This window comes from Streptopelia decaocto, assembly GCF_964273445.1.
Source record: "Streptopelia decaocto genome assembly, chromosome: 2".
Lineage (NCBI taxonomy): Eukaryota > Metazoa > Chordata > Aves > Columbiformes > Columbidae > Streptopelia > Streptopelia decaocto.
The window spans coordinates 82,769,134-82,896,110 of NC_138655.1; the positions used below are offsets into that span (position 1 = coordinate 82,769,134).

At 39.0% G+C, this 126,977-nt stretch overlaps 2 protein-coding genes across 8 annotated transcripts; one reads left to right on the plus strand and one right to left on the minus strand.

The window, feature by feature from the left end:
- Positions 1-15,993: 15,993 nt before the first annotated feature.
- On the minus strand, positions 15,994-33,008 carry LOC309436067 (UPF0489 protein C5orf22 homolog). Of its 5 annotated transcripts, none has more exons than XM_082044929.1 (9): positions 32,834-32,980; positions 30,462-30,607; positions 28,356-28,505; positions 25,675-26,137; positions 23,542-23,604; positions 21,036-21,157; positions 20,080-20,146; positions 19,322-19,461; positions 15,994-17,933 (listed from the first exon to the last, which is right to left on the minus strand). In XM_082044929.1, exons 1-9 carry the CDS (start codon positions 32,963-32,965, stop codon positions 17,801-17,803), a joined length of 1,416 nt encoding a protein of 471 aa, XP_081901055.1. In that variant the 5' UTR covers positions 32,966-32,980; the 3' UTR covers positions 15,994-17,800. The 5 variants fall into 5 exon arrangements, with proteins under 5 accessions (XP_081901055.1, XP_081901058.1, XP_081901059.1 ...); XM_082044930.1 differs by having other exon boundaries at positions 15,996-17,933; positions 32,861-33,008; XM_082044931.1 differs by lacking the exon at positions 32,834-32,980 and adding an exon at positions 32,603-32,813 and having other exon boundaries at positions 15,997-17,933.
- A 63-nt stretch (positions 33,009-33,071) lies between these two features.
- On the plus strand, positions 33,072-105,965 carry DROSHA (drosha ribonuclease III). 3 transcript variants are annotated; one of them, XM_082047117.1, is made up of 33 exons: positions 33,090-33,134; positions 34,562-34,636; positions 35,786-36,643; positions 38,244-38,336; positions 39,272-39,503; positions 40,417-40,558; positions 43,277-43,431; positions 46,468-46,548; positions 49,843-49,929; positions 50,036-50,122; positions 53,045-53,116; positions 54,679-54,760; positions 56,087-56,161; positions 59,586-59,755; positions 64,464-64,588; positions 67,557-67,656; positions 70,636-70,743; positions 75,383-75,490; positions 77,484-77,622; positions 78,297-78,357; positions 80,300-80,359; positions 82,292-82,391; positions 85,348-85,450; positions 87,943-88,013; positions 89,081-89,125; positions 92,737-92,894; positions 94,152-94,257; positions 97,922-98,063; positions 98,929-99,011; positions 99,123-99,226; positions 102,153-102,245; positions 103,048-103,094; positions 105,523-105,965. In XM_082047117.1, exons 3-33 carry the CDS (start codon positions 35,793-35,795, stop codon positions 105,651-105,653), a joined length of 4,011 nt encoding a protein of 1,336 aa, XP_081903243.1. In that variant the 5' UTR covers positions 33,090-33,134; positions 34,562-34,636; positions 35,786-35,792; the 3' UTR covers positions 105,654-105,965. The 3 variants fall into 3 exon arrangements, with proteins under 3 accessions (XP_081903244.1, XP_081903243.1, XP_081903245.1); XM_082047118.1 differs by lacking the exon at positions 34,562-34,636 and having other exon boundaries at positions 33,072-33,134; XM_082047119.1 differs by lacking the exons at positions 33,090-33,134; positions 94,152-94,257; positions 98,929-99,011; ... (2 more) ...; positions 103,048-103,094; positions 105,523-105,965 and having other exon boundaries at positions 33,170-34,636; positions 97,922-98,049.
- Positions 105,966-126,977: the final 21,012 nt, after the last annotated feature.

The following is a 126,977-nucleotide window of genomic DNA, read 5'->3' on the forward strand; positions in this document are numbered from 1 at the left end:
TTGTAAAGACAGAGTTTTCTGCACTCCATCATTTCTCCTTACTTATAAAAGAGGGAATATTAACTTTAATTAACAGATATACTGAAGAGGGAATGTTCGGCATTGGAAGGAGAAAGCTATTTGCTCTAATGGAAGGGCAAGCACAGAAATGTTCAGATTCCTGATATATATTCATGTCATGTTATCTTCAAGAGCAACAGCTACTGCTTAGTTTTAAATCAAAATAATGCTCATCACAGGTATTTCATGGATATGCAGCAAGGAACAGATATATTTTGAAGAAAAACTTCCTAAGCAGAAAGTAGTGGAGAAAGCTCTGTTCACCAAAGATAACCACAGCCAGCTATCATAACCCTCCTGAGAGATAGGAGACAGGCAGATCTGAGTCTGAACATGGATTCTGTTGAATGACTTTCCTCAGGCACAGGGAGACCGAGTCAACTTCAAACTTCTTGTTTTCATCCTCCCTAGTTTCAAACTTGCTGTTCTTAGAAAAGTTTCATCTGTGTGTCACTGATGTCTCGAGAATGACAGTTTAATAAAAAAAGAAATCCCAGGTGAGAAATCCCTGAACTCACTTGAGGTGCAAGGGGCCTTCACAAGGATCCAGACCAGAACCACGCTGAGGTTAAAATACTCAAGCTTAGGAGATGCATCTAGCCTCGGAAAAATTCTTCAGATTCTGTTCCTAGATCTGTTCATAGCCTGTCTGTCACTCTCAGGAACTTGCTTTAACTCTCTGGGCCTGACTAACCCTGATGTTTGCTTTTCAAAAGAGCTTTAGATTGACTAATGAAAGCCAAGATATAGATGGTAGCTATGACTGGTTCTGTTCCGTCCTTTCTCTGTCCCCTGTATTTGCTTCCCACTCCCGTGGCCTGAAACCTTCACTACCAAAGCAGGTGTTCTGAGCTGACTGAGCATGTCTGTCTTCTCTACTACAGAGATCTTGCAATAGCATTTGTGAGATAAGAATAAGCAAGGCTTGCACAGAGAGGTGCTGCTCATATATAACAAAGATACTGGACAAAAGAAAACACATTTTCCCTGAAGGAACCTGCTTGCAAAAAACCTCTCTGTGAACATGTGCTTATGCCTGCTTGATCCTGCCATAACTATTTTTGTATTTTGGTTTTAATTCACAGTTCATGCACATTAACCGAGTTCATATAAATATCATAGAATCATAGAAGAGTTTGGGTTGGAAGGGACCTTAAAAGGTCATCTAGTCCAACCTCGCTGCAATAAGCAGGGACATCTTCAACTAGATCAGGTTGCTCAGAGCCCTGTCCAGCCTGGCCTTGAATGACTCCAGCAATGAGGCACCTACCACCTCTCTGGCAACATGGGCCAGTGTTTCACCACCTTCACTGTAAAAAATGTATTCTGCCTGGCTGACCTGAATCTCCGCTCTTTTAGTTTAAAACCATGGACTCTTGTGCTGTCATAACATGCCCTGTAAAAGGTCTGTCCCCATTATTTTGTCAATTAATGCTGTGGGACTATGGACGTCACTAGAAGGGAGGTCTTGGCAGCAGACTTGGAAGCTGCTGTGACTTGCAAACTACTATGTTGTTCTTTTTAAATGAACTTCCTTTATTCTTTCACATTAGGCAATGTGACATAAACTATGACAAGGATCACTTCTGGAAGAAAAACATAGGAGAGATCAAGTACAATAAATTAGCAAGACACAGTTGTTCAGATTTAGGCAGTATTTTAGCATTCTGGTTGAAAATATTTTTCTTGTTATTAGTTATTACTAGTAATTTTTTTAATCAGAAAAATGTATTTTCCTTCTGAAGTATATAAGTTGGAACTTTGGATATTTTTTCAATTAAACTTTCCATTTTTCAGATGAAATTATTTTTGTTCATACATTTCCTTAATCCTACTTAAAAATATTTCAAAGACTGCATATTGAAGTAAAACATTAAAAAAAAAAAAGTAACTTTGGCCAACACAGTATAAAAAACTTTTACAAACTAGTAAAACTACAGATAAAAATGCTGAAGCCTTGTTATCATCAATGAATTAAAAGGGAGGCTGATTTTTTTTTAATGACCTAATAAATACTTACCAACTATGAGTTATAAAATTAGACATGAAAATTTAAGAAAAAATACAAAAGGGAGAAACGGAAATTGAGGGAATGTTTTTGGCAGGGTAGGGGAGGACATAAGGCTCTGAAGATGGGACAAGATAGCACATTTATATTTGGAACTTTCTCTTAAAAATACATTTGAGTGAGCAGCCTCTCTTCTGTATTTCAGTCAGTTTTTAAAAGGTTATTGACCTGCGTCAAGTATTTACCAAGGTTTCCTCAGAAACCTGAAAAATCACAAGCAACACCAAAAAAAAACAAATTAGTGGGAAGGCATTCCCAATTGTCCTCCTTTTCAGCTGTTGGACCTTATTATGAGGAGTTGTTGGTGAAGGGCTTAACCAGCACGATTGTGTAACTAGCTACCCTCTCTTTAATACGATGTGCAGTTGGATGATTTCAGTGTTACTTCCTCTGCATTGTGCACAGGGTAGTGACTTAAAGTAGGATATGTAATACTGTGACATTAGAGGTGGCTAAAGTAGGATATTTCATACTATGGCATTCAAGGCTTAGGGATTTCTTGTGCCTTATGTGTTTTCAAGGCTGAATTTTGGACACTGCTTGCAGACCAAGCGCACCTTTGAGCCCATGTTAACATCATGAGGTTCAACAAGGCCAAATGCAAGGTCCTGTGCCTGGATCAGGACAACCCTCACTATCAGAACAGGCTGGGGAATGAAGGAATTGAGAACAGCCCTACTGAGAAGGACTTGGGGGTACTGGTAGATGAAAGATTGCACATGAGATGGCAATGTGCACTTGCAGCCCAGAGGCCAATTGTATCCTGGGCTGCATCACAAGGAGCATGGCCAGCAGGTCAAGGGAAGTGATTCTACCCTCTGTGCTGCTCTGGTGAGACCCCACCTGGAGTCCTGCATCCAGCTCTGGAGCCCTCAGCCCTGAAAGACATGGACCTGTTGGAGAAGGGCTAGAGGAGGCCACAAAAATGATGTCAGGGCTGGAACACCTCTCCTCTGAGGACAGGATGAGAGAGCTGGGGTTGTTCAGCCTGGAGAAGAGAAGCTTCGGGGTGACCTTATTGCAGTCTTTCAATACTTAAAAGGGGCCTATAAGAAGGATGGGAGCAGACTTTTTAGAAGGTCATATTACAACAGAACAAGGGGTTAATGGATTTAAACTAAAATAGGGGAGATTCAGGCTAGACACGAGAAATAATTTTTTTTACAATGAGAGTGATGAAACACTGGCACAGGTTGCCTCAAGAGGCGGTGGATGCTTTCCACCCTGGAAACATTCATGGCCAGGCTGGACAGGGCTCTGAGCAACCTGATCTAGTTGAAGATGTCCCTGCTCATTGCAGGAGGAGTGCACTAGATGACCTTTGAATGTCCCTTCTAACCCAAACTTTTCTATGATTATATGATTGCCTATATGTTTTATAAACATATTTCTATTTTTCTGGTTTTAGTTACAAGAATTTACAAAATGCCACCTTTATCAAAAAAAAATATATTTTTTTCTTTTTCAGTGTTCATGGTGTGAGGAAATACTGATATTTATCACATCAGAGTTGTTTTTTGAGAAGAATTAGCCCTGTGTACTGATTGAGGAGGACCAATGAACTCCTAGTTTAATGACTAGCCTAGAGCCAAGGTAGGGAGGAACTCAGAGTAGCAGTGGGCTGTCTGGAACAAGAGGACATTTGAGTTCAAGCAACTGGAATTACACAGATGATAGCAGAAATTCAGTGTTAATGGGAATTGGGTAACTGGCGACCTGTACTACCCTTAAGTGAAAAAAAAAAAAAAAAATAAAAAAATAAAAAAACAACAAATAAAACTGAAGCAAAGAGAAGAAAGCCCAAAGGCAGGTTTTGATGCATTGAAAACAGGTATTCGAGTTAGCTTGGTGGATAATGTTCAGACATGAGTGAAATCAAGCAGCGGGGAAGGACCACCTTGTGTGGGACAGAGTGCTCCAGGAGGCTTTCATACACTTTGGAGTCTTATTAAATTAATGTTTTCCAAAACATGTTTATGGTAATAACAAGAATGTCTGGAAGAGATGTTGGGTAGCAAGCAGAGTACAAAGGACACAGACATTAGAACAGAACATAGTATAGTGCCATTCAGTTATCTCAGCCTCATACTAATAACTCTGCTGTGAAATGTTTATTGACTGACAGACTGTACATAGAACAAATGTAAGATTTAATATCACTTAGGACAGGTGAGGCACAGATGTGCTAGACCTGTTTTAGGAGTTCTAGGTCTAAGTTTGCACATAATAGACTTCATTTTGTAGTGTAGTGAAAAACAAACACAAATGTAATATTATTTTTCTTTGCTTCACTTAGGGTCTTGAGTAAAATTATATGCTAAATTCTGCTAAAGGTAAACAGTCCTGTAAGAAAGCTCCCTAGAAGACAACGCAGTCCCCTGTGGTAGAAGATGTGCAAAATGATTAGGACATTTATGAAAACTTCTAGCAACATGGAACTAGCATTTAGCAAGGAAGGGCTGAAATTATTTGTTTCTCTCCAGTGAGGTGGCTCCTTCCTTGATAGAGTTAAATATCCCTATTTGAAAAGATGTATGCTTAAAGTGAATTGCAGCTAAACTGGGGAAAACCAAACCAAACCAAACCCAACCACAGACAATTAAAAAACCCCAAACCAACCAACAAAACAAACAACAAAATCCACCAAAACAACAACAGCAAAACTAACCCCCCCAAAAAAACAAAACAAAACAAAACAAAACAAAACAAAACAAAACCAAGAACAAACCACGCACACGTACAATACCAACAAAAACCAAACAAAACCCACAAAACAAAACCAGAAAAAAATTCAGAGCAGAGGAGCCATTTATTTCAGGGATACAGTGAGCAGCACCTTTTTCTTGCAGAAGAGAGTTCCCATATTGGAGAGAGAAGGGAGGTGGGAGTCCTTGTAAGGCTACAGGGAGGTGAGCACCAGGGAAATGACCCAGCACCTTCACGAGCTGTGATGTGACAGAGAAGCAGGGCAGCCAGGGGCCACAGACTGAAAGAAACATAAGGAGTTTATCTCACTTTGTGGGGGTGTTAGGGTACTCACCTGTGGTCCTTGTACACTTAGCCAGACTGCCTTTCTTCTGAGATGGGTCTACATCTGAAGCTGATGAGGGTGAGGGAGGAGATCCATGCCAAGGCATGAGCTGGGACTGAGTTTGCTGGATGATTGTCTTCCCATCTGCATCAGGACATGGGAGCCACACCTCCAGTGTGGGTACACATAAGTTTGTCCTGCAAGAGACACTGAAAGCCGGTGGCAGAAAGGTAATGCCCTCTGTTACCACTTCTTCCCCTCATCTTCCCTCCTGAGAGTGAATGGGACATGCAAAGGGTTTGTGGCACTGATGGAGCCATCAGAAGCCACCAGGCAGGCCTAGAGGGACTCTTCCTGGTGCTGCCCATTGGAGGCATAAGGAGGCAGAACCCTTATCCTGGCTCTCCTAGAAATGGGTTTCTTCCCCCAAGACTGGCCTTGTGGGAGAATGATTTTCTTCCTCAACAGCAGCAGCAGAGGAAAACATCAATGCAGTTGACTCTGACACCCACAGCCCAGCTCTGTTTGTGGCTCAGGAGATGGACTCACAGTGCAGCCATCAGGAGAAGGGAAAGGACAGAGCTGCCAGAGAGAGAGCCTGAAATGAGGGGAAGAAATGGTAGCAGAGGGCACGGTAACCTCAGACATCTGACTCATCCAATGTCCATTTTTCCTATAAAAGCTCATTTTGTTCCACAGTAACAAGCAGGGAAAATGCAGTGCAGCTGGAGTGGAGAGCTGGTGATGCACAGGGAAGGCAGGCACTGCTCAGTATGTCTGGTTTAAGACCCTATTTTATATTATATTTATATTCTACTGTTTGTACCAAAATACTCAGGCTGATGGTCTGTCTTGGAAGCTGAGTCTCAATTAAGATAAAGCTATCTCTGCATACCTCTACTGCTGAGAAGCAGTGGGGCTGGCAGAGGCATCTGTCATATAGGGCACTCCTATGCTGATATGCCAAAGTCAATTCATTTCTAATGGGCCTTCATGTCCCATCTTTACAGCACTGATCAGAGGTGTTATGGCTTACAATTTTGTTGTCTTGTTCTGCATAACAGATATTGAATTTAGCTCAGAGGAAATTGAGGCAGACACAGGTAGTGGAGGATTTGGACGTGTAGTCAATAAATAAGATATAACCAGCAGAAGCAAGAAACAGAGATATCTGTTTCTGATTTTGTTTGATTACTTTTTGCCAAAGTAGAAAACAATCTTGCACATGTCCTCTTAATATAGAAATTAATGTGTTTTAATTATATATGACTGGCATTTTCTGGAACCTATTGCACAGTCTGTGTTAGTCATAGATTTCAGATTATATCAACTTGACATTCATGAACAAAAACTCTGCCTGAAATGAAGATTTCTTAAATAACTTGGCTAACACATAGAGAATTCATGACGTTATTTTAGTTCTGCAGAACCACAGTGAACGTGTACGCATGAGTCAGCACAGGCAGGGCACAAGAACAACAAAAACACCAATGAATGCAAAGAGTAAATTTATTTTTGTAATCTTGCCAGCCAAGGGGTCCCTGTAGCAGCATCCAGGCAGAGGCACACAAGCTTTCCAACCCTAAGACCACTCTTGTAACTTACAATAGCTAATTCAGTTCTTTCAGTATAGTTAAATGAGCAGAGCTCTAAAGGTTTGTTCACTCTTGGGGTGATTTTTGACTCCTTCTAGGGCTTTTGGTGTCCCTAGGAAAAGGGTGAATGCCAACTGCATGTGATGAGCTCCTACATGAACTGGGATTCCTGCATTTATGGGGTTTTAATAGACCTCTTTTTCTTCAAGCAGAAATCTGATGGCTGTGTCTAGCCTAGGATGGAGTGGAATGTCGTCACATGCTGTGTTGGTGAGGTTATTTTCTGTTTTGTTTTGTTTTGTTTTAATATGCATTTTTTTTGTTTGTTTGTTTTTCCCCATTGTTTGAAAACAACAGAAAATTGTATGATTCTATTTCACTTTGGTGATTCCAAGGGCATGTGTTCACCCATAAAAATAAGATCAAGAAATATGATTTTTAAAATGTGTCCTCTTGAAGATGAAGATGACAATATGGATGAAGTAGGTGCCACTTTTACTCAAGAGATACTATTTGATTCCCTTACTACCGCTGCATACTGAGAAACCTGAGTTCATGTTGCTTGTCATGGTTCAGTATGAATACTCAGCTACTGTAGCTTAAGCCAGTTCATCTACAGTGTCCTCGTCTTTAGAAAGTCTTCTGCATGCCTTCTGATTTTCTTAAGCATATGTAAGATATTTGTACCAGAAGGAAATATCAGAAGTAAATACCCACATTTCCTAGAACATTCTTGCTTTTTGTACCCACACAAAGGAAAATAAAGCACAGGTGTTACTTTCTGCTTCTGAACTTGAACCCTCTGTTCAGTTCAGCTTTAATTCTCTGTCAGAGGAAGCCGAAGCTCTGCTTTTACAGGACTTGTTATAAAGTTTGTGTGTCTGAGAAATAATTGCCCATTTCTGGATGGCTCTATGGCTTTCTGTGTTAGTAAATCCTCCATCTCATCTGCATATACATGCAAATACAATCATTGCCTATCTCTGGTTCTTAAGGCTGCACCAAACACTGTGTTTTAAAACATAAAGATCATATCCAAGTCAGACCACCTATTCTGTGTTTCAAAGGAGTAATGGAAAATGCAGTTTTAAAAGACTTTCCTTCTTACAACTTTTTTTTTTTTTTTTTTTTTAAGACTGTATCACAAACAGGCTCATCTTAAGTGACTCCTGTGTCAGTGTCTCAGAGAAGAGAAATAAAAAAGACATCTTTTACTGCAGTGCTGGAAAATGTCAGTTTCATTCAATTTCTTGACAAAACCAGTGCTGATGGATTTAAGAATAAAAATGGATACGAACTGTCATTATAAACAGTCATTTAAATTCTAATTGTAAGATTCTAATTGTAAGAGAAACCCCACAACATTCTCAAACTTGCACTTCATTTTAATATGTTGCTGTTGTTCCAGGCTAATTAATCCAAGTCAGTTATCTCATTACAATGAAGAAAGAATATAATTGGGTGTCCAAAAGATCATGTGTAACTGGTATGAAAGTCTCAGAGAAAATACTAGGTCTAAGATTAGTGTTTCCAGGAAGACAAACATCTTGACATGCAAACACCTTGAGAACTACTGAATAAAAAAAAATTATGGAAGTTTTCAGTGCTCTTCCCATAGTCATCCTGGCAATATCTTGTTTGGTCAAGGTCAAGAAAGTGCAAAAAAGTAATGGCAAAATTCCAAAAAGAAAAATCAGGTGAAAAAGCAGAAATCTGTTTTTGCAGTGATAACTAAATTGGGGGTGGGATATTCCATTCAGTTCATAGAATCACAGAATCATAGAATGTCCTCAGTTGGAAGCGACCCACAAGGATCATCGAGTCCAACTCCTGTCCCTGCATATGACAACTCCACAATTCACACCATGTGTCTGAGGGCACTGTCCAGTCTCTTCTTCAATACTGACAGGTTTGGAGCTGTGACTGCCTCCCTGGGGAGCCTGTTCCAGTGCTCCACCACCCTCTGGGGGAAGAACCTTTTCCCAATGTCCAACCTAAACCTCAGCGGCACATCTTCCTGCCATTCCCTCAAGTTCTGTCATTGGTCACTAAAGGGGCTCTGGAGGTCCTAGGGCCCAACGTGGTTGTTAAAGACAGAGGTGAAGAAGGTATTAAACGTTCCTACTTTGTCTACATCCCTATTTGTGAGGTGACTGACCTCATCTCTCACCCTGCTTTTGATGTTAACATATCTAAACAAAACTCCTTTCTTTTTATCCTTCACAGTTCTGGCCAGCTTGAACTCTAACCAAGCTTTGGCTGCACAAATTCCCTCTATACAGTGGCAAACAGGATCTCTGTAGTCTTCTCACATCACCTCTCCTTGCTTCCAGTGTCCATATACTTTCCTCTTCTGCCTAAGTTCTAGAAGAACCCTGCTCAGTCAAGCCAGTCTTCTGCACTACTTAACTTCCAACACTTTGGAACTGTCTGCTCCTGAACTCTAAAGAGATGGCTTTTAAAAAGTGACTAGCATTCAAGGAAAAGTAGATTCCCAGGAGATATTGCTGATTATCTCCTTCATCAGCCTGAAGTCTGCTCTCCCCATGTCCAGGGTCTAAGCTTTCCTGGCAGTTTTCTTCTTTTAGCCAACAATTTGAAACTCAACTACTTTGTGGTCACTATGACCAAGGCAGCCAGCAATCACCACTTTGCCCACAAGACCCTTTCTGTTTATAAACAACAAATCTAAGAGGGTACTTTTCCTAGTTGGCTCCCTTAGTACCTGCACCAAGAAGTTACCTTCAATGTGCTTCAGGAATTTCCTGAATTTTCTGTTTGTGTCCACTGTATGATATTCCCAGTCAATGTCTGGGAAGTCAATATCACCTTAAGGACAAAGGCAGCTGATCTACAGATATTCCTTAATTCCTTGTAGAATAATTCATCAGTATCATTGTCTTGGCTGAGTGGTTGACAGTAGACTCCCACAACAACATGCACTTTATTTGTTTTCTCCTTCATCCTTACCCAGAGGGTCTCAAACATGCCATCACCAGGTGTAAACACCAACCCTCCCTTACATACAGCACCACCCCTCTGCCTTGCCTGCCCTGCCTATCCCTCCTGAAGAGGGATAACCACCCATCACAGCACACCAGTCACAGGACTCATCCCACCAGGTTTCACTTATGCCGATGACGCCGTAGCTCTGGGACTGAACCAAAGATTCTAGCTCCTCTTGTTTATTCCTCATGTTGTGCTCATTAGTGTAGAGGCATTTCAAATGTGCTTGAGTACTCAGCACATTGTAGAGCAAACTGAAGGACCTCACTAGCATGATGACCATTGCCTAAAGGTGTCTGCAGTCCCCTTTCCAGGTAACTATTCTGTCATCTTTCTTCTTCTAACACAGACTTGGAATAGCTGCGAGCCCAAAATGGTATCTCAAAGTTCTTTGCAATAAGATCTTTTTCATGTTTTCTTTTGTATTTACTTGATGTTTGGAAGGCCAATTTATGTACTTCAGCAGTGATACCAGGTCTGTATATATGTTCGTGACACAGTGATAATTCTGCAGTGACATACCACTGTTTATCTTGAAACTGAAATGTATGTTCTCATTGGAGTACTGTATGTACCAGAACTTCAGCAGCTCTCAATCAGTGATCATCATGGCTAGCAGTATTTAAATTCAACATAACCCTGGATGCCTGAGTTGTTGGTGAGCAGAAATCTGCAGGCTGCACCCAATGTAGTATTGTTGTTAGGACTTGACTGTCACAGGAGATGCAAATCTGTTAAAAACTAGCTACTCTCCTTTTCAACAGGTAACCCAGACAAGGGAACAAAACATCCTGCTCTACCACAGTACCAAGAAATGCTGGTTTTATTTAGTTACTTGGTGATGAAAAATTTTGGAATAGTAATGAAGATGAAGTGTGACTTTAAGGCATAGCTGATGTTTTAAGTTCTAATGAAACCCCATAGTGCTATCCTCAAATGCTCACTGCATTAAGATGCGCTGTTATGCTGTGATAATTAATGCAGTTTAGAAGAACTAAGAGTGTTGTGAAGTATTCAGAAGGCTATACAAATAATGAGTCCGTGAAAGTCAAAGTAAAAATGCTGTGCCTGCAACTACTGTCTTCCACAGAGGCAGCCCCTTCTATTCACAGATGGCTTTAGTGCAGAAGCCTTTGTTTAATTGTGGCACTTCTTTTCCCAGCTCTCAAATTACCTCAGCCGTTTTGCTGTAGTGTTTAGTCTCCCTCATCCTTCAGACCATGGTCAATCAGACTCATATATAAGGCCAGAAAAATGAGAAGTGTGCAGAGGCAGAAATCTGAAGCAGAGGCTGCTGCAAAAATCCATACTAATGGTTGTGGGTCATGACCAAAATGGGCATCACTTTGTTTAAAAGCCTTGAAGTTGGCAAAAATCACAGATGTGGAATCTGTGAGCAGCGGGGGCCACTCTTTGGAGTTCTGGGCATAGCAAAGGAGAGGGAGGGAGACATGGGTGGGCTCACCACAGTGTGTGGTTAGGTTCTCCCCCATGTGCTGGATGCACCTTCGGGCAGCAGCAGCCAGGTCTGGCAGAAAATGCTCCAGGTCCTGTGTGGAGGTCAACCACTGAGGAGAGATATCATGGTGGTTACAGCTTCCTCACAAGGGGAGGAGGAGGGGCAGGTGTTGATCTCTTCACAATGGTGACCAGTGGTAGGACCTGAGGAAGATGTGCCAGGGGAGGTTTAGATTGGACATTAGGAAAAGGTTCTTCCCCCAGAGGGTGGTGGAGCACTGGAACAGGCTCCCCAGGGAGGTGTCACAGCCCCAAGCCTGTCAGTGTTCAAGAAGAGATTGGACAACATCCTCAGACACATGGTGCGCACTGTGGGTTTGTCATATGCAGGGACAGGAGTTGGACGTGATGATCCTTGTGGGTCCCTTCCAACTCAGGACATTATATGATTCTATGACCTATGGGCGCCTCTGCTGGCCCTAAGCCACAGTGGGCCCTAAGGACTCACTCTTCCCACCCAGCTTCTGCAGTCAATTTCATGAACTGACACTGCAGCCCAGTGGCCAGGCCCCAAAGCACGCAGATTGGGGGCAGTCAAGGGGTCAGGCCCTAGCAGGGTGCAAGGACTTCACCTGGCAATAGCCCTCTCAGGACCCAGGATGCCCTGAGACGACTGTCAGGGCACAGCAATGGTGGCTGCTCCCTCCAGGCTGGGAGTGGAGAGACAAGGGGGGCCTTGGTAATGGGCCAGGCTGTGCCATACTGTAGGAACTGGTCCAAAGAACAGTATCTGTCTGAACATCGCCATCAAGAACAGATGGACAATGACTTGGAGAGAGGCTTAAGGAGAAAAATTGTGTTGCACAGGTCTCTCTGACTCGGGAGCTGCTGGTAACAAAAGCTGCTGTGTGGACTTCACCTGCTGCCTCAGCCAAGCTTGCCCCCACCTCTTTAAAGGGATTGTGTTATACAGGTCTCTCCAACCTGGGGACAATAGCTGCTGTCCAGAAAATGGATTTTTACCTGCTGCTTCAGGCAAACTTGCCCCCCACCTCCTTCCTGTTACAAAGGCCAACGAAGAAGAGCATGCACAGAAGCTCGCGAAAGGTCTTCAGGTCACCCAATGAACCAGAAAGAGACCCCTGAATGTGAGGCCACGCAGGCGCAGATGGGTCCTGGCAAGCAAAGCGAGGACTTTCCAAGCCTGCGCAGTTAAGCCTGGGTTGCAAAACAAAGGCGGAGATTGGCCTCGACCCATGGGAGTGAGGGGGGGCGAAGAAGTATAAAAGATGGTTCCTGACTGGACTTCGTTGAAATTTCCCCACCAAAGGATCACAGATCACGACAGAGGACCGGCAGGATGCTATTTGGGACCTGGGACCATAGGGACGCCTTTGGACCCATTGTGGTAAACAACCCTCTTTCCCCCTTTTATTTTTCTTTCCCTTTTTCTCTACTTCCTCTATTGCGTGCCGATTTACAGGCAAAATAATAAAGTAAGACTGACTGAATTATAACCCCTTGGCATTTTGGTTGCCCTAATTTTGCGCTTTGAGATCAAGGTAAATGAACCATCACAAGTCCATCACCAAATGGACCGTGACACATACCCACAGGGCAGAGCTGTGGCACTGCAGCCAGGTGAGCAGGGCTGGGTGGTGACAGCAGCAGGTCTCATCAGCAGTCCAGTGATTGCACAGGAACAAGCCAGGTCAGCAAGGGCTGTCAGTGCCCCAGAGCCCCAACACTGGGTGAAGGAGGAGATGTATTACAGACTAACAAAAACACCATTCAACTTCCAGGGATAGCTTTGTATCTGTGAAAGGGTTAAGAGATGTACTTGGCTACTGTTGTGAATGATGGGACAGCGTAATGTTGTCAGATCATTTTGCATCAAAGCAAATGGCTTATCCTTCCCCTTTCTGCCAGCACACATCCTACCTGGTGCCTCTGCCAGCTCCAAAGTGTGCCATAACAAGTCCAATCTTCTTCATCCCATTTTGATTGGGCTGATTATTGTCTTTCTGATTGTAAATCCCTTTGAAAATAATGATTGTATTATTGTGTTTTTGTTCAGTAATCAGTTCAACCTAGTAAATACGGTTGGAAGGCTTTCAGTAGTCCTGGTCCTATCTTACTGGACAATAAAGCAGATATGTTTACTTAATAGATCTATGAATATGTTATGGTCTTTTTCATATGCCCCTGGAGGGTTCTTCTCAGTAAAATAAACTTATTCCTAGCCTATATTGTCGTAATCTGCAGTGAGTTTAACATCAGAAAAAAAGGATGTTTATACTTTGGCTCAAACTTCAGGCTACGTGTCCTGGTTTTGTTAAGAACAAGACAAGTTTCTCTTTTAGTAAATTTTTCTTTCAGCTAAAGTCTTATTAGTAACTGCACTTTTCTAAAGTAGCATACATGTTTTGGTAGACATAGCAGTGGAATGCAAGGTCGTTGATGCATGTCCTGTAAGTGAGAGGGGCAAGTAGGAGCGACCTGAACAGGTGACTAAAACTGACCAACTAAGTATTCCATCCCATTCATGTGATACTTTGTATAAAAGTGGGGGATGATGAGGATCTTGTCCCTTTTTTCTCTTGGACTATGACCAACATCAGGAGAGGACCTTGCGAGTCATCCCTGAGAAATGAGGCCTAGTGACAGACTGAATCCAGTTCCAGTTTGCTACAGAGTCCAGCCCAGGACTTCTGGGTGTCTCCTGCTGTTGCCAGAGTAGTTCTTTGCTGGTATTTTCAAGATTGGTTTTGTATATTTTGTATTATTTTCTTTTTTTTTTTTTAGTAGCATTAGTAAAATATTTTTAACTTTTTCCAATTCTCTCTGTCCTTCTTTGTCTTCCAATCGCCTGTACTTAGTGGGGAGCGGGGGCTAGGGTGGACTGGGGGGCAGAAGGGGTTAACAAAGCATCTGCGCAGTTCATTGTCGCCCTGCAATCAAACCTTGACACTACAAAACAGCTGAATATGGACAATGAGGTATTTCCCTAAGAAAAGGCAGTAATCTTACTGGCTTTGTGGTTGTGAAGGTGCTGCCTGAATGGGTTCTAGCATGACAGGTTCACAGAAATGACTGGCAGATTGTTATCAGTTTGGAAAGATTTCAGACCCCTGTTTTCTCTGGGTGCTAATCTGTGACTCTGTAACTGCTTTGTCTATCAAGCCAAAAGGTGCTTTGACTGATGATTTATTTTGAAAGGGGGTTCGGGGAACAGAAGAAGAGGAAGGACAGCAGCGGGGTTTTGTGTTTGTTCTGAAGTGCAGATCAAATGTTGTTGAAATGGTGCAATGAAAACACAGCATGGTGGTGTGCCAGACAGAGGTCAAGCCATCCTTCTTCCCAATGCAATGGGCCCACACTCTTGTCTAAACAATGTAATCAGGGCTGATTTCATTAAAACCATTCCCCACCATCACCCTAACTTTAAAGGAAATGCCCCAAACATCTTGGGTAAACAGGAATTCCCTTGATCTACATGCAGTTCTACCTTCTCAGCATGTGCTTGGAGGGGCTAAGACTTGTAGCATTTCTATGAGGGGAGATTCTTGAGGAAGAGTATTATTTCTGCAATAACTGCCTCATGGGATAGCAGTCAAGGAACAGGGCTGCAGATCCAGAATTCTGAGCCATGAAACAGATTTGATTCAATGCCATAAATAAAGTCCATACCTCTATGTGTAGCTCTAAATCTAGATCATCTAGATTGGGTGGTGCGGTTAACCCACCACACTCATGAAAGTGAGCTCATTAGAGAACTGAAAGGCATCTTCCCTTTTGCAGTCAGAAACATGGGCCAGACAACCTGCTCAGCAGCACCAACTTCTCCCCTTTGTTTCTTCCTTCCAGCTCTAAGAGCCGGTGGCTGGGCTAGGTCCCTGGGACTGGGCTGACTTGAGAGCTTGGGCACATCCCGACAATGAGAAAAGCCAGTGCAGGACAGACCTGAGGGAGGCGTAGAGAAGTCACCCTGGTTGCAGCCATGGCTCTGAGGGCTTGTGTTGCCTGGGCTGGCCCCTGGGTATCTGAGCCCCCAGGAAATGCTCAGGACACCTTCAAGTACCAGGACAGGATGGGTAACAGTTTCTCCTTGCTACTCCTTCCTCCTCATACTTCTCCCCTGCTCCATGGGCTGGTGTTCCATTGGAAAACATCCACCTCTCTGGTATGGTCCTCTCCCAGAGGCTTCAGGGAAACACCAGCGGGGTCTTTCCCGGGACCGCAGGGGAATCTCTGCGGGGGCACCGAGAGCAGCTCCTCCCCTCCTCCTGCTCTCCCCTCGGGCCTGGCAGGGCTGTCTCTCACAGGGTTTCCCTCAGTCCTGGCTGCCGGGCAGCTTTTTGCCCTTTCTTCCCCAGGCTTTCCCCAAGGCGCCCGCCCGTGGCTGAGGGGATCAGCTGTGCCCTGCGCTGGAGCCGCTGGAACTGGCTGTGTCCGGCATGGGGCAGCGCCGGCCGCTCCTCACAGGGGGTAACCCGGCAGCCCCCGGGGGCTGCTGCTGCTGCCGGCACTTGGGACCTGCAGCCGGTACAAGCTGATGTGCTGCAGATACTCTGGGACACAGAAGCCGAGTATCAGCCAGGCATAACTGTGCTATCCTACCCTGCACACGTCTCTTTCCAAGGCTAACATAATTCTCTACAGTACACCTGGTACCTTTAAGCCAACGTGTGTGTGTTTTGTTGTTGTTCTTTGGTTTGTTTTCTACAATCTAAGTCCAGCAAAAAATATCTTTTATTTTAAAATAAACAAAAACTTTTACACAAGCAGTATGTGATCGGACTTTTGGGCTTTTATAAGCAAGGTACCTATGCAATGTATGGCTCTTCATTATTTATGAAGTATTAAGGATCTTGGATCCAAGGGTAGCCACATCTTTGTGACACAAGGCATAAGCAAGAAGCAAATGGGCCCATGGTCATGGAATTTATTCTACTGAAAGAAATATTTTAAAATAATTATCTATTTACAATCTATAATATAGTCATATCAACAGCAGAAGTAGTAAACTGTGAAAGTGCATGAGGTCTCTGTAAAACAAATACTAATGTTAACAAATGAACTTAACTATTTCAGAAGAAATTACAAGCAAAATTTGTTCACAACAAAAGATTATATTCTAGGTGGGATATCATTTTCTCCATTTCCGTTTCATTCCCAAATAAATCCTGTGTGTTTCACCCACCCCCGGAACTGGCAGTTTTCTCTAGAACAGGATTACTTTATAAATTAAATGGTTCTAAAACAGTTATTTTCCAAATAGCAAAAATGAAATTAGCAAAAACCTGGTACAGAAGGTTTTTCTGATGACTTCAGTGAAATTAAATCATTGTTTCTGAAGAAAACATCCGTTCAACTCCTCACAGGATTCAGCAGATAAAAGCATGCACATACACACATACTTAATATTCAAAAACAGGTTACAAATGAAAATACCAAGCCATTAGCTAACAAAATGGTTGTGACAGATGTACTCTCCACCCCCCCAGAGTACTACCATAAATGACCACAGCTCAGATTCAACTGGTGTATAAATGGAGCCCACTGCAGAACCCCATTGAGTTGGATCTTCCTCAGAATGGCACGTCTGCAGTCAAAGATTCTCCTCCTTAGACTGGCCATCTAAGGAAAATTCCCGGAGGACTGAGACACTTTGCCTTATAGGTAAGTGATCTTCTGGGTACCTTTGGGAGTCCTCACTTTGTATGAGTGAGAAGATGTGCATTTTGAATTATCACTCTGATCCCTTGAGTTCGAACCAGCTGTGTAATAACTGAACTCCTAACCAGTATCCAAACCTGTGTTGTATTAATGTAACGTTGCTGGCGTGCTGAATAATTTTGGATAAACCCCATCTCTAGTTAGTTTTTCACTTAACAGTTCTGGTTAGAATAAAGTCTGTTTGGAGCTTATTGACTACAGAAATTGACTTCTAAGGTGCCTCCATGACAATACTCTCTAAGGCAAAATAAGACAATGCAATGGAGTATAAATATAAATGATATTCTGTGGATGCGGTAGAAGCCATAAGCTGCTCTAGAGAAATGACAGAGGGATGCTTGCTCATCTCGAGCACAGCAGTTAAGAAACATGACTATGTAAATGTAATATCTTAATGGCATTATTGAGGTAATTTTTTAAAAGCTACAGTGCAACTCAGGAACCTCTCTGTTACTCATTAAACTCAATCAAAAAATGTTTAACTACATAGAAGAAGTAAATTTATTTTTAAAAGTTATATATACATAATTACTATTTTACAGAAACTTAAGAGAAATCAGGTGAAAAAAATACATTTTAGGGACAAAAATATTTTCTCTCACAACCAACTTTAAGAAGCAAGACAGTAAAAATTATAATCACAGAACTAATCTGAACAAACCCAAACAGTTAACAGTTCAGATGCAGCTGATTTGGAGAAAGACATGCAACTCAGAACTAGCTCTTGGTCAGCTTGGGTTGTAGTGCCACCTGCTGAAATAACAGTATTTTTCCCCTTGCAACCATAGCTAATATGCAATTTAAATTAATCCAATGCATTAGAGGGCAATACATGAAGAAAGGTCACAAAGACGACGAGGTGCTTGAGTAATCTAAGTGCACATCTAGTGTGCCATACACTGAACCTAGCACACTGAGAACCTTCTCTTGAATGATGTCAACCTGCTCTGAAGGGCAATAGTCATCCAAACTTGATCTGTAACAAGGAATTGAAAAAAGCATGAGTACAGATACCACCACTGTCACCACATTTTTTATTCTTGTAATGCTCTGTGTCTAGGCTGAAGCTACTTTCAAACTGTGCTGAGTTGTGCCTACCAGTATTAGTTCAAAGTGCATGACAGTGCTTCTCCTCACAACTTTCAATAGCAACAGTTTGCCTGAACTTGAACAGAAAGACTGGAGCAGATTAGGAACCTGACCTATGCATCCTTCTAATTAGACTCTCAACCTGACTCTGACACAGAACACGCTGCAGTCAAAGTTCAAGCACAAGAACTAATTAAAGGACTGATGGAAAGATGAGATTGAAAAATTCAAATGCTACTAGTAAAACAGGTGAGAAAATTTGAAAAACAAATCTTCATAGTCCCTGGGATATAAACATTACTTACAGGAACATTACTACTAGTATCTCTTTGCAGTTCACTGAAAAAGCAGAGTTGACACTTCTTGGATTTTATATCTGTCAAGATTTACTTAAATGATTCTCTGTTTTCTCTGCAGCAGTGGATAGTAACCCTGCAGTTACCTGGAAGTACAGCTTTCTTTTCTTGTAGGTATTTAGCCCTGCTACTTCTTGTTGACAAAAACTATTTAATGTCAGTTTCTACTAATGTTGCTTGCCCTTTAAGGGCACACTTAGTATTTCTGAAGTGATTAAATTACAATAATTTGTCAACAGATATACTGTAGCCTTCAAATTAGGTTCTCCCAGGATAGATCCCTGGTTCTCTCAGGTCCCTGGCCTCAAAATCCATCCTGTTCTCCCAAATAATTTCCCTACAGTCCTGGAAGCATAACTTTTATCCCATACAAAGCTTTACTAGAGCTTTCTAGGATATAAATCATTTTCAGCCTATTAGATGAAAACCACTTCTGTCAGAAGTTGCACTGAAAACAGAAATCTTATCTGTAGTACAATGAACCCTAGAACAAGAGAGTAATGAAGTTGTGATTTCAGCCCATGAAAGCTTGTACAAGCTGGCTTTGCTTTAACTGGCACAGACAACAGAAGCAGTGGAGATGTATGAACTTCAGTGACAGCTGTCAACTGCAACACACACAAGGCCTCATCACAGGCTCTGTATAAAGTGTGCTGAAGCTCATTAAGTCATGTTTCCACTGCTTTTGAAATCTGTGCTAGCTGCTCTAAAGCCCAGCAAAACCAGCCATCAGCGCAGAACTTTTCCTTACCTGTGTAGATACTGTCACTGCCTTATGATCAACATTTCCAGATGTCAATTTTCACTGTACTGTAAAGTGTCAACTATAAGACAGAATTTAGGATGTGCCAACCAGTGCTATATTGATTGAATCATTTAGCTTCAGTCTGAGCATTTTAAAGTATCTACATAGTCTTACCGAGCAACTGTCACTAGTGTGGGCTTAGGCATATCTTTTAGTAGATTTTTAATGGATTGTATGAGGCCTTCGATCTCCTCTTCAGTGCTAATATGGTGGGGAAGCTCCATATAATCGCAGGTCAGACCAGCTTGATGGACCTGATGTAAATTAAACAGAGATTTAATTTCTGTTGATGAATTGTTGATATAGTTTACCTGTGTAAAACGTCTCTATGATACCTTCTCTAGCCCAGTAGGTAACTTACACCACTTCAGGCAGTAAGAGGGTTTTTTGTTTGTTTGTTTTTTTCCTCCCAACGAGTTCTTTAAACAAAAATAATAAAATTCTGGAGGTTGTATGGATTGTTTTATTATCTCCAGTATATTGTTCCTCTCCTATGAATTCAGAGCATGCTGCAGCCCTTGAAGATGATAGGTCTGATCTTTTACAGAGAGGTACCTTAGGTTCTATAAGGTATATTGACAGATTCTGGTGAAGTGAAACCTTCCTTCACAGGAAGTACCCTGAGACATCACCATCCTGGAACATCACATTAATGCTGCCTAAATATAAACAAGCAGACTAGAATTTTAGAATCTTTAAAAAGAAAAGCTAGACTAGATAATAAAAGACATATAAAAAAAGGGAAAGTACTGAAATCTCACAAAGTGCTGAATCAAGAAGCAAGCCCGAAATGAAGAATGATCTTTTCCTTCCCTGTTGAAGCAATGTTTTTGAAATATGCCTACTTTCTGTACTTTTCCCTAGCCACCTACCATTTCATAGTCTGGGCTTTCCATCCTGGCTTTCAAACTGTGAACTAGCTGGACAAGTGCCTTCATTCTGAAGTAGAAACAAAACCAGCTTGTTACATAAATGCTTGGAAACATATTTACCATAAGTGGTTAAAAAAAAATAACAAAAAAAGAGAGATAAAACAAGTAGAGGTTATCATGGCCTAGGGCTTGAAAATGAAATTTGCCCCTCTGTGTCATCTTGTACCTGAGAAAAATGGAAATTATCAGTACTATTGTACTGTTTCACTAGGTCTTTCTTAGTAAGCCCCTATACTCATACCTGTCTCTGGTAAGGGCTCTTTGCACTTATTTTAGGGCAGACCTAGAGAGAAATTGTTGTAGCTTAAAGTTACCTGAACTTGATTGGAAATGCTTGTGATCACTGATATACCAGTCTGGCAGTAGCTGCTGCATTTGATGGCAAAAATGAGTGATTCTCCTATCAAGGGAAAGCTCAGACTTTTGCTGTTTCTTTTCAGCTAAAACCAGTTAGTTTAAAAGCACAGAGGATGCTGCCAGGATGTTTTGTGGACACTGTCACTCAGCTACAGCCTTTCATTCATTTCCATTCTTCCACAGAAAGCAGAGCCTTTGGGACCACCAGCATCCTTCTCCATGTCCTCTGTAGTTTGTTGCTTTTTTGATAGCTCTGCTTCACAGAGATCACTACATTTTTAGTCACCAAATCTGCCTCCCTCTACAGGCAACAGAATTTGCATGAATCTGTACAAGGATGATCTTGGAAGGCTTACCGCAGCACTGAAGACAGCAGACTGCCTTTTGTTTTGTCTGACTCTTTCTCCGCTAGAACTAAAGGAAAAGCAGTAGCCTTGTGTAGATCCTATTCAGCTTCTCTCTTTTTCTGTTAACGAAGTGCTAGACTAATAAGTTCCTAAACTACTGATTGCATTTTACGCCATTTAGAAATCTCCTACCCAGGATATGAAGCCCATTTCTGTATGGTCTCTTCATCATCATTGTCACATAAATCTGCAAATGCTGCTTCCAGGTCTTCTAGCTGATGAACACGGTTTTCAACACAATCCAGCAAACCCTCCTTTAAATAAGCACATAAAAAACTATATTACGAAAAAAAAAGAAAGGTAAGAATGTCATGGCTTATTCTATGATTTAAATTCTGAAATGACTGAGGTACTGCAAGTGAGGATTCAGAAACAACTGATTCATTACTACAGAATATATTTTCAAGAGGATCAGAATGAATACCTGCAGAAGCTGTTATACCTTCAGAAAAAATTACCTCTCTTTGTTCTGTCTTTCCCACAACAAATGAAAAAAAGTCACATCTACATTCTGGCAGAATATGCCAGGGAAAGTTAAGATACTGTATATGACTAATTGTTGGATTTGTTTCCATAGCACAGAAATGCTCAGATGAGTACGAGCTTTACATTTTTATAATGAAAGGAGAATTTATTTTTTAAGTTAAAAAAAAAAAAAAAGTAAAACAAACGTATTTTCAGAAAAACAAAATGGGCTATTTGATGCTTTGAGGTTGTTTCAGCTCTGTGTGCCTGAAAAAAACATGAAATTAATTTAAAGTGCCATTTACTGCTCTGATCCTGCAAAGGTTTATGCCCTTTCTTAAAAAGTTCAGAACACATAAAGAGGCAATCTTTTTGGAGTGAGGCTATATACATGAATATAGCTGTACATGCAAACATTTGCAGAAAGTTATCCTAAATAACATATCAAATGAAAAGCAATGCTTGCCATATTTGGTATTAAAAATGCAGTGATGTGTGATGGAAAATTGTTAAAAAGCATATTAAAATAGATGGGTAACAATTAAGGATGTAACGATTCCCTCTTAGGATTCTGCTAGCCGTATCACATAACAGACGCTGCTTCTTTTGGCCAGTGATGTCAACTTTGGGATAACTTTAAGAGGAGCTGAGGGTACCAACCATTCAGGAAGTACAGCTTAATAATCCTGGGGTATGTATAAGATACTTTTCTAAGCAGCACCAGTAACTAACCTTAAAGACACATCCAATGCCCCTCTATACTACTTAAAAAATATAACCAAACAACAAAAAAACCCAAACACCACACTATTATCTGGTAGTATTGTAGAAACATGCATCTAACTGTACTCTGGAAGTATGAAAACAGATTTTAAGAGAGTAGACATTTAGGATACTTTCTGAAACTTTGAAAAACACCAAGTTCATTATCCTTCTACCTTTGAACCCTTTACATTTACTGTCTCACTGTAAAACTATCCATTGATCTGGTTTTGCCTTGTTCAGTTCTACACCTATCTGTTACTCACTGCCTGCTAAGCATTCCAGTTGTCTCCTAGAAATTTGTTGGCTTTTGTAAATAACTTAGGCCCTGAAATCATATTGGGCGCTTACATCACAAACATTTACCCCTTTTACAATTAACTACTTTTTAAATATGTACTTGTTTTGATTGTTGATTAAGAAATATGAACATCATTTTGACAATCTTTCACACAGAATCACAGAATTGCCTGGGCTGGAAAAGACCTCAGAGATCATCAAGTCCAACCCTTGGTCCAACTCCAGTCCATTGACTAGATCATGACACTAAGTGCCATGTCCAATCTCAGTTTAAAAACCTCCAGGGCCAGTGAGTCCAACACCTCCCTGGGCAGCCATTCCAATGCCTGACCACTCTCTCTGCAAAGAATTGCTTTCTAATCTCCAGCCTAAATTTCACATAAACCAGTTTCGTTATACACACATATTGATTAGGATTCATTAATTTGTGTTAAATCTCTCTGTACTAGTGTTCAGATGAGATTACAAGAGCAAAGACAAGACCTTGTTTAGAAATCACTTGGTGTAATGACCATCAATACGGCTGTCTCCATAGTTTGGGCTCAGGGCTGAATGACTATTTTGGCAGTTACAGCATGATTCTGAAGCACACAATGCATAGAATGAAAAGTACATTACAGTGGTATAATACTGACCTTACCACATCTAAATAAATAGGTAAAATACTAGTTAGGCATTCAACACAGTTCTGACTATCAAGGAAGAGCAACTGGAGCAAGGAAGAAGAGCGCTTGGAGGAATAAAAAAAAAAGAGAACCACAAAAACCCAGACCAAAACAAACCACAAAGCAAAACCCTGTTAAGCCATAAAAAGAACAAGATTGTAGATGACTTATTATGTTTTCATTTCTTCCTTGTCAATTACCATTTGTTTACAGAAATTAACTTTCACACTTATGCTAAATATTCATGCAATTCACATGTTTAACCAAAATGTTTAATAGGAAAGAATTCCCAAGATGCTGCTGATTAGCATTCAGTATGCTGCACAACTTAATAGGAGATCACTTCATTTAGAACATTTCATAGGTTCCTTCCTTGCTGTAACTCATTTTAATTGGATAAATCAAAAGAATCGTTCCCTTATACATCCCACAAGGAAATACCATACCTCTGTTGCATTTCTATGAGGCTTCTTGAAATTGTACAACTCTTGCAATAGTTCATATTCTGTCTTCGAAAAAGGAAAAAAAAAAGAGGCAAAAAATTAGACTCTTCAAATGAGAAACAAAATCTGCAAAGCTTCCCTGCTTCAGAAAAATAATTTGATCCCCGGGATCATTCCTGTGCTCTAGTACTGCAGGCAACTCTATAAATGCAGGTGAGGAAGGGGCTGTGAGGCTTGAGAAAGCAATACTTCATGGCCCCAGCCAAACGTTTTGGAATTGTTTAACTTTAAACCTGACTTCAAGAACACATCTTTAAAATCTAAGTATTTACAGTCTTTAAAAAGTCTCTGAAATAAAATATAGATGTTACTGAACGAAGGTTCCAATGAGACGTTGAGTAAAACTGAGATGGCAGATTTAGGCAGGCAAAACCAACAGGAGACTCTGATTGTAAAGGAAGACAGGACAGGTAAAGGCTTCAGGCTGGCTGGCCAACAATTTCACAAGTGAATTATTACAGGCTCTTGTCAGCTCTACTCCTTGATAATACTCAGGTTTAGTTAACCAAGGATAAACAGATCTCATTACTTACTTAACAGCATTAAACAGGTGAACACTCATGAATTTTTCAGAGCAGAGGGAGAAAGGATGGGAAGACTATTCAATTTTTACAGAAATCCAAAGCATATTTAGGGCAATGTTTTGGATTTTAGACGTTTTTGGTGGGAAATCAATACTCTTCTGGATTGGTGAACTATATTTGCTTTTTAGCATTTCCTTCGATTTTTATATTTCAAGTGTTAACTTGGGAAAAATTTTCTGATGGAATTATCATAATTTACTATAGAGGGAATACAGTTAAGAAATATTAACTGCAAATGAAATCATTATATCAATACAGGTACACTGGGTGCTCTGGGCAAGCCCACTTCAAAAAGCGGCTCCTATAATTAGGAACCTATCATAGCACGAAACTCAAAAAAGAATAAGAAACAAAACAAAAAACTGCCCCCTCCCTCAAACCAACTCATGTCCCCCCCAAATCCTTTATTCAGAATGCATTTCAGCCTCTCAGAGGGGTATTGAATTTTATTCTTATATGGCAAGACCCTCACAGTGCTTTCCCTGTGCTGTTTGCTTCTTTTTGTGATTCAGAACAGCTGGCACTGCACATTGTCCGAAGATACTGTGATCATAAATACTGAATGTCAAAAGCTACCAGAGGTCAAGGACCCTATATTCACTTCTTTAGGGTGAACAAGGAAACCATAGTCTAGCTGAAACTCAAAGATGTCAGATGTTCTCCAGCACAGGGTGAAGTTAAAACAGTGTTAACAAGACAGATTTAAATGCTACAGACATGATATTGCAGAGGAATTTGTAAACCTAAATGCCACACCGAACTTTCAGGGTATATCAGTTAGTTCCTAAAATCCTGTACACATCAAGAAAAGGTCCTAACTGCTTTGCACCTTTGAGGATCTATATATTTATGACTCTATACAGGTGAACCACCTTTGCTGTGCAGCCAAGTTATAAATGGAATACAAAGCAGAGTCTCAAACTCAAAGCCATTACATCAGAGACAAGAGCTGCTTGCTCATCCTCATACACAGCACTGCAGACAAAGAAAATGAGAATAACAGCCTCCCATTGGGACAAGTCACTACTCTTTAGATGATCAACACCACCATGCCTTTTGGAAGGGCAGAGTCTCCTGATACGATTGTGGCTTTCCAGCATCATAAAAAATGATACCATCTGTCATGCCTCCCTGATGAATCTTGCTGTAGGTATTTGCAACATCACTCCCAGAAACCCAAGTGTAGCTTTATGTCCCAAGCAACAAGCAGAAGCGAGTCACACAACTCTGAGCTTGGATGGGCACTCAATACTGATTTCATACATAAGGAATTTAGGTTGTTGTATTAGGCTGTAACAGCTTTATTAGGTTGTTGTAACTCTTTGGTGTGTACACTCGCTTAGAACACTTCTCCTTCACATATTGCCATGAATCATTAATAACGATCAGCTGATCTGCTAATTAGCTTAGATGAAAGTTTCTCCATAGATATAAATGCTAGGACTGGAACTCTTTTGTGAATGACAAGAGGCCTCTCCATTGTCATGCTTACCTTTGTGTACATTTCTTTAAATGGATTTTTAACTGAAAAAAAATCTAAGTCGATGTCTAAAACATATGCATCCCCTTTCTGCAGTGCTTGGCACACATCTTTAACAACTTTCCTCATTGGGCATTCACCATTTCTGAAAGATCTTGAAGCTGAGCACGCTGACAATGATTCTGCCTTGTTTGGGGGACCTGCATTTTGGACTTCCTTCTTCTCCAGACTTGGGGTGCTGTTATCAGGGTCACCAGGAGCCACTGATGAGGAGGCAGAAGTGGTGCTTGCTGTGTCATCTGTATTTAGCTTCAGTCTCTTAGCAGATCCTACTTCACCATTTTCTTCCTGTCTGTTTGATGCTTCAGTAGGATTGATGAGAATGACATATAAATTTAAAGGCTTCTGGTTTTCTAGCTGATCAGCAGGGACATAAAGACCATCACTTAAAAAGTAATGATCTGTGCCCGTAACCCTACAATTGACAATAACTCACAGTTAATATACACCTTCACAAAGAGCTTAGGAAAAAGCATGTACCCTTAAGGAATCCTGAGAAGAATGAACAGATTTTTGATGGGTAATGAAAGCAACAGCATACACAAAATTATTTATTTTAATTTTCAGGTCTTTAAGTTGAAGTTTTATCTACTTTATTCCTGAATCAATCTATTAAAATTCATTCTATATTTTTTATGATAGCCCTACGAAGTTTTGAATGGTTAAGAAAAAGATTCTACATTCTGCACTACTAAGGTTAATTTGTCCTTAAAATGCAATTCAATGGCAACATTCAGAATTTAACAAGATATTGTCACTATTATGGAATGTAAGACTGCAAAGCTATGGATATTTTATCTTGGATTCCATGGTTTTTATGGAAAATTCTGTTAGTTGTGTTTGAGAAGTGCCCTAAAACGCATGGATACTGATTTAGTAAAAGTAAAATAGTATGAATCAATAGGTACCATTTAACTTCACCACCAACAGAGATTCCCTGTTCTAAATGGGAGAGGGCAGGTAACTCAAGGACCTCCGTATCGATGGTTACAGTGAAAATTTAAATAATATTCTTTTCAAGGCATATTTCAGCACAGGAAGCCTTAAGTATCATAAATTCAGATTAAAAAATAAGCTTAAGAAGTGCGAACTTCTGCTCACACTTAAGGCCTCATTTGATTACAGGGTGTCATCATCAATCAACCACAAAGAAAAATGATTTCATGAGCAGCAGAAATTTGAAGCTTAGTTCCCTTGTGTCTTGTGGCTGGATTATCCTAAGCATGCTAAAGTGAGAGCCTGGATCACAACTCCATCTTGTTGATGGGGCATTCACAGGGTCTCTTCTCAGAAATTCTCCAGGTTCAACACACGCTCATGCTACAGACTTTACCTTAGTGGGACACTAAGATATCTATTGCCTAGCCACTTGCCGCCAAAAAAACTTTTAGGAAGTTCGTATTTCTTTCCCTTTCTTCCTTCATTATTTTTGTAAGCCTAGAACCTAAAGAACTTTCTTCAAAAGGCAGCTGGAAACGTTGTTTTCAAGGTTGCTGAAGTGACCAGAGGATCTGTGGTAGTGATATCCAGCCATCATGAAGTGTTTCTACATATGTGCTAGTTCTCATGGTTAAACGTTACTGAAAGCAACAGCTTTTGTCTGACTGTTTAGGTTTACTTTAGTACTCATATTCAGAATTGTAGAGCTTTTGTGTTTTATTTTAGGTGGTAAAACAAAGCATTTCTCTGCTGCCTTCTGATTTATTCCGATTTATTCTGATATGCTGACAAGAGACATGATTTGTAAATGTCCATATAAGCTGTACACAACACACAACACACTGAATATGGCAAATGTAAAACTGTCATTCACACCAGAACTCAAATCACAGAATGATTAAGATTGGAAGGGACATCTGGAAGTCTCTCATTAACCATCTAATCGAAGTAGATCTAACTTCAATGCTAGGTGAGGCTACCCAGGGCCTCATCCAGTTGAGTTTTGACTTTATCAAATGAAGAATTTACCGTCTGTGTACCTGTCTCAGTACTTAACTAGTATATTAACTTTAAAAAACACCACCACCACTACCACATGTGAGAAAACAGAATCATCAAGGTAAGGGAAGAGATTTCTCCTCTTGTTCAGCACCAGTGAGGTCACATTTGATGTACTCTGCCCAGGGTTGAGTCTCCAGGACAAGAGAGACAACAACAAATTGAAGAAGGGCTGCAAAGGTGATTAAAGGGCCAGAGCATACAATGGGCAAGCTGAGGGAACTGGATTTGTTTTGTCCTGGGAGGACTGAGGAAGATCTAATTGCTGCCCTCTGTTACCTAAATTCTCCGTTAAAGATCACTGCTTTCTAAGATTTTGACTTTATTTAAGAGAACTAATTTAAAACTTAGGTTGCTGAAATGAAATGTGAATAGTTAGAATAGTTAGAAAATAATTTAAGGCACAATTTTAACTGGATGCACTCACACAAATAGTCAGTCACATTAGGTCCTATGGTACTCACAAATACACAAACTCACAAATTTTCATATTTAGCCAAGAACACACACACACACACACACACACACACAAAAAAAAAACAAACAAAAAAACAAACAAAAAAACAAACAACAAAAGAAAATAAAAGCATGAAAAAATATAGAGATAGCCTTTCATAAGACAGCAGACAATTTACCTGATTGTAGTTGTTGATATGTCTTTCCCAATTAAAAAATGGTGTTTTCCTTCCGAGATCTGCTGCGACCAGGGTGGGTGAAGCCACACTACTTGAGAAACATGGCCAGCATAAACAGCAGGCATAATCCAGTTCTCAATACTTAATTCACTGTAATGAATGGAGAAAGGCTGGAGATAATATTATTACTTTCCCTGTAAGCAAAACATGGTCAAGAACGCAAAAATCATCTTCCACATCTTGAAAGCCCCGATGCAAATTACCTGAAATTAGTACTCTGTGTAAGGTTCACATCAAAGAAAGAAAAAGGGGGAAATCTTTAATCATAAGATAGACCAAAAATGTCTACAGTAGAATTTTAAAAAGCCTTACATAGTGCAATCAGCTTCACTCTTAGTATGGCACTTTGATTATAAACTATACAGACTTGTTGCCCTTTTATTCTTGATACCTCGCACAGAGGAAAGTATAAGGAGCATCATCAACACTGTTCTAAATAACTTCAAACTGACCTCAAGAAGTATTCTACTGTAAACTGCTCTAGGTAGCTTTTAATATAATCTCAGTAATTAAAGTGAGTCAATCAGCACTTACAGAATAGCAACTTTCCTGATTATCAAAGCCCTACTCTTAGATGTATGTTGTAGTCCACAAAAATTCTTATTCATTCAACAAAGAAAACAAAATATTGACTACAGGAAGCATAACACAATTGCTTATTGTCCTGGTTTTGTTAAAAACAAGACCGGTTCTCTTTTAGTGATTTTTCTTTCAGCTCAGTTCTTCTAGGTGGCTGTACTTTTCTGAGTTTTAGCCTGCATATTTTTCCTAGGATGCTGTACTCGGTGCTGGTAAGAGTCCAACGGAATGCTGAAGAAGCTCATGTTTAGATTTATTACTATGGTAGCTAAGAAAGACTGATAAGTTTTCCCACTTTCTGTTGTGAGAGGGGCGTCTTTGAGGAGGGGTGGATGGAACAGGTGACCAGAACTGACCAACTGAGGATCAACAGAAGTATTCCATCCCATAATCTTCATAGCCCCTATATAAGAGGGTGATCACGAGGGCCACACTCTCTTTGACCATGGCCGGCATCTAGAGAGGACCCTGTCTGTCTGCCTGTGATCTACAGGCCTCAGGCCCTGCATCCCTGCAACCAGGTTCCAGTTTGCTGTGAAGTCCCATCCATGACTTCCGGGGGCCTGAGCTGCACCTGCTGGAGCCACCAGCTCTGCACACCCAGCTCCTGCTGCTGGAGTGACACCAACTCCACATCAAGCACTTGACATTGTTTTTGTATATTTTGTATATATTCTCTATTTACTAGTAGCAATAGTAAAACCCCTTAAAACTCTGCAACTTGAAGTCTAAGTCTCTCTTCCTTTCCCCTTATCATCTTTCTGATCTAACGGAAGGGTGGCAGGAGGTAAAGGGGATAACAGAGAGCATCTGCCATGGTTGATTGCTGCCTTGCCTTAAACCTTGACACTTACCAATTACATAATTTTGTCATTGCTGTAAATTACCATAACACTGAAGCAACTTAAACTTATTTTAAAACAGGAAAAGACAACAGCAAAGATAACTCTGTGGCTTGTTACCTTCCTAAGCAGTTGGAGGAAAATATCAGTCTTAATGCTCTTAACAGAAAATCTTGTTTGACTTCACATATTCACCATGTCAACACAGGAGCTGTTATTTCAATCTCAAAGTCAATTTTTCAGTATGAAGAAAGAAAGGCTGTTTTAAAACCACAGCTCTTCAGACATAAAGCATCCACTCAGGGAGCTGTCCTGTTACTCAGAGGAACTTATTGGCCTAATAACATGATATACTACTGAATAACTAAATAAAGTAAATTTTTAAGTCTTAAATTACTTGATATGTGATCTTAATATTTGATCACATTCGAAACTCACAAACATAACTTTTTCTGTCCAAAAAAATAAAGTTTTCAGCAAAAGTGAAAAGACAGAAGATACAACTTGAGGCTGACTTACATCTCTTTTGTTCATATCTTGTATGCAGTCATACCAATATTCACTCTAAATCAAAGATAGCAGGAAGCAGACTTAAAAGTATTCTGATGCAGTACCCAGGACTTACCTAAAAAGAGCTTCTTTGTCAAATACAGTGTCTGCAGGCATATTCACAGGAATAAGAAGGTCTGGATGCGAATCAAGATGAACAAAGCTGATGTTACTGGCAGGAAGATGCTTTGAACCAATGGCACGATAGATGAAAGGCAGCACCTAAAACAACACAAATAAAAATATTTCCACCACAACCAATGAGTTGAAAAATGCAATGGCTTCAACAGCAAAAACACTAGTCCCACTCTTATTCTTTTAGAACTTGGTTCAGAAGGAGGAGGAGGCAGCAGAAAACAATACAAAGGGGGAACAACTCCAGCAGCAAAACAGCTGATGAACTGTAATCATGAGCCCAAGAGTTTCACACAAGAAGCTGCTGAACAATAACAGCTTTACTCGCTCTTTCCTTCTTCATAGAAAGCTTTGTTTGCAGAAGCAATTCTCACTAATCATTCAACTGAATTGGTACTTTTTTTCATTTACAACTGAGCCGCCTCTTCTGCAGAATATTACCCCTGCATTGCCTTCTCCATGAGAAGCTTCCTCACCATACATGGGTGCTGTGAAGACAAAACCATCTCATTACTTGTGTTTTATAAATCAACTAATAGAAAGTGAAAACTGACCCCACCATCATTTAAACTTTAGCTGATCTTTTAACCTATCCCCACTGAAGAAAGGCCTTAATTCCCAATCCCTACATGATTTAGTGTCTTCAATAAAGAGGCTACCTTTATTAACTGCTCGACCTTATCCCCTGCTGAAGGTCTTCAATAAAAAGTGGGAAAAACAGGAGATGAGATAACTCATCAATTTATAGTGTAGCAAACCACTGAAGTACAATAATGTAGGGTGGCGAAATGAGAAAACTGATGGCTGATTCATGATATCTCTTACACTGAACTGCAGTACAGGGAAACCCTCCCACAGTTACAGGACAGTAACTGCCTTAGCTGCCAGAACAAACCCAGCAAGGATTGTGAAGCACATTCTTAATATACAGAGAATGTAAAGGATGCCAAAAGATTAGGCAATAAAAATTACACATGATCTCTACATTACAACAGAAATTGAGATAATTTTTTGGCACAAAACTGATTAATATGACAAATCCTGTGTACTGCACGGGCATAACCCTAAAACATGACTGACAGCTGAAATTTGGACTGGATTCCATCTGTCTAGTAATAAATTCCTCAGTTTAACCACTACGTATGTACTAACATACATACTACTGTAACAGCAGACAAAACAAAGTTAAAAATAACAGGGATTCCCTGATCCATAACTTTTACTTATTTGGAAAAAGGAACCGATTAGGCCTACCTGAAAAACCTACAATCTTTGCAATAAAATTTCCTGTATACCAGCTGTTACTATTAATCAAAGTATGACGCATCTAGTGACTCCTTGCCCTAGGAACATCAGTGTCAGCAAAGGACTATATAAAGTTTCTCTGAAGTTCTTACATTTTGGGATGAATGGCCATATATGCTTTATGCAACACAGACCAATGCATATACACAGATGTACTGAACACCCTGCATATATATTTAGTATGAACAGACTTGGTTAACTTAATTGAAACCAGAAGTATAGAGAGTAAAACAAAGACAATTAAGAGTCATTATCTTAGTATTCCTATCACAGTGACACCCTTAGGCCTTGGTTACCATGGAAAAACAGCTGTCACAGCACCATATATTTCAGTGAGTCCTGGCAAAAATTATCCGCGTTAAACTGTGTTCTTACAAGCTCAGAACATTATTTTCTTTAATAAATTTTATTACACTAAAAGAGAAAACAGAAACAACAGTTCAACAGCAGCTCCTTCTTCACGCCCTTGTTTAACGAATTAAGTAAAACTGCAAAGTTCCAAATTCAACATTTCTCATCAAGTGGCAGCCAATCTCCAAGTTAGTATGTGATTATATTTATCAACTTGGTGTCAACATGCCATTCACTGTGTAGGGTTGAGTTCCCAATACTAGCTAATTCTAAGAGCAGCATAATGTAGGTATGCAGGTAATACTTCTTTTTAACTACAACAACTAAGAGTCAAAGGAAAAAAAAAAAAGACTCAGCAATAATTAAGAAGATACCCAAATCCAATCATGGCATTAATCACTGAAACGGGAAGAAAATTCAGGTCACCTGGGCACTGAACTTATGTTTCCGTAGCACAAAAGAGAGCAGGTTTAATATCCGTGCACGGCTGCGAAGGTGGGGAACTATTCCCAAGGAAGCGCTCGGGGCGGGGAGACCCCGGTTACACCACGGGAAGACGCATCCTGCCGGGTTCCACCATGCCCCACTCCTTCGCTCCTACCTACATACACACCGCAGGGAGAGAAGGAAGAAAAGCACCTACTCCCCATGTCCCACCGCCCGGCCCGGCCGCTCAGCACTCACGTCCTGGTGGTCCTCCACCACCCACACCGGCAGCGCCGGGTAGGCCCGCAGGCCTCCCCCACGGGACCGCTCCCCGCCGCCAGCCACCGCGGCCCCACCGCTCATGCCTGGGCGGCGCCGGGCCCGGCGAGGCTCCACAGCGCAGCGCAGCCCAGCCTCTCCGCGCCACTGTCTCCCGGCGGGCGGTGCTTCCGCCGGCAGCGCCCTCCCACCGTTTTCCTCTTCCGGACGCGGGGCGCTGCGGGTTGGGCTGGCTGTGGCGGCGGGGCGCCAGGTGGGCTCGGCGGGCGCGGCTGCCTGCTGGGGGGCTGCGGGGCGGGCAGGGCCTTCCCTTAGGCCGCTCCGCTGGCTGTGCCGCAGTTCCCCGCGCGGCGTGTGGGGTTGGCGGGCGGTGGGGGCCGGTCCCCGGAACGCTACAGGGGCGGTCGAGGTGTTCCCGGTGCTGGCGGGTTCCTCGGTGCGGGTGGGGGTCGGGTTCGGGGTAGCGGGGCCCGGACGGCCCCTGCCGGCAGCGCCTCCTGCGGCAGCCGCCAGGCCGGCCTGCTGCAGAGGAGGCCGCTCCGTGTGGCGGGAAGGCGGCGAGGCGAGCCTGCCCGGCCCAGGTGTCGGTCTCGTCGTTGGGTTTGTTACCGCTGACCCTTCGGTGGCCGTTGGAAGCCGTTACGGACCGTTGGGAGGCGGTGGTTGGATGCGGCCTGTTGCCCTCAGCTGTGTGCGTGCAGGGAGAGAAGAGTTTGTGTGTGATAGCTTCTATCAGTGCAATAAACTTTCTCTTCTAGGTGACAGGAAAAGGAGAAGTTGTCCTTTTCGGTGTACTGGAGCTTACTTAACTGCAAATGGGACATAACCAAAGTTTTCAGCAAAAGAAGCTGTAAAATAATTCGGGTGTTTCAAATAATTTCATGGGGGTTTTTTGTTTTGTTTTGGTTTGGTTTTTTTCTCTCCCAGCTGTGGTTCTGAGCATTCTGAAGCAGTAAAATTAAAGTGGTAGAACCAGGGTAGTTCTCTGGTGTAGAGGAAGTCTTACAGCTCTATTTAAGAAAGAGCTGATAAACAAGACTTATCTTTGGAATCCCATGACACAAAAAAGAAATGTGCTTTAAGGAAAGGCACTGTGGTACAGTAGACTTTGCTTTAATTTGTTTAAGTTAATAAGAATTTAGCTCAGCCTGTTTAAATAGAATGTGTATGTAAATGTCAGCAAAATATAAAACAATTTTCTGTTACAAGCCTGAGCTGTGTAATACCATGACTGGAGAACTAAAGCTAAATTGAGTCAGTATCTGATAGATTAGAATTAATGATGGCAAAAGGTTGCACTACTGCCAGACAAAAACATAGAAATGTTCTTCCTCCCCCCCCCCCCCGTTGGTTCTTTTGAGAACCGTTACGGGGTTGGATGGTGCTGAGCAGGCACAGGCTGACTGGAAGGAGTAAGTGGCTTTACCGTCATGGCTACTGCCTCCTGTATATGAGGGATCCTCACTTTAGCCTTTGTTCAGTTGCTCTGAAGAGGGGATGAATGCCACCACAAGCAATTCCAGTGGCTTCCATTAAGCCCTGCCTGTGTAAGGAGAGACAAAGGGTCCTCTCGGTTCTTCCTCCTTGACGTCTGTCCTTTCCTCCTTAATTTCTTTTCCTTTTTCCCTCTGATTCACCACAAGTCGTCTGCTGTCTCTCAGCAAGGTACGTCTTTTGCAGCACTGGCACAAGAATGCAGCTGAAATCAGTGCTCTGAGCAGTCCAGGTTGGCCATGTTGCATAGTATAATAGCAGGTGAGAGAACATTCTGTGTGTGTACTTCAGCATCAGCAAAGCCTCAGTAAAGAGAGGCTTTGTTTTCGTATTCCAGTGATCTTTCTAATGATGTGTGTGTCTCTCTCTTTTTTTTTCCTCCCCCTTATGGAAAACAGGATTTGAGTTTGGTGACTGCTTAACTAATGTTTTTTTTTCCTCTCCCTCTATTCCAACCAAGACACCATGAATGAATTTTTAAATTTTATTTTAATTTTTTTTTTCTTTTTTTCCAGTTTTTGAAGCTTAATGTTGTAATTAAAGAATGAATTTTAACTGTAATGAAGTGCAGTGGTTTTCATTTACAAACATTAATACATGCTTAGTTTTGAGCAAGGTTTACACATACTTGAAGCAGTGGCCATTGCTGGAAAGGTAACAGGGCCAAGCAGACAGCTAAGGGATGTTTTGGGAAACATTTATTTCAATTAAATTAGAGTAACAGCACGGTCTACATAACTTTTTTTCTGTAACCTGAAGATCCTCATTCCACAAAAATATACCTACCTAACCTAAAATACTTTGAAATATTTGTTGATTTTGGTCCTTTACTGAATTGGTGTCTCAATTGTCAATGTAAATTTCTATTATCTCATTTAAAATTTACATGATTTGTTGGTCCAGTTGGCTTGCAATTAGGTGTTAGTGAAGTTGTTCTGCCTGAAGTTTAGAATCATGTTCTAGAAAGGAATTCTTGTTATGGGACTTCGAATGACAATTGCAGTTGTTAAAATTAGTGGTTTCTTTGGTGTGGGGTATCTGAAGGCTTTATATCAAAGTGTCTAGTGAGTACTTGGAGAGGCACTTGTATCCCTGGTCAGTCATCATATCAATCATTTGTTGAAATTAACATTACCCTAAATCAGAGGCTGTGGTCCAGTTTGGGTTCTGGATTAAAGATGGGTGCTTTTGTCGATTAGAAGTTTAAAGGAATCAAAGTTGCATAAATGACCTGTGCTAGAGGTCTGAGGAGCACAATGCTCCCAGTGAAGAGTGCACATCACTCATGGCTTCTATTAAAGGAAGTTGCAGAAAATATAATTTCAGCGCTTAGGGAGTAGTTCCTACAAATGCATTAAGAACATCCTACAAAAGTTGTATGACACTGGACTTTTATTTTCCTCATTAAAGGTGAGCCATGTCTTTCCATTCTGGCCGAGGATGTCCCCGTGGTCAAGGGGGACCAGGAACAAGAACTTCAACACAGACCTACCGCCCTCAGAACCTACGGCAGCTTCACCCACAACAGCCCTCCGTACAATACCAGTATGACCAGCAAACTGCCCCTCCAACAACCTATTCAAACCCTCCGACTACTGGTTACATGCCTCCCAGGCCAGACTTTGTGCCCTATCCTCCTCCAGTGCCCCCTTCCACGCAAAATCCCATCAGCCAGTGTCCTGTGAGGCCACCATTTCCGAACCACCAGATGAGGCAGAGCTTCCCAGTGCCTCCGTGCTTCCCTCCTGCTCCTCCGCCTGTGCCAAATCCGAGCAATGCTCCTGTGCCAGGAACTCCTGCTGGGCAAAGCACCTTTCCGTACATGATGCCACCTCCCACAGTACCGCATCCTCCTCCCCCACCAGTCATACCGCAGCAAGTCAACTACCAGCCCATGTACTCCACAGGGTATTCACAGCAGTCTTTCCCACCACCCACCTTCAATAGCTATCAGCACAACTCTGGCTCTTTTCAGAGCAGCGCTGCCAACAGCGGTGGCGGCAGCAGCCACTTCCGGCACACGGGTCAGTACCAGGGAGAGAAGTCGCAAAGTGATCGGCGGTCCCCAGAGAGAAGCAAACACTATGACGACCACCGACATCGTGAACACAGTCACATCCACGCTGACAGGCATCGGTCCGCTAACCATGGGGATCGTCGGGATCGAGGCCGGAGTCCGGATAGGAGGAGGCAGGAAAGCAGTCGGCACCGGACAGATTATGATAGAGGAAGGATATCGCCTCATCACAGAAGTTACGAGCGTAACAGGTAACTTGAGATAATCTGTCTGCAGAAGGAAAGCTGTCATTGTCCCATAGTGTTTGTTTGCATCAATGTTTTTCCTTCACCCTTGTTTTTCCCTCTAGCGTGGAAGGTTGTACTTGGGTCTGATGGAAAGAGCTACTGTTTTGATGCCTTTCAGGAGCACTGTTTATACCTCACCTTTGTGATCTGGCAGATTTGTTTCCCTTGTCCATGGAGACAGTTGAAATCAAAGAAGCTCTTGTTTGAAAACTGAGTGAATGACTGAGTAGTGCTCTAGTCTCATGGGTGCTTACCATAGAAACTTGTGCATGTGTGGCATGAAAGCAGAGCTGGCACAACTTTGTGCAAAGACTGTTTTCAAAGTTGAACCTTGCAAAAGGTTAAACCCCAGCTCTTCAAATTTCAAGATTTAGGTACCAGAATCAGGGTTTTGGGTGTTATTTGAATTAGGTCTTTCTTTGAATAAGTTCTGTGTTTGTAGAAAAACAGAACCTGGGGGGTTTAATAGTCTGATAAGTGCACATATCTAATCCCTGCAGTGAGGTGTTTTAATGCAAAGCATGTTGCTCGGCCTTCTTCATCCTGCTCTGTCCTCATCCTTGTGGGAGACTAGCACAGATGTGTGCAGGCTTTATGGGACCTCCCAGAGGATGCTTAGACCTGCCTGTGTGATTCTGTTCAGGGTGAAGGCCTCAGCAAGCCAGTCTGTGATCTCAAAAGAGGACCACAGTGAAAATTAGAATACACCAGTTAAAAGAAATAGGCAAGTTGTAGGCTACGTTGACATCTTATGATTCAGATGGATTAGTGTGGACTGCTTATTTTTGGATGTATAACGAAGTGTGGTCTCACTAGTGCGGCGTACAGGGGAACAATCGCTTCTCTAGTCCTGCTGGGCACACTATTGCAGATACAAACCAGGATGCTCTTGGCCTTCTTGACCGCCTGGGCACACTGTTGGCTCGTACTCAGCTGGCTGTCAGCCAACACCTCCTGATCATTTTCCGACAGGCAGCTTTCCAGACATGCTTCCTGGAGCCTTAAGTTGTGTGATCAAGTTCTTTATGTGTATGCACAAGTTGAGTTTTGTAGATGATATTCGTAGTTTCAGCATGATGCAGAATTTCTGTGTCTGTCAAGGTTTTTGTGTGTGCTTGAGCTGGCTGTCAGGGAGGGCTTGTCTGAAACACTTGAATGACTGCTGGGCTTACAGAGCTATTGTGCATGGAATAGGTTTTCTTTCCCTTCCTTGAGGCATTAAGAATGGTTAAAGATACAATAATCTTACCCTTTGCCATTTGTAACAGGAGAAGAGCAAGAATGGCAACAATTCCTGTGATGAATGTATAGAATTTACCTCTGTGTCGTATGAATTAACCATTGTATTGAGATAGATAGCTTTATGACAAAGGCGGAGGAAACAGGTGACTGTCTTTTACAAATTCCTTTAAGGTCAGCATTAAGAATGCCTGGGTTTTTAGCAGCCAGCACTTGTGTGTTATTTTTGCGTAACATGATCTCAGCCTGCTTCTGTGCTCCTTTCAGGTGTGGAATGTATGAAATACCAGATTTCTCATTTAACTTATGTTTTGAACTCTCCAAGGGAGCGGGAGAGGGAGAGGCACAGACACCGTGACAGCAGAAGATCACTGTCACCAGACAGATCCTACAAGAAAGATTACAAGAGAGCAGGAAGGTAAGGAAGGTTACATTTGGTCTCTTGTGTATTTGGGGCTTTGCACATCCACACGTGTCAGTTTTTGTGTATGCATGTATCCATACATGCATGTTTTGAAAACCAGAAGAGATGAGTGTCTTAAATGTATAACCATCTACTTATACATACAAATGTCAGTTATCTCAAGACCTTGTAGAATTAGAGACAGAATTAGCCTCTAGAGAGAAGGCTTTGCTGCTGTGTCCTAAAGACTTCCTCTTACATCTGCTTCCAGTCTGTAAAGTACCAAGATAATTTGAAGTCATTCTATGTTTAGATCTTCTTTTAGGAGCTTTTTTTATATTTGTGCTCCTCTCTTTCTGAATCTTGGATAGTTGAAATCAGTGCAACTTCATTGACTTTGTAGTTTTCCCACATTCAGCTTTTGAAAGCATTGCAATATCACAAGTTATGTGTTCAAAGGACTGCCAGAGTTAGAGTAACATAAGCAGTGTGACTTCTGTATAATCCTCCTAATAAAACCCTACTTCTTTTTTCATGCACTTTGTTTGTGGGCTATGTATTAAAACTTCTTCATATTGTAACTTCTAGTTGTGAGTGATGTGACTTAGTTTTTAGTGATAAGTTTTCAACTTCAGAACAGAATTTAAAGAAAATAATCTAGAATGCAAGGAGGTATTTTATTTTTATATATATATATATATATTTCATCCTAATTCTTGAATGAGATTTAAAGTACAAAAACACTTCCATTTTAAAGTCATTTTTGTAGGAGGTCAGAACAACAAAATGTTCTTTACATTGCAAGTTAAAAGCAGGAAGAGGCAATTGGATTTTACTTTGATTTATATGACAGAATGATTTACTGATCTGAAACTATTTGTTTTTCATTACAAAACTATCACTATTAAAATAATAAAGGTAATTGCTTTTGTCTACTTTCTCCCACTAAGCCGTTCTCCAAGCAGAGAGAGAAAGAGACCGCGATGGGAGGAGGACAGAGAAAGGTGGTCTGAGAACCAGAGCTCCAGCAAAGAGAAAAACTATACTGCTATCAAAGACAAGGAATCAGAGGAGAATGCATCTGAAAAAAATGAAGAGGAAGATGAGGAATTACTTAAGCCAGTCTGGGTTCGCTGTACCCATTCTGAAAACTATTATTCCAATGACCCTATGGATCAAGTGGTATGTTTGTGAGAAAACTCTCAAATTACTGTACATAGTCCTTTATGTGATTACTTGATTAATGTGAACCTTTCAGTAGGATCATGTTTTGCGTCATTTAATCCTTCTCTCCTCCCAACCATCTCAGTCTTTTAACCCTGCTAAGAACTTTATTAGTTGGTATTCTTCTCTATTTTCATCAGTTTCTTCTGTTTTCATTCAGATTAGTATGTGGAAGAGGGGTACCTTTTTGTCTCTAGGAGTGAAGGTTTTGTTTTTGTTTTTTTTCCTGTTATAACCATACTTGAGCAAAGATGTCTCAAGCACCATGTATTGCCACAGCCTTGGAGAAATTTTGTACAAAAGGAGCAAGTCAGGATTCTTTGTACTTGACAATAACACTTGCTGGTGGAATAGTATTGGGGGGGAGGTTGCTGGTGGTTTTTTGTTTTGTTTTTTGTTTGGTTGGTTGGTTAGTTTTTGTGGGTTTTTTTGTGGTTGGTTGTAGGGTTTTTTTGATAATGACAGAGAGAGTGAATTCATGGTGATTCAAAGCAGGCAACAATATGAGTTGAGTTTTGTGTTGTTTGTATGTGGCAAAATTCTTTTAAATTGCAAAAATACTGTCACAGGTCTCTCTTTTTCTTCTAAGCCTCCTAAGAATCAATACTGAGCTGTACTAAAGATGCTTAGCCATTGTTCTGCTTTGTTAGGCCAAAGGTTTGATGATAATGCACCAGCAAATGAAGTAATATCTCTGTTAATTCACCTGATGAAGCAAGTAATGGTATGCTAAAGCCTTAACAAATACTTCCATGTTTTGTTGAACTATGCTGAGATCTGTCTTCTCTCTCTCTTTTCATTGTGAAACACTGGTGCATGTTGTGTTCGTGTTCTATTTTAACACTTTTTTTTCCTGTTTTTTAATTAACAGGGTGACTCTACTGTGGTAGGAACAAGCAAGCTCCGAGATCTGTATGAAAAGTTTGATGAGGAGTTAGGAAAGCGACAGGCAAAGGCCAAAGCAGCCAGGCCACCATGGGAGCCACCAAAGACAAAGCTGGATGAAGACTTAGGTAGGCAGAAATGTTGACAAAGCTCTGCAATGGAATAGTCTGTAGTTAACCTGGTTTTGGAAGTTGTGTGTATTTAATAATGTTGGTAGGTTAATCTGTGTTTCTTAAATCCTTCCCTTCTATTGCATATCCGTGGTAGTTTTACTGTTGCTTTTGACAGAAATAGAGCTACATTCTTTACCCAGGAAGCCTAAGGGAAAATGGAGAGTATCCAGCACTACTGTATGCTAAAGTCTCTTTCGTGGCATGAAAGTGCCATGAACAGAATCACATAGACCAAAGCATGACATGCAAGAGGCTTTGAGGAGCTCCTGGTCTTATATTTCTAAAAAGGAAGCAAGAGTAGTGATGATAAACTGATATGGCTGCTCCTTATGGCACTGACTTCATCTTTCTTCTGAATTGTATTTTGCTTGTGCAACTCTGCTTACTATAATCTTGGGCAGAAGTATCAGTTTTCAAAACACAGTTTGTCTGCCTTGTCATGCATCACCCTTATGGATCTTCTTGCAGTGAAATATGTCTGCTAGTCGTATCGGTTATTGGGTAGATACTGGTGAATTAGCAGGTCGTAGTTTTGATAGCAATTTGTTTACTCAGAGGTCAGCAGAAGCTATTTTTCCTGCTTTGTGAGAACTGTTAGCTTTTCTTTCTATACTTCCAGCATTTTGGTGTTTCATAGTGTGCTTTTTTCAGTCAGTTGCATTAGTTCAATAAATAATTGGGTATATCCAAGAACATATATATTTCAATATATTTATATATAAATATTTATATATATTTAGATACTCCGGGCCTCCTTTTTAATTGATACTTCATGTTTGCTCATTGAACTGCTTCAGACTGTCATATCTGAGCTTAGTAAGTCTTTAAAAATCATATCAAAAAATTCTGAAGTTGAAATACAAGTATATAATGACATGGTCAGATGCATGCTGGTGGTATAAAAAGATAAAATAAAGATGAAAGAAAAAATTAAATACAGATTACAATGTTAATTCACTATTGTAAAGGAAACACATTTTTGTTTTTTTAAACAGTGGATTTGCACATATTCAAAATTCACTCAAGAATCATTAACGAAGTTAACTGTGGGGTTTTTCAGGAGGTACATTTTCATGTGGATGAAGCAAGGATGGAACTCCTACATTCAACATATCTGTGTAAAGCTTCTCTTACTCAGATCTCTGCAGAAAGGGTTCCTTACTGCTCCAAGCTCAAATATGACAGAGCCAAGAGCAACTTCTCTGTGTTTCTTTTTCCACTCTTTTTGGAGGACTCAAACACTTTGCCTCTGCCCTGGCCCCCTGGGCTGCCTTGGTGGCTATGCCAGCTTCTGCTACAGCCAGGCTTCTGGACTGTTGTCTTAGTACTTAAATAAATGCTGTCTATGAGAGAACTTTTAAAACTCAAGTGTTTGTGAATATTTGTAGGGAATATGTGTACATGCTTATTTAGAAATTCCTGGATTTTCTTTCTCTCCCTCATTTTCCTTTTAACTAAAGAGAATCTTGTATTCAACAAATGCATATATTTTAAACCATACTTTCACAGTATTTCGAAAGACTGTCAGTGTAGTAATAAGTTTTCTCTGAAGTCAGAAGTTACAAATGGAAGAAATGTTGTATCCCTTCTTCCAGTAATAAACCTTACTTGCGTCATGGTATATATCTTGGTTATGAAGGCACTTTTTAAATTGGAGCTGAGGTGATCTGTGGAAATGAATGACATCACATGCATTAGAAAGGGAGTCACTTACAAGTATTATGGGAGGTTAGAGATATGTGAGATCAGGCTCTGTGTGGGTTTTTTTTGTTTTGTTTGTTTGTTTTAATTAAGTCCAGACACTTACATTAGCTTGGCAATACCACAAAGGAGACATTTTAACAAGTTAAGAACATCTGCTGTTCCTTTTTTTTTTTTCTTTACCATTGTATTCGTCTCTGATGCATCAGAGAATTTGTTTCAGTTAATACAAAGGAAAATGTCTTAAAAAGGAGGAAAGCTCACAGAATAGGGCTTCCAAAAAACTTATGACTGGGTTCACTCAGCTAGTAGTTCTAGGTTTTCTTCTCGTCTGTGACTTCTAGTAGGTGGTAATGGATTTATTAGAAATAATTGATTTTGAAAAATTAGTCTAACAGTACTTGTTCTGTAATAATTCTATACATATATGCTGTTTCAAAACTCTTAAATAGACAGTATTCTGCTACAGACAAGAGCATTTTTAGGTAAAATGAAGCTAGACATAAGCACTTTGCTCATAGCAAGCAGAATTAACTTCTAAACAAGAAGTTCTGTTTAGCTCATACTAGTGACCTTATGTGTATTCTTTTTATTTTCTCTCTTTTTTTTTTTTGGTTTGTTTTTAACTTTACAGTAATACTTGTGTTGGTATTACCTTTGTAATCCTAATGTCAAGTAACTGATGCTGTTCTTCTACAACTGGTCAGTCGTGCTCCCGGACAGCCAAACAGCAATCTCCTGCATACAAGCAGATGCATTGGTTGCAGGCATTTAATATCCATGGCACGTGCAGTCATTTTTAATTAAAAATGCAGTTACTGTCTCTCTTCTCATTTGTGTGAATGTCATGCACAACTTTAATAAATTTCAGTATGCAACAGTTAGCCATGTCATGTTATAGAATGCATTTATCTTGGAGAAGAGTGTGTGGAAGTGGTTTTCAGCTGACTTTATTTCCCCTGTGTGAATCAGAGAGCTCCAGTGACTCAGACTGTGACTCTGAAGATGACAGCAGCTGCTCTAGCAGTTCAGATTCAGAAGTTTTCGATGTCATCGCAGAAATTAAGCGTAAAAAAGCACACCCTGATCGTCTCCATGAAGAACTGTGGTACAATGATCCAGGACAGGTATGGTGAGAGGAAAAAGTGCCTTGTGTCTGAAAGTCATTCTTCCCTGTAGACCTGAAATGCTGCATTGTTGTCAAACACACTGACATTGTTCAGTACACATTTTTACTCCCCTTTTCCCTTTTCTCTCTCATCTTGTTGAAAGCACCTCACTTTTGATTTCAAGAGTGTGGTTCCAGCTTGTGAATCATGGGGATTATTCAGCTGGAAACATGTCTGACAATGTTAATAAAACCTGAATTGCTAACAGTGTACTAGTGCTATCCTCTTAGCCCTGAGATAAAGGTACACAGATGAATTCTGGGATGGAGAAAAGGCAGCATGTTCATCTCCATAACAAATTTTTCACCTAAAAGCTCTCAGCTCATAATGATAAATAATGTTTTAAATATGCAGTTAATGCTCCTAATTTCTTGTCTAATGGTGGTTTTGTAATTGCATGGAGATTATAGTTCTCATTAAATGTAACTGTTAAGCTCATGAAGCATTGTTTTGAATGCATACATTGCACAGAACACTGGTTTTTATTTGCAAATATGCCGTCTTCATCTTTCTTACTTAAATGTTTTACAGTCTGTTCTAACTCATTGTCAAATGGCACCTCAGTAAATTTATTTTTCTGGCACTTTGTGTGATGCATGAGTTTAGCATGCAACAAATCATAATGCCAAGAGATACTGCAATGCTGATGGTTGCTGTGGTAATTCAAAGGTCTGTTGAATATTCTATTACAGGCTCATGTTTATGCTTCTAGTTAAAAAAAAATGACCGAACATGGCTAGCTGTTTTTATTTGTATGGAAAACAAAATTAGCAAACTGTTTAGATATTTAACTGAAAAAATTGTGTAGCTCTTGGGCACACTTCAAAGTAATGTAGCTGTTAAGAATGTTAGCTAAATAAAAAGTGGAATAACTGTGGGAATGATAGATTCAGGAATGTGCGGTTTATGAATTTCTTGCTGAAAAACTTTCATTCCCAGAGACTTTCTTGAGACTGACCCTTCATCCTTCTTAAAGGGGTTGAAATCAGATCATGGTGAGCTTATCAATGCTGTAATACTTCTGAGCAGATTTTATTTGAAAATGCTTGAAGTTTTCCTAAGTATTTATCTGGTATGCCAGAAGGCTTTCTAACTATCACTGCATAAAACAGGAATGATTGCCATGCATGCTGGCACATACAAGTACACTGTCTGACACAGAACTAGAATTTTAGGATGGACCTTCCCAACTTTCAGTCGGAGCAGTGCGCTTGTTATTTTGGATAATCTCCAGCAGTGCTGGCTCTTGCCAGAAAATAAATTGTAAAAGCTGATGCCACAACAGTGGTCTTTTGCTTACAAGTGTTATCTGCTTGTTTGTGTTGCCCTTTTGATCAGAGAAAGTTAGAAGCCATTGCCTTAATTTATGTAAAATTGTGATCTTTCAATATCATTTCATCATCACTTCATGGTTGCTCTTCTGACTTTTTTTTCCATGAGCTGTGTCGTTAGGGACAAGGTAGGTATGTACCTTACTTGGTTTTCAAGTCTTGGACTTTACAGGTGCTTCACATCTCCCTCGGTTTCCGTCTGCGCATTTAACGTAACAGAGGCAGTTTAAGTGCTGAATAGTCCTAAGAATTAAGGATGAGATTTTCAAAAATAAGTGATGGTTATTTTAATAGCCTCAGTAGGCCTTTATTTTTGGGGAAGTGATGAGCAATTTGCTATTGACTGCATTTTTAACTCTCTTTTTTTGTGGCTATATAACCCAGTGGGGAAGTATGATTTTACCTATAAGCATGATTCAGTTTCATTGAGCCTGTACTTTCCTCCAGGGTCTCAGAGTGTGGCAAAAAATGTGTGAACAAAAAGCTGTCATGTCACTCTGTTGTTAAGATTGCATGACTAAGTTCCCAAAGGAGTCGAGAAATGTTTTACTTCTTACGTTCCTATGTGCTGTGCCTGTTCAAAGAAATTAACTGAGCTTAACATTCGGAGAATTAACATCAAATCTAAAAAGTTGCATCCCTCTGCCATTTTTCTAAGGACTCCATTAACAGCAGTTTGGTGGTTCTTGCTTCCTGAGGTATCTTCACACTATTTGTTGATGATGCTCTGTAGACCTCCCATGGATGCTGTGTCCATTTTCAGGCTGCGTATAATGGCACGGGAAGTTCTGCTAGTTTTTGCATTGCATTATAGGGTTGTTGAGTTTTTCTAAGTCTAAAAATAATGTTTTAGTTCTTGGATTCAAACTCTGAGAAACAGCATTAAAGCCTGAGCTTGGGAACTTCATTAGTTTCTCTGGCTTGGTTCTGGGTTTTCTTTTGTTGGGTTTCTGCAATGGGCATGATGTTAGGAGCAGAAAGCTTTAGGGTGTTGCAGTAATTGATAGCCTGCATTGAACTTGGTCATAAAAGTGAAAAGCACTGGCTTTATACCATGTGCAGTGGCCTTTTGTGATATAGCTATTTGATGCACCTATACAGAATAATGCAGTGGATATTTTTTCCCCCTTCTTTTTTCTGATATGTCTGCAGGATGCATTTGAAGCATTCTCATTACTTCATTAAAGTAACAAGGAAAATTGTCAAATGGTCTGCTTTGCATACTTCTTGTGGTAGCCTTGTAACATTGCAGAGGGCTTGATCAGGGAAGGGATTTCAGTCAGTGAACTGAGTGAAACTGTTTGAACATGGAGATTTCAGCATGTAAATATTTGCATGTGCATATTTAGGATCTGAATCTAATTTTAGGCAATGTGCTGGTTTTTATGTATAAGAAATTGAAAAGATGTATGTGATAGCATAGTACAATTCTGCTGAGAGCGTTTTTCCATCTTGTGCTTCTGAAACAGTGATGAAGTTCTAATGTTGTTGTGCAGTTTTCTTACATTAGTCTATATTGTTTTCAGTTTTACTGGCTTAAGAACATCCACTTAATCTAAGCATGGCAGGCTTTTAGAAGCTTCAGCACCCCGGGCATTAAAACCAAAATAGTTTTCCAAAACCATTTTTCAATAAAAACAGAATCCTATTTTGTTTTTGACAGATGAATGATGGACCTTTGTGCAAGTGTAGTGCTAAAGCCCGACGAACAGGCATAAGACACGGCATTTATCCTGGTGAAGAGGTAAGTAATTCTAAGAATTGCAATTATGAATACAAACTTGCTGCTGTAGACTCATACTTGGGATGATTTGAGGGGGTTTTTTCCATGATTTACAGGCTTAGTAAAAACTCCTGTGCAACTTTATATATATAACCTCATATTGAAAATGCAATACTGGTAATGAAATCTACCTGAAAACTATGGAAAACTTTTACTTCTATTTGTTCAGTTCAAGGTTGTTTTTTTGTTTTGTTTTGGGTTTTTTTGTTTTGTTTTGTGTTGTTCGTTTTGTTGTTGTTGTTGTTTGGTTTGGTTTGGGTTTTTTGAGTTTCTGAAACACAAAACCACAATTACATTAATAAAAAAGAACTTGTTATTAAAGATCTGCCATCTTTAAGTGGATGAGCATGTTATGAAGGCCCTCTTTGTGAAGGGATTGCTTTAAAAGGAAAAGTAAATAAAATAGTAATTCTGCTGTGACAGAATCAGGAAGCCTGTCAGGAGGTGTTCTTGCTATAGCACTAGAGCATGTCTGTACTGTACACAGTGCTCTCTGTACACTCTGAAACAGTTAATTGGTGATTAGAAAAAAATGGCTTCATCAGCATCCTGAAACATATTTTATAATGACTGCCTTTCTTTTGAAAAATGTTGTGGAAATAATATTTGATTATTTTTCTTTAGAAGTATTCATTTGTGCAGATCATGCTCCATGATCAGTATTGTTTCTGGAAAGAAAAACAGTGCTTGGACCACCTCAAGCTTTTTTTATTCTAAAACACTTTGTTCTTATGAAAGAGTTTGAGAATGTAAATATGTAGGTTTTACAATTTACCGTTGTAATTTTTCTTGAAGAATTTCATTTTTCAGCATGTATTTTTACATATATTTACTGAAACATTCTTTTATTTCTCTGCAGTTAAAGATTTGTGAATGTTTGTTTCTGTGAATTATTCCATGGCTTTAGTCTTACTATAAATTGCTTCAGTTCAGGATCAGTTCATCCCCACATTGTCTGTAGTGTTCTTCCTGCAGAGAAGGAGGGAGAAAATTTTAGCAGGATAAAACTGGTATATAAAACTTGCTGCATGAAGACAGCTGCTTCCTGGAGCAAGGCCAACTGACAGTGTGAGGTTTCAGAAAATCTCTTAGAATATACAGTTTTCACACTGTCCTGTAGCTAAAACTGCCTACCTTTAAACAGACCAGTTTTAACTGTCCCGTCACAGCAGTGAGAAGCTTAACTAGGGCTGAACAGCCAGAGTAATTATGCTCCTTATTGGATGGGTTTTAGCAAAGTGCACAGAGCTGCGTAGTGGTGTAGCAGCTTCCATTGCCATCAGGCCAGCTTTTTGTAATGCTGTTTAGAGTACTGTCCCATCCCAACAGATGGGATGAGGTAACTCTAGACGTGACACATGCCCTGGCTCAACAGATGAGACCAGATGTGAGTTAACTCCGGGTTAATTCTGCACGGTTATGTGAAGTGAATGACAGACAATCACCTCCGGGGTCCAATTCAATTGTGAGTTTTACTAAAAGTACTTGTTGGAATATTGGTTACAGCGAATGGTGACTTTGCAAAAGTATAATAGAACTTATCAACACATTAACAGCAAAAATCCTACTATGAGTGGTATGTTGACAACCATCAGTAGCTATAATATGAAATTTAACCAGAAATCAACAGCAGAGCTTAAAGATGGTGTTGTCCTTATATGTTCAAAAGGGAAAGAGAGGAAGAGAGTGGAAGAGAAGGAAGAAAACTAAGGTATAAGGGAGAGAGAAAGAGATACATATATAGAGAGAAGGAGAGATAAAGAAATGGGGATATAGAAAAAAGGAGAGAAGGAAGGAGCAGAGAGAAAGGAAGAAAGAAAAGAGTGAGGGATCCAGTCTCTTACGGCCCCACAGTGTGGATGACACGACTTGTACGATGATGTATGGCCTCGGTCTTCCACGGCGAGGATGCTGGGGTCAGGAGTGCAGCGTCCTCTGATGTCTGGTTCAGAGTGAGGGTCTTCAGGGTGCTAGTATTCTCTTGGTGAGGCCGAGCTGGTATTTCCTTCGGTGAGGCTGGTATTTCCTTGATGGTGACTGGACAGGCTCTTAGATGAGACTGGTATTCTCCAAAGCATGCTGGTTTAGGTGAGCTTTTTATAGCTCCCAGAGTAGAGGAAAGTCTGGGAGAGGAAAGTGGTGATTGCGAAAGAGGGACAAGTCTGGACAAGTTCTGGGCCACGTTGAGGGATCTCTTCTTTGCTACTTGTGTCATGCAGAAATCAGGGGGGAAGTGGTAATTGCAAAAGATGAACAAGCTCCGGGCCGTGTTAAAGGGTCTCAACTTTTCCCCTTTGTTTGCTGAGCTGGGCATATCACGAGGTGGGGCTATGTGCTCTCCAGCACATCCTCCATCCAGGCTTGTCGTTGATGTGTAGATCGCAGTTCCCCCTGCTCTGAATGTGTCTTCTCCTGGCTGAACTAGTCACAATGTTTTCAGCCATGGTCCTTATCAATGCTCAACAAGTACTATTATACCTTGCTCATTGCAGTGATTTTTGAATTATTTTTTTTTTACCATGCAGACAGATGAATTCTGAACAGGCTGGTGGCAGCCTCTGAGCTGCAGCAGATTGGATGTAGGGCATGCAAGAAACTGGTTTTGTCTGAATGCCGAGGATTTTTAAGTCTTTAAACTGGACTGCTTCAGAGCAAGCTGGAAGAAAATCCGAGTCCCAGACATTTGGTGTTGCATCAGAGCATGCGGAGGGCTGCCTGCCATTGCTCCTCACAGGCAGGCATTACAACCTGCCAGACAGAGCTGGGTTACCAGAGCTGCCTCTGGGTGATGGACTAATCCCTCTCTACAGGCCCCAGATTTGCCCCAGGCAGATGAGCTGATACTTGTCTGTCTTGATAACATACTTTGAGATCTCCTTATGTGAGGTCCAGGTTCCTTTTCCTAAGCTTTTAAAATGAGTTTCCTGAAACAAATTTTATAAAAGAGGAAGTTGGTCTGGTACCTAAACAACTAACTGCTGGGTGTGAGAAAGTTGGAGAGGCAAATGGAAGATGAAAAAATTGCAGCAGTGTTTTTCACCCTTTTTCCTTTTGAATAGCTTTAAAAATATTTCTTAAAGTGAAATTGCAGATAAGGCTTGACTTTCCCTCTTCCCGGAATGCTTTATTATGACTACCTGCTTTTATTTAATTTTCCTAGTGCATATTTCATGGCTATTAGAAATGCTTTATTCTCTCTTTTAACCTAAATTTGCCTTGACTCTACACATAATTCTACTTATCTCTTTCTTTAAGCCTATTAAACCATGTCGCCCCATGACCAACAATGCTGGAAGACTGTATCATTATCGAATTACTGTGTCGCCTCCCACAAACTTCTTAGTAAGTACTTTATAAAGAATTCTGACTGGGACTCTAATTTTGTTTTCAATGATGGAAGTAGTGCTACTTCTTGCTTATTCATGGTGGTTTTGTTTGCATTTTTTAGACAGACAGACCTACTGTTATTGAGTATGATGACCACGAATATATCTTTGAAGGGTTCTCAATGTTTGCACACGCCCCACTAACAAATGTAAGTATTTTCATGGTTATATACATGGGTTTTGTTTAGAAGGCAAGCTGTTTCTGCCCTGAGTAGAATTTCTGTAAAATAATGGTGTACGTATGTTACAAACATTGCGCCAGAACTGGGGACATGGGAAGTGCGCTTGTGCTAATGGTGTCAGGTTTTTTCTCTACTAATTGTATTAAGCATTGTCTTCAAACTGTGACTGAGACTGTGGTGTGCATCAAAGCAATGTTTTTATATGTTTCACAATTTGGAAGTGAAACAAACCATGGAGTAAGTTGTTAAAACTGTTTATTTGATTAAATTGGATGAGGAGGTTTGTTAAGTTGAAAGAGTTGAAAAAAAACAGCAAGAGAAAAAGGTTTTCCTTTAAGTGACAAATTGACTTTTTTCAGATCCACTCTAAAAGGATTTATCTCTTCTAAAAACTTACTTAGACCTATCCACTACTTTCTAACATCTGTTAATCTTCTTCAGGAACTAGGCGAGTTATGATTTTTATTAAAAGTCTTAGCTATTTAAAATCAATTAATTTTATGTTTTGAAAGTCATATAACAAGAAAAGGACATGGCTGGTACCTGACTGACCTGCTTTTCCAGTATATCTGAATGAAAAATATGCAAATACTTAGTTTCTGTACATTCAAAGATTTTTTTCTTTTATCTTGATATTCCAATAACTGGTTTTTTTAAATATTGTAGGGTTTGTTTCCTTGATTTTATACATATTAATAGTTACACCACCAATGCCAAAACCCAGTGTAAGCATGGTTATCAGTTCAGTACTGGGATGTAAGAATAGCGGTGCTGAGAGGCACTGAGAATAAAGCATTTTTTCTTGTGACAGTTCACTTGCATAATATGTATGGCAACACTTTACTTTTGGTGATCAGGGGAAGAGACTGTTATGTTCATGAGAAGTCAGTAAGAGAGTAGAGTTCAGCCGGTGGGGTTGCAATGTGAAGCATTCCTGCCAGATAGCGTTAACTCAGCCTTGGGGCTCAGGCAGATTTGACCCAAGGCTTTACATTTTCACTTTGCAAATGAGCAAAAAGGAACAGTTTTGTTTTACTCCCATTAAAAGGCTAAAAAACCACCTTATCTTTATAATTTTTTGTCTACTGCATGACAGGAAGGCAGAGTTGTGGAAATCTTTAGTATATGAGAACAAGGAAAACTCTTCTTATCTGACCTGAGTAGTTAGTGAAGACATTGAGCTTACTCTTACCGTAAAGTGTGCGTGTGTTTGTTTGGTTGGTTTTTTCTTTCTCATTCCAAATAGGGGAAGTGATCAGCAGCAAATTATTACTTTTTTACAGGACAATACAAAGCAACACTGTTTTGTCAGTTCCTGTTTCTAACAGTTATAAAGCCCTTTAGAAGGAGTCTCTTGTTCTCTTGAGATGATTTTTGGCAACATAAAAACTGCTGTTTTGGAGACATTTTGGAACATATTGGATGAAAGGGAGGTGGCAAAGAATAGCAAAAGTAGAGATCCGAACACCAACATCTTTGAATGAACCAAATTTCTGTAACTTGAAGTCTTAGCTTGGCACACTGTTAGAGGTCTTACTACTGTTTTTACTATTCAGTAATAACTGAGCAGATAAGATATTAGAGAAAATGGTTAGTACAGTCATAAGAGAAATTCTAATTTTCTTAATAGAACTACCAAAACAGTTTGATAGTACCAACCTCATGTTCCTTTGCTATGCATTTGCATGTGTACGTGGAGCTCGAGTTCATGAAGAATCCAAACATCCTTTCGTGGTTGAACTTACATGTTAGAAAGCAAGCAAACACTCTCTGTATGTTTTTTTAAGCCCTGCTGATTTAAATGTGACAGATTTTCCTCTCCTCAGGTTCTAAGGATGTTTGACTTCCAAGGTTTTTTACTTTTGCATTTGCATTTAGTATTGTATCAAAGTGTAGGAAATGCACTTTTTTTGTTCGGTTGTTTGTTGTAGCTTCTTAGTTTATCATGCAGGTACCAACAGATTTCTGTAGACAAAATAGTCAGGTGTTTGATGCTGGGCTGCAAGAAAATGCAAGCAGAATATTGCGTCTCTGCTAAGTCCATTGATTTCAGTGCAGCCCCAGCACTGTTCAGATATTTATTTGTATGCTTATCAATGCAAAATAACCTTGGCTTGCCTCACTTTCACAGACCATTGAGTGGTTCTAAGATTCTTTTATGCTTGCAAGGCCAGTGAATAGTAACACTTGCTTAGACCTGTAGATATGTAGGGTAAGATTAGGCCTTTCTTTAGTCTTTTACATTTTTGCTTTCAAAAATTTCATTAAAAAAAAGACAGAAAATCACACACCTTCAGCAGTGCATGGGCTTTTCAAACCAAAGAACCTTTTTTCAAAGGTGAAAAAAAGGAATTAGATGTTTGTCTTAACCAATTAGTTGAATGAAGTTATTGGATTAAATTAGTATAAACCTATAAATTTATCCTGAAGTTCTTGCATTATGTTGCTATGACTTAAGGCCATATTTTAAGACAGTGTAGCTAACAGAATTGACAATGTGCTGAAAACACCTTGCCTTCAGGTCACTGTATCAATCTGACATGTTGTGTCACCAACAATAAATTCACTTTCAAATACACAAGTGAGAAAAAAGATGGGTTTACTGAGCTTAGCTTTTTCTTCCAAAGAAAATTTCTTCTCCAGTAGATGGCATTATTTAATCTTCCTTTACCATCCCTCCTGTCAGCCCAGTGTTGTTACAGAGGTGGAGGTTAGAACTGTTACTTCTCTTGCACATGTTTCTGTTCCTGTCTTTGCATGATCCCCCAGAGCAGCTGTTTTAGTAAATGCCCTTTTCAACAGACAGTAATACCTTTGCATACAAAACTGTATTAGCTATACATGTGATGCTGTATAATTTTTCATGCTAAATTTCTATTTTTCTTCCAGATTCCTCTATGTAAAGTAATCAGATTTAACATTGACTATACAATTCATTTCATTGAGGAGATGATGCCTGAGGTAAGAAGGATAATTAGTCAAAAAGTCAGAGTGGGTTATGAGTTGTTGATATGCTTAATGGATTAAACTCTTCAGAATCCCATTTTGTGAAGTCTCTGAGAGACAGGCTGTGTTCTGAACAAATGGCTGAAAAGGAACTTGCGCTCACAGGTACTACCATAAATCCATCTACCTAGGCTATCGTATATTAAAATCAAATAGTAAGAAGTGCTTATATCCATAGCTTCTTTTCATTTTAAGTTATATACAATATATGTCAGGTACTCTTATCTGTGAGCTGAGTTAGGCATTATCCTCCTTTTATGGATGACAACAATAAGGCATGTGGAGGTGCTGGTTTGCTAGGACTACATAAGTCAGTGGCAGAGCTGACACTTAATCGTGAGTTTGAAGCTCTGAAGATTGTTTATCAGTACTTAATATAAGCTGTTGCCAAAACAAATTTCCGGTGGATACAAACAAAGCACATTCGGCTCATTTTTTTTTTTTTTTTTTTATTACAAATTACTCCTGGTGAAGCCAGTTTGTGATGTAAATTGCTGCAGTGGAACAGCGTGTGTAGGTACAGAAACACCCCTGCATATTAACTACAAAGATAGGATCAGCATTTAATTTAGTCACATATATTTACATTTTTCTTTCTAGTTTTCTCTTTGTTGCTCAACAGCATCTAAATATATTCAAGAGCCCTGAAATTCCTCAGCAAGATTAACGTGATCAAAGCAATTCATTTCATGTTACTGAATCTGCTGTGTTGTCTCCAGATCTTGCTCTGAAACAACAAGCAGCCACCAAGCAAAATAGGGAACTTGACAATTTTTTTGACTTTTGGTCAATTGGCCACAGCAATTGGCTACAGCACTCTTTTAAGACCATTTTTACTAAAGGGTTCTTGGGAGAGAGGTTGTCTTGTTGGTTTTGGAATTTATGGCCAGTATCATACACATACAATTTATATCAACGTGGCCTGATACTATTTCTTAAGGAAGACTTTTCATGTCCTTTCATTTCTGAATGAAAGCTATTTGCTTTGGGAGAGCTGCTTCCCTGCTTGATGAGAAGAATCTGATTTTTTTTTTTTTTTTCATTTTTTTTTTTCTCCTTTCCTGTTGGCTCTTCAGGTCAAAGTCCTCAATTTGTATTGTACTGATATGTTGCTATGGACGTGATCACGATATCACAGATGGTGATTTATAAAGTTTTAATATGAACATATAGGAAGAAGTGAGTTACAAAAAAGGTCCTTCTCAGAAATATGCCATCTGCTTAGCTTATTCAGGTGAAAGGATATGAGTGCGCAGTTCATAATTTCTGCCTATTTGGACATTGGCTAAAGTGTCCTCATGACAATGCTTTCTTTACGGTGCTTTCTGAAGAGATCACTGTGTTATGTTACAGTAGATTATTACAGATATATCAGTACTGTTTCCAAAGCCCAGTGTCTAGCAGTTGGCAAATACGAAGCCACTGTTTTTGTCATTGTTTTGTTTACATATATCTGAGTGGCATTATTTGTATTACAGTGTTATATAAGTCTGGTTTATTTTTTCTTCTTTCCCCAGAATTTTTGTGTGAGGGGTCTTGAGCTGTTCTCTTCATATCTATTCAAAGATATTTTGGAGCTCTATGACTGGAATCTTAAAGGTAACTTTTATTTAGGAAAAAAAAACATACAAAATCAGAATTAGTTGCAGCTTTTGTAAATAGGACTCTATTTTGTGATGTTCTTTGTTTTAAAAAGAAAAAATGGGGATGGGCCTCAAAAGATCAAAGTCAAATGGTGGTTTATGCGAGAAGGATGGACTTCCAGTTTCTTCTTCAAGAAGATGAAATATATTAGAGTTCATTAGTGTGGACTGTAGCAACTGAAATGCAAACTTAGCATTTTGTTCTCTCAGATAAATCGAATTTATTCTTTAATCCAAAACTGTTCTTTTTAATCTAATTTAGAATAGTAATGTATGTTTAATATTGCACCGTGTTGTGTGCACGGTATTCTGAAAGCCAAATCGTCAGGTAAATTGTTCTCTCTGTTTTTACAAGCTAACAAACAGGTTACTCATACAGTATTTCTCTACAGTCAACTTACAAAGCAGTGTCATACAACCAGCCATAGAGGGATAATGTATTATATCATTATACATGAAAGTTTTGACTTGACAAGATGAAAATCTATGTTTCTATGAAGACTGTAACAAAGGAGAGTTTCAGGGATGATCCTTCCCCTGGTCTAAAATAAAAATGAGAATATAAAAGGAGTTTCATTTCAGAATATGTAGGTGTCTTTTGGTGTCTTGGCTTTATCTATGGAGATGCTCTTCACTTATTGCAGTTCAACAGAGTAGCATACAGGTTTCATATATTTTGTGTAGCCTTCTTTGGTTTGATACTAAAGGTATTCTGATGTCAATATTGTCTTTCATATCACTGGTTCTGATAGTTCTTTCTCTTTTAACACCAGGTACTCACTAGTTAGGTTTTTATTTTCATGCAAAGCTTTGGATGATGAAATAGGAAAAGAAAAAGAAAAAAGCCAACCAACCAACCAAAAAAACCTCATGCAAAATAGCATCACAGAAATTTCCTTGTTATCTTTGTAACTGGAAAACACCCCACTAATTGGGAGGGACTAATAAGCTAGTGTTTGTGTCTGTAAGACTTAAGTGAATTACTGATATAAAATAATCCTTTCTGTATCACTGTTTCAAATGAAACTACTGTGGTTTTGTTAGCTTCTTTGTAAGTTATTGTAGCTTTCTTTGAAATTATCCATGTGAAAGCTTTCACTAGAAGTTGTTACTATGTTCCTCTCTGCAATGCATTTTGTTACTTTTCTGATTAAAACTTAGGCCCTATCAAATCTAATTACCATTAATTGCTTTCATCTACGGTAGAGTTACCTTTTGTTTTCTTCTTCTACAAATACATTGCTGTTCATAATTTCCTGTATTTTTTTTTTTCATATTTAAGGTCCTTCACTTGAAAGTGATTCTGTTTGCTGCCCCAGATTTCACTTCATGCCACGATTTGTGAGATTTCTTCCAGGTAATGTTCGTATTATGTAGCTTTATGGAAATTAGATCTAAAAATACCCAAAGCAAAACAAAACAAAAAACCAAAACCACCTCCTCCAAAGCCCCCCAAAACAACAACAGCAAAACAAACCCAAAAAACTATGCCCCTCCCCCAACCAACAAAGAAACAAACAAATAAAAAATCAACAAGCCAAAAAAAAAGCAGCTTATTGTAAGTGAAATGGTTCAGTCAGTCTAGAGTTCTGGTGCTTCCATCTGAAGTCTTTAGTGCTCACTTGCAGTGTGGCTGATTTAGTTAGCACTGGCATTCAGATGGGGGTAGGCCAGGTCTCACTTCTAGCTTCTGTCTCTGACGTGATTTTAGGTGGTGCTGGGTCATTCTTGTTGTGTCCTGTGATGGAGCTGTGGCATTTGAGGAGCGGTATTATCTAATCCTATGTGTGAAATTGAATTTCATGTCCCTTGTGCTCTTCAGGATACTGTGTGATTATATTGAAATTCTTGATGTGCAGTTTCGAGGGTCAGCATGATTGGCACCCCTGAGCACATGTTGTTCTGATTGTTTCTTTCTTTATCTTAATGCAAGCTTAGACCTTGCAGCAAATGGTGAAAGACAGAAAAACACCATTCCTATACAGTTCAACCCTAGCCTGCCAGCCAAGGACAAGCTTCAGTGTGGAGCATTACGCTTGTTTTGAGTGAACAGCTTATGCAGGCATTTAACACATCCTAAGATACTAGGACAGACTTTCAGTTGCTATAAATGTCATGGCTCCATTGAAAACATGTCCTGCTGAGGTCCTGCCAGTGATTGTTCCAGAAGTGTTGTGTGGACAGGAGGACGCGTTTCAGCTGCTGGACTGAGGGTGCAGATGAGACATGGAACAATCTTCATCAAGAAGACTGTGGCCTGGAGGTGCTCTCTGCTCTGGGCTTTCAAACTTAGTTGGGTTATTAATTATAGCTGTAGCTAAATGAGGTTTATCTCATTGCTGTGGAGAGTACTGATGGCTAGATGACTATATTTCTAATTGTTGTTCCTTTCTAGATGCACAACACTGTTCAATCAGAAGCAGAGCTCTGAGGCTTGCTAGCAAACATTGATTTGATTCTGCTGAAGCAATTTACAAAATAAGCCATCAAGCCACATGTGGCTGATTAACTTGACCTCATCACAAAATGAGAACAAGTTTGACCTGCCTGGTTTGTGTAGCTTGAGGGTGTTTTCCTATTAGTTTGAGGTTTTTATATTCTGATATTTTTTTTTTTTTTTTAATTTCAGTTTAGAAGACAGCTCTTTCTGTGCTGTGGGATTGTTGACTGGTAGGGAGAGAAGTTTCTATAACACGTATTCCTGTGTGCTTCCTCTTGAAGGTTCCCAGCCTTCTAACTCTTTATAAAAATGCCTTTTTCCTGGTATTTTTGCATAAATAGTTGCCTTTTAGCATCTTTATGACAGATACTTTTTAATAAAGTTTGCATTTTGTTTTGATTATTTTTTGAGATATCCTTGGAGATTTTTAATTTTCAGAAACTGGAAATCTATTTCCTTCAGGTATGTTTGCAGAACTTTATCTATGTCTAATCAAAGAAGATATATTGGTGCAACAGATCTCCACACATTCATCAACTGTCTCTTTTAAGGTAGAAATGAATTGGTAATTTCCCATCGCCTCTAGTTTCATATTTTTGTAACGTGGTCTAAAAATATGAGGTTTGGGATGCCATGTTTTCTATGTGAATTACTTAAAGACAGGCCTTGGGGTAGCTCTAAGCTTTGAGCTGATTGTACCAGGTTCAGTGAGTGCCAGAGATACATAGCATGTAGAATAGTTGCTGTATTGTATTCATTGTCATAGATTTTTATGATGCTAAGTGTATTAAGAGAGAAAAAGACTAGGATAAAACATTTGAGGTCACAAGTACCACATGTCTTGACCCTGAGAAGGTCAGGTCTCTAACTACTGTTTAGCACCCTTCCAGTACGTGGTCTTCAGCAAGTAAGGCTATAGCTGTTGTTGGGTTTGGGTTTTGGTTTTTTTTTTTAGTGATTGTTGGACATAGGCTACCTCTTGCTTAACAGTATAATCTAGTTTATGACAAAGATGAGTCTTGTGAACTGAGTCCCCGTTTAATTTGAAGGAAAACTTTGCACACTAAATAATCTGCCCCTGTAGCTCTGTTTCCAGTGACGTTGGGGTGTCTTTCTCTATTCAAGATTCCCTCTTGAAGTTTGAATGAGGTTGATTGTTCTAAGAGGCCAAGTGATACCACTCACTCCCTTGAATCTTTTGTGTACCACAGTGCTGTAATCCCAGCCCAAGTAAGAGGAGCGCTCATTTTTGTGTGTTGTGTAGAGGACATCATCTTATGCAGCACTGCCGTTATGCAAGGATTTTTCTGTGTCTGGGATCACATTCCTTGTGCTGTGGCATCATCCCCCAAATTGCTCTAAGGCTTCTCTTTTGTTCTCTATTCCTTTTTTTTTTTGTGTGTGTGTAGTGATAGAATGTACTCAGTGGCAGGATGAGATTGCTTCTGCTTACTGAGGAAGGCAAATCAATGTTTGTGCTCTGGGGATGAAATTGGAAGATACCTCCATACCTACAAATTAACAGGCTGTTGTTGAAGGAGAGGGTTGGAGAGATATGTGTCAAAATTAAAGCACTGTAGTAACATGTCTATCTTTTTACTCATATGAATGGACATACTGAATCTGAATAGTCAGTGTCTTCTGAGTGGTGGTCTGTCAGAATTGTCATTCGTTCGTCTTTCCTGTTTGCATCTTCATCTGTAATAGTCTACCTGGAGCCAGTCAGATGTTTATTATACTGTCTTCCTTTGTTACAAGCAGCCTTTGCTGTGCATTTTTCCTGGGGTAGAAGTATTTAGCAGTTTTCACATGCCATCAATTCATTGAGTGACAGGAGATGACATGAGGCTTTTAAGTCTTCATTACTGCAGGTACAGCATGTAAGCACTACAGATGAGTTTAAAATGTAAGGATAACTTACTACAGTCATCTAGAAGTATCCTGTAAAATTTTGAGTGTTTTTCTAAAAAAGCTGCATAAATGCCTAAAGGCTTTTTAACTACCATTGTAAAAAGAATGATAAAAGAGTGAAAAGGAAGATATAACTGATTATTCTGCCTATTCATTTTAAAGTTTTTCAGGCAAGTTAGAAACTTCAGCTTTACTGTATGATGAAACTGTTACTCTTGCTACCATTACTGTTATTGCTTCCTGTTTAGCAAAGTGTTTATACATGTGCAGTATTCATCAATAAAACATTTGCCTTTGTATTTGTCAAGCCGCTTAAGCATTTTGCGTTTTATTTTGCTCATGCAAATATTTTATGTTCTGCATATTTTCTCTTTTGCTCATTGTTTAGGAGGGAATATCTGAAATGTGTTTATTTATTTATGTTTTTAAGATGGAGGGAAAGAAGTACTCTCAATGCATCAGATTCTTCTCTACTTGTTGCGATGCAGTAAAGCTCTGGTGCCTGAAGAGGAGATTGCCAACATGCTTCAGTGGGAAGAACTGGAATGGCAGAAATATGCAGAAGAATGCAAAGGAATGATTGTTACCAGCCCTGGCATGGTAAAGCAAATAATTCTGATTTATGAACAACCCAGCGACACGTACATGTCTTGTTTCAGAGGGTCTGCAACAGGCTGAATTGGAAAGGGAGGAGTTGCAGATTGCTATAGGAACAGTTCATTGACTTGTTCTGGTTTGGGAAGAATTGCACCCTCTGCTGCTCTACTGAAGGGCAGATTTTCAGATGAGCACTATTTCAGTGTGCATAATAAAAGGAATGGCTATATTTTATATATGTGAAACTGTAGTTTGCTCCTCTGCTTTCCTGTTTTCTTAAGACAGTCTTCACGTGCTTGATCTCATTCTTTTTGCCTGACACAGCGCCAGAGAATTACTAAGTGTTTGCAGTTTTCTTTCATCTTCTCCTTTTGACCCCCTAGCTCCATTTAAAGAGCTCTATCCTGATTCTGCCCTAAATATGGAAAAGGTGTTTTCTACCTATTTTTTTTTCCACGTTGTTCTTATGTTACTGTTGCTCACACTGAGGAATTTTGCATACATTAATGAATGCATCCATTAATTTTCAGTGCCAAGCTTGAAACCCCTATGGCCTTATTATTTTTGAAACAATTAGTATTTTGAAGCATAGGTGCTCTGAACACAGCTCCTTTCAACTCCAGTGTTTATGTGAATTTAGCCCACTTTTCTGACTTTCACACTTGAGAAATGAGGGTCACAAGAATAGATGATGCTGCATAAAAGCTGCAGGATTGTCTTTGTGTGGTTTGGTCAGTATTGCAAAGTGACTTCTCAGTAGTGGAGGCGTGTTTTTGGAATAATATTTTAGACTGACATGTAGCTTTTGCAGTTGTAGTACCTTTCTTTCCCTGACTTAATTTTCCTCTTTTGCTCATAACTACACTTAGCTTTTCCAGAAAAAGTGTGACTTGGTATCAAGCCTAAGTGGAAATGTAGTTTGCTAACTGAAAAACCTGTCCCCAAACTGCAGCCAAGGTGACTTCCTAAATATATTTTTTCAAGTTTATATTTTTAAGAATGGCAGTGTTACATTTACTAAACTACTTTATAAGATAATCATAACTTGGACAGGATAATTTATTTTTCCCTTGATTTCGTTCTTAGTCTTTTTGTTCAGGCTAAAATTTTCTAGACCAAAAGGAAAATAAGATCATCTGTGGGAACATGAAATACAGAATGCATGTGAACTCTCAGTATGGAAAATTCTACCTGAGCTGGTTAAAACCGAGTGCTAATCCCAAATCTCTTAATAGGCATTGTTAGGCAGCCTTAACTGTTTAGCTTGATGTTGCCTGTAGTTTCTGTAATACAAGGTACATGCTAGTATACGAGTGTCAGCATCTGAGTGGTGTACACTGACATAGCATATGTGATTTTGCTGAAGCTTTGCAGATTTCAGCTAGCTGAAAATCTGCTGTTTTGTTTAGCATGAAGGAACACATATATGCTGCTTCTTTGTGCAAATGAACTGTAAATCTCTATGCACAGGGCAGTGCAGTTTGTGTTAGTGTTAATTTTGAGATCTTATGTGATTTTTACTGACAAACTTTTCATTCTATATGGCAAAGTTTTAGAGATGCATGTGGACATCAAAATTTGTAAGCATAAAACAAATCTGCAGCACTTTGGCATTGCAACATGACAACATCTCATCATTAGAACATTTATTTTCTCTCAAGAAGATTGCCATGACTTTCTTCTTAGTTTATGGATTTTTTCTGTTCATTGCAGCGTATATTACTGAATATGAAAGTAAGTGAAAAATAGAGTATGAAAGTATTTTCTATGCATTTTACACCTTTAGAACACAAAACAGTTCTGTTAGACAATGTGAAACTGTTTCAGAAAATGACAGCTCTTCAATTCAATTCAATCCACTTGACACAACAAAGTAAAACCACTGTATTTTATTTTGCTGCTTTCCTCCACATCATCACTTCAGAAATAATAATTCATCTTGTGAGCATCTCTAGGTTTTTTATATGTGGTTTTTGTTTTTGTGGGGTGTTTTGGTTTCTTTTGGGGGGGAAGTTGTGGTTTTTCCTTGTTATTTTGGGTTTTTTTCTGGGTTTGTTGTTTTAAAGTGAAGTGCGTGTATATGCATGATGGAGAAGGGAAAAAAATTGATAGGCTTGTAAATCCCATTACTTAAACATCTAACAATAGTTCAGCATTATTTAAAACCTTTTAATTTATTGATGATGTTTAATTAGTTCAGTGAAACTTTGTGTTGGAATAGAATTAAAGGTTCACAAATTTTAATCCTCTTTAATACTTCACTCTTTCTTTCTAAAATATTGCTGCTTTTATCACTAATAGGAATATATATGTATTTTAACATACTTAGGTGCTACTTCTGCATGCAATCTCATCGTGTCTTCTAATATCAGCAAAGCCTTGATTGATGAGGTTTGTAGTAGGAAACAAAGATAATGGGCCTCTGTTCCGTTTAAATTTATTTGTTTTCAATGAGATTTTAAAAGCAAGGTTGCGATTATTAGAGGGTCTCTCGCAACACTCCTTTTAAAAGAACACAGGTATAAAAATCTGGAAGAATAACATCTAATTTGCTTGTGTCCTGTCTGCTGGTGTACAGTTTATACTCTGTGCTTCTGTTTGGTGCTTTTTGTTCATTTAAACCTTCAGAATCGGCACCAGATATGAAGCTGGGGTTCACTACACAGAAGAGAAGAAGCGCAGCCTGGCTATTCCCCTCTCATCACCCTCAGTGAAGGAACAATTGTGATTAAGTCTTAAATAAGGATTTGTTGTGTCCAGGTTGTTACCAGGCATCTGTGAACAGCTCTGTAACTGAGTGACAAAACTCAAAGGCGGTGGCATTTAAATAGAGAGTCTGGTTTTCAGTGATCCTGAGGCCACACGTTTCACAGAGACCCTGTTATAGGCGTATTGAGAACTTTTCTCCCTTGCTCACTTTTGAAGATCAGATTACTTCTATTTAAGTGTCTGAAATGTGAAACATTTGAATAGGAAAACTATCTGTATTTTTTTAATTTATTGAATATAATTGGTGTATTGAATATAATTATTGTTTCATATTCTGCTAATTATGTTTTGCCATCTTGGTTCTTAGGGAAGTAGTTGTGTAGCAAGGCTCCTTTTGTGAGGGGGTGGAGATGGAAGAAGTTTCTCTTTTTTAATGTCGAGAGAGGGGAGAACCAAAGAAAAACTTTTGTGAAGATGAAAACTCTTCAAATTGGCTTTCCACAAACCCCACAAAACCAGATAAACTTTCATTTCAGAACTTTAAGCTCTGGTTTGGAGTACCGCATTCTACCTGCTACAAATTCTCCCCATGTTTTTCATTAGATTTTGTTGTCCTGATCCCTTTTTATTGAAAGTGCTGTAGGGGAAAAACTTGTCTTCTTTTTTCTTGGTTTCTTTTATTTTTTGTATTCATTTAAAACCTGGCAGCATGAGCTAACTTTTTAATCTTTTTCTCCTTTTTTTTTTTTTGGCTGCAGAGTGATGTAACTTGTGTTCAGTCACCATGTCCAAAGGGAAGCTAATAAGCATTTTTCCCTTGGAAAATTTTGCTCTATATGAAAGTCAAAGTTTTAAATAAGGTGTGTTTTGTTTTTTTTTTTTTTCTAGAATAGGTTGGAAATGTGGTTACCTGATGAGGCTTACCTTTATTTCTAGAATTGACTTTGCTTATCCATGCAGAAAATTATCCTTATGAACAGTTCTACCAAGGTGGTTTGAAGTGTGAAAGCTTTGTTCTTGACACAGCTTTTGTTTTATGAAGAGAATGGTGGGAGCTATTTCTGTAACTCTGAAACTTATATTTGAGAAATGCACAATTCTAAATTAGAAGTTTTGAGATGTGGGTATCTAGAAGTAATGCCCTTTTTGTGAAACCTTAGAAAAGCAGAAAGTTTTAGTGTCATCCAGCTAACTGCAAAGTGGGGAGTAAGCAGACAGATAACAAAGCAGCTTGCCAGGTGATGAAGAAAATGTTTACTTGGAGACAAACTGTGTTCCTTGAACTCAGTTTTTAAATATGTTAGATAAGTGATTGAGAGCTCTGCAAACAGCACGTCTTCTGCAGTGACATGCAGTTACTCATTTTCTGCGTTTTTAGTGCTGAAGCAAAAGTTACCTCCTACACTGTCCTTTTTAACTATAAAAAGAACTTCTGTTTTGAAGTGTAAAAAGGCCAAAAGTCTCCTCATTATACAAGACTGTATTCCTCGTTGTACACCTCAGCCTAGCAGCCTTTTCTAAGAGTAGTGTGACAGATTTTTTAATGCTGTTTAGTCAGTGTGATTGAATGCATCTAATAATGGCTTCACTTGAGGAAATCAGGAGCAGAACTGAAATTAGAGAGGTAGCCTGATCTTAGTGAACTACTCAGGCATGTGGGAGCTTGGATACCAGAATACTAATCTTGATTTTATTTCCAGTGTGAAGTTCAACCAAAGAAAGTTGCTTTATCTCTTCAGAAATAATCAAACTGTGAATTTCCTGACTTGTAAAATGAAAATAAAAAGACTTCCTTTTTTTGCTGTGAGGGCTAAGTTGATTAACTTTGTTTCAGTCATTGTTATTGCCAAATATTTATTATAATATTAATGATTAGTTCTGTGTGTATTTTAATAAGCTTGGAATATTGCTACTTTGTGGTTCCTGGATACTGTCGGCTAGAAGCAATAAATTTTCCATGGAGATATTGTCACTTAGGTATATTTTGGTTTTTTTCTCCTAGAAACCTAGCTCAGTGCGTATTGATCAACTGGACCGCGAACAGTTCAATCCTGATGTAATTACTTTCCCCATTATTGTCCACTTTGGGATACGACCTGCTCAACTCAGTTATGCTGGAGATCCTCAGTAAGATGCTTTTCTTTCCATTGTTTGTTCAGAAACTCATTATTGTCATTTGTGGCTTATATAGGGCTTGTTTATATGCTTAATTGAGTCTAATATAAAGCTTAGTGCTTATGACTTTGGACACAAGCTCCATGTTACAGACAAGGTATAACTTTTTTTCTGGCATAATTCAGGATCTGCTGAACTACATGTGCGTGCATGCATGCACAGTGTGAAATTTCTCAATCTGAGAAGAGCTCTTCTAGGTCAGACCAAAGGTTCCTTAAGCTCCATGTTATTTCTCTGAGAGGCCAGTTGCAGGGTTTTAGAGAGAGAATAGTGTAACAGCAAGACAGAGGGGGAGGAATGCCCATGGTTCCAAAGATCTGTAGCATATGGACTTCTGAGCTAGAGGTTGTGTTTAGATCATTTTAACACCTCTGTATGGACCTTCCTTGTCTAAATTTCTCAAATCACAGTTCAAATTTTTTATATGCTACTTGGTAGGGAGAAGATTCCAGGTAATCACTTCCCCAGTACTATTTTACAACCTATGAAAAGGGACTGACTTTTGTTTCAGATTTGCTACTTGATCATTTGATTAGATGCTCTTCAAGTCTTACATCTAATAATGAAGAATATAGCCATTTTCTGTTTGCTTTCTTCATGGAATTTATGTTTCTTGCACCCTGCCATATCCTACTTAGTTTTCTCTTTCTATGCCCTGAAGGAGCAAGTCTATGTACTGTTTTCTATCTTGGAAGCTGTTGCATTCATGCTACTTTTCTCTGTATCTTTTAAATCCTTATAGAGATTGGAATTAATGTAGTGAAGGAGCAGAGAGGGAATCAGGACTTCAGGCAGAGCAAGAAATACTGTTTCCTGTGGATTCATGTAATGGCATAATAGTGATTGCTGGATTTCATTCACAATTCTTAATTTCTGACAGTTTCAGGGAACTCTTCAAATGATTTGGAGATCTGCTTTCTGCATGAAGATAGACAGTACAGAGCCCATCTCTTGCACATGTATAGTTAAGATTGTTTTTTTTCCTTATGCAATTCTCTCCAGTGTCTTTTAAGGGGGTTGATTTTCACCTGTGGTTTTGCGGCTCAATCACTCCTATATGCATCGAAAACAGTATAAAGATACGAAAAATATTCTTACCACACTTTTGTGTTTTACCTTTCTTTACAATTTCCATGGCTTTTTTTTGTTTGTTTTGTTTCTTTCCCAGAGCTGCTCACAGAATTTAGGCCTGCTACTTTTTATCAGACTAACAGTGCAGTTTTTGTGAAAGACCTCTGTGGTGCCATCATAAATCTCAGGCTTAACGCTGGTATATGTGTGAAATAGATAAAGTCCAGAAAAGATTCTCCTCTAGTGTGTCTTTTCTTTATCAGGTTTTAATACAGATTTTTTTTTTTTTATTGTAATCTCTTTATTAATTCTCAAACTTAGCTGTAATAACAGAGCATATTTCACCCACATTAATACTGGTAGTAAGATGTATATTGTAGATCATAGTTTTAGGTTCTCAGTTTTGGGTTGAAACCTCATAATGGCATTTGTTTGTTTTCTGGTTGGTTGATTTGTTATTAACTCATTTTCTTATTTGAATTGGAATTTGTCAGAAATAGACTTGGCTATTCTGTAGATTTCAGAAATGCCGAGAACAGAGCATAAGAAAAATCTATGGATTGACTATTTCAGATGTGCTTATAGACTCAAAAATGTCAGCATCTCTAGAGGCAGAGACTATAATACATTCAAGAATGCTGCAGAGAAATAGCTATGGAAAAAATGCCAATAAGAAAAGATGTGTTTGTGTGCCTGTGAATGTGGGATGCTGGAAAGAATATGAAATAGTAAAAGTGCTGCTGCTTCTTTTACTGCTTTGCTACTAATGTGGTAACTTCCTACTAAAACCACTGCTTTAAGTTGATGCTGAGAAGGATCTTCTTTTATAATGTAAATATAGAAGGAGATAAATAACTTGGGTAAACTTATTTCCTGTCCTCTGATTCCCCACTTCCTATTAAAAGTCTGGGTTTATGTGTTTTCTTGAAAAAACTCCACCGAGGCGATACTATTTTGAAGATAACATTGTTTCCTAAGAACAGAAAGTCCATGTCATGATTCTCTTTGTTGCTACTACCAGAGTAACTTTTGAACCTGTTGGTCAGTTGCAGCTGAATGTAATAGTGGGATGTTGCTACAAATGGAGTAAATTCTTAAAAGTTTTGTGAAAACCTGTGCTAGGTCACAGAGTGGCTCCTAACCGGGGAAGTTCTGTTATTGAAGTTCATGTGCGATTAGACACCCTCAAAACAAACAAACAAAAAAACCCAAAAAGCTAGACCATTGGAGACAACCAGAAACTTTAAGTATATGCTAACCACAGAGAAAACTTGATTTACTCTTTCCATTCAGCGCAAACCAATAGGGAATGAAACTTTTGTTTCACTCTTCACAGAATGACTTTGCGTTGCACATGACTTGCAGAGCTCTTCCTGGTGTGCTTCACTGAATTGTTTCAGCCAGTCTAAGGACATGCACTTCTCGGGAAAGTTTATTGCTGCTTTTCAGTGAGTGATGGGTAAACCCTGTGGAGAAGAGGGAGTTTTCACCTGCGTGAATTTAGATGTCATGCTGCGGACAAGTCTTTTCAGTATGGGGAACCTGGCCCTTTGGAGAGGACAAGTGGATATCTGTAAGGCCTGGGTTCTACCCTGAGCTTTGCTGTTCAACTCACACTGCACAGTGATGCCTCCGCTCTGCTGCTGTGCCCACCTCACTGGATCAACTGCAGAGACACTGTCACCTGTCTTGGAAAATGCTTTGAGATTTTCCTGAAGCTAAAAGATGCTTGTAGACAATCTGTGTGTAAATGGATGCATTATTAGCAGCTGGTGTGCTCATAAGGATAAATGGTGAGAGGCTTTTGTTGTGTCAACCAAAATATTTGTTTTCTGGTTTTGTCCTTTAGATACCAAAAGCTGTGGAAGAGTTATGTGAAGCTGCGTCACCTGCTGGCTAATAGTCCCAAAGTCAAACAGGCTGATAAACAGAAATTATCACAAAGAGAGGTATGCTGGGCCTTCCTATAACTGATAATTGAATATGCTAACTCAGGATGGAATAAATCCACATGACCATCCTATTTATGGCAACAACAGAAATCCTTCACAAAAGATTTTATTTTCAGGCTGTTAACACTGATTTTATTTTTATCTTTGCGTGTTTATGAATGTCTGTGGTGGGTTTTTTTTACTTTTTTCAGCTTTCAAACTACTGCAATTTTTTCCCAATTATAGAAATGATCGTTGTAGAAACATAACTTTTTATAGACATTGCCATTAGTGGTTTCAAGAATTAGCATAGAGAAGGACTTTTTACTTCAGAGTGCACTTTTAACTGGCTCATAATTTTAAACACTTCTATGCTGACATAAAAACAGCCACACTTGTGCATGATTTTAAACTGTAATTTGTTAGGCAGTCTTAGTGACATTCCTTAAGATCTTTGAGTTAAAATAATCTGGTTGTTGTCATTTTCAGTAATCTCTAATGAAAAATTAGGTATTTGTTGAATTTTTATCTTTTCTCTCTTTTTTTTCCCCTGATATAATGAGCAATAAGCATTTCCTAAGTGCAGATGCTCAACCAATCGGGAATTAAAATCAGAAAAATAAAGTAACCTAAATATAGACTAAAGCAGCCTGCTCTCGGGTATCTATTTTTTTGCAATCTTGCACTGTAGCTTTGAATTTGTCTGGTGCATGTCTATCAGGCACCCTTAATTGAGCAAGTTACTTAAAGAATACGCAGAGGAGAAAATAACTTCTTTGCTACTGGATGGAATTTAATTAAGTGGTGGTTTATATTGATTAGAAACCCTGATGATTCATAGGATCATAGGATATCCGAAGTTGGAAAGGACTCATGAGAATCATTGAGTCCAATTCCTGAGTCTTCTCCAGTTTGCTAATTGTGTAGCTTTGGTTGCAGTAAATGTTTGATAATTTGACATTGCACCTGATTTTTATTATTACTGCAAAGCATAGTATGCTGTTGCATGAGCAAGAGTCTTAGTTAAGATTTTATTTATGCTGATATTAAATAAGCCCTTGGCTGCCTTTTAAGTGGGTAAAAAAAACAGTGTTGTGACTTAACTGTGCCACAGTTGTAAGGAAAAAAAATTCTCCCTATAAGAGAGAATTTTTTGCTACAGCTTTTTAGACTCGGAGCAAGTAGAAGGGAAGACCGTTGTTTTATGGGCAGCTTTTCATTAGGAGCTAATAGATGACTTATTTCTAAAATTGTAGTGGATTGGATGTAGGAGGATAATTATGTTTTGCTTCAAAAAAGAAAATGCTGCTTTGGTATTTATCACTTTGTGGTGTGCTGATTTTTGTTTCTAGACCACGTTATCTGGGATAATGAGTTTATCAAATAGTTTGCCATCAGAGAGGCATACAGGGGCTGAAGCAGAAGCTTTATGTGAGGATAACCTATGCGTTTTGCCAGTGGAGGTGTCAGCAACTTTGAGAAACTGTAGGGCTGTATCTGACCAGTACCTTGGCTTTTCACGATGATGAATCATATATTATTATTAACACTGGAGCATTCTTGAGCCAGTCAGCCTGAAAGTACAGCTAGGTCTAGCAAACACTGTAACACCTGTCTCAGAAAATATCCAATGACACAGCCTCAAAATGCAAATTTTAGTGCACAAGGGGTGCAGTGCTGTAAGCATCTCTGTTCCCTCTGCCATCAGTCATTCACTACTTTGAGATTCTGTGATGTTATTAGTTGTGACAAGGTCATGCCTGAGGGCTTTAATCCTCTAACCTAACTTTGAGCGTTTATAGTAGGTGCATAAATTGGGACCTGAAGGCTCACTTTGAAGTCTGTGGAGAGAGAAATGCATGTTTTCAAGCCATTTATTCCCCTTCATTGAATATAAAAGGAGACAGGACTAACTAGCCTCCTACCCTAGACGCCTCAGTATCAAGGTGTCTGAGGTTTGGTGAATCTGTATCTGGATAGATGCGCCTCTTGGAACCACTCTGTGAGTCTCTGCAGAACAGAAGACACATCCCATTGCTGCCCAGAGATGCTCACAGGCTTCATACTGGAAGCTGGGAAGAAACAGCTTTGAGCAAGTGCCCTGTAGTGCAAAGGAGAAGGAGAGGGAGGATGGGTTGCAGCTTTGAAAAGTTTTGTGTTCTGAAGAAGAGCACTGGGGGAGTCTTTACTGTTAATGCAAGCTGTGTGGGGAGCTTGCAGACGCTGGAGGCTTTGTAGTTATGGAACCGGGAGATCCTTATCCAGGGGTGATTTGTTTTAGCTGGTTTTCTTTCATTCCATTTTTACAGAAAATGTTCTCTTTTAATGATTCTGTCAGAATCATTTTAATGATTCTGTCCCTTTCATAGTTTCTAGAGACAAATAAACTGTTTACAGAACACCAAACAGCCAGTTATCAGTCCAAAACACTTTTTTTTTCTTTTAATTCTTAAAATGAAACAATATTGGTAGATTACATCATAATAGGCTACAGGACTAGTGAATGCTGACCTCTTTCCCAGACTGGGAGTACTGATGATGTTGAACAGGAGCTGTTATGAAGTAGCCAAAATCACAAAGTAAAGCCTTTCTTTTACTTAGTCTGTTCTCCTACTGAATGTTTCAAAGCAGAAGTACTCATGGTGATGGACTTGAATGAAGAGGTTGTTTTGCACATGTGGGCAAAGAAGGTGCTTTCTTTGCAAGGACCTTAACTTGCTTACTTATGTATCATCTTGAATGTATGACTGACTGTCATTTGCAATAAAAAAATGTAGTCGCCTCTGTTCCCTTCTCAATCTCCCAAAATCCTCTGTCTATGCTCTACTCCAGCACATCCACCACAGTTTGTGGCTGGCAGTTACAAGATGTGGACTAATCTTATAAACTGCTCACCAAAAGTGAACATTAAATGGGTATTGTGAATGCACTTATGTGCATCGATGCTGCTTTGTTGTAGAAAGATGTTTACAGAGGCTGTGTTCATTTCCTGTCTAGGAAGCACTGCAGAAAATTCGTCAGAAGAACACAATGAGACGTGAAGTGACCGTCGAGTTGAGTAGCCAAGGTTTCTGGAAAACAGGGATACGCTCTGACGTCTGCCAGGTGACTAAATCACAGAGTTATCTGATGTCCTTTCTTGGTAGCTGCCATTTACGTCTTGAAAGGGTTTACTCTGATTCTAGGCTGAAGAACCAAATGGAAATGAATACTTTTGCCTCAAGTAAGATTTGTTGATTTAGGGAACTGTTCTAGTGTCTGGTCTACCCCCTCCACACACACAAAAAGTTAATTTAAAATTTTAGTTTTCTTGCCAAGGGAGAGGGACTAGAAATGGCCAGGTTGAATCTGGGGCTTAGCCAAATGTCAAGTCTAGTGTCAAACTCCAAGGGCTTCTTCATCTTTCAGTTGGGTTGGGGTTAGATATTTTTGATTTAATATATTTTTATATTTACATATTAAAAAAAAATAGTTTTACAGTGAAGCATGAAGAAATATCTCTTTACTTGAAAGAAAAGAAAAACAAACAAACAAACAAAAACCACACCACAACTAACTTTTGAATTAAGGCAGGTGACCCTCAGTGGGAAGATAACTTTCAGATACTCTGTTTCATACACATGACGTCTCCAAGGTACAGATCTCTGCCAGATCTTCTTCTCAAGCAGTTGACAGCCACTAGCTTTGTGATATGATAAAAATAAGTGCAATTTTTATATAATGTTGTATTAGTAAAATTCAAGTAGTTATAATGGCCGAATAATTATACTAGAGGTATACTTGCATGATTTTTTTAGCTGTTGTTTTGGAGATGCTTTTTAAGAATTAAATGCTTACGATTTCATATTAACTTAACAGTATGAAGTATAAAGTTTGAGAGTTGCTAGGCAAAGGTATAGGTAGAAATCCTGTTGTTATCTTAGAAGTCGGGAAGGCCAAGGGGAAATTCTAATGGGAGAGAAATGCTAATAAGTAAGATGTCTTTTCTTCTGTCTGAAATGTTTCTCGTGATTCTACTGTTGTTCCTGAAGTCAAAGAAAGAGAATAGTAGAACAGTATCTTCTCGCATAGCTGAGGAAAATTACAGCCCTTTTCTAATTTTTTGTTGTGCATTGTATGTATTTTCACAGGTAAACAGTGTAAGTTTCTAATTTAGGAGCTTTGAAACAGTTGTATTATTCATAATAACTTCTGTGATTTATCTCTAAATGTTGTCTTGGTTATTCCTGTTTCATTTTGTTGTTGAAGGACAGCAAAACACTGAAGAACAACGAAAGAAAAGCTATTCAATGTTTTTGTGCCCATCTGCAGCCATAACATCTAAATCAGTCAGTTCTCGTATGAAGATCCTTTGTTTTGATTTCTTTGAGAGGCCAAGAGTATGTCTGTAACAGGCCAACTGTATCTCTGTAAAACGAAACACTGCTACTGTTGCTAAATGCTTTTTCCCAGATTAAAGAAGGCTAAAAATAAATACACATAAATCGACTCTGTGGACAGAGCTGAAGTGCAGTGATTTAAGATTAATGCTTTTAAAAGCATTGCCATTTAGAAATTTAAACTCTTTTAAGTCACTCTGATACATTATAGTTGCTCTAAGTTCCACGTAGCAGTAATGACACTGGTCTTCACAGTCTCAGAAATTAACTACTTGGAAGGGGAGGAAAAAGGTTGAGTGAAATGTTCCAAAAATGTAAAATGGCTGTGTTCTGGCAGACTCACTTGAAATTATCCAGTAGATGAAGTGCACTGCTTGGCCACCAGGCTGGGCAGCACTTAGTACGCAGTCTGGCAGGATGGAACCACACAGAGAAGATACCACCCCGCTCTCCCCTCACCCCAACACACACACACACACACTACCATCATTGCCTGTATTATTGTTGGTGTGCTCTCAGCAGCTGTTTGAAGTGTTCAGGCTGAGGAGAGAAATGATGCATTACAAAATATTTCAGCTCACCTGGTTATTCTTAGTAGCTTCAGGTCAGGAGCATTTGGCAGCATGGGGGATGGTGGCACTAGCTTAGGTCACCTGAGAGAGTCCCTGCCTTGCCATGCCAGCTGCAGCAAGAGAACACGCAGCGTAGTTAAAATCATATATCTCTAAAAACAAGAAAAAAAAGTTACTTATTATAAGCAAATGCAAGTACCAAAATTATGGGATAACTCCTGTGGCCATATGGTTTAAGGAGACTTGGTCACTAGCCATTCTTTAGCCTAATGCAATTTTTTAAGCATATATTTTATTTTCTTATAAAGAGATATATACATAAAACATCAGAAACATCAAATAGCTATAATCCAACATGATGCACATTAATTGAATCAATCTAGTAGTTAATGCCATGAAAACAGCACTTTGTCAATATAATTGCAACAGTCAAAGTAAAGGCCATCTTTGTGCTCCCAGGGAGATGTCAATTCTTTGTTCACTGCACCACAGCTGATAAAAATCTAAAACTTGGTATTTCAGTCCTCAAACTTAGGGCCAGTTGTATTGGTACAAACAATATTAAACCTTGCTTGAGGGACTCTTTCTGCCTAGTGCAGTAGAACATATAGACAGGGAAGCAAAGCTGTCCCATGAAACAAATTTGGGGATTTTTGATTTTGTTTTGTAATTAATTCCTTCTGTGAAAGAAGACGTAGGAAGCACACCTATGTGTTTAGAAAGAGATGAGAGGGGTGTTCCCCTAGGTTGTAAATTACCCTAAGAAAACTCTGAATGAGTGACATGGTAAAAAAAATACAATTTCACTTGCTCAATTTGCTTGGAGTGGTTTTGCATTTTTCTGCCATTCAATGTCTTTTTCTTGGTGTTAACTAGTTACTTCCATCTGGTGGAAAAGGACGTGGGGGTGTTGATTGACAGCTGACAGAACGTGAGCCAGCAGTGTGCCCAGGTAGCTAAAAAGGCTGACAGCATCCTGGCTTGTACCAGAAATACTGTGGCCAGCAGGACTAGGGAAGTGATAGTCCCCCTGTATTTGGTGCTGGTGAGGCCTCACCTCAAACCCTATGTTCAGTTTTGGGCCCCCCGTTACAAGAAAGACATTGAGGTGCTGGAGAGAGTTCAGAGGAGGATGACGAGACTGATGAGGGCTCTGAAACACAAGACTGATGAGGAACAGCTGCCAGAACTGGGACTGTTTACCTTGGAGGAGGCTGAGGGGAGACCTTATCGCTCTCTCTTAGCTCTCCTGAAAGGAGGTTGTAGCATGGAGGGTGTTGGTCTATTCTCCCGAGTAGCAAGTGATAAGACGAGATCAGGGACAGTTCAGATTGGGTATTAGGAAAAATGCCTTCACAGAAAGGGTTGTTGGGCACTGGAACAGGCTGCCCAGGGAAGTGGTAGAGTCACCATCCCTGGAGGTGTTTACAAGATGTGTAGATGTGGTGCTTAGGGATGTGGTTTAGAGGTGGATCTGGCAGTGTTAACAGTTGGACTTGATCTTAAAGGTAATTTCCAACCTGAATGGCTCAATGATAACTTTCCAGCTATGTGTTCAGTTCTCAAGAATTTTGCAGTCTTTTACTTAAACAGAAAGCATTGCCATTTGTTATTCTTAACTTCTGAATCTTGTGACATTCACCAGTTTGTGTCTTCTGCTGTTCTTTTTTAATGACGTGCAGAAATCTATAGCATCATTTATTCTGTAAATTATGTATCATCTTGCCTTGCATGCTTGTTTTTCTTGCATCTCTTCACACTATATATGCATATTCTGTAATCACACACGTTCCTCTTTCTGAAATTAATAGTGATAGCCTTCAGATTTTGATTTCCTTAAAACACCTAATTCTTTTGAAAATATTCATGTTGTGTTACTAATAGAAATGGTTAGAAAAAGTAAAATTTGATATCAGTGCCACAAAAATGGTCACATGCATATATTTATTTAAATACTGACATTTTTCCTGTAGTTCTTACTATTCACTCTTATGCAAGATTTTTGATGTCAATATCATACTTGCTGTACTACTGTACTGAAAAACTGTACTACTTATTTCAACCCAGATCCATTTGAAGTCAATATTAGCGTAGAACTCCTGCATTACAACATTGAAAGAGGTACTGTTGTTGTTGCAGCAGAGTTGCTTAAATTTTTATTGAAACTTTCCCCAACAGAAGAAAAGTTATCTGCTTCCTAGGTGATCAAACAGCAACCTTTCTGATAGTTTTTAGCACATTAAGACAGGAAACGCCAGACTACAGCATTTCAAGAAGCCCTTCCTCAGAAGGAAATGAAGCAAGGCACTGATAACGATGCTTGAAAATCAAATACCTGCTGTTATTTGGTAAAGCTGGTTAAAAGGTAGAAGCATATTGCATTGTATGGAATCACAGTTTATTGAAATTTGATGTAACTGGTGACAAGATTTTTCTTTTTTACCTCATTCAAAATACTTAAGTAGAAGACTGGTTTTATGTATTTATTTACTTAGTCCAGGTGAGGCTGTGTCCTCACTGTGATTATGCAGATGGACAAAATTGACTTAATTAAGTGCTCTAATGATAAGGGTTAGGAAACCTTTTTTTTTTTATTCCTCATTTAAACCAAAACACTGAAACCCAAATTTTCAGTTTGTCAACAACACTGGGTTTCAGTGTTTTGGTTTGAAAGAGGAAAAAAAAAATCAAGGTTTCCCAACGTTCAAAATTGTCTTTGTATTTATAGTTTAGTCAGCTGAGTGCTCTGTATACTGAAGTTGAATGTTTTTCCTTATTGCGATTGTTTTTTAGCACGCAATGATGCTTCCTGTCCTTACCCACCATGTCCGCTACCATCAGTGTCTGATGCATTTGGACAAATTGATAGGCTACACTTTTCGAGACAGGTGTTTGCTGCAGGTAAGATATGAAAAAAATCAACTACTTGCTGTTTTGTCCTGATATCAAATATTACTGAGTTTATCCATAATCCTGCCTGCTGGACAAACTTGAGATATGCACTGCCTTGCCACAGCTCGGATGTACTTGGTTACTTGCACTGCAGACTTCTAAACAGAGAAATCTGTTGTGCATATAGGCATGCGCCTACCTTTGCTCCAGACATACTGGTCTGGATTTACTTGTAATGTATAAAAAGACAAAAATATGCTTACTCAGAAGATGGTTGGGTGCATTACTCATTATTTCCATGTAAGTGCTGGTTTTAGATATTTGTGAAAAATACATGCCTTGCTTCTTCCTTTCGTGGTCTGTTTTTCCAAAAAAGAATAACTTAAGCACTGCCTTATTATTTTGCATTTATAGCTAGTGAAAAGGAATTTGCAAACTTCTATTGAGCTCTAGATTTCTAGAAGTACATGATGAAATTTTTGCATTTACGAACGAGGGCAGGAACTGGAGAAGAGAATTTCTTGTTTGTTTTGAATGCGTATTTGGAACTGATCAGCTCCAGAAAGCTGACTCTTGGCACGGTGACCCCTTTCCTTTTATGTTTCTTCTGAAGTTACTGGTTTCTGAAATTACAGGATTTCCCCCTGAAATAAGCATCATCTCCCTCCACTGACTGGGGCTGAGAAAGGTGCATCTTCTCTAAGTTGAAAACATGCAGTTTCTATATGTGTATGGAGGCTTCACTCTCAAAGTACTTTAAGCAGAGGATTACAAAGAATTCTTTTCTCATAGCTTCTCTGTTTTCTGAAGTTGGTTTCCAGGGTTTGTCCTACTGAAAGTTACACTAAACACTGAGCATCTTGTAGGATTTGATTGTTCACAGGCTGCCTTAGTTTTAATACGAAAGATAAAAATGCAATGATGGTATGGCAAACTTATTAATAATAGTGAGGAATTAAAAAGGACTCATAGAAAATTCTTACTGTTGATAGAATGTAATTTTACTCTCTAAAATAATTAAAATTTAGATAAATCTTGTGTTTGGAAAGCACAGACAATGTTTGAATGAACTACTGGAATGTCATGGCTCACAGTCCTGCAAGTGTTTCAGAAGTGATTTCTGCAGCTTGAATTTGCCGTTGTATCTCATGTTTTATATACAAGGTGTATGTACACATATGTTTGTACATGCATAATATTTTTAGGTGTGTATGTGTAAAAGGGAAAATGGATGAGTTTGCAGGATAAAATCATAAAAGCTAGCTATAGTTCTATTTACTGCTGCCATTTTTGTAGTGATGGTATCAGCAGCACAGTAAGCTTTTGATAATGTGAGATGGTACAAATGGAAAACAGAAAACCAATCCTTCCATTGCTGTTCGCTTCCAGTTGAAGAGTGGTCCTGTATAGTCACAAGAGAAAGAGATCTTCTGTGAATAACCATGCCAGAAATAATATACTTGTTTGTCATTGTTTGGTATTTTGAAGTAGGAAAGTTTTATACGTTTTTAAATAACGTAAATCAAATATGTGAATGGTTGAAAAGTTCTTTTAGTTGTTCATATTTTTAATACGAATATTTATGCTGGAATGTTACAGTGAATATAAGTTTAAATAAGTAAATGTATTGAAATCAGGTCAGCAAAGCTGGTGACAAAACTCTTAAGGCAAGTCAACAGTTCATTCCTTTACTCTCCTAAACTATTTTTTCTTGAAAGAAAAAAAAAAAACAAACAAGACAAAACAAACAAATAAACAAACAAAAAAAGAAAACCCCAAAAAAACAGTTGAATGTTAATTAGTTAAACTGGCTGATGTCTGAAATAGTACATTCTACGTTTAAATTGCTGGAACCAAGGTACTATTTGACAACATCACTTTGTAGCCTTTCTTCAAACAAAAATAGAACAATTACTAGCTACAAGTCTCAAGATTTTTTTCTTACTTTTGCAAAAATACATCCGGACTTCTTTTTTTTTTTCCTGTATGTGCTGTATTATAGCTTGCCATGACTCATCCAAGCCATCACTTAAACTTTGGAATGAATCCAGATCATGCTAGAAATTCCTTATCCAACTGTGGGATTCGACAGCCGAAGTATGGAGATAGAAAAGTTCACCATATGCACATGAGAAAAAAAGGTATGCTGTTGCACCACTACTATTTTTCTCTCGCCTCACAATTGATCAGTAAGAAAATCTTTTGTTCGTTATTGTCTCACTGGCCATTGTTCTTCTGAGAGATCCCTTCAGTGGAGGTTTTCAATAGTTATACACAGATGCCAGTGATATCTTTTTAAAGGACTGGATTTTTCAAATCTGTCAACAAGTAAAGAGCTGAGAAAAAGCAAAGATTACAAATGGGAGGATGTATTTTCTTTGATTTTTGGCAAATACTGTTTTCTTAATTTGCTGCTCAACATGGTGAGCAACTGGAGGATATTTTGTAAAAATGTTTTATTAATGTGAAAATATGTGGTCTGTCTGCTGCAGAATATTCCTTACCCCTTAAAAGTATATTGAGTTGTACTGAAGTAAATTTTTCATTGTTTATGTAATATTTGGAATGTCTTTTTCATGCAAAGGTGGTATTTTTATCTGGTGCTTTGAATGCAAAAGTCCAATAGTATTGTAATGGGACTGCAGTCAGGCAGAGAGCATCTGTAAGGATTATACATGCTGTAAGTAAATGCTGTAAACAATGGGATGATCTTGTGTGCAGCAATTACAAATTAACATTTTGAATAATTATTTTCCAGCCTATTCCAACTGAATTAGTGGCCATTTATTTAATGCTGCATTGTTTATATTTCTAGGCATAAACACCCTGATAAATATCATGTCCCGTTTGGGACAGGATGATCCAGCTCCTTCCAGGTAATGGAAATACTAGTTTTCAAGTAGTGAAGCTGTTGCAGTGGGAAATGTTTGATAGAAACAACCAACTTACTGTCAGCAGCAGCTTTGGCAAATAGTTGAAATGAAAAGTCATTTTGAATTTACTTTTATATTATGAAGATGTGCTGAACCTCCATTAGCATTGACATAGTGAATGTTTGGTCTTGCCCGCAGAAAACTCCTGAGGAAGGTTTTAACAGATAATTCTATCATTTTTGTTTACCCTTGAAATAAGGAGGACTAACAGGCTACCTTTTTGCTTTCTGCAGACTGAAAAATAAGATTTGTTGTTGTTGATATCATTGCTATAAATTGGATTCTCCATCATGTTTCCTCACAGTAGTACCTTCCTGGCATGGCACCTTGTTAACATGAGTGTGATACTGAAAGTGGGCTTAGTTGATTTATTGGTTCAATTTAAAGATGTATGCAAAACCCATTAATGTTGTAATGTAATAATCCTTAAATGACCACTAAGAATTCTGTGCAAATAAATAACATTTAAGATGTGGTTTATAGCCACAAGACCTATATCTAGCCAAACTGAATAAACAAAGCTCATAGGGCTCATGCAAGAAGCAATTGCATGTGAAATGTCCTAAATGCGTGAACTAGAGGTCAGAGTGTATTTAATTAATTAGTGCTGTAACTCAACCTTTTAAGAGTCATCATTTTGGAGGAAGCTCAGGAATGAGAGAAGTTGAATTCTGAGTAAATTTTTGTTGCAAAGTTCCCCAAGTGCTGTTTGAGCTAGACCATGCCCTTTTCTTTTAGAATCAGCTTCAAGCTTATTTCAGCCCTCTTAAGATAACAAGAGATAAGGCTAAATTCCATTAATTCTCACAAAATAACATACAAATTTAAAATCCCACTTCAGAGAGATCTTTGTTTTCCACTGTGTTGCTATGCAGAGGAATTGTAGTTTTGCTTGCACTTTGATTTACACAGCAGAGGTACCTGAATTTCAGTCAGTAACAAAGGTTTGCTATTTCAGAAATTAGACTAACTATATAATTGTTAGGGTGGTACAAATTACAATAAAAGCTGTCAAACACTTGAGAGAGATATCTGGATTTAAAAAAAAATAATAATAATAATCCTGTGGCAATGGACTTGATTCTGTTGCAATCGTGTCTGAAGTCAAAATGGTGCTACCTATATGCTTTTATGTGTAGAGTAGAAGCTTGTGTGTATTCAAGGACAAATTCATCTTCTTTTTCAGCTGCTGTGTCCTGTTAGTCCTTTGTTATATAAGCAGGCAGAGAGAGTTTGAAGGAAATGAAACTTTTTGCAAAACAAAGGAAAATCAAGAACACTGATAGAAGAAAAGGAAAACACAGGAAATATATGATTCTACAAGCTTAATGGCATCTTTGAATGCATCTTCTTGTACAGCCATTTTTTTTCTTTTGAGCTCAAAGGAAGTTACAGAAAACGGGGCATTTAAAAGTGCTATGAAAAATGAAAGTACTGACTCCCTTCTAGCTCTACCATACCAATGAATCTGTTGCAGAGCCATCGCACCCTGCAGGTGTTGGTCTTAATTACGTACATGTCGCCAGTTGCATGCACAAGACTGAAGACCAGCTGTTTGTTTCAACACTGGTGCCCTCTGATGGACAAAGAAACCCGACCTCAGTGCCAATCAGCGGTGCTGTTTCCTTTCTGCATTCTTTAAGCTCTGACAATAGCTCAGAATGGAACACGTTGAAGTTTCAAATGTGGTAGTGTCAATCCTGAGTTTCAAGATTCATGTAGTTGTTATTCTGGTTCGGAAAGGATTTTTAACTCAGAGAGGATGCAAGAATGTCTGTCATGGCTGATTAGTGATCAACTCTGGTTTCTCCTGTTTTACTTGTATTGTGTAAATAACCAGCATGTGTTACTTAGCTGATAGTAAACCTTAAAATGCCTTTTTCAGGATTAACCACAACGAGCGTTTAGAATTTCTGGGAGATGCTGTGGTGGAGTTCTTAACGAGGTAAATGGGGAATTCTTCAACAGTCCTCACCTTTGTATTGTTATTGTCATACTATTGGGCTTATTAAGCTTTGTAGTGTCTCCTTTCTGACTGTGCATGTTTGCAATCCTGCACATCTGCACACAGCTCTCTTGAAAACTCCTTCAGTGCTGATGATACAACAGGGAAGACCGCAAAATGAAAAACTAGAGTTCGTGTTTCATGGAGTGCAATTTTAAGTTGGTTTGGGCTAGAGATTTTTCAGCTACAGGCAAGTTGAACCTTGCACCCTTTTTTTAAAAGAAAGATGTTTTTCCTAGCATGCCATTTTATTTCCATGGGTTGGTTTTATCTAGTTGCAAATGAAAAGCATTTACTGGTAATATTGAATGCGTTGCAGTTTTTATATTTTCAGTTATTAGGGCTGTAGCTTCCATTATGTCTGTATGTAAATAAAATAGCCAAGCACAAATGTAATTTATTTAGAAGTAATAACAAAAAACCATGTTTCATCAAAAATTGCTGCGGTTTTGGTCTGTTTTCAGTATTCTGAAGTCAGTGAACAACACAGAGATATTATCAGTTACCTACATTGGCCCCTCTTACCTGAGTTCAAGAGGCAGGCAGTTTGCACAAAAGAAAGGTTATGATCTCTTTTCAGCTGCTTTGTTCTACTGTTTTTAATAGGGGAGTAGTCTTGTTTACTGTAAAGCTTTTCTTTAAGCATGTTTGTTATATGAATAGCAAGACTGCCCTTACATCTCCATTTTCTACTAGCCATTAGCTACTCAGTATTAAAAGCTATTAGTCTATAAAGGTCTTCACTGCCCTTAAAGCCCGTGGCCTTTTCTCTCATACATCAGCGCAGGCTGAGAAGATGGAAGACTTGCTGATTAAAATGTCTTGCATTTTTCATTGTCATTGTTCATCAACCATCAATTGACTTTTTGAGCTAACTTTTGTTTCAGTTCAGAAAAAAAATGAACTACATTTCTGTTCAATAGAGCATGTAAGCACCTATTTAAGTCAGATTTTTTTTCTAACTCTCTTGACTTCAGGTCTCTTTTTTTGTGAATTATGATGCTTGATTAAATTGCCTCTAAGTTTCACATCAGTTTTTGCCCTTAAATAATCTTGCATCCCATCTGCACTTTTCTCCCTATGTACTGGGTTAATGAAATATACTATTAATTAGTGCCATCCATGGCTTTATTTGTGGGATGCTGAAAACCCTCTCTGTATTAGCTTCTTTCCAACATGGGTTAGATAGTCAGATGAAGATATTCAGAAAAAAAGATCCTTTACTCAGATCTTAGTTGGATCACTGAATTACTTTTTTTGTTTCTGTTTTATGAATTATCTTACTTGCATGATTACAAACATCATTAAGGGCAGTTGAAAGCCTGCGATTTTTACTCATTATTTCTTTTTTTCCGGGGTATTAATGACTTGCACATTTGATAAATACAGACTGTTGAGTTCTATTCTTTGGCTTTGCTACCATCTGTTAAAGTGCTGTAAGAAACTTGTAAAACAAGTATCCTGAATGGTGGTTCAGCCTGAACAAGTAGTATCATCACCTGCAGCACAGCCTTCCTTAAGGCCAGCAGTTCCCTTGTGCTTTATTCCTCAGCATCCTCTGGCTGTCAACCTTGCTGAACCCACTGCAGTTGCAGGGTAGAAGCCTTCAGATGAGGGAACTGCATGTCATCGCAGGGATTTAGAAATTATGTGCTGCTCGGTAGAGCAACAGCACTCTTCCACCCCTGTTGCCAGTGCTATCCAGTCAGACATTATTGAGCATTGTTTTAAAGTTTGTTTCTTTACTGTACTTCAAGAAATGACCTGTATTACCAGCTGGGAGCTGAGGGAAAGACACAGTTCCCTAGGGGCACATGTGGTTCATCTTTAACCAAATGCTGACTGCATCTGATTTGTTTTTTGTTTTGCCAGTGTCCACTTGTACTACCTGTTTCCCACTCTGGAGGAAGGAGGATTAGCTACGTACCGCACTGCCATCGTGCAGAACCAACACCTGGCCATGTTGGCTAAGGTACAGATCCATATTTACATCCATAGGTTGCATACTACCCTGTTTCCCTGAAAATAAGACTTACCCTGAAAATAAGCCATAGCATGATTTTTGAGGATTTTTGAGGATGCTCGAAATATAAACCCTACTCCAAAAATAAGGCCTAGTTACAGTTCATAAAAAAGTCAATTAAAATAGTGTCCAGGCAGCTATACATGTAAAAAAGTAGGCATCTTTTAGAGCCAAAAATTGTATAAGACCCTGTCGTATTTTCAGAGCAACAGGGTATTAGTGTGTGGATTACTTCTTGAGGGGTCTGTCTACTTTGAACATCGGTGTCTTTACTGTGTTTTTTGTACAAGATTTGTGATACAGGAATGCTTTTCAATTTGCAAGTAGATTTTAAAGATGAAGTAGGACCTGTTGTTTTCTCCAAAGCATGCTTTAGAAGCAGAAATTTCTGCAGGCAGAAACATAAGTTTTTAGGATGCTTATGTTGAAGGTATGTCTATTTACCTTTAAGTTGCACAGATACTGAAGCTGATAGTAGAAATTTAGAGAAGAAAACAAAACAAACTGGTTGTTTATAAAAGGACTTCCTGATAGAACATGTAGGGAGAACATGGCAGGAGGTGGTAGAGAAAGTGGGGGGAAGAAATCATCTTGTGTGTTCCCTAACCTACACAGTCATTTTCAGATCCACTGTGAGCTGTGAAGGAGAAATAGGTGAGAAAGGCTTTGGTGAAAAGTTGTATTGTCTCATCAGAAAGAAAATAATTCTATTTCATTTAGTTCTGTGAATGACAGATCTTTTTACATTTCTACATGATACTGAGGGGCAGAAATATGATACAGAATGTTGATTAAGTCTATTCAAAGATAATTTGGTATTCCCTTATTCATACTTGATTTTGTTAGCACATTTTTTATGTCATTAAATCTCAGACTGTTTTTTAATGTATTAAGCTATGCATGCATGTGCACACACATGTCCACTGTGTACTGCTGGTAGTTTTCAAGTGCTCTTTCAGTCTTCTCTGTTCATATTCACACAGTAGTTTAAACATGCATATCCAATCTTGAGATTTTGGCATGATTTCTAACATGTCATCTTTTTGTTCAGTTCTCAGGAGAGTCAGAGGGTAAGAAATGAACACAACCACTTTCCTCCAAAGCTTGCTTTAATTATTTAGATAAGCAGAATTGATTGAAACGTTTCAAATCAAGGTTCTGTTTACAAATGTAGTATTAAACTGCCTGACATTTGAATTCATGTTACTATTTTAAAACCTGCATCAGGAAAGCTCATATATTCTTAAAGCTCTGTTCACAGCCTGTGTACATGGACAATTTTTTAATATTTTAGTGCAACATTTTTAAACTATGTTTATTTATGTTAGATACAACTGTAAATAATAGATATCTGTACATTCCTAATTTCTCAACTTACCCTTTTTCCTCGGCTATATCTTATACAATGTTCGTGGTTTCATCTGCTTTAATTAGCCCCTGCAATGTCATGTTGCATTCAGTTTACTTACTCAACATAATTCTCAGCTCCTCAACTTCTCTGTGCATGTGGAATGCTGTTTTAATTGAGGATCAAACGATAAATTTATGTAGCCTCTAAAGGATGTTGTAGCAGAAATTAAAAAAAATAATCTTAAACACATTGTGATCAAAAAATGAGAAGCAAAACACATGCAAAAAAAGCTGAATGCAAGCTCTGATAATTGAGATAAGTCATTGGAGGTGGGGGAGGCACACCAGTACCCAAACAACACCTGTTAACATGAACAATGACAGTAATCTGTAGGAAGTCTAAATTCGATATAAACCAATCAATGTTCCACTTTTATGCTGACTCTAATGAGCACTTTCTGCACTTCATAGAGTGCAATGGCACATGGGAAGTAGTAATTCACTGTATTCTGGAGCACTGAGTAGGCTGTCATTCATTGAAAATGGAAACCTCATTTTTTCCAGTTGAAATACGTCTAAACTATGTACCTCAAACAACTTAGTCTCCACTTTTACCTCTAAAGTATACTCCAGGAGGATGAAGTTGAAAGTTGATGAGAAATTAGTTAGTAGAAGCTTACACCCAGTTGGGAAGAACTTATACAAACTTTGCAGGATGCACAAATATTTTTTTAAAAGTAAAATAATGCTTTTGTGTCAAAAAAGTGAATATGTAAAGAGATTCTAGTAGCTCTTACCTGCATTTCTATAGCAGAATTATCACCCATTATGTAATATATCTGACTCACTACCTGAGACTCTGACTGACAAGCAGAACAATGGTTTAGGCAACAGATAAATGTTAACGATGCACGTTTTAAAGGGAAAAGAAAGCTAGGTGGCACTGTAGATTAAAGCATCAGTCTTCTCCTTGCAGTGCCCAGAGGCTTTTGTTGCTGCCACCTGTTGATGCTCTTAAAGGAAAAAGCCAGATGTTCAATGGATTATGTCTACCAGAGCTCCTGTTCCTCACTGTTCTACTTTATCTTCTTCTTGGAGGCAAAATCTTTTTCCTCAATGCTAATTCCCCTCCCTTTGAATGTCCCTTTGGTATTTCTTAAGGCAAATCACATGAGGGCAAACTACCATCAAGAAACACATGACATTGCACCATCCAGCTGGTATCAGGCTATTTTTCTGTCACACTCTCAGTTCTCTTCTTGAACTCATTCCTAAATCTCACTAATAACATGGTTTTGGTCTGGCTTCCCTTGACAGTTTGGTTTGATAATTCTTAGCTTTCCCACACTATCACACTCTAGTTACTTGCCTCTGATAACAAATATGAAGTCTTCTAATTTTAGCGTGTATCTGAGCTGAAACTGTGGAGAAAAGCTTCAAAGTTCCCTCAAACTCAGTTGCTGCATAATAACAGTGTAATTGAACTCTAGTGACTAGAACTGGTACTGTTGTACTTCTAAAGCTGTGGTTTTAACTCTTTCCACATATTCTGCAGAAGCTGGAGCTAGATCGGTTTATGCTTTATGCTCACGGTCCAGACCTTTGCAGGGAATCGGATCTCCGCCATGCAATGGCCAACTGCTTTGAAGCCCTAATAGGTAAAGCATGTGTGTTTGTGTGGGCAGACAGTTATATTTTCGTATGTCTAGGTGCCATGTTGATTGTGGAGAAAGCATGGGTCTGTTTTGAAGGTGTGTTAGTAAGGGTAGGTGATAATAAAGCTTCTTAAACCTTCTTTGTCTCTTTCCATCTCCTGCATATATGCTGCCTGTATAGCATGATGACTATGCAGAATTTTGGGGAAAATCTCATCTTCTGTATCTTGCCTCCCATGCACTGAAGATACACTCATTTCATACCGTTGTGGCGCAGCACTTCTGTCTGTCACGGCAGAATTCCACCTCTCGTGTGCCACCAGGGCCTGCCACCCGCACCCATCTGGAGGGAGGGAGTTCAGCCACCATGTCCTGGCAGGAAAAGTGCAGGCCCACTGCTTCTAGTAGTACTTGACAGATCTGAAAAATGTGGAGTCCCACTTTAGCCCTGCATTTTAAACTCTGCAGGTTACCAGCCCCCTTTCACTGTGCCCAGCTAACCTTGTCCTGTGAATTAAATATGACATTTGCCAAGTAAATATTTTTTTTGTCTTTGCATTCTCCTTGCAAATAAAAAGCATGGCAATATGCTAGGGTTAGTGTAATAAAACTACCAAATCCCTCTCTAAGGGTGAAGGGAAGTTGTGTCAAATTTGCTGCTGGGCATTAAGATGCTGATCAGTGTTTGGCTTGGCTACTTGATAAATTTATGTTGGAGAAGAAATCAGGACTACTTGACCACAGTTACCAAATAAGTAAATAATAAGGTGGAAATCTGATCTGTTATATCCACACAAGCTCTATTATAAAGAACATATTTTTATAAAACTTCACTTATTTGAATACACAAAGCAAGCTAAATCTCACTGGTTTGGATTCATATTCATCCAAATGTACTGTATGTGATAGTAGCTGTAGGAGTTGTTTAGCCCTGATTCAGGTCTTTACGTACTACAGAAGCTCTTAAACCATTTTGTCTTGTTTCAAAAAATAGATCTTAGTTGGCTTAGCTGTCAACAGTTCTGTGCATTCTGCCTTTGGCCAAATTGCATTTCATCTTATCAAGAAATAGATTTCTCTTTTTAACTCTATTTCACTTTCACTGAGTGCTTTGATCTTTAATTTTAAAATAAAATATCAAAAAGGAACACTAGATATGTATCTGTGGCTTTGTTCATAAACTTCAGCTTGTCTGGGATAAAATGATGAAGGCTATTTGGCAAGCATTGGATTTGCTAACAGGGCAGGCTTGCTGTTTAACCTCCAATACAAAGTTATTCACAAAGTTAATTGAACAATAAGATTCTTGTCAGGGCCATAGCTAAAATCTGGGAGCTTCTTAAGGGACTACAAAAGTATATGTGGGGTCTGGAGCTCCTACTTGAGAACCTTTGTTAAAGTCTGGTGCTTCTTTCCTGTGATGAAAATAAGAACCAAGATTATAAGCAGGCTGCCTAGGACCTGTTTGAAATTCTGTGATCTCATAATATGCCTCTGGCAAGATAGTCTTATAAACCCCCAAAACTGTTCTCCAAAGAGTCCAGAGAAAGTAGTTGACTTAGGGAGAAATTGAAAGGAAAGAGGAAGGGAAAGACACAGCAAGGCCAACCATGTTCTCCCTGTATGTGGGAACATCGATTCCTTTTCTCTGTGTTCTTCATATAGTTACCTATTCCCTTTGCTTTCATACAGGTATGCTTACAAGAAATAGTTTGAGGTTTTCAGAAGCCCTGCTCTAGAGAGTATCAAAGGACAAAATGTTGATACTGAATGTATAAAGTGCCCGTGCAGATACAGTGTATATGGTACACACAAAATATAATATACTAGCACAAATTTTGCAGAGCTTGTTACTAAGGGTGATGTGGAGGGCTAGCGAGGGCTGTATATGGGGGCGGGGGGAGAGTTGGTTTTGTTTGAGATTGATTTGTTTGTTTTTGTTTGAGCTTGATTTGTTTGGTTTTGTTTTGTTGTGGGGGTTTTTGGTTGTTTTTTGTGGAGTTTTGTTTTTGTTTTTTAAGTCCTTTAGGACTTACTGTGATACTGGGGAGACCCTGAGGTTTGGAATAGTCCTGACAGAATTTAATGTTATTCAAAGTATGGAATAAATGAAAATTATTTGCCAGCTGTTGAAATGTATTTCATGGCTTTCACTGTCTACATATGTGGTATAGTTAGCTGATTACTGGAAACTACTTGTAGAAATAGATAGCTTCTAGCCTAATTTTTTTAATCTTTGCTCTTTGGATGTATCGTTTTCTATCACTGATTTAACTATTTCATATTTTTTCTATTAATTTTATGACCATTGATTTATGTTGGTGTTTAAAACACCTTACATTTCTCAAAAAAAATAGGTATTAGTACTAAAGCATACTTTTAAAAATAGATGTATTGGAGATGAACAAGGCAGAGATCTTTGATTTGCCTGTGCTTAGTAATTTTCTAAGTACTAATGCATTATCGACCATTGACATCTTGGTCCCCTCATGCAGGAGCTGTTTATCTAGAGGGGAGCCTAGAAGAAGCCAAACAATTATTTGGACGTTTACTCTTCAATGACAAGGTATTTATATTATTTGAATTCTATTTTAAAAATAACTGAAGGTATGCTTTCTTGTCCATTGTTTTACTTGAGAATCACAAATGAACAGGAATATACCTGCTGTATGTATTTCCTGGAAACTGAATATAGCGTGGTGTGTTTAGGATCACAAGCTGCACTGATTCAGGAAAAAAAAAATTCTGATGTTTCCTCAGGTGTGTATTGTCTTGGTTGGATTAGGTAGGGAAGGGCAGGTGACATGGGAAACCTGCAGACTTCCATTCAAAGTGTTGCTCTGACAAGAGAGATAGGTGCTGTGGGGAAATTATGCACATGTCAAGCAACTGTTCCTGTTTCATTAGTTAAATCCTCCCACTCCTAAAATTTTTAAACATATCTTTGAAAAAAATACAGGGGATTACATCCAATGTTTACTCAATTGCATTATTAAAGTCTGATCTGTTCTTGCATAGTCTGTCTTAAATCACCTTTAGTTGGAATTTATCCCATATAATGGCTAAGGAAAGTAACCAATGCATACTGCTGGGACAATACATGTGGCGATGGTGAGGGGATGAATATACACTGTTTTCCTTCTTGAAAGTCTCTGAGTCTGTGAAATTACAAAGCTTATTAGAAATAAAAGTATTTTTAAGCTTATTTTAACTCAGTGTTCTTTTGCTGCTCAGTGCCTGTAATGAAGGAAGCCTATATTAAATAGAAGAAAGGGGTTTTTTTTTCTTCCTTTTTTAGTCTTTGCCTTTGGTGAAGTCAAACTTGCTACTGAGGAGTACTTGCAAATAAAGTTAGTCCTGAGGCTTAAACAAATCTTTTTCTTCCTTTAACCACTTTTTATTTGGTTCAAGGATTTTCCCACCTCTTTGACACAAGCTAATTGGGAGACTACAGGCAGTTTCAAGAGCAAATACATGATTTTAAAAATTAGTTTGCCAGCACTATTGAATTTGCAATAAGCAGAGTCAGCATCTGAAATAGTTCTGTATTTCAAGTAATGACATTTTATTTAGTACTGTGGAATTTGTTAAATGACTCCCTTGAGCATTAAAGGCATCTTTCAATGTTTGCAGGACCTGCGGGATGTATGGCTTAATTATCCACTACACCCACTCCAAGTAAGTGTATCCCTTTCTATAATAAATTTCCTGGCTCTGCTTTATTTTCAGAGATGCTTTTCCATAGGTTTCCATTGTAATGACATTGCAGAAATTGTGCTAAAAAGTAGCTAAATGAGTGTATATATATTTGCCTTTGTGTTTGGTTTTGGATTTTTTGTTTGTTGTTGTTGTTTTTATTTTGTTTTAATAAATAATGAGTGTCTGCCTCCCTGAGGATTAATCATCCACCTTTCCCTGGCTCATGTTTGATATATAACTGTGCTTATACAATAGATCTAGTGAAAGGTAACATTTTGGTGGCATCTCGTTCATCTTCTCAAAGTTAGGATAAACCGGATAAATGCAGTCCCTTTAGAAAGAATCAACATGTAAAGGGCAAGTCCTACCTCACAAATTACTACATTTTAGAGGAGACAGAAAAGCATATGATGATGCAGATGTTACTGTCTGCTGGGTTTCCTGAGAAGCTGTTGGAAAAGCACTCACAAACAGCTTTTAGAAATGTGTTTTTAAAAAAAATGGAGAAAAAATATAGGAACCCCAGTGAATAGTGTCAGCCCTTAGAAGATTTAAAGGAGTGGCCGAGACATAAGAAATGGAGAACAGGAGTGAAATGACCACATCTTACAAGGGATGGAAATCGCTGGCAGATTTCCCTGGGGGTCTTTGCTGAAGTACAGGCTGTTCACATCGACAGCTTAGGGAAGAGGATGAGCAGTAAAGTGGCTGTTTGTTGACAATACCAAATATTTCAGGGTAGCAGGGAAAACAGCAGACTGAAGAACTGCCGTCTGATTGCGAGAATGCAAGAGTGACTAACTATGGAGTAAAAAAGCAGAAGAAATTCTGTGTAGGTAAATAAAAAGGACTGTGCATGAGGGAGCAAAAAGCAATCTCAGCTGCACATGCAGCTGAACTCCAAACTGACCATTATCACCCAAGTGTGGGACTTTGGTGCTGGAATATGCAATTTTATGAAAATGTCAGCTGAAAGCTCAGTAGCGTTTAAGGAAAAAGGCAAGTTGAGTGTAATCAATTAATAGAAAAGTGAGAGACAACAAACCAAAAGAGATTTTAATGCCACTTAAAAAAAAACCAAAAATGGCTATTCTTACTTCACCTTCAGGCATCCTGATCTGGATGATTCCTCCTCAAAGTCATTGCGATATGAAAGAGATGCCTGGACTGGCTGGAGGAAATGCTTAAGCCATTTCCCAGTTCCAGAAAGCCATTTAACAATATCACTATACTAAGGACATCAGACAAGAAACTGATAAGGAAATATACTGAACCAAAATGATAATTTTCATTTTCTTGTGTTATTGTGCCCTTTTGAATATATAAGGAAAGTGGGAGAAATAGTTTTGGATTTTGTCTCATCTTGACATGCTGTCAGTCTGCCAGACCTATTCTAATAATTTTTGAATCTGTTGCTCAGTTGCAAGCAATATGATAATATTAAAAAGCTCAGACACATACAGTTGTACGTGTTTTGTGCAAATAAGCAGGCCATGCTAGCCACATGTAGAGACAAGACTATGTATGCAATATGTTATAACTGCTTCAACTGTTACTTTAGATCTCACTTCTTCTTTGAGTAATTATCTCCTGTAGTTTAGCCCTGGTCCCCCACCCCAGCTGGCAGCTAAAACCACATTTTGCTCACTTACTCTTCCCCTGCCCCTGTTGGGATGGGGAGAAAAATCAGAAAACAAAGGCACAACTCATGGAGGTGGATGGATACCAGTTGTTGGAGCAAGCTTTGGTTCCATCATTGCCACGCTTTATTGAGTTTCGTTCATTCTTCTTTAACCTGCAAGATACTTACTGAATATTGTTGGTCTGATGTATAGTATTATGCAGCAATTGCCATCATACAATTCACATAATGGGAGTATTCTCATCCAGAATCAAATCCCCCTGAGGTACACATTGGATTCTTCCATCCTTCAGCATTGCCCACCAAGTGCACCCAGGTCCCTGAGTAAAAGCAGTTCCACAGATGGGTTTGCTTTTGCTCATCCCTTGATCACGAGCCCATCTGTATGTTGCATCATGGGCCCACTGAGTTATTCACGTTTGTGTTGCCAGTCCAAATCTACCTGAGACACTTCAATCTTGGCAGCTCGGTCCACCTGCGGGTAGTTTTGATGCTTGTCAGTGCTTTTTTGGAATAGCCAGAGCATTTTGCTTTTAAATATTATATCATCTCATCAGGATCCTACAGTTGTTCAGGAGTGAAACTCCAAACCATCAGAGGCAAGAAATTTTCTAGATATCTGCCCATGTTTTCCCACGTGTCATTCCACCCATGACCACCCAACCTTGGATGATATTCTTAACACATCCTTTTGTAACCCTGTATATGACCTGGCACATATTCAGAAGACATAGCAACCAGAGCATGCTAGCTTGAATATCCCCAGGGTGTTCAAAATCCTCAAAAACTGTTGCACCTAAGCCAAAGGAGAAAAGGGAGGTGAAGAAATGAGGGAAAATTCACTCCTTGTGCCCCCATCATCTCCATAGACCGGGTGCGATTGCTAATAGATTTCGAGAGATGGCACCTGAGCTATGGAAATACCAACGATATCTTATGAAAATAACAGCAGAGCCATGTAAGAAATGAAATCACCTTATAGGTTGATATTACATGGGACAGCAATATGATAAATCTAATCCTTTTCCCAGATGTAATCAACAGCATTGCAGGGAACAAATAGGGCGTGTAGGAATTCATATGACACAGCCATGTGAACAAACAAAGAAACATCATGACTTAACTAATGTAGTAAACTTTAACACACTCTGGTTAGCTCTGTTGTTATTCCAACCCATCGTTTCTTCTACCTTGCTTTCCAAAAAGGACTGTCATAGTTTAGCCCCAGTTCCCCTTCCAGCTGGCAGCTAAAACCACGAGCTGCTGCTCACTCTGCCCCTCATGGGATGGGGAGGAGAATCAGAAAACTAAGGCAAAACTCATGGGTTGGAACAGGAACAGTTTAACAGAAGATCAAAGGGCAGAAAAAACCCCCAAACAAACAGTAACAACAACACTAATGGAAGAACCTACAAAAGTGATGGGCACACAGCACAAACCAATCCATGTAGCAACAACCCACCTCTTTCCAAAGTGGTAACTGGGCTCCCAACTGCAGCTCGCACTGAAAAACTGCCCCGTTGCCCCATCAACAGCTCACAGTGTGAAACGGCCCTACCCTGAGCCGTGACTCTCACCAAAAATACAAGAGTACCAAACTGTATGAGCCTACCCTGGCTGCGCCGGCCATGCCAGCCAGAGCCAGAGAGACTGCCCCCCAAGCTCCTCCCCTATGTAAATGAGCATGACCTCATGTTGTATCAGTACCCCCTTTGGTTACTTCTGGGTCAGGCATCCTGCCAGTGTAGAAATTAACCCTGTCTCAGCTGACCCAGCATATTGAACAAGACAAAAAGCCAGAGGAAACTGGGTTTTCTCAGTTCAGCTCTTTACAGAACAACTTCTTCAGTGTATCTTGTTGCTCTTAGTTTACAGGAGGCTTGCTTTTCTCTGAAAAGTTCTGAAACCGTGTCAGCTTGTCATCATTTGCATTTCATTCTGTTTACAGCTGCAGGAGTCCAACACTGACAGGCAGCTCATTGAGACCTCTCCAGTTCTTCAGAAACTTACAGAATTTGAGGAGGCAATTGGAGTCATCTTTACTCATGTTCGGCTTCTAGCACGTGCATTCACTCTGAGGACAGTAGGCTTTAACCATCTGACTCTGTGAGTACACAGCAAGTGTCCTCATATAGCTTTGTTGGTCCTTCTGTTAGTATCCCAAGTTGCTTTATTTGTAAACAAATATGGGATGTTATTTCAGTGCAGACTGCAGAGGAGGGCAACGTAGCTGGTGAGGGGCCTGGAGCACAAGTCTGATGAGGAGAGGTTGAGGGAACTGCGGCTGTTTAGCCTGGAGAAAAGGAGGCTGAGGGGAGACCATATTGCTGTCTACAACTACCTGAAAGGAGGTTGTAGCATGGAAGGTGTTGGTCTCTTCTCCCAAGTAGCAAGTGATAGGACAAGAGAAAATGGCCTCAAGTTTGTACCAGGGGAGGTTGAGATTGAATATTAGGAAAGGATTTTCAGGCATTGGAACAGGCTGCCCAGGGAAGTGGTGGAATCACTATCCCTGGAGGTGTTTAAAAGTTGTTTAGATCAGGTTATTAGGGACATGGTTTAGTGCTAGAGTTAGGTTAGGTTATGGTTGGACTCCATGATCGTGAGGGTCTCTTCCAACTGAAATGATTCTATGATTCTGTCTGTTCTCCAGAAGAGAGTAGAGCAGCTATGTTTGCAAGCCCACCTGGCTCAGTGTCGCGTCTGTGACCATAGTCAGTAGTGGATACCTTGGGAAAGACTATAGAAGATGTTAGAGAGCCATCCTGGTGTTTCTTCTGAGCCTCCTGCCTCATTGGTGTTTACACATGACTCCTGAGACAGCAGCAAAACATACTTGGAGGTACATTTGGGCAGAGGAAAGAAGTAAAACCATATTCTTTGGTCAAGTGCAGCCCTTGTGTTCTGTGGTGTGTGGAGCTGCCAGGCCCCATTTTGAAGCAAAAAGCAGAGCTGCACCAGTGGTCACCCAGTCCAAGACGTCATACGGGTTTAAACCTTGCTCCCTTTATTTTTTGTGAATGGACAGACCTTTCTCTTTATTGAAGTTGTTGCATTCATTAATTCACTTTTTTATAAGAAGTCGCAGATAAGGACCTTTCCCCTTGATGTCAACTGCTCTTCTCATTCGATTATATGTACCTACCCTGATTTGCTTTTTTTCTGAAAGTTGTTGTTACAAGAGTAATGAACTATGTTTTCATTTCACCTGGTTAACACTGGAAAAGTGTCTTAAATGTGTTTTGAAATGAGCAAGGCTCACTTGCAGATCATTCTTTATTTTAATTTGTGTGTGCATGCTGGTTTTGTTTTTTCCTTCCTGAGTGCTTATTGATTTTGCTGCATTGATGTCTCATTTTTCAGAGGCCACAACCAGAGGATGGAATTCCTGGGTGACTCCATAATGCAGTTGGTAGCCACAGAGTATTTATTCATACATTTCCCTGATCATCATGAAGGGCACTTAACGGTGAGACTGCCATCAATCATGTCCAGGAAAGCGAGAGTGGGATGGAGACTGAAATTATGGGAGAAGCTAGTGAATTATTCTGAATTTGATTAATAAAAGAAGCCTCAGCAACCAGTGCTCTTAATAACGCTTTGTTAATTTTAAGTCGTGAGCAACGCAATGAATAGTAAATGGTGATTTATGAGTCCACTGCAATAATTTTTGTTCTGTCTGTGAAATGGATCAGTAATTTTAAGGATGTCAGTGATGAAACTGGGAGATAAGACTAGTTCTTGTTTAAAGATGGGTGTCTTGAACCATTGTTTTTAAATAGACACATCACGTGACTTTTTTTTATTCATTACTTCTAATCTGTTACACCAGCAACCAGGCAGGGTTATGTTTCCAGATAAGAAGTTTTTGCATCTATTTTAGTCTGATTTTCCTGTTGTCTCCAGTGTGAAGCTCCTGTGGTATCTTTTAAATTTAATTTTACTTTTGTTACTCTAGTCTGCTATTGATTACTGTAGCCTTTCAGCCTCTAGTATCTGAGCTCTGAACAACCCAGTTTGGGGATGTTTCACCAATTTACAGCACTTTAAACACAGGATGGTAGTATATGTGTGTTTTTTCCTGATTGATTCATTTAGTACTGCAGCTAGACAGCTGTGGCTTTATATGTGAGGAAGACATTTTCTTAAGCTTACTAAATTTTTCTTTGTTTTGAAGTCTTGACTGGAATGAAAGTATAATACATATATCAGGAATATGAGTTCGGTCTTCTAGTTAAAATTGGAAAGTAGCACTGTAGGTTCCTTAGCTACTCAGAGTGGTTTTCTCCAATCAATAAAGAGACAGCAATGCTAAGTCTCTAGCAGGCAGTGGGTTTTCAAGAATATTCTTGGGTATTTGAGCTAAAGCTGTTTATTAGGAAAAAAGCATATGCTCTGACTAAAAGTAATTTTTCTTCACTAGTTCTTAAGTTTCATTTATATTTGTATGGATTCCTCTGCACTATTCAGGAGACAGAGTAGATAAAGCCTGAACTTTTGAAGTAAAAGTTAAAAGAGAAAGAGCCTTGTCTTATTCATTCTTCAGAGAAACAAAAACATAAGGCAGAAATCCAAGATTGGTGGGGCTTTTTTTGCTTTGTAGGTGACTTTTAAGAATGTAGACATCAGTGTTGTTATAGTAAGATAAATCTTTCAAGAACTATTTGGCAAGAAGAGTATGAACTGTTGCTATTAATGGGTGTAAATACTAGATAAATGATCAGAACATCTCAGTGATGCTTAATTTAACGATTAGTGAGCTGGCAAGTAGAACAAGTTGTACAGTCCAGGTTTATAGGGGAAACTAGAAAGTTAGAGTGGAATGGATACTGAAAACACAGTAAGATGTAAGGAAGTAGGCAATGCCCAGAATAAAATTTCAACTCTGGGGACGTGCATGCAGTGAAAAAGAAAGTTGTCTTAGAATGTTTTTAAATTTGAGGACACATTAAATAAGATGTGTGAGAAATGAGACTGATGATGTGGGATCTGAGGAGACAGTGCAAACACTGAGCTCTTTCTTCTGTTGTCTGGGAACATACTTGTATTTGAAGTAATAATGGAACATAAGCTGAATGGTCTTTGTAGTGTTGAGGACACTTTTGGTCAAGGATAGGAAGATTCGATTTTACTGGCAATGCAGTGGATTCCCAGTGTGTAATGATTACTTGTCTGTAAATTAACCATATTTAAGAAAAAGACAGGGGAATGTAGTCTTATCTATATAGCCAAGTGATTGGCCAAAAAAGAGGTCAAAATTTTGTTCACAATTGGAAGATGCAGATTCTCCAGTACTGGCTCATGCTGCTGTCATGGGTGGTAGTATGCTGTGTGAAGATGGAAGAATAAAAAATAATTGCTTTGTAATTAGAGTTAAGCTCCAGTTGAACATCTGTCACATGTTACAGCATCTGCAGTGATGCAGGCTGTGTGTTGTTAGAGCAGAGGAGAGGTCTAAAAAAGGTGCTGGGAAGGCACAGGTACCATGTCTTCCCCATATCATTAAGGGGAATGGAATTTCTTGCTAGATCACACATGTAGAGGAGGCAAATTCTGATACAGAGCAAGTTGATAACCACAGTGCTAGAAGGATAACTGTTTTTTTCCATCTCTAATTCGCTGTGTAGTATATATATTGCTCTTTGTTTTATGATACTCCTAATCATGATTATGGGTGCCATCAGAAGAAATACTCTGCAAACACACCAAAAGAAATTCTTCTTTTCCCATTACAAGAAACAGATCTTTGTCACATGGTACTGTACTTCTGTCATGTAGGTTCCATATTGTACTTAGGATTTTGTTGGGGAAAGTATTGTTTATGTATCTTAAGGACCTAACAGGGAAAAAATTTGGAAAGGAACAAGTAGAAGATGAGTTTAAGCAGATATTAAGGAGTCAGGTAGTAATCCTGTCTGCTGTCTGCCTAGTTTATGAAGATCAAGGTGTGAATATCTGCTTCATACATCATTGCCAAACAAATTATGAACATACAGTTCTTTATTTATCTGTTGTCAGAGATGAACTATCAAGTGCAGGAAATAAATCTTTATTTTCATAAGCTCACTTGGCATGCTGGAGCCAGGTAGCATATAACTTGGATCTAATAAGCTGAGCAAATGTGAAATGGAAGACAAAGAGAAAAAAAGTGTGTATGCAGATACTAAACTCTACATAACATATAAACAGTGGAAAAGAGAGACATTCTTTCTCTCCCACCCCCACCTCCCATAATATCCCTAACTTCTTAAATTAATGCTGTTTAATTTAAAGGAAAAAAGCAAAGAAACAGAAAAAAAAGCTCACCTTAACCAGGGGTTCAAAAACTTGTATGAAACCCTAAAAATCAAAAATACTCCCTTAAGCTGTATTGGATTGTATCTTTCCCAGAGCTCTATGTTTGTTTAAGTGGTCTGCCTGGAGCCAGGGTTAAGCACTTCAGGGAACTCTGCTGGAAAACCAGGTGTCCTGAACATCGTCTTACACTGAAAATGTTAGAGCTGGATCTTTGTCAGGGATGCACCAGCTCAGCCGAACTGCTTTCAGTAAAGCAAACCGTACATACAGGCTCTCCAGCTGTGCATTTTTGTCTCCGGCCAAATGAATAGAGCATCTTCCTTGTCTGCTTGTTCAGAAACACCAGAGTATCTTGCTTTAATGTGTATTTGTTTTAATTGCTACCTATTTATTTCTTATTTGGTGGACACTGGAACTTACTCTATAGACTCCAGAATATTGTATGTTTATACTTAATGTGGAAAAAAGTATTTAACTGTGTATTACTTAAACTGGAGAAATGCAAATTATCTGAAAAAGTACAGGACTGTTGAAGAGATGGTATATGACTGCAAACTCACAACCAAGCATTTGAAATGCAAGATGTATCAGCAGAAGTAATGTGTCCATAGAATAAATAAAATTTGGTGAGAAGAATTGAAACAGAAGGAGAAATTAGCAATAGAAATAATGTGTGTGTATGTTTATGTAAATCATTTGAGGTGTGCTGAAACAAAACATAAATAAACTGAGAGGCTACAAGGATAGAACTTTTTTTTCCCCAGCTCTCCCTCCCTGCCTTTTATAATTTAACATTGCTTGTTGTTACCATTGAGTGGACCTGTTTTCTGTTGCAGCTGTTGAGAAGTTCTTTGGTAAACAACAGGACTCAGGCCAAGGTGGCAGAAGAGCTGGGTATGCAAGAATTTGCCATCACTAATGACAAGACAAAAAGACCTGTAGCTCTTCGAACTAAGACTTTGGCCGATCTCTTGGAATGTGAGTTAACTTGGTTATGACAGCTTAGTACTTACGCAATGTCTTTTTCCTTGGGGCTTGTTTAAGAAAGCCATTAGAAATCCCACAAATCACTATTAAAAATGTATGTTCAGGTTTTCAAATGAATTATGCCTATACCTCTGAGAGCCAAATTTTTGAACACCAGCCTAGATTTTTAAAAACTGTATGAATGCAAGAAGTAGCTGTAATTGCAGATACAAAGTTGTAGGCTTTGAAGTTGAGGGGTCATGATGACCAGGTCAAAAGCATGTCTAGAAGGTTAAAGCGTGTAATCTGAGTGGAGCTATTTAACAGCACTTTCAATGTTTCGTTAATATGTTATTGTTACTGTTAGAAGATAAGTAGTTCCTCAGCAGGTGAGTGTATCTGTGGTTCATTTGACTGAATTTTAGGAGGCTTAAAAATGGTCATTCCGCAAGAGGGAAACCTACATGGAAATTAAATTATTTTTAGTCCATTTATGGAAGTTTGTGCTAACTTCTTTCCAAAGAAAGTGGAAACAGTGATAAATATTCTGCAAAGAAAGTAAATCTGTATCTTGTATATTTTGATATATTTTCTGAGCCATGCAGACCCCTTGGCTTTTGCCAAATCCTCTAAGCCAATGGAAATAATGCAAACAGGACTGACTTATATCTAAAACTTTTTTTATTGTGCCCAGTAGTGATTTATTTGTAAGTATCCATGGTCTCCTGGTTAAAAAGTGAGATTAGGAGCTGAGTGTTGTTTCTAGCCCTTTAAATGACTGAGTGGATTTGGGTAAATCACTTAATCTCTTGGTCAACTTTATTTTCTCTTTGGATGTGTGACAGCACGATTTTATGTTGTTGTTTTTTTTTCCCAGCCTTTATTGCTGCCCTGTACATTGATAAAGATTTGGAATATGTTCACACTTTCATGAATGTATGCTTTTTCCCACGTCTAAAGGTAAGATCAGTCAGGTTCCTACTTTTCTGCCACTATGTTTTAACACATCATTGTATTTGGGACTTACCACAATCTCTCAATCTTAAAAGCATCTTTGCGAACTTCTTACAGGAATTTATTTTAAATCAAGATTGGAATGATCCTAAATCTCAGCTTCAACAGTGCTGCTTGACTCTCAGGACAGAAGGAAAAGAGCCAGACATTCCTCTTTACAAGTAAGAACTGATATCTTATGGATACAAGCCAATTATCAGTCTGTCTTGCATGTGGATGAAGATGTGATCAGTCACCCTATGTTTTTCCCCTAGTTTGGTTTTATTGTAGTTATCCAAGCCCTCCAGTCTCTCTTTGGCTGAAGATGGAAAATATTGAACCAATGTTTTCCAAGCTTTAGGTGTTTTAAGACATTACAAGGAAGAATTAGTAAGCATTTTACCATGTACAGTTGCAAGGGGAAATATGATTTCTGTGTTTTAATGGAGTATTTCATTGGCATCAGTCTATGTTTGTTCTTCTTTTAATGTAAGGAATGGCAGTATTTTAAATGAAGGGAATGGAACAGTGACAGGGTGTAAAGTCAAGATATGTCCATTCAATTTTCAGTAATATTATGAAGTTTCTCTCCACTCTGCATTTTAAGCAAACATAGTAAATGCCTTGTGTCACACATCCTGATTATAGGCTCTTTCTAATCCACAGTGTCAGGCACTGAGGGGCAACACACGTTTTGGACATTTTTGCTGTGCAATTCAGCCCATTAACGTCCTCCTGTTTAGTGATAGAAGAGGTTCAGAGTAATGAATGTTTCAACTTGTACCCCTCAGTTAGATACCTGAAGCTGGATGGGATGGATCACTATTCTCTCTTTCAGTTGTAAAAGAGCATAATAGCTACTTCAAAGATGTAATAATAAACCTAAGATTGCATACTGCATCCATATCCATTCAATTAATGTAAGAACGGATGCGGTTTTAGCCCTCAAAAGAAGAGATAAAGGCTATGAAAGTTCAAGGCTTGTGGTGTTGGAATTACTAAATCAAAAATGATGAAGAATGAAAGTCCAAGTGCATTCGTCACATTTAGCATAATAAAGTTTTCAATGAAATGTAACAGTTCAGTTATAGTGGCAAACAGTGCACTTCAGAAATACGATCGCTTTAACGTTGCAACTGATGCTCTGCAGATCTGACTTTTCAGTGTCTCTGTATGGGGGCTCACAGCTTTGTCTTCAGTGAGGCAGATGAATACAAAAGAAACAATTCCTGATTCTTCTAAAATCCACTCGGTATCAAGTACCAAATGTTTGTTTTGTTTTGCTGTGATGACAAATTGATTTTTATAGTACAGCTTAGAGCTAGTAATATGCTGTTATCTTCCTATTATCTTGTTAAATTCCTTTTCTTGGGGTTATATGTTTCACTGCAGTCAGTACTATTGCTTTTAAATTTGGGGTGGGCTTTATTTGCTCTTGTCGCAGCACATGGAGACAAAGTACTGTAGTTAGATACTTTAAAAATTGATGTGAAATTGATGCTTCTTTCAAAAAGAAACAAGATAGTGGGCAGAATTTGAGCTGACAGTGGGGAGAGATTTGGGACAGCAGGAAGAAACAGCAGAAGCATCAATTCATTGGATGTCTGTGGAATTGTTCTTTTTTCACTTTAGGTGGTTGTTGATGCATGTCCTAGACTTCAGCTCAGGTGGAAAGTTTGTTTTGTGACCAACTGTAACTTTTCAAAGTTGATGGAAAATTTCTTTGTAGTATGATAATTCACAGAAGAGAGCTACCATGTCCAGTATTAAGTCCTTTTAAAACCTAAATAACTGCACAACTCCCAGGGACTAAAATTTTAATTTGCACAGTAATCGTATTGACTTGATTATTTATAATTGCACAGCTACACGCAGTTTATATTACTTTATTACAAGTGTTTTTACAGTGTTTAAGCACTTTGTGTTACATTTTGCATTTTTGTTTATAGGCTAAAGTTTTAATTTTCATATGGTACTCCTGAGTGAACCTGAAGGAATAAATATAACCAATATAAACAAGGTGCATTTTATAAACAAGGAGTAGCTGACACGCCAGAAGGCTGTGCTGCCATCCAGGGAGACCTGGACAGGCTGGAGAGTTGGGTGGGGAAAAATTTAATGAAATATAACAAGGGCAAGTGTAGAGTCACGCATCTGGGCAGAAACAATCCCAGGTTCCAGTGTAAGTTGGGGAATGACCTATTAGAGAGCAGCATAGGGGAAAGGGAGCGGAGTGCCTTGGTGGACAGCAGGATGATCAGCCAGCACTGTGCCCTTGTGGCCAGGAAGGCCAATGGCATCCTGGGTTGTATTAGAAGGGGGATGGTTAGTAGGTCGTGGGAGGTTCTCCTTCCCCTCTACTCTGCCCTGGTGAGGCCGCACCTAGAATATTGTGTCCAGTTCTAGGCCCCTCAGTTCAAGAAGGACAGGGAACTGCTGGAGAGAGTCCAACGCAGGGCAACAAAGATGATGAAGGGAGTGGAGCATGTCCCTTATGAGGAAAGGCTGAGGGAGCTGGGTCTCCTTAGCTTGGAGAAGAGGAGACTGAGGGGTGACATTATTAATGTTTACAAATACATAAAGGGTGAGTGTCACGAGGATGGAGCCAGGCTCTTCTCTGTGACAGCCAATGATAGGACAAGGGGTAATGGGTTCAAACTGGAACACAAGAGGTTCCACTTAAATTTGAGAAGAAACTTCTTCTCAGTGAGGGTGACAGAACACTGGAACAGGCTGCCCAGGGGGGTTGTGGAGTCTCCTACTCTGGAGACATTCAAAACCCACCTGGACACATTCCTGTGTAACCTCATCTAGGTGTTCCTGCTCTGGCAGGGGGGTTGGACTAGATGATCTTTTGAGGACCCTTCCAATCCCTAATATTCTGTGATTCCTTGATTTTATGTAAATTTCTTCTTTTTATTGTGTGCTATGCTGGTAATCTCTGGGTTAATGTGATTTGTACAGGCGTCTTTCAACCCGTGTTCCATGCTTTGTATTAATTCCACTGCATGTATTGATAAGACTGAAAGCTCAGTCATCTATGTGCCACAGACAAATTCTGTTTTTTAATACTTCCTGTGTGAATAAATCATATCTTTCTCATTTCAGGACTTTGCAGACAGTGGGACCATCTCATGCCAGGACATACACAGTAGCTGTTTACTTCAAAGGGGAAAGAATAGGATGCGGTAAAGGCCCAAGGTATAATAAAAAATTAATCACGGGATGTTAAAGTTGGAGTGTAGCAATGTCCAAAATGAGTAGCCATGGAAATAGACAAGTGTGTGGTTGGCCTTAGAAAAGGAAAGCTATAGGTCTGCCTTCAAGCTATTCTGAAATTCCAACTCAGGAATACCTGAGGGGTTCAGTGTCTGTATAGTTTTGTATCTTAGGCTTTTTTGGTGTACTTGCCTGCCAGGCGGGTAGCAATGCTAACTGACCTGTGGCTCTGACACTAGAAACTGCAGAACAGCTTCCAGGAAACAGTGACATTGTCTTTGGCTTTGCTACTGGATTGCTGTCTGACTTAAGGGAGCAAGGCTCTCGGGTTTTTTTATCTCATGTTGTTACTTCTAGGCATTTTAGAATGTTTTCCAAAGTTGCGAAGACTTCAACCATGAACCTCAAAGACCTCATCTTATTTTCTACTACCAAATCTGGTGGTGGTTATAAAAATACCATTGGTTTTATAGCATTCACACCTCTGTGATTTTGTTCTTTTTTTCTTTTCTCTCAAGTGAAAGCAAATGCTTCAGTGAAGAATGGACTAGAATATTCTGCTAGTGTTATTGATCTAAGTTTAAAAATATTCTGCTGGAGCTGTACTGCTATTGCTCACATATTTATGGAAAGGCTCATATATCATACACTGTGGGAATTACTAGCTACTGATTATCTAGAGTTTTATTACAAAAGAGTAGCTAGTGTTCCACTTTGTCAGAAACCTTTGTTTATTCTATACAACTTAGATTTCATGTAACGTGTTTTTGTTTGGCTTTCACAGTATTCAGCAAGCAGAAATGGGAGCTGCAATGGATGCACTTGAAAAATGTAAGATATTTGGGCAACAAAGAAAATAATTTAGTGTACATCCTTGGTCTTTGGGGAGGTGTAGGTTTTGTGGGGGATAAGATTTGAACAGAACATATATGCTGAATACCATCAGCTTCTGAGCAGCAGGTTTTCCATTCAGTACTTTCAAGACAATTTTATAACAGATGAGATTAATACAATATCAACAAGTATTTTTTAAAGGGAGTTTCAGCAACAGACGTTGCAACTAGGTAACTCTGTGCAGTGAAGTCTTCATTGAGGTTTTCCATGCAGTGAGATAAGACTACTTAGTCTCTGATGATGTGGTTTAGGGGAGGAGGAAAATTTTCAGTTCCCAATATAGAAAATTAAATTTTATGTCAGATTATACAGTAGACTAGATTAAAATCTAACAGACAGATCCCCAGTCAATGTAACTTCCCTCCTCCCCTGAATACCTGCAAAATGAAGTTTTCTTTGAGTGTTTTTCTTGTGATAGTATCACTGCCCAGAAACTGTAAGCTTCATCTCCTGTCAGTCCAAGGACTTCACAGCTCTTTTCCAACATAGATATTTGTTTGAATACCCTAGACCTCTAGAGGTCTGTACTCCAACTACCCCTCAAAACAAAGCCAACTTTCAGTTTAGGTCATGTTACTTAGTGCCTTGCCAGTCAGTTTTTGACTGTCTTTAGGGATGGAAGCTCCACAACCCCTATGGGCACTTGTTCTAGTTTGTGTCTATTTGTGGAGTGAAGTTGTTTTTTTGTTTTTAATGCATAAGTAGTTAAATTCAAGTAAAAGTAATTTTCATGTATTGTTTATATATATGATAACCAAAATGAGTTTATTTAGTAGATTTCCTTCTCAACATCTTAAATGGATTATAAACAAACAGGTTGCTACCAAGCTGAGTTCTTCAGAGTTTTTAAAGAATCACATTACAGGCACAGTGCTGAAAATCTGATTTTCATTTTATGGTGCACATGAGCAACAAGATATCCCAGAACTCCATTAAACAAAGCACTAGTGTTTTAAAAAACAGCAGCAATTTAAAAACTATTTGCTTTTGTTTAGATTGCTTTTTGTTTTAAATAAATACACTTTCCTATGCCTTAGTTGTAAATAACTGATGAATAAACCTTTTATTTCTGTAGTATATAATAAAAGGCATGAATTTCACCAGGCAGTAAAACAAAGCTGCAGAAAGTAATTCTGCCCTAGCACAAACTCCTGCAGATTATGTGACTTCTGCACCATGTTCTTTAGCTGAACAAATCTGTGCTGCCTGGGACCCAGAAAGAGGAGGATGACACTTGATGTCAAGGGACTCCTGCCAGAGGAGCCTCAGCTGAATTCCCTTCTGATAGCCAAGTAGATAGAGAGCAATCCTTTGCTGAGACATCTCCCAGATTTGTTTATGGCTTTAAAGGTCAGTGTAGTGACCTTTTGCGTTCATCTCAGACACAGACAGGTAGCCAGTGCTGATCCCAGAGCTCTATGTCATCCCGACAGGATTTACCAACTGCAGGCTGCCATGTACTCTACCATCTCTTTGTTTTCTGATGGGCTAGAGGGTGCAGGTCTCTGCAGCACAGACACACAGATGAATGTCAGCACCCTAGTCGTGCAGAAAACATCATATTCTGTCAGCTGTGCACTAAACTGAGAGCAGTTCTGATCAATTATATAAGCTGGTTTTACAACCTCAGTTCTAACTAGTGTACAAATGTACCAGCCAGTGGACAAATGTCTGAAATTGGAAGCATCCATCCTCACAGCTATTTCTCCATCACCTCAGCCTTGTCTAGTCTGTTTTACCCAGTCTTCACTCATCCATGCTCTTAAGACTCTGCTAAGGCTGTATTCTGGTACATAGCCAAGCACTGACTTTTTCAGGAATAGATGTTGCTACTTTCCATTTTGCTACACTATTACTTTGCCATTAGGAACCCTGCTGACATGTGGGGCATCTAGTGAATTCTTCATGGTCTAAAATAATAATAATATGGGAGCATCTATACAATGCTTGGAACCTGTGGCTTATACTTTTTGGAGTGACGACAAGACAAAAAACCCTGACAGCACTGGCAGTAGTTGCACATTCATTTTTCAGTATCGACCACCTGTTGCTAAGGGAACAGAATGTAAAATCCAGGCAATACCTGGCCAAGTTGCTATACCAGGATTTTATATTTTTTGAGTGTATTAGATTTGGCAGTGCTTTGTAGCAGGAGAAAGAGATATGGAAATCATAAAGAAACCGAAGTCTTATCACACACAGCCCTGGTTTACTATGGATTATTAGAAATAAGTGGGTAAAAATGGTAATAACATTATTTCCCCCCTACCCTTAATCTTATCAAAGTTAAAAAAAAAAAAAAAGAGCTGAGGCTTTCTGTGTTACCAGTTTGTTTATTAATATAAAATATTTCTCCTTGTGTCAGATAACTTTCCCCAGATGGCCCATCAGAAACGCTTCATTGAACGGAAGTACAGACAAGAGTTGAAAGAAATGAGGTGGGAAAGAGAGCACCAGGAGAGAGAGCCAGATGAGACTGAAGAAGCAAGGAAATAAAAGGAGGGCACAGAAGCAGTGGCATATTTACTTACTTAATAACTCTGACTGTGGCCTATAGAGACCTAACCTAGTTTCTTGCAGATGATGAATGAGGAATGCCTGTTGATATCAAATAGAGAATCATAATCTCCTCTTTAAAAAGTTTGTGTATATATATTATTTCTCTAGTTTGGTTTAAAGTGCAAAGTTTGTTTGGCTTTTTAATAAGATTTGGTTTTAAATCCTTTTAAGTTTTATGAAAAGTTGTGGGATTCTTTTTATTATTTTTACCGTCTTGTATGAAGTAATAAAGTATTAATTTCAAAAACCTGTAGGAGGAAAAGCTGTTTAACAATTGTCTCCTACGTCCAAATGATGTTTTGTCAGTGACCAGCCAAGTTATTGCATGAACCCACTGTGGAGGAGGAAAGTATTATGAGAAATTAATTCAGCAGAGCACTTAAGCATGTACCTAACTTAAGTTTTGCAGCTAAATGTACTTCTTGACTCTGCTAAACCAGAGCCATAAACTTCAGGTCCTTTTACAGAAACTGGTACAGTAATTTAATCAAAGGAGATATTCAGTTTTAAGCAGTGTGTTCCACATCTGGAATGTGACACACACATGTGTGGGAGGTTGTGGGGTTTTGTCTTTAAATCGATATTATAAAACTCTAAGAAAACAGAAAAAAAAAGGTAATTATAAAGTCAGAGTATGACAACCTGTTTTGTAGAGAATGAAGCAAGTTTACATTTGCAAGTTTAATTTCATTCTCAACTTCTTGCTCTCTCAGACTGGTGTCTAATGTATTTCTTTGTCCAGAAGATACCAGTGTGATGATAATAGTCAAATGGTGTATTAGAAACTCCATAGAGATGCCATTCCAGGTAGGTTCATTGAAAACTGGCAGAATTTGTCCACAAGGTGTAGTTCAAAGGTGACACATAGTTTGCAGTCACCCAGTTTCCTTGATTTGTTGGCATCTGCAGCTTCTATTAGACAGAAAGCTCTGAATGGTACCAAAAGTGGAACATCCAATGTGTCTGTTGGTGTGTTTTCCCACTGACTACCAGCTTCGTTGTAGATGTTGGTGCATTGTTTTAATTTGCCAGCTTCAAGCCATTCATTTTCATTGTCCTGATTTCTGAGTTAAAACAGTCACTTAGTACATATTCTATAGTCATTTCACTTTCTCTTCTGATAAATTAAATAGATGCAACTCTTATTTTTATTAACTGTGCATTTTCTTCCTGCTTGAGATCCTTTTTGGGAAGTTTTTTACGCATATTTTCTAATATAAGTAACACAGATGTATGTGATAAATACCAAGCAGCTTCATGAGTGCAGATGCAGAAGTCTAGCCTGAAGAATTCATACAGACTCCTGAAAGAAAACTTGCCTAATGGCCACGCTACGCTAAGCAACTTGTCCAGCAATTCCCTGAAACACCTGTCGTTTGGTGTGTGATGGGCATCCATGAAAGCACTTTATTGCAGGTGCCAAAATAGACACAGGCATAGCTGAAATGTTCAAACTACCCAAATGTGTTCCTGAAGTTTCACTACTGAGCTAATCAATATGTGCATTTTCATAAGCACATTGTCGTACACATGCAGTGCAAGATGCACTTAAATATGTTGGTTTGATTTGCTTTGGTTTTGTTTTTTATACTTGACCCCAGAGCACTACCTCACATTTTCCAGCTTCTATGATTGCCTTTTGTTGATGGATTAATGTTTTAAATCCATCTAGAGGATAAGAGGGGGAAAAAAAAAAATAGGTCTAATTTAGAGAATGATAATAAACTGTTAAAATAAAGGAGGGGATAAAAACAACAAGATAAAGGCAAGGAGCTACTCTCTGCTGGATGCTGCTGTTCTTTGACTTCTGAGAAGTGATTGTAACTCCTTATAACTTCAGTCTGCAAAGAAAAAGCTGGAATGCCTCTGAACAGCAGCAGGCTTGAAAAGCAAGGAGCTGCAACTCCCTTGCCCTCAAGTCTTTTGTATTTCAAATTCTTTTGTAGAATTGCCCATCTGCTTCTAGCTGTAAGTTGAAATGGTGCAATGGTTGAGGGTTAAGGGTAATTGTGTACACCATTATTTCATTTTTTCCATCTTAACTGTGACCAGATTCATGTATTTAACAAGTAGAATGTGCAGTGACTTAATTTTCAGGTGTATGGTTGCTTTGCAAATTTCTTTCATCGTCACCAGTGTACCCCAGTGGAATTAACTCATATTTTAATATTTTTTCATTCTTCATATATGAAATTTCACTTCTCAGCCGTAAGAAGACTGTAAGCTTATTTATAAACATTTGTATAAAAACAGATTTAATTTATCAGCTGTGCTGTTTGGGGGGAGGAACCCAGAACTGTTCTCTTCTTTGACCCAGAAATTGCTTGAAAACCAACAAACTTTTAAAACTATTTCTGCATTCCATTACTACAGTTAATTAATGTTAGGTCTTCCTCAATAAAATGCAGATGATAACCAGGCTAGGAAGATTGCCTGAAGAAATTTTGCTTTCCTTGTTTTGAGGGCAGAAAACAAAATTAAAGAAATTCACGTTTCCTTTGTCTGTGTCAAAACCAGAGTGTCTTTTTCTCTATGCACTGTCTAATAACAGTGCCTGTGAATGTTTCTGATACTTTAAAGGGGTGCCTAGAATGTGTAATGTGAGCACAGTCTTTCATGACCCACACTCAGGAGAGAAAGTTGTTTTGTTAAGTTGCCTTAAATTTGGGGAAAAAAATATTACTAAGTTTATGCTAATCTGTGGAACAATTGTAGTCTATAACTAGGCAACTTTGGCTGCTTTTTCAGAAACGTGAAGGTGTCTCTGGCTTATTGATAAGGTGAGGTCCTTTTTTGATTGCTCCAGAGCTTCATCTATTCTGATCTAGAGGTTCTCATGCAAGATCCATTGACTTGATTTGGGTACAAGTAGATGAACAAAGAACAAGATTGAGATCTGTGTGGATCCAGCAGATCTTGTGAAAGCACATCTTTTTCTTTTTCTTTTTTTTTTTTTAATGTGCACATGTACAAAGCATTGAATAGAATTGTAGCTCATTTCATTAGGACTTTTAATTGAATTTACATAAAATTAATCATAGTTCTTTGCAGAGCCTGAGTTAGCTTTGTAAGATTTCAGTTTCTGTAAGATTATTTAACAGTGATACTAAAAGAACCTTGGTCTCTGAGACTATTGTAAACATTGTTGCTAATAAAATTTTCCAGAAAAGACTTCAGGCATAGTTGTTACTTGCTAAAACAATTTGGAAAGATCAAAAGGCAAATCCTGATCATCTGTCTCCCTACTTCAAAGGCTCTGACTATACAGGCTACATATTTAAATGAAGTAAGTGGTTCAATTGTAACAAGTTTCTATTTGGTGGAAGTTTGCGAAACCCTGTAAGAGCTTATGGAGCTGATCATCTACTTTGTACCATTGCACTTTGTCTTTCTTGGGGATGGTATTGTGATAAAAATTTCTGTGACCCATATATCCCACCCTGCTTCTCTCCCCACCGCCCCCCTCACAAATTATATATCTGTCATTGAGCATTTGAAATAGTTTTGCCTAAATGAGAAATAATGACCAGAAAGTGGTTACTGTTTTGTTTGTTGCAGAGTGGTGGTAACATGCAGTTGAGGAGTGCTCTTCTGTCTTCTGCTGCCTGCAAGCTTAAATGTTTAGCTCTTGGAATGACTCACAATTTACTGTGAATAGGTTCAGAAAAGAAATGTGACGTGTCCCATCATTTGTTGCTGGTAACTATTCTTGCCAGAAAGCCATGGTGTTCAGGGACAAGTGTTCCAGATTCTGCTGTTCTTTCATTCGTAGTAAAGCAAATATGAATAACCAGGTAAGCAGCTGCAAGATAAACTGGTGGCTGCATAATGAACAAGTATTTACTTATTACACTAAGGAAAAAAAAAAAAGCCATAACAATATAGTAGGTGAAGCAGGGAATCTGATCTCTCACCTGTCTTGGACACGTCTCAGTATGATTTATTCTTATTGCAGAGCTGCTCATTAGACCACTACTGAAAAACACGTTAACTCCTTGTATTTTTAAGACATGATTTCTTTTTGTATGAAGATACTGATCAAAAGAGATTGCACATCTGGAGCTGTACTGGTCACTTAAATTATAAACAAGGTGAAGAGTTTTATTTTAGTGAGAAAGGCCTTTTTGAAATATTTAGTTACTTTTTCTTCCCTCATATTCCGATGTATTTAGTGTTCTCAGCCTGAGTTACAGATGGTGTATTTCTTAGCAAATTTTTCATGTTTATGGACGTACTATGTCTGTCTAGCAATGAAATGCTGGGTAAGACCATCACATCTCCTTAGCATTTATCTGGATTCCTCTTTTAAAGTAGTTCTCTCACTGTAGAAGGCAAGAAGCATGAATAGCTTTGCACTGATCTTGTTTTCCTTATTTTCTTCTCTCTATGGTAACCTACCTCAATGCTGTTGCAGTGAGGTGCTCAGCTAGAGCAACCATCTGAACTTGCAGAAGAGAAGACCATCCCAAGCACTTGTGTCTCAACTTTCTGCTCATAAGCACATTCCTGACCTGGAAGGTAGGGAGCTGAGGGAAAGCAGTGTTGCTGACCAGAGTGCGTTGGCTGGTATCAGTGTGAGGGAAAATCTGCCAGGGAGTCAGGAAGCCTCAGAGCTGAGTGCATTGACCAGAAGAGGCAGGCTGAGTCTGTGAGAGAAATTAAAGGAAATATGCCTTCTGCTTTTAAAATGTCAAAAGACAAGGACTGCTCAAAGACAAAAAAGTGACTGTCTTCTCTGAGTCTCCTGGATTTTTTTGTTTTGATGCCTGTTTTTTCAGGTACCCTCAACTTTTACCAATCCTTTCTGGGGTTCTGAGATGAAATTGGTTATGTTCTCCAGGCACTCAGATTCCCCTATCCATCGGGGAGCAGGTTTACCTCAGAGGCCCTTTTATTCACTTGCTTTCTATAGATAACAAAGGAAGCACCAAATTACACTCAAAACCTCACTAGGTGTCTAAATCTTTTGTCTAAATTCTCACTACGTTCCTCAAAGGGATTCCAAAATCTTTAATGAATTAGTGTATAAATGTAATACCTATGATTTAAAATACAATCATACCTGAGCGTCTCAAGCATCGGATTCTGTTGCTCTTCACAGCATTTGTGTGGAGGGAATAAGGGGCTATTTATTCTGTTGCTGAGATGTGAAAACAAGGACGAAATTGTCGCTTGGGTCCAGGCCTCAGGAGGTCTGTGGTAGGGCAATGATGCCTCATCCAGTGGCTGCCCCAGTCTGTGGATTGATTATCTTCTTTTCTTTGAAAGCCTGCTGTATTTCTCTTCCCATACATGAGGGTATCTTTGAGGGAGAAAAGGGGAACTTGGCCATGCAGGCTGGGCACTGTCACCCTCATCCCTTTATCCTGTGGACTCTTGGGAAACAATGATTGAGGAGGTCTCTAAAATTAGGGATTCTGCTCCAAGAATCCAGACCCTAAACAGTTCATTGCTTGTACACGCTTTTAGAAAAGGTAAATAAATAAATAAAAACTTCCACTTACAGCAGACATTTCAAAAGTAATCCATTAGCAAAAGACAGGCTCTTGAGCTGACAAATTGTGAACTTTTACTGGTGGCAGAAATAGCTCATACCTCAGTGGTCCAGAAGTGATGCAGTAGTGATGGGTGAGTGTTTGTCACTGGAGGCAGCTTGTTACTTTATTTAAAGATGGGGATGGTAGTCATTGGAACCCATGGGACCCCACTGGTGCAAGCTTAGCCAATATTTAAAAAAAAAAAATATTGCTTCCCTACAGATTTCCTCCTGTCATTACTTCAGCCATTTACTGTGTCAGAACCGTCCTGACATGGTGACTAGGTTTTGCTGCCAACTAGAATTACAATTCAAATGTCGCAGCCCTGTTTCCAGAGGGGTACTTGAACTGGCAAACAAAAAGCAGCCATCTCCCAATCCAGCAGCACTTGAAAATGCTAATATTTTTTCAATATCCAATTATAAAGTCTTTTTTTTCTTAAAGAAAAAAAATCCAGTTAAAATTCTCTAAGATAGGAATTTTTAATGACCTCATTGGGCAAATCATCCAAAATTTCTGCTCTTCCGTTCTTGGGATGATAAAACATTGTCAAATACATGAGAATCTTTTGCCTTTTTTATCATTAAGAAAAAAATAAATATCATGCCATTCAAAGGAAAAAAAGAAAAAAACTGTTTTTGATGTTTAAAATTTGCCATTTAATATTGTTTTCTCTTTCCTTCTTCCAAAAACTAAGCTAAACATTTTAAATACATTTTCCACCTGTCAGAATGTGTCAGATTTTACAACCAATATCCCAGCTCCGTTCTTGTGTTGTCGCCCACTATATTTTGAATCAGGGCGTAACCAGACATTGAAAAGGGTGGGACACAGCCAGCTTTATAAGCCCTCCAGTGACTGGTTTTTCAAGACTTCATATTCTTTTTGCTTCTATTGCTATCAATATGTGGTTGGTTGGTTTTTAATTTGTTTGGGAGGTTTATTTGTGGTGGTGGTGGTGTTGTTTTTTAGTTTTGTGCATGTGTGGTTTTTTGTTTGTTGTGGTTTCTTTGTGTTTTGTTTGGTTTTATTTGGGTTTTTTTTGTTTGTTCATGGGTTTTTGGTTTTTTTTTTGTTTTGTTTTGTTTTGTCTTTTTGTCTTCATTTTTCAATGTGTTCACTGTTTTTCTATTTGTTTTTTAATGTGGTGCACAGCACTACTGCCTCCTGTTTCAAACTTTCCAGATCCTTACTTTTGGTTAGCAGATACAGCATCAAGTCCTTGCCCACTGTGAGAGAAGAAAATAAATGACCTTGAACTCTTTGGCCTTGCAAGTCGTACCTCAACATCTATATCAGAAATCAAGTGCCAATAGCGACAACAGAAGCCTCACTGTACACCCACGCAAAGAAAATCCTGAATCTTTCCACTATAATGTTGAGGGGATTTTGTCAGACATTTTAAGAGAGATTGTGAAGTGTTAAGGCATGTAGCGGTGTATTTTTTGCAGCTTACGTTGCGAATTTATGCAATTGGATTATGTTTGGTATCTATTTCAGCTGGCAGTTTATAAATGGACATTTATACATGTAAGTAATGAGAGAGAGGTACAAAAATGCAGAACTGTTACCTAAAAAACTAGAAAAAGGCCTATTTCAACACTGACTGCTGAGAAGCAGATTGATTGGGACAGAAAACACGTTAACCACTTTCAAATATGTACTGAAAAATATGGAGTTTCATTATAAATAAATACAATTCTGTGCCATGTCCTTGAGATGATGGCTTTAAAAATGCATTAAAAGTTGAGTTTTATGCAAAGCCAGAGTGTAAATCTTGAAGATAAGATAGAGCAAACCGATACTTTTTATTAAGTAGAAGTGAGGTGATAAAGCTTCAGTATTTCAAGATACAGTGGTGGGAAATAATCTAGCAAAGCTGTAATAGGTATCTGGAGTTTAATTAGGGACATATTTGAATATGTATGTTTGAAGTGAATGCAGATATATATGTATAGATGTATATATTTATTTATTTATGAAATATCTGAAGTTTTCACTCATCGCAACACGATACTTCTTTACCGAGAGAAAAAAGTGTTCTCTGTGTTCATTGTTTGTTTAACAGGTATTTATATATTGTTTGTATTGTAGTAGTATCTGGAGATCTTCACTAGCACTAGGGCTTTTCAGACCAGACACTATATGAACACAAAATGACAGACACAGAAAGAAATAGAAAGAAAGCAATGACTTATTCAAAGTCACTGAAGAGGTCAAGGGTAGAAACGAGAATAAAACCTGAGTCTGTGAAGTCCTGGCTGAGATTTGTACTCTCTTCATACCACATAGCTACTTATTTACAGCATTTATCTTTAGATATAGTAGTTGTTTTATTTCTGCATTAAGGCAGGCATTTTAAATTTCAGGCACAGCAGACTAGAATGTGGTTTTACGTAATCTCTTTCATACTGAAAGCTTATAAAAGTAATTTTAAAAAGTGAAACAGAATTCAAGTGGCTGGTGCTGCGTGGTAGGAATCTCTCTCTGCAGCCAGCACATTCATGTTTGCTGTTCATCTCCTGCTGTGGCAGCTTGGGCTCGTAGCTCCAAGGTCCACATTGTGACAGGGCATGTGACAGGTGTCACTCGAGTGGTAACAAGCGGTGTGCTGCGGCAGAGCTGGCATTGGCTCTGTTTGCACATGCAGAACAAGGCAGCTCTCTGGCTTGGATTCACAGCCAGGCATTACAGCTGGTGTTTTTTTTAAGTCAGATCGTATCCCCACCAAACCCATTAGATGCTAGTATGGCTCTAAGCACATGTACTATACTTCCAGCATGGCTACAAACAAAAACAAGCATGCAAACAGCTGTGCTCTCATTTATGCAAAGTACTTGATTTTGAAGTGCCATGCGATTTCCTCGTTTCCTTGAAAATAAATTGTATGAGAACAGTTTGCCTTCCAGTAATGGCTACAAAAAGGTAATCTGGGCCATCGGTTAACATCAGTAAAAAAGAACAGCATCCCCTCTTCTCAGACTTGTACTACCATGTATAATTGCTCCTGCAGGAGGATTAGTGGTTGCCAACCCATATTGCAGTGATGGGAGGTGGAAGTGGGGGCAAGATCACTCGCTGCATGCTGGAGCTGGCAGCATCAGGTACCAGTGCTGAGGTGGGTGAGTGGGAACATACCCATTTTCAGCCAGTAAGAAGACAGGTAGAGAAATAAACATGGGTTTTAGTCCAGCCTTGACTGGCAGAAACTGGTGAGACAGGAGTGAGAGCTGAAGGTAGAAGCAGGACCTCTCTCTTTGTAAGCTGTGGTTAATCTCTGACTGAAACAGAATTTCCTGTGAGGCAATGAGGAGAAAGACTGAGAGTCCAGAGGACAGTACACATGCAGAAGACCTCAGTTCGATCAGCTATTGCTTCCATACTGTTTTGGTAATCGCTTTCTCTCATGGCTTCCCATGTTTTGGGGGGATTTTTGTCTGGTCACACCCACGCACACATTGTACAGACATATGTATGCATATAAGTGTAGGGAGTTAAACAGACAAAAGTGTATGTGTGTGTGCATAAACAAGTTTGGGACTGTGCCAGTGAAGGAGGTGAAGGAGGCCCAGGGAGACAGCTGCATCACTCCTTCGCCTCCTAGGCAGATCTGTCATTTCTGGCTATAGGATTGGTTTGTTTATTCTGTTTAATGATACTGACCTTTGTGTTGAATAGGTTGGCCTGTTGCAAAGCTAGGATTTGTGGCCTTTCGGGACTTTAGTTGTTTGGAAGACTGAGGGTATTTTTTACTACATTGGGTCCAAAGAGAATGACTTCTGATGACCTAGCTGCCCTTATAACTCATTTGCCCTTTACCTTTTGACAGACAAAGTGATTTAGTCATATGTTAAGAGACTGTTTAAACTTGAAGAACATTCTGGTAATAAAGAGTATCTTATGGCAAAGAGAAATTGAAAGTGGTTTTGAAAATTCCTGGGCTTATTATGTATCGCACATACTTTCTAAGGGGAAACAAATCCTGAATTTGTACCACAAGTTTTGGAAAGGACTTATCTTGAAAAGTAGAAAAAAAAAATTGAATACATCAGAGTGTGTATTGCCTCTTACACCAATGTTACTTTATCAGTCATTGAAAGAGCAATAAGTTTATCTCTTACAATGTAAGAAATGGTTCCAAAATCTTATTTGATTTTTGGGACCCTCAGTCTGATTCCATGATCTATTTTAAATAAGCATATTTCTCAGGACTGGTGCAGAAGAGTTCACACACGAGAAATTTTGCAGGACATCAACAAATAGCCTTATTTGGTTTTTAGCCCATAGACTTGTGGTCCTGACTCTGCAATGCTTATGGCTAGGATTAATTTTAAGTACGTGACAGTCTCTGTTGAGTTGAGCACATCAACTGGGATTGGGGACTCACGTTGTTTTGACTTTAATATTAGTCAGCTTAGCAAGCTTTGGTTGTGCAAACATCCCTCTGCTGTCTGCAGCAGGAGTGTAGCAGTCGGCACAACCCAGAGACCCGGGGGTTGCTCAGGGGACCCTGCAGTTTGGTTAACAGTCCCATAAATACACGAGCCAAAATCCTGTCCTGTTTGATTCCCCTCAGCTGTGTTGGTTCTGCTGGGTGGAAAGCAGACAGCAGGGTGGGGAAAAATTAGCACTTTTAATGGTAACTTTAGCAGCACTCTGTCTGACTTCCCACAGGAAAACGATCTGCTGAGTAAGAAAGTGCTAATTTCACATAGTTGTTTTTTTGCAGTAGAGCTAAACTGTAAGTACCAAGCCCAAGAGGAATGAGAACATAGTCAAATTAATGAAAAATAGGTTATGATGATGAATTATTTAAGTAGATAAAATCACTTTGGATTTGGAAGACGCTGAAACTGAAGGGCCAGATCCTTTTCTTGTATAAAAAGACTCAGCTTCATCGCTTTCAGGAAAACAGTGGGAACTTCTATTACTCAGTTGAGAATCTGACTATGATTGGCAGCATAAGCAGTCATTTAAAACTCGGTGGCACATATTCGTCTACTTTGGATGACAGGCATAAGGTGAATGTTTTAAATTTTGACACAGCGTAGCCTTTCTTTTGAGATCTGTGGTGTGATTTTAAAGCAGATGAGATAAAAGCCATGCCTCTCCAAAGGCACCTTTTCTCTGATGTTAAAGGAAACAATGTAAAAATATGCCCACTAAATAAATCATCAGGGACTTTCAGAATAGATCACATGCTTCTGTCTTAAAACTTGTAATACAACTCAAGATGTTCACCTTAACTCAGTTTCTTTTGTTCAGCAATTTTTCCGTACAAGGAAGCATATGCAGAGAAGGCGAGTCTGGAGGAGACACCCCTTCAGAAAAGGTTCCAGCGAAAAGAGATATGACGCTCCTCTTTTGACTTCCAGCATGGCACTTTCAGAAGCTGAATTCTCATTGATCCCGCTCACATTTCCAATGAAGTAATAGTGGAGAAAAGGCTGAGGGCTGTTATTTTGCTGAAGGTGAATACCAGTGACTTGTGAATGTACCTGGCTCTGCAGAGTAGCCTCTGTTTTTCAAGAACCTTAGCCAAAATAGTGGAGGAAGTGTGTTGATTTGGCTTCTGCTGCTCTAAGATGAATTTTCAGTAACACTTGTCTGCAGCTTGCATGCATGTAATTACACAGAGCGTGGAGGGAAGCACAGGCCAGCACAACAGACTCTTAAGGACCATGTCTGAAGTCAGAACTTGCAGCAAGTTGCATCTATTAAAAACAAAATGCCCCAAACTCAAGAACTCCCAGCAGGTTCATCTGCAGTGCTAAACTCAAAGGTTAAAACACATCCTAGCAAATAATAGGCACTACAGTCATAGCTGTGGCCCCTTTGGACCCGGCTATGAGAAGTGGAGAGAAAGCAACACGTCCAGAGCCCAGCTCATGAATCACACACTCCTGTCTGAGAACCGACAGCTCTTTTATCTTTCCGATTAGTCCAATGCCCATAGTCAGATTAGTTGAATCAAGGCATTAAACATTTGTGACGTGTAGCTGTAATAAGACATGAGTGCTTAAATTGAGCCAGCATGGCATAGCCTTCTTAACACTTTGCATAGCTATTGCTGTGAAGAGCACTTTTCCTTATCCCCATATGACTCCCTCAACAACCACCTCATGTGCAGATGTGAGGAGGAGTGACAGGGTCTCAGAAGTTAGAGTGTTTTCAAATGTCAAGAAGATTAATATTTTAATGTTTTAAACCACATAAATTCCCCAGATAATATACATCATAAGTGAAATGAAGCTAATTAATTGGAATGCAAAGAGAAACCATTCACAGAGGTTAGATCCCAAGATCTGGTCACTGCTATGGAAAATATGGAGAGAAGTAAAAACTGCAGTCTGCATTGTTCCTCTAGCACTGGCATGCATTATTGTTAATTAACCTCAGCAATGGCAAAATGAGGAGAAAATTGTTAAGGGACTATGAACTTTGTCTTTCCTTTCTTCCCCTTTTACCTACTGCTGGTGTCCCTGGGCTTACATAAGCTCCTTACTGCTATACTAACCTGCTCATGAAGTCATTGCAGTGCTGGGGCTTCATCCAGATTTCCCTGCATTGTGGCCACATGCTGGCAAATTCAGGTTCAAGTGCTTTTCCAGGAAAAGCTGAAGGGCTTCTGGAACACCACAGAAGTTCTTTTGACATAGGTAATCAAAGTTATGTAGGTACCCGACTCCTTTTTAACTGAGTCAATCTCCCATCTTCAAAAGAAAATAGCACTTCTTAAACTTATAGTCTTGGAAGTGTAAGTCTGTTACGGCTTTCTGAGCACTTGAATACAAATGTATGGAGAGTTGTGTGAGAATTTAAGACAAACCATTGAATTAGACTGCCAGCTGTGATAGCAGAAGTGGAAGCTGTTGTACTGACTGCATGGTAAAGGATCCAAATGTCAAATTTATGTTCGGTGTTACTTAAGCTTGAATAGAAGTATAAGGTCTCATTCTAAATTCATCTGAATTAATAGCGTCCTTCCCTTGACTTTAATAAACATCTATATTGAGCTGGAAGTTGAACCTTGAAATGAAACCTTGGCATGCAAGTAACTGAGACTTTGAAAGCATGAATTTACAGTTTGTGAAAATATCAAGTAGACATTGCTGATGAAACAACATCTATGCTATGTACTAAATCATAATGTACTTAGTGAAACGCAGATGTCTCATGACAGAAAAGATCTATTGAAAACCAGCCCCATGTTGAACAAGGGTCACGCATTTGCACAGCTTTTAACAGCCACCAGTTACACCAGAACAGCTACAGGCTCTCTTGGAACCTGACAGAATTCAAAATGCTTGAGGTAAGTGCAACTGAAGGAATGTACAGTCAAATCAGTGCTTACTGCAAAGGAAGCATCTGTGTCTATATACTGATTGAAGGAGCTGGATGGAAAGGGGGCAAAATGATGAGCTGAGGAGATGTGGTAACTGAAGTATAACTGATGACAAGTCAAATAAGATAAAATTAAAAAAAAAAAAAAGGGAGAAAAGAATAGCATTGATGTCAGCTGTCACAAAAGAAAAAAATTATGAACAAGAAGGTATAATAAGGAAAAAAAAATATGTCGTGAGCAACAGAATTTGAACACTGTGCCAATCTGAAGTTAATCAGACCATTGTGGAGAAAAATCATGGACTTCATGTCAGGGTAGACTTCCTTTTTTGTTTCATTTCAAAACTTAAATTTACAGATCTGCTCTCTCCATCATTTTTTTTCTTGGTCCAATGTTCTTAAATATGTGATGAATTGAACCTCAGCTACCTTTGAATTAGACTTTTTTTGCTCATCTTTAGCCTAAACTTTTGCTTCCTTTGCTTGTGGCCATTATTTCTTTTTGTGTTCTCTTCTGAGACTTGGTGTAATTTTCTTCTTCTATCTACCTACGTGGTTAACTTGAAGATATTTACAGGCTATGTTCATTTTCCTCCTGCGGTTTCTCTTTTCCCCTGTGTTGGTCTTGTCAGTTCCTTCCTTTCTTCTCTTTCTATAATTTTTATGTTCCCCGTCTTTTCTTTTTTTTTTTTTTATCACCAGACCATCTAAGCATTTTGACTAATGTGATCTTTTTCTCATATGTTTAAGACTAATAGTTAAGCAGCAGAACTGACCTTAAAATGCTGTGAGGGACATTTCCACAAAAATACTGCATAATGCTCTCTCTTTTATTGCACTGTTTTCTGTTTTTAATGCCCATCAGCAGCAAACTTCATGTATTGTTAAGACAACTGCCACAGTTCCCCCCTCCCAAAAAAAAAAGAAACCTATAGCCTTTATGTTTTTCAAATAGGACTTTATATTCCTGTTGCTTCCACTTCACACTGGTGCATACCTTATTTGCAAGCTGCTCAGACTTACATAGGTTCTGCATAATTTGTGGTACATACATTGAGTCTGGTGCATGCATTTGAAGAAGCAGTCATAGTCTGTGCTTTGCAATTAAAATGCAAGAATAGCATTCAATGTGTGTATCCTGCTTTGGATGCTTTTCCATTTAAAAAAGGCCAGGCCAGGTTTACAAATATATTTAAGCACAATGACCTGCACGTAAATGTCTAACAGGATTTTCAAAAGTGACTAGGCAGGCTTAGTTCCTAATCTTTAATTTCCTGATTCTTACTGGTTTATACCTGAATTCCTTTGGACATGTGCTACCTGTCGTTGGCAAGTTTGCTGGGGTGGGAACTAATTTTCTCCATGTACTGCTGAGAACAGGAGAGTCCTGCCCCCACAGTACCTCACAGTACCTCACAGTTCCTCACAGTACCTGAAAAAGCCTAACAGCAGAAAAACAGAGTGATGCCAAGGGGCCATGCAATGGGAATTAATATGAAATAGAAGGAGCCACACAAAAAGACACTATGCAATTAGTTCATCTGATGATGAGAGAGTGAACAACTGATGAGCAGAAACATCCTGCTTAGCATTTCGAGATGAGACATTTTCTTGCTGTTCTTTACAAATAGATTAATTAAAAAACTCACCAAATAAATAAATACGTTCAATGCATAAAAAGTGCAAGAATATATTTTTCCTTGCAATCTCTGGCCTCACATTTGTTTCTAAAGATTATCTAATAGAGGGACAGCTGCAATCTGAGAATGTGCCTGTGCTGACAATCCAGTGCCAGGGAGTGGGAATCTTGAGTCTGTCCAAAAAAGAATTGTGTATAGAAACTCATGAGCGTGAGAAGATACAGCTCCTTCCTCCTGAACCCCCCTGTTGTCACTGGCTGCTGTCAACCAGATGTTTTGATTTCAACATTGTGAGAAACCTTCGACAATCTCACACAATGCAAGTGAGAAAATGACAGCCACTCCGATGATGCAGCCAGTTTTCCTGATCATCATGATTGCATGAGAGCGCTGTACTTAGTTATATCGATTTATCTCTGAGAGCTCTTTCTGCCACATAAATCTCATCGAAAATCTTTAAAGATCGTGCCCCAAAAGGCCGCTATGTTTTCTTTCCCAGTAAAAAGAAGCAGAGCCAGGAATTAATTTCTCAAAGTTGGAACTAGAATGGTCCATTTATGAGGCAGGTCTGAGTGCATCTCTATTTTACATTTTGAAACATTTAAAAACAGTACTGCACTTTATGATTAACCTTCACATCTAAGCAGTACTACAAAGAGCTGTAGCTGTCTCCTCTATCTTTCTTTCTTAGTTCAAGAGACTTGAATGAAGAAAATGACCTTTCTTTTAAATGAGGGAATTTGAAGGAGCAATGTGGTTATTGTACCTCAAGCCTTAAGTACAATAGGCACCACATTATAAAGATACTATTTGTGCCACTCTAGTTAAAAAGACTGGTCATCCTTCCCTGATGAAACTTTTCTTTTAGAGTAACTAAAATGACTTTAAAAATAAATAAGTATTTGAAATTAAGAATCAATTCTTTCAACTCAGCCAGAGCTAAGGAAGCACAAAATACAAATTCATGCTAATTCTCCATAGAATTATCAACAAGTCTGAGTTATAAACTGTGTCTTTATGCCTGGCAGACTAATTTCTTCTAGCATATATAAAAGTAAATACAAGAAAACACAAGAAGTTGGACCTTTTGTTTTCCTTGACAAAAATACTTTTTTGAAAAAAGTAATTATTGAGTTTGAATTATCTGTAACACAGAAAGAACCTGTTTGTGTAAACACATACACATGTGTGAGTTTTAGCCTGTTCAGCTACAGAATAGCTTGTATGATGGGGATATAAATGTTTCAGTAACACTAAATGTTTGGTAAGATTATTACTTTTTAATAGCCTGGTGAATTATTCCTTGGCTTGTTCTGTCACTTTGCAGAGGTGCGTCTGTCTGTCCACCCACTGTGGGAGACTGGGAACTTAATTTCCTTCTCCTCTTTTTTATTTCAAACTGACTCCAAGACTTTTTACAACCAATATATGCCAAAGCATCATTTATTCATTAAAACTGTGCAGCCCAGTGCATCTTAAATATAATTACTGCACAGTAGAACAAAGCTAACTTCAAAAAAGCAGGACGTGGCAAGCAACATCTGATTAGACAAGCATCCTCCTACAGGTGCAGAACCATTGGCAATAAAGAAGGATATTACATTAATCTGGGACATTATAAGAAATTAAACAGGCAAACATATTTTCATTTATTGCAGAGGGATACATGAGTACATTTGTATGGAACCAGTTTCAAAAAAGTGGGTGCTGTAGCTGTCCCCTCAAATAGAGCAAGCTTGTGAATGCGACATTAATTGTGTTAATGAACCCTGGACTAGAGTATATTCACGTTTGTGAGTTCTCTCCCAAGCTACTTCATCCAAGTATTCTTATTCTGACTTTATGGTAAATGACTCAGAGTTGCTACAGGAATGGATGAGAATCTAATGCAGTAAAGTGTCAGAATTTTTTGAGGACTGGAACGGACAGTGCCTAACGCTACATAGCATGATTTTGTCACAAGTATAAACTCTCACATCTGCAGCATATCAGCATGTGTTCCCAAGCATGGAAGTGTTTTTTTCCAATAACAGACTGATTAGAATTTGAATCCTTGTCCCAGAGTTGAAGAAAATAAGACACAAATAATGCATATTTTTTCATTTTAAACACCAGGACTAGTGCCTTTAGTTTCAGTGAACTAACAGGCTGAATAACCATAAAATTTAAAAAAAAAAAAAAAAAAATCAGAGTCATTTTCTGAGCCCACATCAAGTTTTAGAGACTAACTCCATAATTTTTGAAGCAGTCTTTGGATGTCTGAGTTTCCTTTGATCAGCTCTTGTGTGCCTGTGTTACAAATGGTTCAGGTTTGTGGGAGAGATGTAAATATGGCCTCTAACCCTTTATTACAGTCCAAGTTGTATTTCTGTCAGGAACAGCATTTGTCCAGATGACCCTCAGTACTCCTTTACACGTTCTGCACTGTCAACCCTTTTTTGTCCTTAGGTGAGACAAACACAGACATACTCTCTTGTCCCTCTTCCATGTCTGGTGCCAAGGGGATGAAGGGATAGGAAGAGAGCACTAGCTGGCCACAGTTTTCATGAGGAAAACAGCTTCCTAAAGCTACTTTCTGGGCCTTCCTTTCAGTGTTGGAACAATGATATTTGTGTCTCCTTTTCCTGTACTCAGCACCCCTCACACCAAATAAAAAATATGTCTTATTTGCTAAGGAGCCTAGAAAGAGTTCTGGTAGCCTGTAACTCACTGCTGTCCCAGAGAGACTGGGCAGTGGGAAGGCAATCTAAGTGGAAAGTGGTTTTGCTTGAGTAAATAAAGTATCTTCTGGAGTTTGCATTTTCTCTCTTCAGCACAACACTGGCTCCAGTGATGACAGGAATAACTTGTTTGCTGGCAGTACTGCACATACAGAAAAGGTCTTTTGGACTTTACCAACAATTAAAAGGTACCTAGTGAGTGCCCAGAGCTATGTACATCAGTGAAATGTGAATAATCCATTTACACTTGTAGGGGTAGACCAGAACGTGGGCTAAGTACCCAACAGGGTTTCAAAAGACAAGATGGAGTAAGATGCTAAGACTGAGTAATCATTAGCATAACAGAATTATATGTATATAGTTAGTATATAGTGTAAGTTTGGAGTTCAGCTTTTGTCCCATTGGTTTAGAGACTGGCTATGCAGGAGTGGTGGCCAGAGCTGGCACGAAGCAAGCACTGCCTGCAGCAGGGACATGAACTTCTGGTGGACATGAACTGAGAGAGAGAGGGGAGATAGTTGATAGGATTTGATGATGTCTCAGCTGACATACAATGTGGAGTTATTTTGGTTTTGCAAGGTAATTTTTAACAGGCAATAAAATGAAATGCTTCAGTCTTGGGACAATGTTTTATGTGATCCTTCTGCCAGAGGTCTTTGTTTGCATGCGGTTATTTTCTTTCATAGTCCTCGGGAGCAACATTTGTACTCTGAGTCCCTTTGTCCTCTGTTGTGCTTCATGCTGGTCCTCAAACAGTTAACTTGTATTGTCTTTCAGGAGTCCCATTTCACTCCTGCCAAAATCAATGATAAAATTCTGACTGCGCAAGTGAGCGAGCCCATGGGCCAGATGGATATTTGGTATCAAAACATTTGAAAGGCTCTTTCTGCAATAAAGAGCTATATGAAGTATTTGCTCTAAAATCAAGTACCAATCTCTTGTCTCCAGGGCATCTGTAATCAATATTATATTACAGGTTGATTAAATACCAAGATATTAGAACGGTGAATCTCAAAGTGCAGTTTTGACTTTTCTTTGTTACTCACAACTGTAAAAAATTCTTTAGAGAAATGTTAACAATACCAGAAAACAACAAAATAGCATCATAGTTACTATTTCTGCACATGCAAACTTCGCAAGGGGGGGCACTCATCATTGGATCAGTATCTGGTAGATGCTGTAGGTAGGCAGAATATAACCTTGTGTGTTCAATATTTTGCCCCTTTATCCTGCTCTCTGTGCAAGTAGATAGTAGAACATGTGGAATAATTTCTACACAACATTTCTTAGACTAGTATCCAACATGTGCACAAAAGGTGGTCACATCTCAAAAAGCTGATGGCATCTATGGGAAGCCGAATAGAAATGTATAAATCTGTTGTCCTCATAAATATGTAAAAAGCAGGGTGTCTGGTATGGGAAACTCTAGATTTGATACATTTGACACTGTGACAAAAAGTGAGTAAGCAAGAGAACAAAGGCCATATGGAGGAGTATGGCTGACCAAACCATAATTTGGAGCAGTAACAGGTGGCTTGGCCCTCTTTTCACTGGGTTCTTTTTATTCTTTTAAGCTTTCTGTCTTTGGCAATAGGTAGTAGGTTCATGCCCATCTGAACATGACTGTTAGCACCTGGGACAGGTGTGAGAAGGACAAGATAGAGAGAACCTGGATCCATACTCTTAACTATAAAAGAGTTGCGCCATCAAAATGTGCAGCAGTGGCAAGACAAAGGTGCATCTAGCTCTGTTTTGTTTGTTCTGACAGGGAAATCTTGGCATGTGGCGGGGGGTGAAAGTGCACCCTCTGCGAGCCACCAGTCAGCAGACTGATAGGAATGCTGTGTCAGAGACCGAGCCCCTTGGACACCCCTTTTTTCCTTCTGTCCCTCTTTTATTCGACCCTCTTTTCAATGACTTTTTATCAAAGTTTAGGTTTCTTCTTTGGGGGCATTTTTGGTTTTATTTTATTAAATGAGGTTTAAGAGTTTATTTGTTCGAATAAGCTGGATCTGTAATTGGGAAACAGGTTAAGCTTGCTTCCAATTAAGATAATGGATGTGAAATACCCAACTGCATCCTGAGAGAGAGAGAAATAAGTTTCCCAGCTGAGTTGTAGAAGAAAGCAGCTTTGTCTAACAATGTAGGTAGAAGCAGATGTTTAGAAAAACATGTAAAAACAATCTGGAGGGGATTTATTAACTTGTTTATTAATTAAGATGCATGCGTGAGCAGACAGCTAGCAAAGTTCTGAGTTAAGAAAGTTAAAGTTCCGTCAGGGGATACACGGAAAGCTGTATATGGGTGATTCTGTATGTGTTTGGTGGGGTTGTTGTGATGTGTTTTTTTGTTTTGGTTTGGTTTCATTTTGTTTTTTGTTTTGTTTTGTTTTAAATGATGGAGGAACCCCCCCAAAGCTCTTTGGAAGATTCAGACCAGTATGTCCCCTTGCATACAGTCTTCCTGACTCTCTGGCTCTGTTTTCCTGATCCTAGTAAGTTTTTTCTCTTTTGCTTAAATAAAGTAAGATACATATTAAGGTCCTATCAGGCCATGAGTATTTCCACAACAAGTAAAAATATCCACGGGTTTGTGCACTCTATGGTTTAGAATTTGCATAATGAGTACTGGAGTGACTCTGAAATAGTGAGTGATGGAGGACTCCCGACAATGCTTATGTTTGCTTTCTAATTTGTGGGCAATAAGGAAAATAGAATCAGCCTTTCTGACTGGAGGGACAGAGGTGCTTGGGGATCTGGTGTGGGGACAGTCATTGCTGAGGACCTGTTAGTTGGTGTGGTCAGTCTGGAGAAAAGAAAAGGTAGAGTGTGGGCATTTTCTAGATAGCTGGCTGTGCCAATAACAGGGGAAGATGTAGTAGTGCTGGTAAGTAAGAGGAAAGGCTTCAAAAGCTTTGGGTAAGAATCTGTATTTTTTTTTTTTTTATGTTTGTACTTTATCCAACAAACTTTTATTTCATTTACAGTGTCAAAAGTAACATTAACTGAGATTGGAAGGACCAACACTGAACTCACTTTGCTATTCATGGAAGTGATCATTACTGCAATTTTTATGCAAGTATTCAAGAATCGGTTCAACTTATTGCTTTTTTATTTAGTTTCCATATTTGAGCTGTCCTTGAAATTCAACACGGACTGGTTAAACTTTTTTAAAGTAAGAGACTGTAGGCTTTAATAGCTCGTCTAGCTGATTTGTTTCTGTAATGACTTTGGTAGTATTAATGAAAGATGAATATTGGGAGGTTTGTACTTTGTGTGTTGCTTGTTGAGGGGCGGAGTTATTTTACATATGTGAGACTGGTAAATTAATGTCTGAGAATCAAACATGTTTTCTGCCTGAAATGTTAGCCTTTAGTGGTCTTTTCTTTGTGATCAAGATGCTCTTTGATATAGTAAATCAAACAAGAAGAAAATAAATTTGGCAGATGTTAGGGAGTGGCTTAAAGATAAAGGACATGAATCCTTGGAGCAGTTGCACGATCAGAGTTTGTTCTAATAAGAGTTTGTTCTAATAAGAGTTGTGTTCTAATGTTTGTTCTAATAAGAGTTGTGTTCTGATAAGTTAATGGTTTGACATGTTTTAAGGAGCTTACCATAACCAGGCCTCAATGCCTCAGTAGGCCTCAGCAGAGACTGCTGATCATGAGGGAACAGCAAGGACACTGTGACCTTGACATGACTTGTAAACAACTCCAGGGAGGGGGGAGTTGAAAAGGCGCGAAACTCAGGCGGCCAGCTAGCCGCAGGTAGGAGGGTCAAGGCAATTGTAATCTTTGGATTTAAGCCAATCAGCAGGTGACAAGTATGCATAATTACTGTAAGCTCTACAAATATGTGTCGTTAAGATCAATAAAGGTGAACAATGCGTTATCACTCTCAGAGAGTTGGCTTAGCTTGTTCCCCCGCTGCTCCCAGGCAGATTCCTCTTTCACATAAATTAAAGTGGTAGGGTCCTTCTCTTCTGCTTCTGGCACTCAGAGCCTCAGTACACGTGGAGGTT

What these genes read in the sequence shown, in the direction of transcription:
- LOC309436067 (XM_082044929.1), bottom strand. Translation starts at nt 32,965, where the DNA reads ATGAGCGGTGGGGCCGCGGTGGCTGGCGGCGGGGAGCGGTCCCGTGGG. An exon ending in ATATCAACAACTACAATCAG is followed by an intron (nt 26,138 to 28,355) that starts GTAAATTGTCTG and finishes TGTCAATTGTAG; the next exon opens with GGTTACGGGCACAGATCATT. An exon ending in ACACTAGTGACAGTTGCTCG is followed by an intron (nt 17,934 to 19,321) that starts GTAAGACTATGT and finishes TCCTTGTTACAG; the next exon opens with ATCAAGTTTGGATGACTATT.
- DROSHA (XM_082047118.1), top strand. Translation starts at nt 35,793, where the DNA reads ATGTCTTTCCATTCTGGCCGAGGATGTCCCCGTGGTCAAGGGGGACCA. An exon ending in GATTACAAGAGAGCAGGAAG is followed by an intron (nt 38,337 to 39,271) that starts GTAAGGAAGGTT and finishes TCTCCCACTAAG; the next exon opens with CCGTTCTCCAAGCAGAGAGA. An exon ending in TATGCACATGAGAAAAAAAG is followed by an intron (nt 77,623 to 78,296) that starts GTATGCTGTTGC and finishes TTATATTTCTAG; the next exon opens with GCATAAACACCCTGATAAAT.